Source organism: Uloborus diversus, chromosome 8 (genome assembly GCF_026930045.1).
Source record: "Uloborus diversus isolate 005 chromosome 8, Udiv.v.3.1, whole genome shotgun sequence".
NCBI classification, from domain to species: Eukaryota; Metazoa; Arthropoda; class Arachnida; order Araneae; family Uloboridae; genus Uloborus; species Uloborus diversus.
Window position 1 is genome coordinate 100140171 of NC_072738.1, and position 118732 is coordinate 100258902.

At 34.5% G+C, this 118732-nt stretch overlaps 1 protein-coding gene across 2 annotated transcripts; it reads left to right on the forward strand.

The window, feature by feature from the left end:
* Positions 1–21403: 21403 nt before the first annotated feature.
* On the forward strand, positions 21404–116735 carry LOC129228311 (mucin-2-like). 2 transcript variants are annotated; one of them, XM_054862985.1, is made up of 7 exons: positions 21404–21557; positions 72080–72146; positions 104204–104241; positions 106279–106562; positions 109586–109834; positions 112840–113416; positions 115241–116735. In XM_054862985.1, exons 2-7 carry the CDS (start codon positions 72098–72100, stop codon positions 115574–115576), a joined length of 1533 nt encoding a protein of 510 aa, XP_054718960.1. In that variant the 5' UTR covers positions 21404–21557; positions 72080–72097; the 3' UTR covers positions 115577–116735. The 2 variants fall into 2 exon arrangements, with proteins under 2 accessions (XP_054718960.1, XP_054718961.1); XM_054862986.1 differs by lacking the exon at positions 21404–21557 and adding an exon at positions 53893–53985.
* The last annotated feature ends 1997 nt before the right edge of the window (positions 116736–118732 follow it).

The window sequence follows — 118732 nt, forward strand, 5'->3', positions numbered from 1 at the left end:
TAAGAAAAAAAACTACTTAACGTATCGCAAAAATTTTTTCACCTATGATGTTCATACATGTTACTCTATCATATAAAAATAAAATTGAAAAATCGAAAATTTCCCTATTCAAGTTTCTGTGCATCATTGCATTGTTGCGCTAAAGAAATGCTTTTATATGCAATGTAAGCGCCGATTCGACACCGAGGTCGACAACTTTTAGGTCATGTTTGGATGATAGAGGAAAGCAGAGGAATTTCTCTTCCAAACTTTTTTCGAATTGAAGTCAATTTTGAGCAATTTTTGGAAGTTAAAGGGTGTGGGGACCTTCGCCGGAAAGGTTTTTGAAATTTTATTCTTAAAAATTTCAGACTTTCTTTGTTGAGGTTCAATGATACGAAATGGGAAGAAATGGGGGGGCGCAGATTCGGCGCCGAGCATTTTGGGCGCCGCGGGAATATTAGGCACCGAGTATTTTGGACGCCGGGAACATTAGGCTCCAAGCATTTTGGGCACAGGGAACATTGAGCGCCAAGCATGTTAGGTGCCTGATGGAACATTGGGCCCAACCCAGACAGCACAGATCTTCCAATATTCGTTGTTATATCGTTGAACTGGTGCAAAACTCATGACATATCACAAACGGATATCGACGCGGGGCTTTTCCAAATATGGTTGACAAAAGTACGAAATTGGCACAGGTTTCAAAATAAATCCAAAATATGTTTGAAAGTTTACATTTATAGTATATAGCGTATCTCTAATTTTTGTAATCATTTTGACGAGTTTTTACATGTCTGAAAACTGTTTAATCTGCTCATGCGCAACAATTTCAGTTTAGAAAAATGGCTATTTACTGACTGTAGTATGTTTCCACGTTGTCAGTTTTCGGCTTGTGTATTGTTGCGAGTGTGAGTGTGTAAATGAATTAGCGACTTCTTGTATTAACGTGAAGTAAGTAATTGCCTGCTTTTTAAGTTTTTTTAAATTATGTTTTCTAAATTCAAGAAACAATGCTTTGATCGTCAAGAACGACGTAGAGATAGCTTTGAATTAAAAATTCTCATATTCTTCTTCTTATTATTATTATTTTGTTTGTTTGTTCAGATTATTGCTGGAATAAAATTTGTGCATACAGAAGAAATGGTTTATTGTCTACTTAAATATGAACACAAAATAGGTTATCATTGATTCATAGATTACTGGCATGTTTTTTGGAAGTTTTAAATCTTTAAAATTACTTTTTTTAAACGTTAAAAATAGTTAACATCAGCCATTTTTTCTTAAATTATTTAAATAAAATATACATATTTATTTATATTTGAAATTAATTTAAAAATTATTTCATTTTTCCTGTCTTTCTTAATTATTTTATTGAGTTATATTCCAAATTTGAATTTTATTTAAACGATTTTTTAAAAATTCTTAAGTATATTACTGTTTTAAAAAGTTTGAGGGTAAAAAAGTTTTTAAGACTTTCAAAAAGTGTGCAAACAGTCTATAAATTATTGGTAATTAATTTACCAAGATGCAATTTATGTAGATATTTCGTGACACAAACACATGAGAAAATCGTTGATAAATCCTCTGAAACAGGTTGTTAGTTCATCTAATATTAGTAGATAAATCCATTTAACCTCTAAAATCCGTTGAAAACTCCTCCAGAGTACAATATAACCAAAATAGAAATATCGTTGATATTTTGTAAGCATCCAAAAAACGTTGAGAATTGCTCCCAAAAATGTTGAAAGTCATATTATATCTACAGCGATTTCACGTAAAATCGCTGTGCTGGGCGGACATTTTGCTATTTTATCAACCAGTTCTCTACGAATTTAAGAGTATTTCGGTACATGTGATCACGTTGATGATACATTACTTCTACGATTTTGGGACGATTTGTGCTGTTTGGGCAATGACGCTCAAAATTCCCGGCGCCCAATATGCTCGGCGCCCAATGTTCTCGGCACCCAAAATGCTTGGTGCCTAAAGTTCCTGGCGTCCAAATTGCTCGGCGCACAAAGTGCTTGGAGCCCAATGTTCCTGGCTCCCAAAATGCTCGGCGTCCAATGTTCCCGGCGCCCAATCTTCCTAGACCGTAAGTGACAGCGGCAGTTAGGGCTCTTAAATCTTAATGGCAAAATTTCAGAATGTAATTGATACTAGAGTCCCTATATGAAAACGTAGTTTTCAGAGTTGCGACAACGCGGCATCATTTTCCTATTGGTCGAAGACTGCCTGAGGCAGTGTTTCTTCTTCTCCCGTAGGATTAACATCAGACCCCGTACATCGTTTCTCCTATGTTTGCAAAATATTTTTACAGCGAGGTAGCACTAAAATTAAACTTTTTAATTACTTCATATCGTCTAAAGATTTTACATTGAATAAGAATGAAATAGTGCTTTAGAAACTTGACCTTAATCGTACACTTTTCTCAATGTATCCCAATCGTGTGCATTTTTTTTCCGATAGTCTTGGAGTGTCTGTAAAATACTAAATTGCTTTTGTGACTCATATTTGGTAAATTGATTGTGAAATTCTTCGTTTAATTGTGCTCCTCTTTCAGTTGTATCATTCACAACTTTCAGCGTTTTAACGATATCTCTTCCCTTTAAATAGCTTCCTTCATTTTGCCATAAATCAGGATCAAATAGGAAAACATCTTTTGGTGTTTGCAACTTTTAAGTTTTATTGACTTGTAATTGATTTTATAAAGAGGAAGATCGTTACTAAGAAATTCATCATCAAAGAAAATCATCTACTGTTATCTGAAATTTTTTATACAGTCATCACACACGTCTTCCTATTCAGCAAGCATTTTTTTGAAGTAGTCTTTTCCTATCTTCAAAGTTAATTCCTTCATCCAATACGGACAAAGTTACTAGTTCATCCCCTAAGTACCATAAGTGATTTATGAATTTTTCAATCACTGCTTCTGCTGCATGTTTGTCATCATTTTGTACGCTGCAGGTTTTTTAGACACTCGACTTTATATTAATTTAAAAGGCCTAGAATGGGTTGCTGCAAAAAACTATATCTTCATACAACATTTAACTAAAAAACAGCATTTACGGGCATTCTTTTCATGTAAGGTCAATTTAAATTGTTTATTAAATATATAAATATTCAAGCAATAAATTCTGGCTCACAGATGAGCTCCAGGTTGCCGAAAACATATCCCTGTAGGAGGGAGGACTTCACCAAGAAATATTATTACATGTTATGAGAATTATCGGTAATATTTCTTAATTCCGCTTTCTACGAACAATAATATGTCATCAAATTCTTCTTTTAGAATTTAAGTGATATGTGTACTTTTTGAATTTTAAAGCGCTTAAATAATATAATATCGAGGCTAGAACTAAGAAAGGCAAGAACTTCTTTAAAGATACTCTGCAGTACGATTTCAAGTGCATGATGATAGCAATACAAATGCAATATATCACCGTTCAACTTTTGCTCTAAAAAATTGCATGCACAATTTATACGGCCGGTATTGTAAGCCGCTGTATAAAACACTACAGATTGAACAGTTAGCAATAAGAAGCAATCATCTAAGATCTTAATATATGAAAATAAATGTCCTGAGATAACATATATATATATATATACATATATATATCAACGCACAGCCAATACGGCTGAAGCCTCAGACTTGAAATTTGGCAGGCATATCCACATGATTGCGAAAGGATTTTTCGAAATACCAATTAGTTCGGGAGAAATTAATTAAAACCCGTCAATTTCTGTGAAACTAAAACCTGTCATTGAAATTTAAATTCCTTATTTTAAGAGGCTTTTCCTCCATTCAAATCATTATTCAGTACTTCATCTCAACTTTTGATCGATAGCGAATTTTAAATTTGATATTGTTTTTATTTCTCACGTGATTCTTCGAGGCTTTTCTCAAGTCAAATAATAATGTTTCTGTCTTTTGCTTTCATTTTTTCAAAACTAGAAACAAAGTTTTTAAGAACATCATCATAGGCGGACTATCCTTTTGAATTTAGAACAGTGCAGTTTCCTGTAAAAGTTTGCTTTGCAATAACCGTTAATAAGCCACAAGGACATACATTAAAAGTAGCAGGGATCAATTTAAAGAAGACTTTTTTTTTTCACACGGCTAATTTTATGTAGCTTGCTCCAAAGTCTGTTCATCAAGCAGCTTAATAATTTTAGCACCAGAAAAAAAACCAACCTGAAAATGTGTTATACAAAGAAGTTCTTGCTTAAACATAGGTATAACAATAAAATGTGGATGGCCTGTGTTTGCAAAGATTATCAATACTTTAAAAGGATCGTTAATAACAGTTAAAGATCGGTTAAGTACAAGGGCATATACATAAGGAGACCAGGGGCCCAGGGATCCTCCCAAAATTAGAAAAAAATATAGGTAATAAGTAATTATTACAGGGGATTTTCGAAACTAGGTGCCCCAAACACTGTTAACCCTTGCTAATTCCATTACCCGAGCAATGCCGGGTACGGGAATGCTAGTATCATATACAACTGAAGAAATGTCTCAGAAATTCTGAGTAACTGTTCAACATTGGGACCTGAAGCTATCATGGTAAGCCTATCGGCATTTTTTTTTTCAGTTACATCTGGATGTATATATATAGCTTTGTATCCCAGGGAATAACTAAAAAATCTAAATTTAAATTCATGAAATCTGATTTTACCTCTCGAAGATTTTCTCTTGCTCTCTTAAGGGATGTACGATTGATCATAAGGTTGTTTGGATTTAAATTTACTGCATCTACATAGACTGTTAATAAATGAGCAGCATCTTTGTAACTCATGTGGCATTTGTCTAACAGTGATGAAATGCGAGCAGATATCAGTAGTTGTCAATCTTTTTTGCGTTGTGGTAGATCAGATATAGAAAAAAGGTTCAACAGGTTAGGATAGATACCCATTTCGGTTTCTAAATCTTGTGAATTGCAAGAGGAATTTGATGATAATAAAGGACTATGTACTGAAATAGAAGACAGTTTAAAGTATAGATTTTTACATTATTCTGATCTGGAATTTTTTTAAATTTATATTTTAGATATGGAAAATAGAGTTTATTTTTATGGTAGGATGATCGAGGATTTTTCAAAATTTAAATTATAAGAATGCATAAATATTTAAGTATGTAACTAAAGAACAGCGAATTAAAATATAATTGTCATTACTTATAATTACAGCATGGAAACCTAGTGACCCTATTTGCCACACCTATTACATACACAGAAAATTTTCTAAATCAACACCACCAAAGCCTGGAGGAGGCAATTTGTTGTTGTCAAAAATCATTCATTAATGGCCTTTAGAATCCCTTGTGTGCATCTTGGTGGAAAGAAATGCTCCCCTGCCACTTGGTTTGAAACGAGCGCGAATAGCGTTATGCATGTCCCAAGGCCATTGGTGCACATGTACCCTAATGTAATAATGTAATATGTAAAATTTTACAGAATGAAAGTGAGAGAATGGTTGGTCTGGAAGTAGCAACATCTATTGAGGTTCAAACTTACTTTAAATATGAAACCTAGGAATATTTTTACATAAAAATGAGAAAATCCGCAATTTTTTCTTCGAAACTCGGAAAAGGGGGCCCTAGGGGCACGTGTTAATATTCATGGATTGACTTAAAATTTTGCATGGATCATTTATTTGTATGATGGAACAAATTGAGGTGGCGTCGTGTAAAATATCTATAACTTCAAAAATGAGGACCACCCTAATGTATATATATATGTATATATATATATATATATATATATATATATATATATATATATATATATATATATTATATATATATATATATATATATATATATATATATATATATATATAAACTGTACTTAGTCGCGTTTATTTTCTTCCGTCTCTCTTGGCAGTGGATTTGTTTTTGTTGACTGCTGATGTTTGGTTTCCTTGGCGATAGGCATTTAGTTTTCTTGGCGGCGGGGACGCTCCCGCGTCCCATGATCAGCATCAATTTTTACTTTCTTCTATATCTAATATATAGAAGAAAGTATTGGATTCGTGCAAATTTTCGAATTTCGAATTTTGACGGATTCGAACGTTTTGAGGTGTGCTGAGTCCATTCCGACCATTTTTGGAAAATGTCTGTCTGTCTGTGTGTGTGTGTGTGTGTGTGTGTGTGTGTATGTGTGTGTGCGTGTATGTATGTATGTGTGTGTGTGTATGTATGTGTGTCACGTCTGTGTGTGACCAGTTTTTTGTGGCCGCTCTACAACAAAAACTACCGCATGAAATCGAACGAAATTTAGTACACATATGTGCCCCTATGTGAACTTGTGCCCATTAGTTTTCGGCGCGAATTCCTCCAAGGGGGGTGGAGCAATGGGACGTTTTTCGAGTTACGTGTGCTTGCTATTCCTCAGGAAGTAACTGGCGGAATCAAACAAAATTTGGTCCATATGTTGGTATTAACAGAAACAGGTGCTGATTCAATTTTGGTGTCAATAACTCAAACGGGGGTTGAGCTATAGAACGTTTTTTGTCGTCAATTGTGACTGCTGTATCTCAAGAAATAATGAACGGAATGAAAGAAAAATTTATCGGCAAGTAACCCTTAGTGGGTATAAGAACTGATTTTATTTTTGTGTCAACAGCTAAAAAGGGGGGGTAGCGCAATCACCCGTTCTTTTTTTCCATTTTGAGTACCCTATCTCAAGAAGTAATGCTACGTTCTGGTTGAAATTTGGAATATATGTGAATCCATATGTAAACAGGCTTTGGTTCGATTTTGACGCCGATCGCTCCAAGAGGTGTTGATTTTTTTTTTTTTTTTTTTTTTTTTTTTATTTTTATTTTTTTTTTTTTTTTTTTTTTTGCGAATAAAAATATTTTTATTAATGCAACAATAAGAAAGATAAATCGTAATAGATTGTCGTCTGCGTATTTCTCGTGATTTTAATTGTATGGAAATGATCGGAAATATTATCTCAATGATTTAAAATTTTTAACTGTTGCCATCTTATGTTTGTTAATAAATAAAATATTTGTAATTAATTCAAGTTAAGCTTTTAAAGTAATTTTCAATTTTCGCTCTTTGTTTTGTTTTTACAATAATTCAGACATTGGGATGGTCGTCAAGTTTTTGCCTGTGTAATTTTGTTTTTGTTAGGAATATTGCTTCCTCGTCAAGCATGGAGAGGGATCAGAAAAAGGAAAAATATAGAAGAAAGTTTCGTGATGGCCACAACATACTAGTAATTGTATGGAAATGATCGGAAATATTATCTCAATGAATTAAAATTTTTAACTATTGCCATCTTATGTGTTTTAATAAATAAAATATTTGTAATTAATTCAAGTAAGGCTTTCAAAGTAACTTTCAATTTTCGCTCTTTGCTTTGCTTTTACAATAATTCAGACATTGGGATGGTCGTCAAGTTTTTGCATGTGTCATTTTGTTTGTGTTAGGAATATTGCTTCCTCGTCAAGCATGGGGAGGGATCAGAAAAAGGAAAAATATAGAAGAAAGTTTCGTGATGGCCACAACATACTAGTAATTGAATGGAAATGATCGGAAATATTATCTCAATGATTTAAAATTTTTAACTGTTGCCATCTTATGTTTGTTAACAAATAAAATATTTGTAATTAATTCAAGCAAGGCTTTTAAAATAACTTTCAATTTTCGCTCTTTGCTTTGCTTTTGCAATAATTCAGACATTGGGATGGTAGTCAAGTTTTTGCATGTGTAATTTTGTTTTTGTTGGGAATATTGCTTCCTCGTCAAGCATGGGGAGGGATCAGAAAAAAAAAAAAGAAAAATATAGAAGAAAGTTTCGTGATGGCCACAACATACTAGTTATAAGTGTAACTGAATTCTAGTCAATTAAAGTCAAATAGTTATCTGTGTTGAAATTTATTGCAGAAATCTGGAATACTTAAATATAGTTGTCGAGTTTAGGCATTTTTTCTCTTTTAAAGCTGTTGAAGGCCCAACGCTCTCGCACTTTTTATATTGTTGGTCAGCATTGAGAATCGAATGTTTTCTTGTCATGACTACGTTATTTTATTATACTGTAAATTGTAAAAGTATTATCTTCAAATCCGACGTGATAATTTAGAATTAATATTATAGAGTTATTATACTCTAACAACATATTCTGTTGAACTTTCACGTTCAACAGAATGATGATGGGCAATCTGATGGGCATTTCTCGAAACCGAAAAGTTCTATTTGTTGTCGTTAAACTTCTACAATGACTGTATTCTTTCTTAACAAGCAGAACGAAATTTTTTTGTTTGAAATTCCATTCCAAATTTTATAGACATACCATTGATCTGTACTACGTTTATCAGGGGCAACCTCTGCCAAAGATATATCTACTTTTTAAAAGTTTAGTACAGCCATATTTTCTCAGGACTCTAGTTTTTTCCAAACCATATCCTTTTCGCCCAGTGGATATTTCCATTCAAATGTTGGAGTAAATGGCGTAATTGTAATTCATTTGTATGAAATTCATAAATAAACCATTGCAAATAACGTCCAATAGAAATCTATATATATATATATATATATATATATATATATATATATATATCATCTTAATATATAAAAATCTTCTGTGCGAACGTTTGTCACCATAAGGCTTTTAAACGGCTGGACCGATTTTGATCAAATTTTTTGTGTGTAATTAAGTTGTGGCAAGCATGGTTTCGAAGCGCGATGGATCGAATCGGAAACGTTTTTGTTTAGTAATTAAATAATTTAAAAATCAGATGGTCTCAAATGATTAATATTTATTTTAAACTATTGTTGAGCGAGAAGTGAAATAAATATTTAACCCGTTGCCAAAGGACAATAAAAAGCCAGCTCTGGTTTTTGTAATGAAATTTCCTTCTGTGATATGTCAATTCGGAACTCCAGCGCTCGAATACGCTACCTTGCGGTGATTTACAAAACTGCCGATGGAACTAAAACATTGCCACGTTTTAGTTCCATGTGTGTCTGTTGACGTAAACACAGGCAGTTTGTTCTGAGTATTTATTAACGCAATCGATGTGTCTTAGTTTGCTTTCAGCTACAGAAATCAATTCGTCCCCTAAGAGTATTCTCGAGCTTCTCAAAATAATGTTAGTTTTCCTTATTTCTTTCAAAAAAGTATTAAATGGTGGACGCGTAAACAAGAAAACTCTGGATTAACAAAATTGGATAACGTTATACCAGGTAAAATTTTTTATTGTATGAATTTGTAAGAATATGAGTTTTTTTTAATCTTAAATTAATTTAACTAATCATATTTTACAGCAGCATTTAGTTGGAATGGACAGTATGCAAAATATTTTCTTGGATTTATTATCGTAGAACAAAATGAAAAATGTTTAACCTAGAAAGAATTTACTTTATTCCTTTTATTCTCAGCTGAAAGGTTTCGCCAAATTTGTTTAGGGTTATAATTTTGGTATTGTGCGAGCAAAGTAGCCTTGGCGAGATTTCGCGTTTTTAGTTAAACCATTTTTAATTTTTATCATGAGTGGAATAAAATGGTAGTAATATTACAGAATTCGATAAGTAAAAAGAAATAATGGTCAATCAACTGAAAAGAAAACTACCACCATATATCTGTGGAATTTTGTTGATGATTTGCATAACATGACACAATTAAATCGTAACTCAGAAAATAGAAAAATCGAAACAGAAAATTTTTAAATGAACCGATTCGGGAATTCGAGAGAAATAACTCAGCTACAAATGGAAAAAAAATAAGCGCTAGCCAAGCAAGGCAAAAAAGTATCATCTTCTTTCGATAACAATTTGTAATGTCACATTGAATTTTCTAGCATTAATTGTTATTCTTGTCAGGCCACAATTATTATTTAGTTTTATCAAGAATTGATAAATATCGAATTCAACATCATGGAAATAGCTGCTTAGAACTACGAACTACGTAGTTTGCATTAATCTTTGACGTTTAGTAATGCTTCTTGAATTCTCATTTCTTTCTACGTGGGCCAGAATATCCACAAGACTTTGAAAATTAATTTAAAAAGAATAAAGCGAAAAAATCATACGTACGAACAAAAATCACAACACTTTTAGCATTTTCTTCGTTACCATGTGCGTTTGTTTTAGTTTTCAATTCCGCCATTAGACAGTGACTTCAGTGCCCCCTACAGTTCGTTGGAGTTGCGAATTGAGAACAGATATAACGTAGAGAGAGAGAGAGAGAGAGAGAGAAGCCTTCATTTCTTTAAAGCTAGGATTTTAGGTCCAGTCTATTTTAAAGTAAAGTACTTGAAAAAATCGGATTTCTTTCACTAGGTTCACGTAAAACGCGTATTTTTCGTCGTAGTTAAACCATGTGACCGGATCGGTCTAAATTATCAGATAGTACCGTACATAACAACATTTGTTTCTCAGCTCAAATCCATCTGAGTTTTGCCACCAATGGCAAGAATACTTTAAGGATTATCAAACTAATCAGTACGTTATTAAAGGAAAAGATGGAGGAACTTAAAAACGAAACAAATTTTATTTTCGTCCAGATAAATTACAACAGCGTATAGTTCTGTACACACATAATCAGTGCAGTGGAAGATTTTTATCTTTGGTGGAAAGAACAAATTAGGCAATATATGAAGTTTTCGTTCGAAAGATCGAACCGCTAATCGTTCGGAGTTCGCTTCCCTCATGATTGGCTGGATTACAAGAACGTGGTGGCTTGGCGACTTTGGCCATAAACAATACAATTGTGTGATTATTTGTTTGATACTGTTAATGTAATTTATTGTATTTGTTTTTTATTTGGCAAAATATTTTAAATTGCAAAGAATTGTTTTTCGTTTATAAAGATTGTTTAGTCATTTTAGTTGAAGAATTTTTATTTCATATCGGGGGGGGGGGGGGGGGGGTGAGCGATTTTCGCTTATTCAGGGAACTATTTTTTTCATTTTTTAAACGATATACTTTCGATTGTTTTATTCTTTTTCATATCGGGGATGTTGCAGCGGGATTTTTCGTTTGTTCTAGATGGGTAGTTAGTTTTTTGCACTTACTGTCTGAAGAGGATTTTTATTCTTTTAGTATGGCTGAAGGAACAAACTATACATTCTATGAAGATCTTTCAAGCACGCCAGAAAAAATAGTAAATAAAACAACAGCTCAGACAGCATTAGATAAATCAAGTTGTAATAAATATACGCATTCTGAAACCAAGCAGCGTAAAACATTTTCTTTTTACTAAATTTTTTCAACAATACGGTTCAAAACACTTGATAGTTTTATTGAGATATTTCTACTATTAAATTTACAAAGTTTGAACAGAACAACGTCTGTCGGGTCCTCTAGTCTTAATATATAAAAATCTTCTGTGCGGACGTTTGTCACCATAAGGCTTTTAAACGTCTGGACCGATTTTGATCAAATTTTTTGAGTGAAATTAAGTTATGGCATGGTTTTGAAGCGCGATGGATCGAATCGGAAACGTTTTTGTTAAATAATTAATTTAAACATCGGATGCTTATGTCCCCCAAATGATTAATATTTATTTTAATCTATTGTTGAGCGAGAACTGAAATGAATATTTAACCCGTTGCCAAAGGACAATAAGCCAGCTCTGCTTTTTGTAATGAAATTTCCTATTTTAATTGAGAATAGATAAAACGTAGAGAGAGAGTGAAGCCTTCGTTTCTCTCTCTCTCTCTTGAAAGTAACGGGTTTAGGTCCTGTGATATATTTTAGTAAAGTACTGGAATGTTCACGCAAAACGTGTGTTCTGTCGTCGTAATTGAACCATATGACCGGATCGGTGCTTTAGGTTTTCCTAACCAAATGATCAGAAAGTACCGTACCTAGCAACATTTGTTTCTCTGCTGAAATCCATCTGAGTTTTGGCACCAATGTCAAGAATACTTTAAGGATTATCTAACTAATCAGTACATTATTAAAGGAGAAGATGATAGAATTTAAAGACGAGACAAATTTTATTTTCGTCCAGATAAATTATAACAGGGTAGTTCTATACACAAAAGATGAGTGCAGTGGAAGATCTTTATCTTTGGTGGAAAGAACAAATTAGGCAATATATGAAGTTTAAAAAATTTTCGCTCAAAAGATTGGACCACTAATCGGTGGAAGTTGGTTTCGCTCACTGATGGGCTGGATTACAGTAACGTGGTGGCTTGGCGACTTTGGCTATAAACAATAGATTTGCGTGATCATTTGTTTACATTTTAAAGCTACTATTAATGTAATTTATTGTATTTTTTGTTTATTTGGCGAAACATTTAAATTTCAAAAAATTGGTTTTCGTTTTCAGAGTTTTTGGTCATTTTAGTTGAAGAATATGTTTATTTTTACATCGGGAGGGAGGGGGGGGGGGTGAGTGATTTTCGCTTATTCAGAGAACTGTTTTGACCTTTATCATTTTTCGAAACGATATCCTTTCGATTGTTTTATTTTTTTTTTTCATATGGGGGAGGTTGCAGCGGGATTTCCCGTTTGTTCTAGATGGGTAGTTAAATTTTTACACTTAATATCTGAGGACGCTTTTTATCCTTTGAGTATGGCTGAAGGAAAAAACCATCAAGTAGGGGAGAAAAAATAGTTAATAAAACAACTGCTCAGTGGGCATTAGGTAAATGAGGTTGTAATAAATATACGCATTCTGACACAATATCAGCTTAAAACATTTTTTTTATTTATATTTTCAGTAGAATGGTTCAAACACTTGATAGTTTATTGAATTTTTTTAACTTTTCAATTTACAAAGTTTGAACAGAACAAAGTTTGTCGGGTCCTCTAGTAATATATAAAAATCTTCTGTGCGGACGTTTGTTACCATAAGGCTTTTAAACGGCTGGACCGATTTCGATCAAATTCTTTGTGTGTAATTAAGTTGTGGCAAGCATGGTTTCGAAGCGCGATGGATCGAATCGGAAACGTTTTTGTCAATTAATTAATTAATTTAAACATTGGATGGTTATTTCCCAAATGATTAATATTTATTTCAACCTATTGTTGAGCAAGAACTGAAATAAATATTTAACCCGTTGCCAAAGGACACTAAGAAAGCCAGCGCTGCTTTTTATAATGAAATTTCCTACAGTGATATGTCAATTGAGAATAGATAAAACGTAGAGAAAGTGAAGCCTTTTCATTTATTGAAAGCAACTTTTTTAGATCCCGTGATATGTTTTAAAGGAGAATACTGGAAGGTTCACTCAAAACGTGTGTTTTGTCGTCGTAGTTGAACCATATGACCGGATCGGTGCTTTAGGTTTTCCTAACCAAATGATCAGAAAGTACCGTACCTAGCAACATTTGTTTCTCTGCTGAAATCCATCTGAGTTTTGGCACCAATGTCAAGAATACTTTAAGGATTATCTAACTAATCAGTACATTATTAAAGGAGAAGATGATAGAATTTAAAGACGAGACAAATTTTATTTTCGTCCAGATAAATTATAACAGGGTAGTTCTATACACAAAAGATGAGTGCAGTGGAAGATCTTTATCTTTGGTGGAAAGAACAAATTAGGCAATATATGAAGTTTAAAAAATTTTCGCTCAAAAGATTGGACCACTAATCGGTGGAAGTTGGTTTCGCTCACTGATGGGCTGGATTACAGTAACGTGGTGGCTTGGCGACTTTGGCTATAAACAATAGATTTGCGTGATCATTTGTTTACATTTTAAAGCTACTATTAATGTAATTTATTGTATTTTTTGTTTATTTGGCGAAACATTTAAATTTCAAAAAATTGGTTTTCGTTTTCAGAGTTTTTGGTCATTTTAGTTGAAGAATATGTTTATTTTTACATCGGGAGGGAGGGGGGGGGGGTTAGTGATTTTCGCTTATTCAGAGAACTGTTTTGACCTTTATCATTTTTCGAAACGATATCCTTTCGATTGTTTTATTTTTTTTTTTCATATGGGGGAGGTTGCAGCGGGATTTCCCGTTTGTTCTAGATGGGTAGTTAAATTTTTACACTTAATATCTGAGGACGCTTTTTATCCTTTGAGTATGGCTGAAGGAAAAAACCATCAAGTAGGGGAGAAAAAATAGTTAATAAAACAACTGCTCAGTGGGCATTAGGTAAATGAGGTTGTAATAAATATACGCATTCTGACACAATATCAGCTTAAAACATTTTTTTTATTTATATTTTCAGTAGAATGGTTCAAACACTTGATAGTTTATTGAATTTTTTTAACTTTTCAATTTACAAAGTTTGAACAGAACAAAGTTTGTCGGGTCCTCTAGTAATATATAAAAATCTTCTGTGCGGACGTTTGTTACCATAAGGCTTTTAAACGGCTGGACCGATTTCGATCAAATTCTTTGTGTGTAATTAAGTTGTGGCAAGCATGGTTTCGAAGCGCGATGGATCGAATCGGAAACGTTTTTGTCAATTAATTAATTAATTTAAACATTGGATGGTTATTTCCCAAATGATTAATATTTATTTCAACCTATTGTTGAGCAAGAACTGAAATAAATATTTAACCCGTTGCCAAAGGACACTAAGAAAGCCAGCGCTGCTTTTTATAATGAAATTTCCTACAGTGATATGTCAATTGAGAATAGATAAAACGTAGAGAAAGTGAAGCCTTTTCATTTATTGAAAGCAACTTTTTTAGATCCCGTGATATGTTTTAAAGGAGAATACTGGAAGGTTCACTCAAAACGTGTGTTTTGTCGTCGTAGTTGAACCATGTGACCGGATCGGTGCTTTAGGTTTTCTTAACCAAATGATCGGAAAGTACCGTACCTAGCAACATTTGTTTCTCGGCTGAAATCCATCTGAGTTTTGGCACCAATGTCAAGAATACTTTAAGGATTATCTAACTAATCAGTACATTATTAAAGGAAACGACGATGGAATTTAAAGATGAAACAAATTTTATTTTCGTCCGGATAAATTACAACAGGGTAGTTCTGTACACTAAAGATCAGTGCAGTGGAAGATCTTTATCTTTGATGTAAAGAAGAAATTAGACAATATATGAACTTTAAAAGTTTTCGTTCAAAAAATCGGACTGCTGATCTGTCGGAGTTGGCTTCGGTCACTGATCGGATGGATTACATTAACGTGGTGGCTTGGCGACTTTGGCTATGAACAATACAGTTGCGTGATCATTTGTTTACATTTCAAAGCTAATGTTAAGGTATAACTTTGATATACCCCCCCAAAAATTACGCGCCAAATCTGGCACTCCCTACGGACTTTTTAGGGTTGCTGTCTCTTATTTTGGTGTTGCCAATTTAGGTTTTTTCAGCTTTTAGGTTTTTGTTGGTTTCAAATTAGGAATTTCCTATATTTTGTACCATTTTTTGAGTTTCTTTTTTTTTTTTTTAAGTTTTGTGGCAACAATTTTTGGATTTCATATATGTTTTAGCTCCATTTCATTCATTCGCCATTTCTTTGTGAAGTGATCAAGCAGGTTTCTGACTTGCTGTATTTTGCTGCAAATCGGGTTGTATTTTCCAATCATATTTTTTTTCTATTAATTATTTTTATCTTTTAGCTTTCTATATGCCTACTGTATGTAGTGTTTTTGAAAAAATTCAGGGAATTTTGAGCCATAAAACAGGTATTTTGCTTGGCGAGAAAAAAAGTCGCCAAATTTCCGATTTAAGGGGGGGGGGGGGGTTATATCAAAGTAGTTTCAATGTTAATGTAATTTACTGTATTTTTTAAATCTTTGGCGAAATACTTCAAATTGTAAAGAATTGTTTATCGTTTTTAAAGAGTTTTTAGTCATTTTAATTGAAGAATGTGTTTATTTTACATTGGGAGAGGAGGGGGGATGAGTGATTTTCGCTTATTCAAAGAACTGTTTTTACATTTATCATTTTTTTAAACGATATCTTTTCAATTGTTACTTCTTTTTCATATGGGGGATGTTGCAGCGAGATTTCCCGTTTATTCTAGATGAGTAGTTATTTTTTTACACTTAATATTTGAGGACGCTTTTAATCCTTTGAGTATGGCTGAAGGAAGAAACCATCAAGTGCGGGAGAAAAAATAGGTAATAAAATAACTGTTCAGTTGGCATTAGATAAATCAAAATGTAATAAATATACGCATTCTGACACCAAGCAGCTTAAAACATTTTCTTTTTACTTATTTTTTTAAACAAAATATTTCAAACACTCGATAGTTTATTGAAATTTTTTAACTTTTCAATTTACGAAGTTTGATAGAACAACGTCTGTAGGGTCCTCTAGTATATATATATATATATATATATATATATATATTTTCCAATTTTTTCCTTATAACTCCACTTTTAAAACCTGTATTGATAACTGTTTGTACTTAACCTACAGCGCGTAACTTAGAAATATGAAAAATTTTCTTTCATAGAGTTGATATGCTTATTTTTGATGCTATGAGAGCTACCAGACATAGGATTGACAAGGATATCATACTTTGATTTAAGTTATTAGAGTAAAGCAAATTGGTCTTCTGTTGTCTTTCTAGCTTTATTTCTTCATTCCTTAATTTGAATCAAAATAATGGTTTTTCGACCGTCAAAGTACAGCAAATACTTATAAAAATTGATACAGTAAAACCTGTGAAGTTGACCACCCTTGTAAGTTGAGCATCTGTCTAAGTTGACCGCTTTTTTTCAATAATTGCTTATCATATAAATCAACCTCTGTAAGTTGACCACCTGTTTAACTTGACTGCTAAAGTAGTGCACCGCAAGTGGTCAACTTACACAGGTTTCACTGTATTCCTCATTTTTCTTTTCAAGTAAATGGGGATTTTTCATCTTTTCCTTCTAATTTTGCAACGATCGATTTCTTTGGAGGAATCTTCTTTGGCAATTATTAAAATACAAATGTGGCGCCAAGCAACAGGCTCTGGGCCCAGCTTGGCTGGTTCTAGGTCAGCTAGGCCCTAATGAAGATCAATGTCCCTCTTAACGCTATCTACCCCCTTAGACATTACAGCCGCTTCCGGTAAGCTATTCCAAGTACCCACAACCCTACTAATTCCCCTACTATACCCCTATAATACTTCCTAATTTCCAGATTATCCTGAGATTTAAATAGTTTAAAATAATGATTCCTTGTCCTGCTTTCCATGCAAAAATTTAACTCATTAACATCTTTCATATTGATAAATTTATGCAACTGAATCATGTCCCATCTGATTCTCCTTTGCTCCAGACGATACTTATTAAGGTTTTAAAGTCTGACACCATAATTCCTGTATAAAAGTTCTCCTTCTAGCCTAGAAGCACTTCTTTGAGCCCTTTACAATGAAAAAATATCTTTCTTCGGATAAGGAGACTGAAATTGAACAGCATACGTACTGAAGATAAGATCTTACCAAACTCAAATATCTTTTAAAACAGCATTGATAAGAATTGACGCTTACCTACCGGAGTCATCATCCTATACTACATTTGGAAGTTAAAATTCTCATTTACGATGCTGAAGAAAAACCTTGACTTATAATTGTTTTTTCTCCTTTCCAGTTGTTTATATGTAAAAACAGCCTCTTCATTTACATTTGAAGTAATAATTTTATTGGTTTGAAATAATTCAAATAAAAGAGAGAGAATACCAACTGGAACAAAGAACGCAGCTGATAGCCAGTAAACACAAAGGAGCTGGCACAGCATGTGCGATTTGCGCCCTTAATGCACGTTTGAAAGCAATTTTGCAATCGCCTATGTCATTCAACTAACTGTATATTAAGAATTTATTTATCAAGTGTTTCATTTCAAACATTTAAATGAAAGGTAATCAGGAGGATACAGGATTTCATTTTAGTACCCCCCTCCCCCCTAAAAAAAGAAAAGAATTCGAGAACTATTTTCTGTTTCTTATTATGGTTTCGGTCCGGCTTTTCTTTCTTTTTTTTTTCAAGCAGTCATTTTCACTACTCAAATGCAATGAACCTTTAAACAGATTACAAAGTGCTGTCATAGATTTTGGTGGTGGTGGGGGGGGGTCATGACCCCCATGATCCCCCACCCCCTCCTGTATCCACTTCTTACGGTTACTATCAAGTTTTTAATTTTTTCGAGCAAGCATTCAAATACTGTTGCTGGTTTGGGGGGGGGGGTCAAGACCCCCCCCCCCTTGTATTCGCCACTGGAGGTAATTAGATTTTATCATTTCGTTTTCGCCAGTTTGATGAAAAATAAAGCTAATTAATCAAAATTCAAAGTCAAATGGGCAGCTAAAGATATTATTTTATTTAGCTGAAATTTTATATGATAAATATACTTGGCAGGAGGCAACCTTTCTGCATACAAACTTTACATATTTCTCAATTTTCTTTTTTTTTTTCACGCCACCCTGATGTACATACCAAATTTCATTAAAATCTGTCCAGTAGTTCTGGAGATCTTTGTCCAAATCTGAAAATTCTCTTACTTTCTTACAGCAGTGTAAAATGTGGCTGAAAATCACAAGGAAACATTTTCACCTTACATCAGAATACACACTGCAGAAACAGATTAAAAATTGCGCTTTTTTTTCCCTCCAGATATTGCACCGATAGTGTATTGTAATATTTTATATTTTAATGTTAAATGCAAGAGTTTAGGCTCTACTAAATTGACCTAGCCACCAAAATACAAAATTCAGCCCTATATCAGTAACTGGTATAGCTCACTAGGCAAAGTAAACATAATCCATTAACGCAATAGAATAAATGTACATGCTTTATCCAGTCTCCCTCTATAATGAACGCTCCCATAATCTGAATACTTTTGCTCGGTTCCATGAGTGTTCAGAATAGAGTTCACTCTATTTGGTAACGATAGAGGAAACGGGCTGAGGTTCATGCAAGATTTCATCTTTTGGGAAGGAAAGAAGTTTACTTTCGAAGTTTCTTGCAAAACTGAAGTCAGTTTCAGGCCATCTTTGGGAAGGAAGACGTGGTTCTCTTGCCGAAATTTCAAAAAACGAAATTTTAAGCTGCTATGCTATTGGTGACAGTAAGGTTCGGGCTTCTCTCCCCAGAAATTTTTTTACGTTGAAGCGTTAAAAAAGCAGTTGTAGGCTATTTTCGATGACGTTTCGTGGGTGCCCAAACATTAAAAAAAAGTTTGGTTGCTCTTTCCAAAATGGTTTTGAAATTGACGTCCTAAACGCGACGTAAGGTTTCATTTGTAACGATAGCAGAAAGAGGGGCGGGGAACGATTGCTTCCAAAAATCTCTTTTGGAACTGAAATCAGTTTTTGGCTATCTTTGGAAAGAAAGGTTTCAAGACGAAAATGTCTAAACAGGAAATTTTAAGCAATGCCATCAGTAGTGATATTGGGGGTGGGAGTGAGGGACTATTCCTCTCTGAAATCCATACTTCGAAAGTCAAATTTCAAACACATTTTTAAGCAATCTTTGGAGACGTTTGGCGTTTGGCGAGATTAAAATGCTATCCTCAAAAGTGTTTTGATATTGAAGTCTTCAAAACGAAATTTTAAGCTATATGTTGAGCCAGGGCCTTTGCCAGACGTTAATATAAGGTAGAGCCCTTGACTTGCATGGCAGATCATTGCAAAAATATTTTTATGTGGAAGAATTTCATGCATCGCATTCATGGCCCATGGCTGTCACAAAGTTAAAAATGGTGTATGATTTTGGCTACCACTTTTTTTTTTCAGTAAAAGAGACGGAGCAGATACAGCTTCTGATTTATCAGAGGGGCCATTCCTAGAATATGAACATTTAAATCAGGAGAATTGCTTCATGTATATATCCAGATAGGAAGAATTAGCTATATGAACTTATTCGTACAGTAACATTCGCACAAAATAGGGGTATCTGGGAGGGACTCTCCTTCTGAATATTATCGAAATTGTAGCACTAAAGACGCACTTTTATAGACGTTTTTCGGTGATGTAAGAAGGAGGGGATGTTCAAAAGCGCTTCCTGGTAAATTATTTGAATTTAAAGCCATAAATACGCGGTGGTAGACCACCTTTGGTAACATCAGATCAAAAGTTGGGATTCTAGGAATCTATCTCAGATTAGCTATTGGTGAGAAGATATGTTCATCTTCTTTACGACAGGTTTCACCTACAGTTTTGTTATGACCCATCCTGATGAGTTCCATGTGAGGTTCACTCAGTGATATGCTTTTTGATAGCAAGGAACCTCTGTCTGCTGCAGAAATTCATCGACAAATTTGCGAAGTGTACGGTGATACTGTTATGAGTGAAAGCCAAGTGCGTAAATGGGTAAGAGAATTCAAAGATGGCCGTGACTGACAACGACCATGATGAGGAGCGCTCCGGTCTCCCTTCTTTAATTACAGACGATTTGATGGCTTCAGTGGAAGCGAAATCTTCGCAAATCTGTCGATGAATTTCAGCAGCAGACATGTTCCTTGCTGACAAAAAACATATCACTGAGCGAACCTCACATGCGGCTGGCGAATTGATGGTCCATTATGAAAGCATAGAACAGAACTGTGCAGGTTAGCTGCAGAGCTGAAAATGAGCACAGTTGTTCCCGAGGTATGCCGGTACACGACGCACGTGTTCGTTGCGGTAAGCGCGCGAACTACTGGTGTCTAAAACAAAACGGACCTTACTTAAAAAATACGCCCCTCGTATATGGTATAGAACTAATTCTGTTTCTGAGAAAAGCAATCAACTTACAAGGGAGGTTAACTTTAGAGGTTCTACTGTACTTCAAAATCAGAAGTTCCTCTTGTGCCCTAAGGAAATAACAGAATGTAAAAACACCTGCAACTAGAAAGATCCATTTGATACGAAAATAAATCGAACTATCCACCATAAAAGTTGATAGCACTCGAATACTGTTGTATCTATGAGACACGGATTGATCATTTTTTCTTATTACAACCGAGGGGTGGGGACAGCAGTTTTTGTAAGGAGCATAAAAGTTTTTGAAAACGTAGGTTCCAGCCATTTTTAAGGAGACAAATGTTTGTTTCAAGCTATTTATGCAGTTTTCTTAAAAACGCAAACATTTTGTGTATCTCACAGATACAACTACAGCAGTGTCATAAGTATTTTGAGGACAGTAATCGACCTTTTCTTGTATAATCTTACATTTTCGAAGTTCTCTGCTACGTATAGTATAACATTAAGAAAAATGCTTGCAAAAAAGTAATAACTGAAGAATGAAGAAGAATGCAGAACGTTCGGGCTTTTATTTCACCTAACATTTCATTCAACTAAGCGTTGTTTGCCTTTCTTCCTGAGCCCAGACTGGATATGCCTCAACAAGTGAATCTCTTTGTGCTTGACCACTCACTGAAACCAAAGTTACATATTCCACTGGCCACAAAAACTTCTTGAATCCTCGAAACGAAGGTCGACGGCCACAAGACATTATAAACGTGCCTTTAACGAGCTTTTCCTATTGGTTCCGTCCCACGGTGACGCAAACGAAACCAGCTAACCCAGTTTCAAGCCCGTGTTGCGCGTGTTGGACAGACAGACACGCAGGCGTTCAAGCTACTCGACAAGTTGTCGCTTTCAAAGTATCACTCATCACCGGGAAGAAAAGGCAGAAGCATTAGCTACTCGTATATGTGACGCTTTTTCTCCGAGTGGATATTTCTTTCGGTTGCTGGAGGAGACTATTTATCTTTCTTGAGACGGGTGAGTACCACATTTGTGATCATGAGCGCAGGGGCGCCCCGAACTTTAATTTTTGGGAGGGTGGAAATTCTCAATTTGCCGAATGATGATAATTTTAACGTATGAAACTCCAAATTACGCCGAATGATGAAAATTTTGCTGAATTACGCTCCAAATTGCACCGAATGAGGGAAATTTTGCCAAATCATCAGACAAAATTTGGAAAAAGGGTCATTTTTTGGAAGGTCACAGTAACCTCCCATCGGGGTGCCCTGCATGGGCGAATTACCCCAAAAGAGATTTTACTCCATCTAGACCCAGGGATGGCAAGAGGGATTTCATCAAAGTGCTTAAAACAGGCCGGGCATTTGAGGGATGATGCGGAGGAGGTAAGTGCCTCCCCCCTGACTTTTAGAAACATAACACAGGACCTGAAAAATTTCAGGCACTAATCGCCCGGGCGGCCAAAAAATTACCTTGGGGACTAAAAATTAACTATAAACTCCGAGATAATTTGGCGCCGAATTTTTTTTCCGCTTCCTTAGATTTTTCCATTTTTGTCGGTCTCTGATTATTCGTGTGTTTATAGAGTGAAACCTCAATTTTACATTGTCCATCTTGTACGTTATACTGCTTCCAATGCTACGTTCTGTTGGCCCGTAACAATTGCGTTTCCGGCAATGTTAAAATATTCCGTATCGTACGTTGCCCTTTTTCAACTCTTCTGCTTAATGAATTTTTCTTAAAACTGATCTAAACCGTGTTCACTCTACAAGACTTGCACAAATTTTTTTCTGTGTCATTTTTTCAAGATTAATTTGTTTCTTAGCTGTTTGAAGTCGTTTTAGCACACTATCTGTTTCGTCTTATTGTTAAATTGTCAAAGTATAAAAACTTTAATACTAGAAAGACGACGTTTTCCGTATACCAAGTAAGACTATAGCAGCGGTCATTTTGACCGCATTACTTAAAATACTGGAAACTTCTTCTTTTCCGGAGTATATAACAGTAATATGACATTTTAAAACAGATTTTATTTGCGTATGCAAACCAAGAAGCAAAATTGCAAAAAAATACTAGTACAAAACGTGGTATGTATGAAATTGTATCTAAAAACAGAAAGCAAGTAGACGAAACTTCTTCTTTTGGAAAAATGTCAACTTTAGATGAAACGCTTAAATTTTTATTTCCGTCCCCAATTTACGTTTTCCCCCTTGGTGCGATATTTATCTTTAGTAAGACGGAATACGTAAAATCGAGGTTCCACAGTTATACTCAGGGTATGAAAAATCTTGGACCTGGCGTCTAAAAAGTTACCTTGGTGACTGAAACTTTCCTATAAACTCTGAAAAAATCTGGCGCCGAATATTTTTTGCGCCTCTTAAGATTTTTGTCGGTCTCTAGTGTTTTTTCTTTTTCTTTTTTTTAATTACATTATATATTTTGTCCTCCCCTCCTCGGAAAACTGCTAGTCAAACACCTAACTTGTTCTTAGTACCCATATATTTTGTTCAATTTGCACACATAGACATAATAATAATAAAATCAAAGAAATTGAGTAACTTTTTTCAAAAAAAAAAAAAAATTTAAAATAAAATTAAAAAAAATAAAAATTTTAACAATAGTTTTAACTGAAACAAATTATTTTTGTGATTTTTTAGAAGACTTTTGATGTACAAGATATTTTTTCACGCATGGAAAATCGGAGGAGCGCCTCAAAAATTTCGCCTGGAGCTTTTTATTTCCAATAAAAATTTAGCACCGTGAAAAATAGAGGGGGAATGCGATTGAAGTTTTAAAAATGTTACATTTGCTGCTTTTTAAAATGTGTCAAATATTCCAATTGTTAAAAATCTTTTCTGTTCCTGCCAATATCCATTACCTCTTCAGAAAATTATTGGAGGAACCACAATTTTACGCATTTCGTCGGACAAATGATAAAAACGCACCAAAGGGATAACGTAAAATCTGAGACGGTGATAAAAATCTAAGTATTTGTTTTAAAAAAATTGAATTTCTGAATGATCTAGTGGAAGAAATTGGTAATCTTGTTCTTTGTTTTTGTTTTATAATCTCATTCATAGTACCTTATCTATTGGTAATTTTTTACAACTTTACTTCTTGGTTTGCATCTGAAAACAAAAACTGTTTCAGAGATTTTCGTCTTTGACAATAAAAACAATAAGATGGAGCAGAAAGAATGCTAGAAGGGGATCAGAGAGTTAAGAAACATTTATTGAAAAACAGTCCCCCCTTCCCTCCAGTTCAAAAAAAAAAGTTTATGTGAGTCTTGTAGAGGGAAATATTATTCTAATATATATTGAGATAAGAGTCAATCAACGCAATCATTTTGAGATGGATTATTAATTTTGACCTCAGAAAATTGGAAGGGAAGTACCCCTTTACTTCTGGGGACAGTTGCCCCCTGCATATCCTTGGTCATGGTTGCATTTGTAAGTTCTTTTAATATCTTAGGTTCCTGTCCCTCAAATTTCGGACCTTTTCATTGATAATGACACTCAAAATTAAAAATAGTAGTCTTTTTAATATTTTTATCAAAATTTTCAACTTTTGCCTTTTATGTTGCGTAATTTTTTATCTTTTAAACTCTTAATCAATATTAGAATAAATGAGTGATGAAAACCGGTATGTGTCAGACTGAGTATAGTTAAAATATAGAATATAATGAGGAAGCCCATATAATTCGGAGACATAGAATTATCAATCAAGCTTGTAATATGTTTGGAGGTGAAAAGAGCGTTCTGTTTTGAATTCGGTTCTAAACTCATATTTGATATTCGGGAATGATTATCGAACGGAAATATTGCAGAAGGAATAAAGTTGAACGACTAAAGTTTCTAGAAGTAAGTTCAAAAATGTATAAATGAATGGCTTAACACTTTTATTAAAAGAAAAGTTACTGTCATCTGACATTTTGTTTTAATAAAGGGAAAATTTTGTCAGTTATAATTAAAACAACTTTATCATTCAGGTAAATATGAAAATGAGAGATAGGATGGTTTAAATACCTATCAACTAAAATACATTTCAGATTTTGAGAATTAATATTTGCTACTTCAGTGGTGAAAGCTTCTTTCCATAGAAATTTCCAAATCGTTTTTTTTCTCTTAATCTGGATGAAACTTTTCTCTTTCATGCAATGACAGTTAAGAAACTTACATGTAAAGAAGTTTTATTTTTTCTGCTGCTATCTTTTTTTTTCACCTCTTTTACCGTAGGAAGCCAAAATTCAAGGAAAGAAGGTATTCTCAAGGAAAAACGGGGGGGGGGGGGGGAGAGAAATCAAATCTTAAATTTAAAACAAATTGAATTTTCTACTGGTCTTTTGATGCTTAAGAATTCACGTAGGATGGTTTTCCTCATATAAATTCAGTTTAAGTCGGCTATTTGCCAAATTCGGCACAGAAGTCCTATGATGCTCAGGAATTCATGTAAGGGGGGGGGGGATTCACTAGGAAATCCGTGAAAAGGAATGTGTACTCCAATTAATAACAATAACTAAATTTTTGGAATTAAAAAAATCCATAGAGGCTAAGAGGCTCAAATTTAAATTTTGAGTAATAAAATTACTCTTTTCTACACATTAATAAGAAAATTTTCACTTTTTTTTTTCAATTTATTTAAGCCTGATTGTTGAACATGAGTCCCTTGCCACAACCTTTATTTTCAAGGTAGACCGTGCAACGGCGGACAACGAAGCTAGTAGTTTGTTAATAAAAATAAGAACTTGTGTGTGTGGCAATAATACTCGTTGTAACGGACGTCAGAGTAATCTAACCTTTTAAATGGGTTTTGTGTGTGCACCCCTGTAAGTGCCAACACGTGGATAAAGTTCATTGAATACTCATGAAATGACACTAATCGTATTTCGGACCGGTTTTTACTCCTAAAAGTCATCGTCATCTTAATATATAAAAATCTTTTGTGCGGACGTTTGTCACCATAAGGCTTTTGAACGGCTGGACCGATTTTGATCAAATTTTTTGTGTGTAATTAAGTTGGGGCAAGCATGGTTTTGAAGCGCAATGGATCGAATCGAAAAAGTTTTTGTTATTTAATTAAGTAATTTAAACATTAGATGGTTATATCTCCCAAATGATTAATATTTATTTTATCCTATTGTTGAGCGAGAACTGAAATAAACATTTAACCCGTTGCCAAAAGACAATAAGAAAGCTAGCTCTGCTTTTTGTAATGAAATTTTCTACTGTGATATGTCAATTGAGAATAGATAAAACGTAGGGAGATGAGTGAAGTCTTCATTTCTTGAAAGCAAAGATTTTAGGTACCGTAAGTACCGTACCTAGCAACATTTGTTTCTCGGCTTAAATCTCAAATCCATCAGAGTTTTGGCACCAATCTCAAGAATACTTTAAAGATTATCTAACTAATCAGTACATTAATAAAGGAAGAGATAATGGAATTAAAAGACGAAACACAAATTTTATTTTCGTCCAGATAAATTACAACACGGTAGTTCTGTACACAAAAGATCAGTGCAGTGGAAGATCTTTATCTTTGGTAGAAAAAACAAACTAGGCAATATATGAAGTTTAAAAAGTTTTTGTGCAAAAGGTCGGACTGCTCATCGGTCGGAGTTAGCTTCGCTCACTGATCGGCTAGATAACAGTAGCGTGGTGGCTTGGCGACTTTTGCTAGAAACAATACAGTTGCGTGATCATTTGTTTACGTTTTAAAGCTACGGTTACTGTAATTTTGTGTATTTTTTGTTTATTTGGCGAAATGTTTCAAATTGCAAAGAATTGTTTTTCGTTTTTAAAGAGTGTTTAGTCATTTTAGTTGAAGAATGTTTATTTTACATCGTGATGAGTGTGTGTGTGGGGGGGGGGGGAGTGATTTTCACTTATTAAGAGACCAATTTTTACCTTTATCATTTTTTAAAACGATAACCTTTCGATTGTTTTATTCTTTTTCACATGAGGTAGTGAGAAGCAAAGGGATGCAAGTGGCAAAATTAAAAATTTGGAGGTAACCAGTACAAATGGTAGGTGAACCTCTCCTCTGTCTTGGGGCAAGAGATTGTAATAGTAGCCCTGGTAGGTGCTGCTGTACAGCATGATTTATAAAACAATTTCGATGAAAGCCTACCTAGGATTTGATCTTTAAACGCGTTTTACTCGAAACTTAAAATAGTCCACTTGCATTCCTTTGCTTCCCACTGCCTCATATGGGGGATGTTGCAGTGGGGTTTCCCGTTCGTTTTAGATGAGTAGTTAGTTTTTTACACTTAATGTTTGAGGGCGCTTTTTATCCTTTGAGTATGGCTGAAGGAACAAACCATCAAGTATGGAAGAAAAAATAGTTAATAAAACAACTGCTCAGTGGGGATTAGATAAATCAAGTTGTAATAAATATACGCATTTTGACACGAAGCAGCTTAAAACATTTTCTTTTTACATATTTTTTTTTTAACAAAACGGTTCAAACGCTTGATAGTTTATTGAATTTTTTTTACTTTTCAATTTATAAAGTTTGAATAGAACAACGTCTGTCGGGTCCTCTAGTGACTATATAAGTCACTGATTGCAGCAGTTAGTCCAATCTTTTTCAAACGTAGAAACGGAAAGATTAGTCAATGGTAATACACATAGAGGTTAAATTCACTGTAGAATAGAAATCAAACAAGTAACAAAGGAAGATCATAGAAAATAGAAAGCAAACAAGAGGGAGGAGGGGGGGGGTTCATAGCGCAGACTGATATTTTTTGTCAGGGGTTTCTTAATGAGTCTATTATTGGAGGTGGGGGATGGGGGTATTTCGCAACATTTGAGGGTGAGGGCCATTGCTTTTGGGGAGACTAGCCGTTCAATAAATGATTCTAAGTGAATGTTTAAGACGTTTGCAAAAAGGAGAAACAAACAATTCTGCGTCCACTTTAAAGAAAATTTCTATGTAATTTTTACGAAAGAAAACAAACTACAGAATTAAAGAATGTCACGGAAGTAAAAAGAAAAACGTGTGAATGCTCTTTTTTACATTGTTTTCGTTGCTACAGCATTAATTTCGATGATTAACCAATCGGCATTTTCCTCCTTCCCTAGTCACGTTATATCGGTAAAGATGTTTCCTCATTTGAGTTACGACACAACCCGTTTGATGATAACAAGAACTCGGGCTATAAATGTAATCTAAAAGGCACTTAACCAAAATAGATTCTGGAACTACATTCGTATTCTTGAAGAAAGAAATGATTTCGAAACGGTCTTTTCCACACCGAGTTATGGCCCCGATAATGTGTCATCAAGTGGAGGCATTTAAGTTATTTCTGTGAGGTTGTGGAAGGAAAGTTTGCCAAGATGATTTAGTTCACGATTGGCACTAACGCCCAGGCGTGGTTTGGTTAAGTAGCAGTTTGCATAAGTGTTATTGCACTAAAAGAAGACGGATCTAACAGTATGGTGGTTATGTGTTGCATGGAACGTTTGAGAACAAATTGTCCAATGTTGCAGACAGGGGCGCCCCGAAATTTAATTTTTGGGAAGGCGGAAATTCTCAATTATCCGAATGGAACTCCAAGTTTTGCCGAATGATGATAATTTTGCCGAATAGAACTCCACATTTTCCGAATGATGACAATTTATCTGAAAGAACTCCAAATTTTGCTACAAGGATAGCTGTAATGTTCGTCACATATTTCATTTCACATAAAATGCATAAAAAAAGTTTCATGATTTCCATTTTAACATTAAAATTGAAATTGTTAAGGTATAAAGTTGAAAATATTTTTACCCTAAAGACCTGGTTAATTTCCAGGAAATGCATCTTGTATTTTTCTCGTTTGCAACGCCAGCTTTCTGGTTGTCAGAAATTAAGCATTTTTTCGTGGATTCTATAACTAATTTTTGCAAACTTTATAAACATTGAAGATATTTGAGTCAATTCAGGGGTAGGGTTCTATAGGTTTTGTAGAGATTCTCCATAAACCGACAAAGACTGGTTTTTGACAACTTCATCGATCCCAAAAATCTTCTTTGCTACTATCTCCGTCGTATTGAGTAGCAAATAATTCTGGAAACCAAATAATCAAAATCATAAACGAATCTCTATAAATATATCACCAGACATTCATTGTGTTGAGGAAAAACACAATACACAGATTGTAAAATCATGGTTAACACGTTAACACCAAAGTTTAAAATATTATCTCTTCTCAAAAGTCGTTACTGAGAAAAACAAAAGCACGTGTTAATAAAAAAAATGTGCAAAGAAAATTGCATTTTTGTCTCAGGAAGCTAAAAAATACATCCTCCTCCCCCCCCCCCCCCCCTCCGGTATCAAAACTGAAATTTCGTTTATTTTGCGGACACTACCTCTGATAGTTATAAGTTTGCTTTTCACTGCCTCACTTCATCTTTTATTGCGAACATTTGAGCACAGTTTTGCTGTAAAGCATCATACATTCACCCAATCAAGTTTTTCTATTTCAAGTCCTAAACATTAGTCAGATATTAAAAATAAGTTTTGCGCCAGGAAATAACCTAGTGAAGGAACATTTTCATATCCTTCGGAACAAAAGACTTCATTAGAGCATTATGTAAAGGGAGCATCCTTCCCGTAATTACTTGAATGTGAACCAGCTTCGAATTTTAGCGCAATTTAACGCACTATTTCTGCCCCGGTAAGCTTTAGAAAGCATTAAGGAATGTTTCCGCTCTTTTGCGTCGGTCGGTGAAATGGATCAACATCATTCGAATCAAATCAACTTTCGTTGATATTTTTTTGCAAAAAGAAATAAAACTTCTTTTTTTTTCTTTCGTGAGTGATTTATTGTTTATCAAACCAGCGGCTTTCCACATGATTTGGTTCGTGGTGCATTAGAACTTTCCAGTAGTTCCGTTTTTCTCCAGAAAACAACATTTTTGGTCAAATGTCACAGATCGTTGCTGGAGTCATTGTTATACCACTGTCATAGTTCGAAAAGGAACATCCATGCGTCTTCTTTGTTTCCTATAAATTTCTCTTGTTTGAATTACAATAAATATTTCTTCAATTGTGAGTGATCTTTGTTGCGTTAATTGCTGTATTAATTTTAAACACACGTATCTAGAGCACGGTTAAGATACTGGGAGCCTCTAGGCCAAACAGATATTTAGAGACTCCCCTATTGTTAATTTTTACAATTTCAACCATTGGCTAAAGTAATTTTCGCAATTTGGTTTCCCAAGGCCATGGCGTTGTTGGCCCATTCATCAATCAAGCCCTCTTCATATCCTAAAGTTCTTACTTAAATTAATATCATTTGGGTTTATTTTAATTTAAATCAATGTACACAACCCTTAATTAAGGGGAGTTCTTATTTCTTTCAATACTTGAGAGTTCTCCAGTTAAATGCTTTGCCCTTCAAAGCAAAGTGAGACTTAGCTCAGTTTCTTCTTGAAACATCCTTTTCATCTAGAGTTTATTTACGAGACAAAAATAAATATTTGTGAAGATGTTCATTGCGATCAATTTACTTTCTGCAATTCACCTTCAACGCCCTTTACAACCGCACGATAAGACCTTTTATGATCAGAACCTAAGGACGCTTCGTCATTCTCCCTTATTGTCTTTCTCTATAAAAAAAATATTTACCATTTCATAACTATCTAATGGTCTTTCAAAAATCCTAAAATTTATGCTACTTATTGCAACACCCTTTACAATTGCAGGATAAGACCCTTTATGATTAAAATCGTGGGAGACTTCGTCAGTCACCTTAATAACAAAATTATGAAGTATTTTTGATACAAATTCAAAAAGAAGTAACGCTTCAGCTGAAAAGTTACAAAACATGATTTTGCTTACGGGGGAAAACATTCAATTCGCTTTCTTTTTTTCCTCCTTGCTGTCATGTAGAACGTAAACAATAAAGATCGACACTTCAAGCCGTTCATGACACAGTTCGAACCTATAATCTGCATGCAAATCAACCATATTATTTATTAAACTTTGCGGAAGGCGTCTGTGAACTAGATTTAAATATCTTTATTGTGTTTGTCTGAGAATGTCCATTTTGATTAAGTTTTATCAGTTTTTTTTTTTTTTTTTAATCGTTGCATTTATCTCGGACTTTTTTTTAAACTGAATTGTATAGACTTGTTAACACTTTTTAGAAAAGAATTTTCGCATTTATGATGATAGTGCTGGATGCTTACAAGACGAAAAAAGTTTTATGCGAAACATTTTTTTTTTAACTTAATATTCATATGAAGGAAAGGCTTCATAAGTAGGTAAAGTAGAACACCGCTTATCCGGCCCCCGTTTATCGGGATCTTCTCTTTATACGGATCAAATTTGTAGAGTTAAAAAATATTACATTCACTTCCAAAATTATAAGCAAGAACGATACCATAAAAACGCCAAATATACAGTTTTATTTTTGATTAAATACGGTACAACTCCTGCATAGGATGCAAGTTTTTCATCTATATTTTTATTTATTTATTTATTTATTTTTGTCATTAATTGTACTTTAGCTTTATGGTACACGCTTTAGTACTTGGTTTCCACAGGAGAAAAGAAAAAAAGAAAAGAAAAGAAAAAAAAAACACGTCAAATTCCAACATTTTCTTATGTAGTTAGTATGGAATTCAAAACGGGTTTCTACAAATATCTCAAAAACTCATTTCTGCAGATACTGCGCTTTATCTTGCTATGGCAGATTACATTAAAATGTGAAAATTTATATCTTTGTAACATATTGGCTTAAAGCGTTTAAAATATGCATTAGACTTTTTGATAGTTTTATGTTAAGTGATTATTTTGATTGGAAGATGTATCTTGTATTAAACAAGGGATAAAGAAACTATTCTTTTTAAAAATAAGAAACAATTGACGTAGTGAGAAGTAAAGGGAAGTTAGAAGACATTTTCAAGTTTTGAGTACATCGCGTTTAAAGTTGCGGTCCTAAGGTTGGCTTTTATTGAAAAGTTTTTCTAAATCCTGCTGTATAGCAACACCCACCAAAGCTAGTAGTTCCATCTCTTGCCTCGAAACAGAGGAGAGGTTCACCTACCATTTGAGGAGTAATTTATCAAAAGGGAACAAATCCACTTTTTAGAAAAATTTGTTTTAGAACATTTTCTAAAGCCTTCAGATGACCTTTATCAAATCACTTACTCTCAAGAGGTCCACACGTAGAAAATCCTTTTTCATTTAAGGGTAAAGTGGCTTTTTGATCAAATGGTAAAAAATTCGTCGTCTGCACGTTTTATTTTGATCAAAAGGGGACATATCCTGAAGGAATCTGTAGTACGAAGACTTTTAGATCCAAAGGAACGCATGTTCAAAATTCTCAAATTTTAATCCACTACTTTTAGGTTCATGTACTTCGATAAGAGAATATGAGAAGGTGAAATATTAGGTTTTTGGTGAAATTGGAATTCTCAGCTTCAGGTTTTCGTTCAAAAGGGTACATATCCAAAATTAAGTCTCCTTGTTTTTATTACACAAACATTTCTTACTCTGGGCCATGATTTGCTGTGATTTTGTGCTCAATTCTGTACCCAGAGAAATTGATAAAACTATTTTACTCTTACCCTTATTTGTTTTTCTCACCTCCTGAACATTTTTGGAAAATGGATATGTTCCCTTTTGATAAATTAGCCCTCATTTGTATTGGTTAACTCCAAGCATTTAATTTTGGCACTCACAGTAAACTCCCGATGATCCGCGAGCGGATTATCGCAGGGTGTATTATCCGCGAGTCAATCAACAATCAGGAACATGCATTTTCGCAGTAAAAAGCAAACACTGTTTTATTTTTTCGAAAAATTGTAAATTTAAACTTTTTTTTTATTTATTTACTTGCTTATATATATATATATATATATATATATATATATATATATATATATATATATATATATATATATATATATATATATATATATATATATATATATATATATATATATTGTGCTTTTTTTATCGTACATACCCTTGTTTTGATATTAAGTTCTGTTGTGCAAAATTACAAAACATTTTTATTTTTTACAGTATTATTTTCACTGTTGTATTATGAATCAATACAGTCAAATTTTTGACGAAGTGAAGAAGTTTTACCTTATTAGTCCCTCATTTTATAGCCTTTTTGCGGTTTATCCGCGATTTTTATTATCCGCGGAACTTGTACCACCCAATTACGTAGATAATCGGGAGTTACTCTATATCCCTTTGATTCTAACTGCTTCAATGGGGTTGTTTCCTTCAGGTAGTTTCCTTACATTTAGTAGTTTAGTAGTACACAGGTAGTTTCCTTACATAGTTTGTTTCCTTCATTGTATTATGAATCAATACAGTCAAATTTTTGACGAAGTGAAGAAGTTTTACCTTATTAGTCCCTCATTTTATAGCCTTTTTGCGGTTTATCCGCGATTTTTATTATCCGCGGAACTTGTACCACCCAATTACGTAGATAATCGGGAGTTACTCTATATCCCTTTGATTCTAACTGCTTTAATGTTGTTGTTTCCTTCAGGTAGTTTCCTTACATTTAGTAGTTTAGTAGTACACAGGTAGCTTCCTTACATAGTTTGTTTCCTTCATTGTATTATGAATCAATACAGTCAAATTTTTGACGAAGTGAAGAAGTTTTACCTTATTAGTCCCTCATTTTATAGCCTTTTTGCGGTTTATCCGCGATTTTTATTATCCGCGGAACTTGTACCACCCAATTACGTAGATAATCGGGAGTTACTCTATATCCCTTTGATTCTAACTGCTTCAATGGGGTTGTTTCCTTCAGGTAGTTTCCTTACATTTAGTAGTTTAGTAGTACACAGGTAGTTTCCTTACATAGTTTGTTTCCTTCATTGTATTATGAATCAATACAGTCAAATTTTTGACGAAGTGAAGAAGTTTTACCTTATTAGTCCCTCATTTTATAGCCTTTTTGCGGTTTATCCGCGATTTTTATTATCCGCGGAACTTGTACCACCCAATTACGTAGATAATCGGGAGTTACTCTATATCCCTTTGATTCTAACTGCTTTAATGTTGTTGTTTCCTTCAGGTAGTTTCCTTACATTTAGTAGTTTAGTAGTACACAGGTAGCTTCCTTACATAGTTTGTTTCCTTCATTGTATTATGAATCAATACAGTCAAATTTTTGACGAAGTGAAGAAGTTTTACCTTATTAGTCCCTCATTTTATAGCCTTTTTGCGGTTTATCCGCGATTTTTATTATCCGCGGAACTTGTACCACCCAATTACGTAGATAATCGGGAGTTACTCTATATCCCTTTGATTCTAACTGCTTTAATGTTGTTGTTTCCTTCAGGTAGTTTCCTTACATAGGTTGTTTCCTTCATTGTATTATGAATCAATACAGTCAAATTTTTGACGAAGTGAAGAAGTTTTACCTTATTAGTCCCTCATTTTATAGCCTTTTTGCGGTTTATCCGCGATTTTTATTATCCGCGGAACTTGTACCACCCAATTACGTAGATAATCGGGAGTTACTCTATATCCCTTTGATTCTAACTGCTTTAATGGGGTTGTTTCCTTCAGGTAGTTTCCTTACATTTAGTAGTTTAGTAGTACACAGGTAGTTTCCTTACATAGTTTGTTTCCTTCATTGTATTATGAATCAATACAGTCAAATTTTTGACGAAGTGAAGAAGTTTTACCTTATTAGTCCCTCATTTTATAGCCTTTTTGCGGTTTATCCGCGATTTTTATTATCCGCGGAACTTGTACCACCCAATTACGTAGATAATCGGGAGTTACTCTATATCCCTTTGATTCTAACTGCTTTAATGGGATTGTTTCCTTCAGGTATTTTCCTTACATTTAGTAGTTTAGTAGTACACAGGTAGTTTCCTTACATAGTTTGTTTCCTTCATTGTATTATGAATCAATACAGTCAAATTTTTGACGAAGTGAAGAAGTTTTACCTTATTAGTCCCTCATTTTATAGCCTTTTTGCGGTTTATCCGCGATTTTTATTATCCGCGGAACTTGTACCACCCAATTACGTAGATAATCGGGAGTTACTCTATATCCCTTTGATTCTAACTGCTTTAATGGGATTGTTTCCTTCAGGTATTTTCCTTACATTTAGTAGTTTAGTAGTACACAGGTAGTTTCCTTACATAGTTTGTTTCCTTCATTGTATTATGAATCAATACAGTCAAATTTTTGACGAAGTGAAGAAGTTTTACCTTATTAGTCCCTCATTTTATAGCCTTTTTGCGGTTTATCCGCGATTTTTATTATCCGCGGAACTTGTACCACCCAATTACGTAGATAATCGGGAGTTACTCTATATCCCTTTGATTCTAACTGCTTCAATGGGGTTGTTTCCTTCAGGTAGTTTCCTTACATTTAGTAGTTTAGTAGTACACAGGTAGTTTCCTTACATAGTTTGTTTCCTTCATTGTATTATGAATCAATACAGTCAAATTTTTGACGAAGTGAAGAAGTTTTACCTTATTAGTCCCTCATTTTATAGCCTTTTTGCGGTTTATCCGCGATTTTTATTATCCGCGGAACTTGTACCACCCAATTACGTAGATAATCGGGAGTTACTCTATATCCCTTTGATTCTAACTGCTTTAATGTTGTTGTTTCCTTCAGGTAGTTTCCTTACATTTAGTAGTTTAGTAGTACACAGGTAGCTTCCTTACATAGTTTGTTTCCTTCATTGTATTATGAATCAATACAGTCAAATTTTTGACGAAGTGAAGAAGTTTTACCTTATTAGTCCCTCATTTTATAGCCTTTTTGCGGTTTATCCGCGATTTTTATTATCCGCGGAACTTGTACCACCCAATTACGTAGATAATCGGGAGTTACTCTATATCCCTTTGATTCTAACTGCTTTAATGGGGTTGTTTCCTTCAGGTAGTTTCCTTACATTTAGTAGTTTAGTAGTACACAGGTAGTTTCCTTACATAGTTTGTTTCCTTCATTGTATTATGAATCAATACAGTCAAATTTTTGACGAAGTGAAGAAGTTTTACCTTATTAGTCCCTCATTTTATAGCCTTTTTGCGGTTTATCCGCGATTTTTATTATCCGCGGAACTTGTACCACCCAATTACGTAGATAATCGGGAGTTACTCTATATCCCTTTGATTCTAACTGCTTTAATGGGATTGTTTCCTTCAGGTATTTTCCTTACATTTAGTAGTTTAGTAGTACACAGGTAGTTTCCTTACATAGTTTGTTTCCTTCATTGTATTATGAATCAATACAGTCAAATTTTTGACGAAGTGAAGAAGTTTTACCTTATTAGTCCCTCATTTTATAGCCTTTTTGCGGTTTATCCGCGATTTTTATTATCCGCGGAACTTGTACCACCCAATTACGTAGATAATCGGGAGTTACTCTATATCCCTTTGATTCTAACTGCTTTAATGGGATTGTTTCCTTCAGGTATTTTCCTTACATTTAGTAGTTTAGTAGTACACAGGTAGTTTCCTTACATAGTTTGTTTCCTTCATTGTATTATGAATCAATACAGTCAAATTTTTGACGAAGTGAAGAAGTTTTACCTTATTAGTCCCTCATTTTATAGCCTTTTTGCGGTTTATCCGCGATTTTTATTATCCGCGGAACTTGTACCACCCAATTACGTAGATAATCGGGAGTTACTCTATATCCCTTTGATTCTAACTGCTTTAATGGGATTGTTTCCTTCAGGTATTTTCCTTACATTCAGTAGTTTAGTAGTACACAGGTAGTTTCCTTACATAGTTTGTTTCCTTCATTGTATTATGAATCAATACAGTCAAATTTTTGACGAAGTGAAGAAGTTTTACCTTATTAGTCCCTCATTTTATAGCCTTTTTGCGGTTTATCCGCGATTTTTATTATCCGCGGAACTTGTACCACCCAATTACGTAGATAATCGGGAGTTACTCTATATCCCTTTGATTCTAACTGCTTCAATGGGGTTGTTTCCTTCAGGCGAAAGGAAAACTTTTATTCACTTAAATTGATAGAATAAGCAAAAAAATAACATAGAACGAGAAAAAACTTTTATTTTCCCAACGCATGATTTTTAATAATTTTTTTTAAAAGTCCGATTTTGAAAATAAAGCGTGGTATTTCTGACGTCTTAATTGATGTACTTTGGCACATCTGTCTGCCGCGCTTCCACATTATGATAATCAAGAAGCGAATTAAATATTGCACTTTACGCTTGCTATCAACTATATCGTTGCCAGTAAACTTGAGTAAAGAAGCGAATTTAATATAGTATTCTGCGAGAGTGGCATCAGTGAATGATATTTCATCATTGGTGATGTCATCGGCAGAAGCGTAAACAATGAAAGCGCACCGATTAAAATATTTTTTTTTTATAAACTTAGTCAAATTATTTAAAAAACGATCAGATCCTATGTTTTTAAGTATGCTTTTTCAGAAAAAATACTTTTAGAATTTCGGAAACGACCTCATTGAGAATATAGGACATTTCGAAATTCATTTCATTCTTCGAAAAGAAAGAAAAAAAAAAACATACTAATGTTTTTTTTTTTTTTTTTTTTTTTTTTTATTTTTTATTTTTTTTTTTACACTTTTAGTTTCATTACTCTGTCCACACAATCACTCATGATAACAAAATCGCAAGTAGCGTTGTAAAAAAGTGCTACACTGTCACGTTTTGCAATGAACTTCCACTTTGTATTTAGCTCAAACCTTGAGGTTATACTTCACGGAAAGATTAAGAATTCCGTTCTCATGGTAAAAGTCTAGAATTCTCTGACCTAGAATTCTGGAAGTCAAAAATGCACCAATAAAGTCACAATTCGGGAACAGGTTTTTCTAACTTTCGAAAACTCACGTTTACGTTTTTCCAAATATTTAAGAGTTTCCCTCTTTATCTGCACATGGAGCGTGAATTGATTTCAAATGAAGTAAGTGGCGAGAGAAATTCAGCGGGAAGTATTAAACTATCTTTTCTCTCAGGAAATGCAATAAATTCCCACGGAGCAACCTTGAAGTGTTACAATCAAGGCTATTATAAATAGGCTTTTGAACTGCATTAATATGCTTCAAATAATGGGAACAAACTTATAATCACCTAATGCGCCATTAGGAATTCGGAACAGCTCTTTCGAGCTCCTTGTTAAAATTATCTTCAACTTGTGAGCCCTTTGTTTCCTGATTTGTGTATTAATTCATTCAGTGTATTTCTTTTTCTTTTCTTATTTCTTTTTTTTGAAGTTATGATTTTATTTATCGTTACAGTAGACCCTCGTGTTACGCGGGTTCATTTTACGCGATTTCGTTTACACGCGGTTTAAGATTTGACACCTTTATTTTATTTTACGCGGATGCTGCAATGCAAACAGATAAAATTTTCCCCTCTTTCAAAATCCAAACTCCTAAAGATTGCAGATTACACGTAATAAACTGAGTTTTGGCATGATAATAATCGAGCTTGGGCCACTGGAAACATTTTAAGCTATTGATTCCAAAGCTCATTCCAGAAGTAAAGTTATTAAACTCACACAGCTCAGTTCACTGGAAAAAGAGCTTTTATAGTGACAAAGGCGGCCAAAACAAACGAGGATACCGACATCGGTGACGCACAACCAAAAACGTTCACATTGAAAATTTTTAGCCATTCCTAGACAACAGAAATGATCTTTCTGATTTGTTGGTGAAGGAAGATTCTATCATGGAAATGACGCAAATGATCATGGATGCGTCAATGCTCTGTGTAAAGAGCTACAGAGAAAAATCACAGCCAGCTCCTCTTGATAAACAGAACACGAAATTAATTTATGTTTTATTTATGCATGTTGTGCATAGAAATCAATATAAGTACACATTACACTTATTATACAATTAGTCATCACTAGAACGACGTATTTTTTTTTATCTACGGAATCAAACCCCTATTTGAACACTACTATTAGGTTTCAATTTACGCGATCTCGGTTTACGCACCATTTCCATTGAACGTAACCCCCACGTAAAACGAGGGTCTACTATATTTTAATTTTGCTAAAAACATTTTTTTTTTAAATCTCACTTGTTGCTTTTGTCATAAAAATATTCAGAGATATTTTTAACGACTCTACATTCTACAAGCGTATTTCACGGAACGAAAATCAGAAATAAGCCTCGAAACTTCAGTCATGACTATTTTCACTGTGTGCCGTTTCAAGTAAAAATCTAGAATGTGGAAAATGGAGGGGGAAAAAACATAGTTGGAATTTTTTAAATATCACATTTTAATGTTGCGTTATTTCTAAAACAAAAAATGTCAAACGTTTTAAAGGTTAAAAATAAATAAATACACAGCTATTATTTCTCTGCCAGTCCCATTTGTTTTTAGCACAGATTATCAGTCCTCTAAAACTCTTTTCACCCTTCTAAAAAAATGTGAAGGAGCATTTTTCCGCTTTGAAAAAAGCCCAAGCGAATTACTCCCTCTGTTTATACTATTGCTGATCGTTAAACCGGTTGAAGTTGGGGGGGGGGGGGGGGGGATGGGATCCTAGGGCAATTTTTTTTCCACTCGTTCATTAACACTGTTCTCAGGCTATGAAGGGTCCCCGGAGGGGTGTTGCGAGTTGCGATTGCTCTACCGAGAGCGTCCCAGACATGCTCTATAGGGTCTAGAGATTGCCTTGGCCAATCCACCCAGGGAATATCCTCCCTTTCCAGAAATTCGTCGACCAGAAGAGCTTTACATGGACTTGCGTTAACATCTATTAAAATTAGCTCAGGTCTAGCAGCGCTCCTCAAGAGGTGAGTAGAGGGTTCCAAGACCACATCCCTATACCTCGCAACTGTCACAGAGCCTCTCTCAAAGACATGGAGGGGTGTGCGGCCATCCAACATGATGTCTTCTCAGACCGCCAAACCACCACCGCCATAATGGTCGATTTTGCGGATATTGGAGGGTAGGTAGCGGGTCCCGGTTCATCTAAACCGACTATTATTGTCCTACGTTCATTTGGATAGAAATAAGAACCCGCTACCTACCCTCCAATATCCGCAAAATCGACCATTATGGCGGTGGTGGTTTGCCGGTCTGGGCAGACATCATGTTGGATTGCCGCACACCCCTCCATGTCTTTGAGAGAGGCTCTGTGACAGATGCGAGGCATAGGGATGTGGTCTTGGAACCCTCTGCTCACCTCTTGAGGTGCACTGCTAGCCCTGAGCTAACTTTAATAGATGTTAACGCAAGTCCATATAAAGCTCTTCTGGTCGACGAATTTCTGGAAGGGAGGATAATCACTGGATGGATTGGCCAAGCAGATCTCCAGACTTTAATCCAATAGAGCATGTCTGAGACGCTCTAGGGAGGGCAATCGCAACTCGCAACGCACATCCGGGGACCCTCCATAGCCTGAGAACAGCGTTGTCGAACGAAATGAAACAATTGTCCCAGGATCCCATAAACGACTTCATTTCAGGTATGGAGTCACACTGCAAGGCCTATGTGTCTGTTAGAGGGACCATACCCCCTACTAACCCATTTTTTGTTCCATTTTGCAATTGCTGTTTCATACCATCCTACTCTAACGAGCGTTATTTATGATCATGCTTGTGTGTTTTAAATTTTGGATAGTTATTTGTTTTGTATCGTTTCACTGTATGTACATACCAAATTTCATTAAAATCGGTCCAGTAGTTCTGGAGATAATAGACTAAATTTAAAAATTCTCTTAATTTCTTACACCAGTGTACATTACTAAGAAATTTAAAAAGTATATTTAATTGCTCAAGTTCCAGAATCTTTAGATACTTGTGCTTATGTTGTAAAAATTCTTAAGAAATCTTTGATGGGAAATTTTTTCACCTTCCTCAGTAATGCGAAAATAGAGATTGAAGAAGAACTAAGTCAGCCAATCTTACTAATATTATATATGCGAAAGTTTGTCTGTATGGATGGATGTATGGATGTATGGATGGATGTATGGATGTTTGTTACTCTTTCACGCAAAAACTACTGAACGGATTTTGATGAAACTTTACAATAATATAGCTTATCCATCAGAATAACACATAGGGTAGTTTTCGTCCCGTTATGGGGGGCAAAACCCCCTTAGGGGGGCAATAAAACACAATTTTTGTATAAATTCTCTAATATTGGGATGAAAAAATACTTGCACATATTTACATTATATGTCCATCGAAAGCTCTGATTTTTCTGTTGAAGATGGCACCTGTTCGAAATTTCTAAGTAGAATAAAAAACGAGTTATGAGCTTTTTAGATCCATGTTCGAAGGCTTTCCTCAACTCAATACAGTATTTAGTGTATCATCTCAACTCCCTGTCGATAGCGACAATTGTTGTATTGCTGACTTTCTTTGCTTTTCGTGATTGTTCAAGGCTTTTCTCAAGTCAAATCTTGAAGTAAGATTTTTGCACGAGATTGGCAAATAATACATGATTTGGCTGATGATTTTCCATTTAAACGGAACTTTAATGAAATTAATGGTTTTTATTATTATTTATGCTGATTGAACACTTACTCATTATCCAAACAACCAGCAGATCGCCAAAATATTTGCAGAAAGATTTCCGTAGCTGATGCATTTGGCAGTTTTTTCAACGTTGCTGTTTTTGAAGCCGAAGACTACGTCATAATGTTTCTCAGCTTTCACCATGTAAACAAAATATCGCCAATCAAAAAATTTTCAAAAGACTTTTTTTACTGTATTAAATAATCCAGCAACTAAATTAGGCAAATCCATAAACAGCACAAAAACTTCCATTAATTTTCCTTTTTGCACAATTTCAAACAATCCCCAAATTTTATTACTTATTTCGGTAACATTTCGGATGAAACTGTTTAACGCCATTTTATGGTGACCAAAAATATCTCAGCATCTGGCGACGATATCTCTGTAACGAAAATTAATATATCGTTTTACAAAGTAAGGAAAGAATGGGGGAGCATCATCGAAGGTATCCCGAAACGACTTTCGCAAATTCGGTAAAATCGCACCAAGAGCCACAATGATTGAAATTTCCCGAAATAACTAAAGCAAGTATAAGGGGATTACGAGCGCAGCTACTTTTTTTTAATCACTTCGTACTTCATTAGCCATACAGAGAAGGTTTTAGACTCCATGTTAAGAAAAAAAGTATCAACAGATTAATCTTTTTAAACATGAGAAGATTAATTTCATGTTTTTTAAATTTGTGTATATGCTTAAATATAGTGCTTTCGTTTCTAAATCAATACTACTTTGTTCTTTATACTTATTGCTATTTTAGTTTTATGGGTAAGGAAGAAACTCGATTTTTAATCACGTCAAAAAGATGTGTTTTAAATTCTTTCACTTAAAACAGAAAACAAAAGCAAGTAACGATTTTTTCTAATAATTATTACTGACCCAGGCAACGCCGGGTATTTTTGCTAGTCCTCAATAATCGTGGACATTATACCTTTAATTGCAATGAAATTACAGACTATATTGCTCAACAGATTTTTACCCTTATATTGATATCTTTTTGCAAAAAAATAATAAATCAATTCATGTTTTCACTCTGAAATTTAATTTAAAATAATACTACCCATTTCACCCTTCCCATTGAGGAAGGAATGAGTATAAAAACAGACTTTGAATGAATAGCTTTTTTACTAAACAATAAAATTAGTTCAGTAATTATAACTATGGATATGAGAAGTTTATTGTTGAAATGTAAAAACTCAGTTACGGTTTTTTAATTGTCGGATATCAGATTCGAATAGTTTGATAATCATTTCAAAAATACCTGTTTTTGTACCCATTCCACCCCACCTGACCCTAATTCACAAGGAATGAAAAATAAATAAATAAAGGTAATTTTTGCAATGGTGCACAAAATAAAATGCAGAGACAAACGCAACTAAAAGAACGCAATAGTACCTAATTAGTAAAGTAAAGAGCGGCAAACTAAAGAAAATAAAGTTTTATAGAAGCTAAATAACAAAAATAAACTGACAGGGGAGAAAAAAATTTTAAATATGAATAAAATTGTATGTAAGTAATATTTTTTTCAATATGAAACAATGTGTTATTTATTGAAATTGACGTAAATTTGCATTTAAAAATGTTTTAAAAATTTAGTATTAGTATTATTATTATTATTATTATTATTATTATTATTATTATTATTATATGCATATGGACAGACATGTACATATTCTCTCACTGACTTCAAAAAAAAAAAAAAAATCTCGACTGAATTAAGAATTTTGTAGCAGATTCTTTTTGTAATCAATTGTTTAAATCAATCATGCGTTTTGTGATTTCAAGACCATGCATTCTGAACTCTTATTTTCGTTTACATTTGATACGCCTGGTTGCGTTTCAGATATATCTCTTGTATTATACCAATTTCAGCAAAACCGCGGGAAGAAGTTTTCTTGTTACTTACTTACTCTTGAAAAGTAAGTTTAATATCACTTTTTGAGGAGAAACATTGATAATTGTAGGCCTAGTTTCAGCCCATTTTCTCATGCCCGTGTACGTACTAAACACAGAAAATTATCGTGCTTTATCTATTATTTGAAAGTGAGGGGAGGGATGGGGATTAGAATGACAGAATAAAATCATTATGGTGCTGATTTAGGTCCAAATATAGTCGCAGTGTTATATTATCGGGGAGTTCGATCCGTATTTCTTTCCATTGTTACTTCTAAAAATTGGTGCAGCTTATTTTCTTTGTATTTCATGGGGAGGGGAGGGGGAGGGAGGGTTCAAAAGTAAACTATTGATCTTCAGTTTAAATTCCGTGCATTTGGTTGCAATTTATTGAGGTTTCATTTTATCGTCTACTGTCTATAGTTTACATAACTAATGTACTTCTCATAACTGGATAACAAAGTTTTTCTCAATGAGGTTATGAATTTTTACTTTTTAATATTCTACAGATAACATTTCATTCTTGCAACAGTTACTGCTGGTGCAACTTATTGGTGTTCGCTTAGTTTTAGTGTTCATGCTAAAAGTATTGATAGTAAAATTTTTATAAAATTTTATATTTATAAAATTTATAAGTATTATAATATTAACTTTTAAGACAGTTTGTACCTTAATCTTTTTAAAAAATGTGGTTTAAACTTTCGTAAAAAGAATTTCTATGTCTATTTAATTTTGTATTCTTTTTTTTTTCATTGGTGAAAAATCGAATTAGTTAAAATACAATTTTTCACCTGGGGAAAAAAAAAGAAAAATATGAAACCAATTAGATTTTCAGCATCAATGTATTCTTAAAATGTTGTTCCTTACTTGTTCCTGGGGGGGGGGGGGGGGAGAGAAAAACAAAAGGAAAAAAATTAGTGTTTTGATGATTTTCTGAAAATGGCAAATTTTGTGTTGGATTTTAAAAGGTTGAAATAGGAAAAAATGTTTTGGCGAAACTCTTTTGGAACATATATTATATTTTCATTCTATGGTTGTATCTCCTTTTTTTTTTAAACATCCTTGGTGCCTTTGCGATACTCCATAATATCCTTATTTTAAATAAAATGGGCTTGCCTATAAAAGAGTCGGAGTAGGAAGTTTAAAATTCCACGAATAGAAATCAGAGTTGGTCATTCTTCTTTTCAGCTCCGCAGCCCTGGTAATATTAGCCCGGCAGCAGGGCAAATGAGAGGCCATGTCAGTCCGGTCAGAAACTAGGCTGACTCATGGAATGGGAAATAGGTTCGGAATCGGAGTAATATAAGTTTTATAGGGCGGCCCTGCCTAGCAGGTGCTGTTATACAGCATGGTTTAGAAAAAACATTTCAATGAGACCTAAGGCTTGAACATTACACGCTGTTTGCTCGAAAGTTTTTTTGAGCAATCACGAATTGCTTATTAAACTCCCTTGACCAAATTTGATGTTGCTCAGATTTTTCAGATTGCTATGATGACGGTTGTTTTCAATGTTCGTTTAGAGAGCAAAGTTTTCATTGCCATAGTTACAAATCGTATGCGGTTTGATTTCATTCATATTTTTTTCAGGGATTTACTCAAACACTTAACATTAAAAAAAGGGTTTTTCGTGTAAAATTATAATTATTTTTCAGGAAAAAGCACCTGCATAGATGAACTGAAACCACAAAAATTGGTCGTGATCGTTAAAAACGTAATTTAAACTCAAAGCGTCAAAATTCAAATGATTAAAAAAATTTGTTTTTTAATTTATTAAATACATTCAATTGCTTCTTGCCACCTCATCAATGAATACTGAAGTAACCCTTCTAATAAACTCATTAAATAACTTTCCATTGAAGTATAAGAAAATTTTGTTGTTTAATTTTCCACAAAAATTAATTAATATGGATCTCTACCTGAATATTTTATCCCCAATTAATTGTATTGCTTCCTGTTCAAAACCAGTATACTGGTTATATTTGGGTCAATGTTTCTTTCTAATTTTTTTCATGCTAGGTTAGCTGTAGCTACCTCTGGCTCTTTCTGACATTCAAATGCAAACAAAGCAATCTATTTATTTGTGAATAAACTGATGAATATTTTTTCATCAACCTTCTTGATAATTAATCTAGCAAAGTTTTTAGCGACAACTAGTTCGCCTTCATAAGTTTAAAATTTTTGCTTTATGATGAACAATTTTTCATCGTCTGCTATCAAGCATGCAAATTTAAGAACTACAACTACACTAAAGAAATATGGAGGGGGGATACTTATTTTTATCGTAGTTTTAAAAGCAGCACAACAATTAAATTTTAGTTTTTTGAGTCAAAATGGAACACAGCTCCAAATCATGCAATAAATAACATCAGAAAAATACTATTGTAACACAAATGAGGCCCCTAGTTTCAAAACCGGATACTTGTAGAAAACCAATTTTACAGGAGACGTAAAAGTCCGGTTTTGAAACTGAGGCAGACCTTCCCGCCCCATTTCAAGGGGGAAAGAAGCGGTTTTTGAACCTAATATTGAGCAGGCAAATAGGCCTTATGATTCTCTACAAGATTAACAAAAAAAAAAAAAAAAAGAAAAAGAAAATGGAATTTTTTGCAAGTATCCGGTTTTGAAACTAGGGGCCTCAAATATCATCTTGAAATGACATCTTTTTAAGAAATTAAAGTTTTAGAGAAAAAATTTCTTGAATAAAAATTAAAATGACTGCTTTGAACTTTGGTAAAAAGAACATTATCCTTTCTGTGTAAAATTGTGAAGAACAGAAATCGTATAACGCTTTATTTTTTAAACAAAATAAAGAATTTTTTTTATATACAAAAAAAAGGGGGGCTGCTTTGTAGAACATATTGCTTTATTTTTCAATTTAGTCACAGTTTTCATTGTTAGAAATTCTTGTTTTTCTTTTTTTTTGGACGTTTTTTAAATATCCAGGCTTTAAGGATTTAAAATTATCTCAAGAAAAGGATGGGGAGGGGGGGGGGGGGCAAGCAAGAAGAAGAAAAAATGCGAATCAGTCAGTTTGATCACGGGAAAATGTCCCGAAGTGATATATGCATAAAAAACATCGTATTGTCAGTTAAACAGTTAAACTGTGGCTTTACGGTTAAAACTTTTGCTGTTGTTTTCTTTCGCATCGAAGATCTGAAACTCAAAGTTAATAAACTTGGATATGATGGGGGAAAATTCTAATGTTGTAGTTATAAACAAAGGAATCTCTATTTTATTTTATTGTCTGGGAAATTGTCTATATATATTTTCCTGTCATGTTTGTATTTGTCTAATAGGACATCATGAAAAGTTGCAAAAATTTTTTTTAAATGTTTTAATTTCTATGATTTTAGACCCATTTGTGTTTAGTTTTAGCATGTTAGAAATAATACAAGCGGAGAAACGAACTTTGTTTTTTTTTTCTTTTGTTTGCTTCAGATAATTCCAAATTTGAAACTTTCAATGGTTCCATATCAGGTTAACTTACATAACTGTCTAAGTAGGACTTGAAATCATTGTTGTTAACAGGGAGGAACAAATAGGACACTTGCCACACCCAAAAATCGCGAACATGGAGCATTTTTGTATAAGAACAAGAAGCAGGAAAGGTGTATTTCCAAATCAATTTATTTTATTTTATTTTATTTTAGTTTTTGAAAATGAAAATACATCTACTATGTAGAAATACTCGAAAAAAAAAAAAAAAAAAAAAAAAAAGGAATAATGAGTGAAGCATTTCTTCCTGTGAATACTTCCGTAAAATCTGCAGAACTTCCAGAACACTTAGTTATGTACTACATTGATCATTATTTGCACAAAGAAATTTTAAAAAGTACTGTACAAATGAGGCAGTGAGGAGCGAAGGGATATAAGTGGACATTTTCAAGTTTTGAGTAAAACGCATTTAAAGTTGAGTGACTATAGGTACGCTTCCATTAGTTTTACTTCCTTTTACAAAAAAGGAAGTATTGTATTCTCAAAAAAATGTTCATTCAAAAATCGACCTTAATTTCCATTTTGCCCACCCACGAATGAATGTTGAATTTTTTTTTCGACTCGACCCCTTATGGATAAGTGCCTAAGAACGTATAGACATGCGAAAAATCCATTTTGACGATTCCCGAGTTAATTACGACGAGTTTTCTCATGACGTCTGTATATACGTATGTGCGTATGTACGTCGCATAATTCAAGAACGGTATGGCCTAGAAACTTGAAATATGGTACGTAGACTCCTAGTGGGGTCTAGTTGTGCACTTCCCTTTTTGATTGCATTCGGGTGTTTCTAAAGGGGTCTTTTGCTCCTTTTTGGGGGGAAATGATTGTTAATTTCGATGTAAACTCAAGTGGTGTTACAATTTGGCGGACACTTGGCGATATATCGCCAGTCTTTTGGTAGCCAAATTTTGTTGCCAACTTGGCGAGAAATTCGGCGTTTTTTTTTTTTAAATCTGGTTTTAATTTTGCCACTATTGGTGATATTTAGAGAGTAAACTATTGAATCACATTAAAATTGCCAATAATGGGAAAATGACATTAAATTGGAGTAAAAGGAAGTCAAGTGATGCACACATCAGCTCGTTTTTCTCTCTTAATCATGCTGTATTGCAGCACCTACCAGAGCTACTAATTTTTTTCTCTCGATTTTCCTATGCTCTATAAATGATTTCTCTGTGAACTAAAATGTCATCATCTTAAGTATCATAGAAAAAAAATGAATCATAATACTTTAAAATTGTCACAGAATCAGTTTGTAGTAGAGTGCCTTGAGAACAGAGTGGCGACAACAGCGGTGTTTTTCCCCCCGGACAAGCTCGGCTGCAACTTTCGTCCAGATACGACGAGAGAAAATTTTGACCGTTTGGCAGAAATAAGTCGATTTGCCACCAAGTGTAAATCGTTATCGCGGTTTTGGCAGAAGACGTGACTTCAGTTTCTGAAGCATTTCGCATAGGCTACTGAGTTTCTCTCCATTCTTTCTTTTCACTTATCCGCCAAAAACAAATACATAAGATTTCTAAGAAAAATGAATTGAAAATGATAAGCGACTTCACCATTTTCTTTACATAATATGTGTGCGTGAATGAAAACAAAGTAAATGACAAATTTTAACTTTCACAAGAGAAACGAATGAGAGAAGAGCATTACTTTAGAATGAGTTTTCTTGAAAAAAACAAAAATTCTATGATAATTGTTTTTCAACGAGAGAAAATTCGCAAAATAAATAATGAACTTCCATTGCTTATTGTAACGTGCAATAAAAAAAAGAGTTCCTCTTGAAGCAAATTAAGAAACATAATTTTTATGTAGCTGGGCAGTTGAGGGCAAGTCACCCGATTAAAAATCGAGACTTTTGCGTCATCTTTCTCAATATTTTAAACTCTATTCAGAAGCATAAGAAGAATTATATGCGAAGATTTCAATGAACAAATTTTCATTCTATAAGCTCATAAATGGCAATCCAATCAAGTAATAAAAATTATCAGAAAAGAAAAATTCCTAGCTCGTCTCTTGGCTTTGTTTTTGTGACTAAATTCCATTTGCCTCCCAGGTACAGACATATGCATATGAATAAGTTTAATTAATTTCTGCTATATCTGACTTTACGAAAACAAGAATTGAAAAGACCAAAACAAACTATTAGCTATAGATAACTGAAATGCACTGTACTAAAATGCTTGAATTGAGAATTCTTGATAAAATAATTCAATGATAGTTTCTTACTGCATAAATGCGGACAAATTCTTAACAAAATAAACAATTCACTTCGAATGGTTATGGCAACGTATATTAAAAAAGAAAAAAACTTATCACCGAAGAAACTGAAAAAATAAAAATTAAAAAGTATATCGTTAGCTGAATGCTACAACAAGGTAACTGCAAATTTGTATGAAATTGAATGTTTTACGAAATGGTGGTTTAATGATATTTTAATATCGTGAAAAGATACTAATTTCTTGAGTTTTTTTCGAAACAGTATAAAAAATACTGAGTTGAATTTACGTACTTATAGCATTTTTCCACATTATGAATGTGAATGATTTAAATTAATTTTAAACGTATTTAATTTTGAACATTCACATTGTGAAATATTGGTAGTGAGTTTCACATTTTTTCCCCTTTTTTATGGTTTCTGCGTCTAAACAATAAAATTGTGCTCCAGTATCAATTTTCTTCATAATGAATAATAAGCAGCTTCATATAATAACTAATATATGTCTCTTTTTTTTTTACAAACAAGATGCATTTTATTTTTATTCCAAGATAATTATTTCATTTGAGTAAAAATATTACACGCTGAAACCCATTTATAAGCAAAACTAACTTCTAAAACCCGAAAATCAAACGCTAATGGAAACGGAGAATGGTTGCCGTAACGTTAGTGAAGCCAAAAAGCCCGCCAACACTATCCGAATCCAAAATCCCAAGATCAATGCTCTATAATTAAATCAATTTGTCGCTTAGAGTTGCAAAAATGATAATAGGTGATAGCCTATACATTAATGTACTCGAGACATAAGGTGAAATATCAGTACAAAACTGATTATTCACAATAAAAGCGTTTTTCTGAGACCTATCCAATCTTCCTATGTTAAGTCTACGAGACTTTCGTCAAGATGCCCTCCGGCGGACAGAGGTGCTCCCTGCTTCTCAGTGGGGGGTGTGCTTGTCGTCACTCTGATCATTCAAGGCACTCTAGTTTGTAGCAGGGGGGGGGGTGCACCTCGAAGCGATTTTTCGAAAATTCGATTTCGTTCTTTTTTTATTCCAATTTTAAGAACATTTTCCCGAGCAAAATTATCATAAGATGGACGAGTAAATTACCCAGTTATCATAACGTGGAACCGTAACGTGGGCAAGTCACTTGGTGAGAAAATCATCATACATTATTTGTAAATATACAGACGAACCAAAAGACCTTTTAATTTTCTACTACGGGCAAAGCCATGCGGGTGCCACTAGTAAGAAATAAATTTCAATTGAAAACTGGTGCCTCACGTTTACTGTTCTCCCCACTTCCGACGAATACGATGTCTGTGGCTCTTCCACCGAGCGCCAACAATATTGAGCCACACTTAATATGCAAACATGTTTTTATTTTCTTTTGCCTTTTCCTCACAAAAATACTGCTGTCGACGTAAAAGAGACTTAACCATCTGGCAGTCATTTGTGGCAGATTTTCAATCTACCGAAATATGTAGATATCCTGAAAAACAAAACTGTTATCGCGTATGAGAATTTACCTGTAAATGTATAGACGAATCAAATGGTCTTTTAATTTTCTATCACGTGGGCAAGGCAGTGAGGTTGCCGCTACTAGAGCAATAAATCGTAATATTTTAAAAGTTATTTCCTTAAACATGGTTTCGCTAGGGACATTTTGAGCGCGCTGATATTTTTATTTTTTAGAAATTCAATAATCCTTTTGAACACACTATGGAGGCCGGATTCGTTAAAGCACAATCTAAATAATCTTTCTCATGTAACGTCAATGATGATATTCGAATATTTCCGAGAGGATGAGAGGTTTAATGTTCCAGAAATACGAGGAGATAAGTCTTTTACGTTTCGTCTTCGAAGTCGAATGCGTGACCTTCGGCTTCTACCCTATCGGAAGAGGGCATGACGTCACTTCCTATGCCATTTGACGTCACAAGAGCTTGAACTTTAAAAATTAATTTAAAAAAAAAACTACTTATCGTATCGCAAAATTTTTTTCACCTATGATGTTCATACATGTTACTCTATCATATAAAAATAAAATTGAAAAATCGAAAACTTCCCTATTGTATCCATTTAAATGTCTTTGGTAACAGCAGGCAAACAGATTTAACCAGCACGCAAAATGCTTATAGACAGAAAAAAATAATAGTAATTAATTTTAAAAAATCCTTATTTCAATAATACAATGGAAAAGTGACAAGCCCAATATTTGTCAATAATATAAATGAATTTTGAAACCTTAAGTTTGTAACTAATTTTGTTTGGGAGATGGAGTTGATGCATAACGAAGTTTATGTAAATAAAATGCATCTTTCTATCTGTGTTTGCTCAAAAGCACTCGACCGATTTTGCTGACAAGTGCAGTATGTTCTTATCAGTACCGGTAGAGTGGTTTGAAGGAAGTCCGTTTCGGTATGTTGTTTACATATTGATATTGACAGAATAAATAAATAACCTTTTAATCGATAATGGTAACATTCAGTTTTCTTTTAGCAATATTTCACTCAACAATATGACGTCCGTTTTTGACACTCCACCTTCCACTTCATTACTTTCTACTTCCGTTGCACGTTAAAACTGTACTCTCATCACTCGCTGAGAGAAGTACAGATTCAAGAAGCATTTTCTAAAAATTTTTTGGCACTGAAAATTTATATTTAGCAATTATGTATAGTATATTATTAGCTTTTAATATACAGGGTCATTTGAAAGAATGGTTGGGCTACATAAGGCTACTAATTTAGGAATATTCGACCTGTAGCTCTCTGGTAGACCTTCAATGAAAGAGCGAGCTCTTAAGTTATAATTGGATACCGCTAGTTGTCTAATTATTCAATTAGTTCAAATATAGCTCTCACTGAAGAGGTGATTTAGCGATATATCATTGACCACCCTAGATCACCAGACCTAACACCATGGGAATTTTTCCTGTGGGGTATGTATAGGATGCTATATTTATTCCTCACTAACCTTCTTGGCAAACTGAAAACAATTGCTTCTGTGACTGCGTACATGCTATAAAATGTGTGTCGGGAGTTTGAGTACAGGTAGGATATCACTCAGGCCACAGGGGTGCTCATAGAATGTCCTTAGAATGATTTAAGCATGTAAAAAAAATCATTTTTGCACCAGTTTTACTCATAAATATATAGGTTTGAAACCCCACCATTCTTTTTTAATTATCTTATTCTTGCTCTGTCTTGGGTGGGTGTGTGACAAGCTTTTTACTAGTTGCCAAAAGCAAAAAGGAATAATAAATATTATCTTTACTTAACTGCTGATAAAGTTTACAAATTAATTCTAAGGCTGAACTTAAGTTGGTTCAACAAATTATAGTGTACTGACAAGACTTAAAGTCATGAGTTCAAAAGCCTAACCTTTTTTTTACACCGCATTTCAAACACATCATTTTCTGTATACATCTGTAAAAACCTAGAAATGGCACAATATCAGAACGTGACTTGTGACTTCTGCTTTCTGCGGAGCCATTTAAAAAAAGGAAAATAAATCAGAGTAAATTGATGCTTTCAAAAGGTGGCATGTCATCGGAGGCACAGAAAAAAGAACATTAGAATTTCAAGAAACCGTAAAAGTTGCACCGAGTAAGAATCCTTGTTGTTGACCTAGTTGTGACGCTTTCTGGCAGACGACATAACACACACCTTCCGGCGAAAAGAAGCGAGAGTTCGTGCACTAATTATTCAATGATGGAGAATCTGCTGCTTTCGGATTTCTGTTTTCTCTCCACCCATGTTTAAACTCATCGGTTGTTCGTCCATCCGTTAATTCGCAACTCCATCCTCATATATATATATATATATATATATATATATATATAACAGTCGATGATAACGCGCGCGTTTCAACAATGAAACTCGCGCCACGGCATGATAATTTGATAATATGTTTTGGTAATGTTTAACAGGAAGGGAAATGTTTTATTGTGACGAGACTGAACTCGATCCGGTAACTTAACTGTCTTACTGGTAAGACTGTGTCATTTCAAGGGAATGAAGAAACGAAAAAGGGGTCAACAATGAACACTACCTACTGGAGTTTAGGGTTAATCCACTGGAGTTAGGGTTAAAGTTTCAAATACCAAAATATCACTAAACAGGCAATTGCTTCGTTCAAATGTGGAAGAATAGAAGCAATTTTCACCACTCATACCTTGTTGGACAACTTTCTACTTAAACTATAGTGGGCGCTGCAGCCACTGTCTAATGGCGGTTAAATAAGGAAAAACAAACAAATGCCTTAAATTATAACATGCTTTAAAGCTTAGTGAATGACTAATTTTTCATCGTGTTTGTAGGAAGCTTTCTTTTCTATTTTTCTGAAATTACATTTTAACATAAACTGTCTGAAGCCTGTAATTTACCTCAGAAAAAGCAAGTGAAACGGAATGTTTTACCTTTTGAGGTAATATTGTTAATCACCGCAAGGCAGCGTATTCGAGCTATGGAGTTGCGAATATTTGCAGTGCTTTCAATAGTGTATTTAATTTCGTCTATTTTTCCGGCAAGCTTGAATATTGGTAACTACGAATTAAGGTGGAAATTTGAATTTTTTTGCATTGCCTAGCTGATTCTTGCGTACTACATTTTTAGTGAGGATACCTCTCTGTACAAGCCTGCCAAAAAAAAAAAAATGGCTAATATTAATTTATCTGTTGTGATCTGAAGACACACACACTTTCAAACCCGTGCAAGAAAGCCGGAAACGAGGAGAAACAATGAACGAAAGAATGGAAAGACGGACAGAAAGAAAGAAAAATCATGTGTAACATCGATTAACGTCAAGTGATAACCCAAAATCAGACAAACTTTTTTGCATTCATTTCAATTTTTGCTTTTCTGGATTTAAGGCCTTCTTAACAACTCATCATCAACCTATCTAATGCATTATTTATTCAATACAAAGTAATTAAAAAATATTTATAGACCGTAAATCAAAGAAACTATATTTTCAGCATGGCATGATTTACCGAAAGCATATAATCCGTGGAACATGTCAATATTTGTTTCACTTGATGGCAACAAAAACTACATTTCCTTAAAATTACTCACAAACCTCATATGTTATTTTCCTTCTTATTTTAGTCCATGCGCAGATTGTATTCGAAAAAGCATTGTTTACTCAGCGGGAAATAAGGAAACCGTTTAGAAGATTTCACGGCCGAAATGCGCTTGCTGTAATAAAAACACACTTACAGGCGTGGACTTTCAATAAATGAAATAGATCGTCGCCTCAGAGTAACAGTATTTATTTTTTTCATTTCTGGGGTTAGCTGTCTTAGAGTTGCTTAGAGGCGCTGCAAAATAATAATAGTATTTGAGTTTACTATATTTGTTACTTATTGCATTATGTGGTACAGGTATGTATTGCTCATAATTATACTTAATTCAAAATTATAGCCAAAAGTGTGCCTTGAGAGAGAGTTAGTTAAAACTTTGATAGCTTTAAGTCCATAAATGAAAAACTGCTCCTTTCGGCACGCGCAAGTATTCGTAATGGAGTCGTTAATTTGCTCGTAATGGAGTGCTCGTAATGGAGTCGTTAATGGAGTCGTCCGAAATTTTAAAAGTATTTTTTTTTTCGGAAAGAACATGCTTAAAAACATGGAATTTGACAATTTTTTTAAAAATAATTTAGCAAAGTTTACTATTTAAAAAAATACTCGTACATATATTGAAATCGGTGCGCAGACTCACACACACACACACGCACAATTTTATTTTTTACGCTTCTGCACATGACACCACAAATGATGAAGTGCCATTCACTGTTGCCATTAGCACAGAGCGCAATATTTAATTCACCCCTTTATTCTCGTGTACTGGCAACGACAGGGTAGACCGGAGCACGTTTACGCGGATTTTTTTCAATGAATTTTCTAGTTTTTATGTTTTAACTTAGGAAAGTTTAGACATTGCGGTTTTACAAAGCAGTTAATGGAGTCAAAATTGGTATATTCAGTTGTTGCTCATTTTGTGTTTTTAACCGTTAAAAAATTATTTTTGAATCCAAGTCGGTTGCGTTAACTTACCCTGGACAAGGGGCACGTTTACGCATATTTGTTTTGACACCTAACGTGGTTCTGTTAAGTATTTTGAAGATATATAATGTCTTATCATCGTTAAAATAAAGCACATTTATTAGACTGAAAAGTGTATAAAGTTAAAGCTGAAGAAACATGAAGGCAGCACTATATGATTGTAGGCTATAAGATTCGAATGTGTAACTTAATTAAAAATTGAACGGTAATTTTCAAAACTAAATAGCCGAAAATTAATAAAAAGGTTTGAGACAATTGGGTGCAAAAAAAGTGTCAGGAGCACGTTTAAGTAAGACACATAAAGAGCGTGTGTATAAAGGTGCTCCGACGTCAACGCGTAAACTTGCCCCGTCGCCAAGTTTGAATTTATTTTAACGTGCAGAAAATTTAATAGCATTTCAGTTCATACAAATACAATTATCAAAAAAAGATTAAATTCTGCTAATGTTTACATTTTTTTTCTTTACTAAGTATTATTTATTCACAATAAGCTTCAAAACATTCAAAACAAAATTTATTCAATTTGGTAAAAAACAGATTATCCTTTCCGCATGCCAGACCAAAGCTCGACTGATACTCAAAACCTTGTGAGAATATTTGCTAGGGAGCAGCATCAATCTGTTATGACTGTTGGCTCTCCAGTTATAATTTGTTTTGAAAAAAGGGCACTGCGTAAACGTGCCCCGATCGACCCTAAGGTTGATAGCAAGCGTAGAGCGCAATATTAAATTCGCTTCTTATTAAATTCGCTTCGAATTATCATAACGTGGAAGCGCGGTAGACAGCAAGCGTAAGCATTCATCACGCCAGTGGAATACGCACCTAAGTTCATCATTTGTGACGTCATAAAGACCACGCCTTGTTTAAAAAATCAGACATTTTGAAAAATTAATTAAAAAGTAACTGTTGGGAAAATAAAAGTATTTTCTGGGTCCATGGTATTATTTATTTTATTTTTATTTATTTATTTATTTATTTTGCTCATTCTATCAATTCTATCAACTTCAGTGACTAAAAGTAATCCTTTTGACAATTGTAGACCTTTATGGAAACAACCCCATTGTCATAGTCCATTCTTTCCGAACGTTGGCTCTCTCGCATGAATTTAGTAATCAACGATATCCAACTCCAGGAAATGCTTTCTTCTTTTTATGTGAACTTTTGAAATACGAGTATATTCGCTGCGATGTTTCCGAATTAACTGAAAATTTTTAGAGTAATTCTTTTCATTTTCAGCAATTGTTCAAGTGTTTCTATACCATATAAAATTCAGGAATAAAAGGGAATTATTTAATAAAAAGTTCAAACGTTGGGTTTTTTAAAACAAAAGGTATTTTTCAATTCAGAAGCAAAAGGCTAATACTTAATGTAAGTTTTTAAAATTATTATGACTAAATTTTTCTTATCTGAACTAAAGAGTAAAAGAAAACCCTATCGTAACTAGAATTGACCTTCTGTGTGCATGTGTGTGTGTGTGTGTGGAGGGGGGGGGGGGGGGGGGGGTAATGATCTGAGATGTGCAACAGCTATTATAGTATGATTAATAATAGAGTTAAATCCAAGGGAACCGTGGGTTGATCCCCCCTCCTCCTCTCCTCGTTGTGCCACTGAAAGAAAAAAAATCTAATATAGTTTTTTAAAACAGTTTTTAAGCAACAATATTCTTTTGACTTATTAAGAGAAAAAAATGAAGCGTAATGAAAGTTGAGAGATAAACAACATATTTATCATGAAATAGAAAGCGCAGTTAGGTTTTGTTCGGCACTTCCTAAACCCAGAGAAGTTATCTTAAATTCGCTTTTTAAACTTTGTGAGTAAACATTTGGAATGGGCAGAAAATTCAATTGATGCTTTATTTTTATACTGAGCTTATCTGTCTCAAGTTCAAAGTTCGGAAAATATTAAACAACATAAACTTCAAAATTGTTTTTTAGTAATTTATTGTGAATAGTACTTTTCAGTAATTTTACAATCACAACTGAAAAAAAAATTGTAATTTTTATAACATCAAATCTTACAATAATTATATTAAATAAAAAACAACTTATTATTACATATAACTATCTCTATTGTTACTTATTTATTTAATTAATTATTTTTACTTTTTGTTTTACTTACATAATTATTAATTTTACTTTATTTAACTCATTTATTTTTTTGTTTGTCTTATTTTACTCAAGCATTTATTTATTTTATTTTAGTTTATTTAATTATTTTATTTTACTTATTCATTTAACTTATTTATTTCAATTGTTTTATTTTATTAATTTACTTATTGAGAATTCAAGATTGCTTATTATTTTTGAGGGTTTTTATTTGTATTTCTTTTTTTTTTCTTATTGGTTTTCTCCTTTTATACTCTACTGGTTGAATGTAAACAAATGTTTTGGATTAGTACATTTTATATTTTCTAGCTTTATACTATTCGCCATAGATGTTTTACAAGATCCTAGTAGTAACTGCTCCATCAACAGACTTTCCTATAACAAAGAGAGGACCGTTGTATGTTTGTTAAGGTTGTTGATGAATGTCTAAAAAACTGAAGATCTAGAACCGTGAAACTGCTTTACATGCGTTACTTCCACTGATGGAGAACTGGGCTACAAAAAATAAATAAATAAATAAATAATTAAATAAATAAATAAAATAAATTCTTCAGGTTTGAGTCCGATTTGTATGCGTTATTGTGTGTCTATGGGAAAAAGCAGCGCTCTTTCTAGCTAGTAATACTTGATTGAAGCGTTTTATCTAAAAAAAAATAGGTTCCAAGTTTTGTTATTGTTTTTCTGTTAATTTACTTGTTTATTGAATGGATGCTCTGATTTAGGTATCAACCCAGTTGCATTCTACCCAAATACGAAAATATCTTTAGGCGGGGTTACGCTTGAAAAACGTAGAAAAAAAGAAACGACTTACAAAATCTACTTGCAAACAGGTATCAAGAACTCTTTAACGAGAATCACCAATTTCTTCTTCCTTCTTTCAATGTTTTTAGATGTTTCGGTTTCTTTTTTTTTTTCCTTTTTTTTTCTTTGTTTCGCTGCATATGATAAGTTGTAGGTATTATTTTTAAAATTTATTATTATAAGGGGCCACCGTGTCCAGTTGATATTGGGCTAAGTTGATAAAAGGGCTTTAATTTCGAGTTATCAACTAATCCGAATTAAGATTTCAAACATTTTGAGAGAGTCTTTCTTTAAAACAGCTATTAAAAACTTCATTTCGTTGTTTATTAAGTAAGCATCACAGTTCATCCATTGGTGTAACGTTTTGACCCACTTTAAATCCTAGTGGAAATACTTCGAAAAAAATAATTTAAAAACTTGTATGGAAAAAAATGTTAACAAAGGTGTTGAAATCATTATTTCATACGAAGATAGTAATAATATTGCAAAAAAATTTATTTTGGTACGTAACATCAATAACAAAAATTAGAAAAAACAAAATGCAAAATATGTATCAACCATACCCGGTCTCCCCTTTTATTATTGTTATTATTATTATTGCTGTTGTCATTGTTATTGTTAGTTATTATTATTATTGTTATTGCTGTTATTTTTAATTATTAATTTTATTATTATTATTATTATTATTATTGCTGTTATTTTTAATTATTAATTTTATTATTATTATTATTATTATTATTATTATTATTATTATTATTATTTTATTATTTTATTATTATTATTATTTTATTATTATTGTTATTATTGTCACTATTATTATTATTATTATTATTATTATTATTATTATTATTATAACTTTCACTCGAAAAATGCATGTGTTCAGGAGTAACTATTGAAAACAACTACATACATATACCTTCATACATTCATTTATTATAGATAGGTAAGAATACTTTCTAAAAAAGCAAATGCAAATGCAATCTAAACTCTCAAAACCTGACTAAACGGCGGAAGAAATTCTCAGCATTCATTTCGCTGTTTTGTAAAGAAGCGGATGTTAATGTGTCGTTTTGTTTGCCGACTAGTTCCACGTTATTTCTCTTTTCCCCGCACAGAAAAGAAACTGGAAGATTGAGGTCATGTCGGAACGGTTTCGGTATGGCGGTCAACCACATGCGTACCTTGACGGAAATTTCAAAATGAAACCATGCGAGAATATTTTATTCATTCAAAACTATCGTCTGCCTTTTCTTTTTCGATTCTTTCAACTTTTGTTTCCTTTAAGAACTCTCAGGAGAAAAAAAGAAAACATTATCGATTACGAGAATGATTTCTAACGTTTATCTGACTTCCTTTTCCACGACGTTTTCACGCCTTCCAAAATGTACTTTTATTTTTCATAGATGAAAGGAATTGGTTAATAGATATAGAATCACGGTGGCATTTTTTAAGAAAATAATTCGGAGCAAAAGAACTTGATATTCTGCTATGCATTAACGTTTCTAATTGTTGAAAGTTACTACACGATGCGGCCCAATTCAAAATTTGTTGTTCGACATTAATTTTTGATTTGATTATTTGCGAAACCAAGTTGACCATTACAACTGAAGCTGAAACTTAAACCAAGAGTGCCCATCACGCAAAAGCGATAGGACCCCCCCCCCCTCCCACAAATTTGTGGAGATCCTCTCCCAGGAGCGAGACTCGTCCAAAAAGTAAATAATATCCCTGAAAACAACTCCCTAAAAATTTCAGTGGCACAGTTTGTGTCATGACCTCTTTCCCCCTCTCCTCCATATAACAGTTATTATGACAAAACGTTCCGGCAGTGTGGCGCAGTGGTTAGGCGTTGGCCTCATATGCTCAAGGTCAGGGGGTTCAAACCCGGTTCCAGGCACCTTTTGACGACGTGGAAAACCGACAGAGCCCTTGCTGTACGATTACACGATATTTTAAAGAGCTTTTGAGAATCTCACTTCAAAATTTAATTTTTAGTACAGTTTCACATCGTAAAAGCTTAGGTGCTTTCCTCTCGGGGCTTTCATCTAATAATACATTATGTTTCAATTATTTATAGTTTGATTGAATAATTCGTTGGATGAATGGCTGAATAATTCTGAATTAGTTGTACCAAGGACTATGTTTTTTGTCGAAAACAAGGCATTCCAAGGTTTTAAAGGAGTCACAGGCAAAGAAAAAAGCAGACTGACCGAAGGTAGCTATATTATGAGAAAAACAACATTGAGCGTCTTAAACTGCAAAGTATGTTACCAACGTGCTTTATACTCGTAGTTTGTGTTGTTCAGCGTTACTTTCTCATGTTTTGTCTTCACACAAACAAAAGCTTTTCACTTTTCAACAGATTCTCCCTCCTTCTTTGGTGACTGCTGTTTTACCTTCTCTATTTACGCTCTAATTTCAAAACAAGTTCTTCATTGAAAAAGGGTTCCTTGTAACTCCGAAACATGCGTTGCAATATTCCAGTGATTGTATTCTTTTATAGCTTTGCTTTTATAATTTATACAGAATATAAATGTTTTTTTGTAAGTTACAGTATACTCGGACAGATTTTTCTTTTCACTAATTTATTTGAGACACTGAGAGCAACAAATATGGAGCTGAGAAACACCAGTTTGAGTACAGCAGTTGTGACGCCAAGATGAATTAATATGGTATTTTGTTTCAACGCGCGCACAAAACGTTGTAGTAGTATTGCAAAATTTTGCATCTTTGCCGCCTGAAATCTAATAAAATGCTTTGTTTATTTTTCAAAAAGAAAAAATATACTAAGGTAAAATACAAATGCCATGTCTTTTAGAGCTTTGAGTATCTTAACACAGCTTCTTATAGGAAAACTGGGCTTAAATCCCCTCAAATAACTGCTCCGAAACACTTAAGGCACTCGCATTCTCGTGTTGCAGCACCACTTTACAGGATTACAATTTTTTCGGTTGAAAAATAAAAATATTTTGAGGAGAAGTAACTATATCTTACACTAGTGGTACCCGCGCGGCTTTGCCCGTAGTTGAAAATTAAAAGGTCATTCGGTTCGCCTGTATATTTACAAATAATGGATGACGAATTTCTCGGCAATTGGCTACGTTCATTCGCCCTCCCATTCCACGTCATGATAATTTCGTAATTTACTTATTCATCTTATGATAATTTTGCTCTAGAAAGCGTTCTTAAAATTGAAATAGAAAAAGAACAAAATCGAGTTTTCGAAAAATCGCTTCGAGGTGCACACCCCCATGTTACAAACTAACTTTGCCAAATTTCATGATAATCGGTCGAACGGTCTAGGCGCTATGCGCGTTACAGACTCCCTACAGACATCCAGACAGAGAGACTTTGAGCTTTATTATTAGTAAAGATAAAGATTACTTTTAAGCTAAACGTCCGCGCAGACTATGATCTCAAGTCAGTAACAGAGCACTCTAGCTTCAATGCAAAGCCCCAGCTTTAGATAATTCAACTGACAAACAATGCAATAATATTTAATTAAGAGTGCTCAAACCATTTCGGATAAAGCTATCATTAAAAAATTATTTAACACCATTTTGAGTTGATGTCAGCCAACGAACGCAGTGCAGCACTAGCCGAAAAAAAAAAGAAAGAACGGGTTATTTCATTATTTCTAATTAACATGCCATGACAACCAGTTTAACGTGAGCTTAAACAAGGCGGCTGCATTCCTTAGAAAAGTGTAATGTTTTGGAGATCTTGTCTTCCCTTGAAGGTTGTTCTGAAAACGCACAAAAGAAAGTATCTTTTTTTTTTCTTCTTGGACACGTGTGTAAATATTTTTTTAAATGTTCTTACATATGAGAATTTTGACAAGCAGCATTCTTTACAGTATTCGTTTAAGTTAGTAAGGCAAGAGACACCGTATTCCAAATAAGTTTTCATATAGGCTGTTGTTTAAGAAAATTGTTTTCAAAATGAAAGATTTTTTCTTGACTGCGGAAAGAAATACAAAGTTACTTTCTTTTGCTTCTATTTTTCACAATAAGAAATGAAACAAAATCTTATAGTTTTGCCGAAAAAAAGTTAGCCATTTTAAAAATAAGTATTAAAAATGCAAGTTCATTGCATGATAGGCTATTTATTTTGATTCTGCTATTTTTAGGATTTTCCATTAAATAAAAAAAAGAGCACGAAGTAAGTAGTAATGTATCGTAAAAATGTAGACAAATAAGTCAAAAATTCCCCAAAGTGTTGGGTTTTCAAAAAAAATCTTGTATTCTGGGGATTTTGTTTGAAGAATTTGTGTTATGGGTTTTCTTGATGAAAAAGACATTTTTTAAATATTTTCACTATAAACCGCAATATTTTCTCTAAAATATAACTTTTTGGGTAAGCAATTTGGAATAAATGATCATTTCATGCATATACTGTGACTATATAACTATGGCAGATCCAGGAAATCTTCAAAGGAGGGACGAAATTGCGTATTTAGAAGTTCAACTTTTGAAAAATTAGATAACTTCCGAACTCTCTCCCCATGACATAATCAAATAAATCTTTTAAAATTCCACTGCTTAAATTTTTACTGCTGTTACTATTGGTGTCAGACATCGGAATTGTCTATCAATCAAAGCATAAACATAAAAATTAAATAGCTTAATGGAGGTGGGGGCTGGCTATGCCAATCATTTAAAATCGAAACTTCTTTCAAAACTAATTCCTGCCAGTATTGCCACAAAGCGTGGCTGGACGATTCGTTTTACATGGCGATACCGTAATTCACCTAGTAACCTACTCAGACCCATAACCCTCTAGCTAAGGGCCGGGATTCCACTCCAAGAAAGAGAAAGTAAGAACAATCAATACTTTAGACGTCACCGTTTTATTTTTGTTGGCCGTAAATTCAGAACTTGTCTTCAGACCACTTGGTAGAAAACGAAACCTTCAATCACATTCCTTGAAATCTTTCTTTTTCACGTTTCGTTTCGGAACTCGTTTGTGACGCTTTCAATTATTTCCGACTAAACTTTGTTGAGTTATAATTGATAAATTCATGGATAATTTTTAATCCGAATGTAGATTCGTTTATGTTACACTAGCAAAAATACCCGGCGTTGCCTGGGTCAGTAATAATTGGGAGAAACAATTGCTACTTTCATTCGTTTTCTGTTTTAACTGAAAGAACTCAAAACACACCGCTTAGACGTGATGAAATATCGAACTTCTTTATTACTCGTAAAAGTAAAACAGCCGTTAGTATAAATAACGAAATAGTATTTAGTTAGAAAGGAAAGCACGACATTTAAGCATACAAAAATTTCAAAAATTTCCAAAATATGAACTAACAAAAACAAAGATCACTAAATAAAACCGCGCGATTTATTTATTTAATTAAATAGTACACAAACACACACATACAAAAAAAAAAAAAAAAGCTCTCTACTAATGTTTCCCTATATGAGCAAAAAGTATAATTTCCAAATATTTAAATGACTTTTAATTCATTTTTGCTCCGGAGAAGCCTTGATTCAAAATTTTCGTAATGATTACTTTTAATATTGCTGTTGTAAGGCAAAGAATTTTTGTAACAATGGGTTTTATATTTAATCATTTAATGAGGAAATTACTTGAAATTTACTGTTTTCCATCATAACGTTTTTAAACTAAGTTTTTAGAAATAAATTATAGCTTTTGCTTCCTGAAAATGTAGCTATCTGTGGTGAAAAAATGATTAAAATCGGTCAGTAGTTTTGAAGTTTGCCCCGGACATACTTACATACAGAAGTAGCCATTTATGTATATAGATGAGGATAAAAATCCTAAGAAAGTAATAAATGTCATGCTAGCTCCAGAGAAGTACGGCAACGAATTTTTGTAACAATGGCACAAATATACTAAGCACATTTTTCCTAAAAAATAGCATATACATGTGAGATTTCTTTTGCCAAATAATTGTTAATTACACGTTTTGAAAAGAAATACAGAGACGCATCTAAGAAGATAGAACTCACCCCCCCCCCCCTACACACAACCCTTAATTTAAAGCAACAATAAATATTAGAATGGTAAAAAATGACGTCCAACACTCTGCAGGAAAAGAACCTGACTCGTAATTTTCCCCCTGTTTTTCTTTTATTTCTTCTTCCTTAATTTTTAAATTGGCTGTATTTTTACGATTTTCCAAGTATAGTTATGGATCTTTTAACTGTAGTTTCTGAATTTGGTAACCTACCCTTTGAAGTGGAATATAAGATTGGTCAGATCGTCTGTGCATTAGAGTTTGTGACTTAAACTCAGCTCCGGAATCGGGGAGGGTTACAATTAGGGTTTCCAATTTCGATCCCGAATCCCGCATGATATTTAGCGGGATTAATCCCGCGGGGTTGAGAACAAAATCCCGCAAGATTTCCTATCCCACAAAGATTTTTCACGCGAACGATTTCCAACTTTTCTGCTTATAAGACGATTTTTTTCACAAGCATCATCTGAAATTTAAATCACTTTCTTCGTACTTCTGCAAGAAGAGCAAGAAAAACTTTGCACGTCATATGATGAACGGTGGATTTATCGTTTAAGAAAAAAAAATATAGTGTATTTTTCTGAGAATTGGCATTCTCATTCAACGTTGCAATTTTCTTACGTTCAGCAATTGAAAAAATGCTTGAAAATTATGAACGTTTTTGAAAAACATTACTAAAATTTGTAACCCAGAAAATTGTGCTTTAAAAAAATGAAAAAAAAAAAAATGCATCACAGATTGCAAAATCCGCTGGAGTAGTTTGAATGCGATGTTGAACGCTTCTGCACGTTTAAAGAATGCAGTGAAAAGTGCACAATATTTTTCTTCAAAGAAGAAAACAATGAGAAGCCTGACATTTAAAGGGGTTTTTAGAAGTATGGAACTTTAAGTCGGGAACACTGTTTGATCTGTGGGCTATTTTGATAGTTATCACTTGTTTTGTGTTTAGTGTGTTTTGCCATTTCATCATGAATAGACAACAGGACGGTGCAACATGCCACACAGCGTGTGTCACAATTGATTTATTGAATGAAACTTTCGGTGAACGAATAATTTCGCTTAATGGATCCGTAAATTGGCCTGCAGGATCATGCGATTTAACTACGCTGGACTATTTTTTGTGGGACTGTGTGAAATCTCAGGTCTACACCGATAAGCCACAGACGATTGATGCCTTGGACGAGAACATTCGCCACATATCATTCATATACGGCCCCCATTGCTGCAAAAAGTGTTAGAAAATTGGACTTCCCGATTAGACTTTCTCCAAGCCAGCCGAAGTGGCCATATACCAGAAATCACATTTAAATAAAAATGGCAAAGAATCATCTTTCGAATAAAGCCAAATTCATGGTGATTTATATCATTCAACGGTGTTTTATTTGAACCTAAAGTTATATACCTCTAAAAAAACACCCTTTATTTATGCTCTCTAACCTGTAGCAGCTTACCGATGTCTTTGTCACCGTAAAGCTAATATTATAAATGTATGGTACCTTGAAAATTATGTAGGATGAACTAGCTGAGCAATCTACAATATTCGGCACGACTCTAAAAGAAGCGACAAAAACTTGAATGAAACACAGGATGACTCGCTCTGGCAGTGCAGCATGTTAAGCTGCTTAAGTTTTTTGATGTCTCTTTAAAGAGAGAGGTAAAATTAGAGAAGATATCCAAAAAAAAAAAACTTTTACTGAGACTGCGACTTGGTGAAACAAATCAGCGTTCACACTGTTATAATGGATCAATTGCACTGATACAATGATCAACGTTAATAAAAAAAACAATGGAAGTTAAATTGGATAGTAGTGGAGCCACAGCACGCGTTTCCAACAAGCACATAATTTTTTTGTGCAAAAATCCCCTCCCATCCCATAGAAATGATGCTTTGTTTTTACGAATTGAACTTTTTTAGGGCATACTTTTGCATACCAAACGATAGTTGATAATTGAGATGTGACTTTGTAGTATTCTTCAAATTGTGCACGGAACTCCGGAAAATTATTAATTCAAGTAACAAAGTCTTTCCTTAAAAGCACAACTTTTTCTATTTGACACCAAAAATTTCATTTTTAGAAAAATAAAGAATTCCCGCAGGATCCCGGGATCCCACGGGATTGACTACTTGCAATCCCGAAATCCTGTGGGACTGAATTTGGAGCGGAATTGGAAACCCTAGTTACAATGCATCTCTACGATAGTTGCTTTGTTTTAGCGGGCCATTCTATATAAAACAAAAATTATAGATTGACTTTGAAAATTTAATGCATTTATGTGTGCGTGTGGTTTTTGTTATTTTCGACGTAATATACATTATTGAGCACCCACTCTTTGCTCCCCCCTCCCCCCACCCACTGGCAAAATATGAAATGACAGGCGTGGTGAACAGTTCCTACAATCTACATGTTACAAACCTGTAATGCAACATTAATTTAAAAGAGAATTTTATGCCAAATTATAAAATAGTCGGCAACAAATTCATTTCAAATATTGCCTTTAATTATCCCAAGAATTCTTTTCTTGTATTGGCAACGGTAATTTGTTTTCTTTTTCAAAGATCTTGTAAGCCGGTTTTTTTTAGTGCAGTAAAGTGCCTTCTAAATTTATATATTTTAACACTATAACGCCATTTCAGAGTAATTGCCATCATTGGTACGTAATCAAACAGTTTTCCAAATTGAATAAAATGCTTTTCGGCATTGAAAAAAATAATCCTTGATAACTACTCATTTCCTCTACATTCAATGAAGAACAAATGAAAGTCGAAAAGCGTGACTAATTCAAAATTGTAAACTTTTTTCTACACTTTCCCCTCAGGCATTGAAAAACAAAGAAAAACGCTATCGCATTAAAATGTTGTCATTATAAGCTCGCATTTAATAAAGAGTTACCGTTGAATGAACATTGATAGCTTTCTTGTTTTACTGCCTTTTGTTTGAAACGAAAATCTGATACAGACCCCACACTATTTCCTCATACGCCTATTAAATAATGGTTGTTCTTTAATAACTTTAAATAATGGGTGCGTGTACTCATTGCACGCTAGTTAGAAGTAATACTTTCTAAATGCATAAATTTTTGGTTTCTTTCTTACAGATAAAAGCTTGGTAAACATTGAGAATGGTACTTTTTCAAATGAAGCGTTAATTCAGGGGCACCTCGAACTAAAATTCTTGAGAGGGAGGAAATGGGGTTGTTTCCAAAGTTTTAAAAGTAGTTTTTTCTGAAATATGCTTAAAAACGTAGGATTTGACCATTTTTTAAATAATTTGGCAAGGTTTAATATTTTTTAAAAATCATTTTAATTGGTGCGCAGATTCAATTTCATTTTTTACGCTTCTGCACATGACATCAAAAGTGATGAAATGCATTCACTGATACCATTAGCGCAGAGTGCAATTCTTAATTTGCTTCTTTACTCACATGCACTGGCAAACGATATGGTTGATAGCAAGCGTAGAGCACAATATTTAATTCGCTTCAGAATTATCATCACCTAGAAACACGGTAGACAACAAGCGTAAACATTCAGCGCGCCAGTGGAGTGCGCGGCGCCGACACTTGTGACGTCATAGAAACCACGCCTTGCTTGAAAAATCGGACATTTAAAAAAAATAATAATAATAAATTAAACATTTTAAAAATAGAAGATTTTCCTCCCCCCATTATTTTATTTTATTTTTGTTCATTCTATCAACTTCAGTGACCAAAAGTAGTACTTTTGACTGATAGTTCAGTTTCATACTTAAAGAAAACGACACTCCGTGGGAAATTTTGTGAGGAAATCACGAGACCAATTCTAATACATTACTTACGGCCTATATACTAACTATGCTTCACCGGGTGTTTTGCTTGAATTTGTGTCAGACGGCCTGTGTGACGTCATTAATCCAAGATGGCGGCTGCACTAGATATTGATGAAAATTTTCGGTTTTGACTCATTTTTGAAGCATATTATGAAAGTTTTTCAACTTATCTTATATATTTGATATTTTAATACAATTATATTTCAAATTTAAAAACAAATTGTCAATTTAAAATCAGGTATTTATTTAGTTATTTTTGATTTTCAATACAGATTTTATGAACTTTTTTAGTAATCAATAGCAGTTAAAAATATTTTGGAAAGCTTAGATGATAAAATCAAATTGATTATTCCAAAAAACCAGTAAAATAATTTGTTTACATGTGTTTTGGGGTTATAAGAAGCATTTTATTTTATTTATTTATTTATTTTCAATGTAGAAAAATTTATAACATCCGTTCAGAATATCAGAAATAATGATAAGTTTATTATTTACATTTTAGGAACTGTAAGTAAGGAAAAATTAATTTCATTATCTAAACTCTGAATTTCCGAATTTAACTCAAACATATATATATTTAAAGTTAAACAAAGTTTTTACTTAAAGTTTTTCATCTGAAGTGTCATCAATATCACTTCGTGGACCATGGTTTTCACATTAGTCCTTATTACCTCCACACACACAAGTTCAGTGCATGAAATATTTTGAGGTTTGTATTTACATGAAAGAATGCATTTTCCTTTAACGCAGCTGCGTCAAGATGGATTCAGATGCACAAGGAAGTGTACACATAACTGGAACATAGAAATTGTCTTTCTTTTCCCACTCGAAGTCTGATGATGATAAATTCGGGTGCTGTTGGTCAGCAAGGCGCCGCACCAATACCTGATAATGCGCTCTTAAAATGTAAGGGGATAAAGATGCTCTTGGTGGAGGCAAACTTTCATTTTGAGTCTCCTGCTTGGAAAACACGAAACAACGAAGTTCTCCAAAATCAGAAATATTTGTCAGTGCAAAAGAAAACAAATAAATCCTTTTTTGCAATTTTATCATTTGCACTGAATTCTTCAGTTGACCCTAGATGACTCAGGGAATCAAGAGTATCATTGTCTCAGATGTCTCATAATTTTTTCAAAGGAGGTTTCCCCTTGTTAGCAAGTGAGTCTGTTTTATCACTTCTTGATAAAGCATGGAGTCCTAATACTCCTCTCGTTTTATCTCCTAAATGCGATCATAGTGCTGGTGAGATCTATCATTCTTTGATTGCTACATACACCAGTCAAAAATGTGCATGGCCAGTGAAATGATTTTAACCAGAACAATGCTAGTAAAAATACATCGGTATCCGGCGACTATATATGAATACTAGTTGCCCTTTTTCTAGAAGCATGAAGACAGTGAAATATTATTTTAATATCTGCCTTTTCATGACTGCTTTGATGTGCAGTCACGACTGTTTTGATGTGCAGTGTGATGCACATCTCCTTTTAATGATGATTCAGTTTCATTTGTCCAGCTAACGATTAGCTTTTTTTCAATGCTGCATGCGTATATTAAGGCTTTATTCTTCCAGATAAGCTATCAAATCATCCTTTGTTTTCGAAGAACGCTCTTCATCTGTACATTTTTAATATTAGTAGAATCGGTTATTTTGAACTCAACGGGTTTTGATGTACTCAATCTCTTTTTCCGCATGTCAAATTTTAGTGAGTTTTCAATATATCTGTCAAGCACTAGGTGTGTTTCATCGTAATTTAAAGATTTTCCTTGATCTTATTATTAAATTCTGCCTCAAAATCATTACAGGTTTTCACTTGCTCTGATTTCTTCACTGATTGTAGCTCTGCCATTGCATCAAGAACAGCAACGCTCGAAGATTTTCTGTTCATTTGCTTCGTTATGTTTGAGCCTCTCATGGGATTCGGCAAACTATCTTCGATGCTACTGACTACTTTTTCTGAGTCACATTCTTTTATTCCACCAATTACTTTCATTCTCATATTCACTTGCTCTAAAGCTTCATCTGACCCTAAAGCATAAAACGGTACAGAAGATATTTTAATAACCCAATCACCTTCTATGAATTCATTCCAAAGATCTGGATGCTTTACTTTTAACGCTTCATTTCAGTCGGGTACCATGACATCATACCTGCATTACTTGTTAAATTCAAAGCAAAGAAACAGGGAACGAAAGCTTCCAATGAAGAAATGTGTAATTCCCAATTTCTTGACCTAACAAACCGTATAAAAAGTAATATGGTATCGACCATATGCATATGTATAACAAAGCAAGTTTTAATATTGGTCTTCCACTTGCTTCTGTATCCTCAAAATCTTTCATTTTTTCATGTATTTTAAAATCTATTAATATCTGTAGTATTATATTTGAGTGAAGTCCTTTTGTTTCACCATACTTCTTTTCTTGAAAGCAATTGATTAATTTTGCACTTTATTATAGCATTGAAATTTAATTTCTTCATTGTGGGTTTAAATGGCATCGAGGTAAATAGGTCAACCCTTAATGTTGAATGTGTGCTTCTACAACCCGTCTAACGCACTTTCCTGCAAGAATTTTGGACACTATAGTTTAACTGTATAACTCAGTCGAATTCGTCAAGACCTGTACGTCTAAATATAACCCAATTGCTTGCTGCATAAGCCATAATCGTATGTAATTCACCAGGTCTAATAGTCCAATTATGGGACAAGTTTTTGTTTGACATAGTAAGTTTTAAAAATGTTTCGTAATACTCATGGTGACTACTGTTAGTGAATTTTCCCCAAAAATATATTCAATTACATCTTCTAGTTTCTGCACGAACGTAAGCTGTGTTGGTGAAATGAAACGCGCGTTCTCTCTAAAAGATGCAAGAAAAGCTCATAAGTAAGGCGTAATTATACAGGTTATTAGAAATTCTGTTAAACGATTATATTAGAAATTCTGTTAACCGATTATATAGTCGAACCTCGTTAAAACAAACTCAAAGGGACCATAAAAGTGAATTTGCCTCAATAGTGGCTCGTTTTATACGAAAAACAATAGTTTTAAGTGTGAATACAGTAGAACGGAGATCACAAATGTAGTTCGATTTAGCAGTAATTCGTTATAAGTGTGTTCGAATTAACGAGGTTCTACTGTATTAATGTTTACCGCTTTAAGACTGAATATTAACAGTATTTTTTACTGCGAAAACTCCCACGAGGTACTGCTAAACAGTCTAATTCTGAACGCCAAAGTAAAAAAAGAAGATTTATCAGATTTTTTTTTAAATGAATTTATATGCAAACAAATTAAGTACTTTACTATTAACTTAAAAAGAGAAAAGTAATACAATATTAATCAAGTAAATTCACCAGAAAGTTGTCGCAAAATACATAAATTTTGAGTCATAATTGCAAAAACTCATCAAAGTTGCCATCTTGTATTAATGACGTCATACAGGCATATGACACAAATTCAAGCAAAACACCCGGTGAGGCATAGTTATACATATCATAAGGAATGCATTAGAATTGGTCCCACAATTTTCTCACGAAATTTCCCACAGAATGTAGTATTCCCCCTTACTATGATGGAAACAACCCCATTCCCAATTTGCCGAATGGAACTCAAATTTTGCTAATTGATAAAACAAGGGTATGCACACATAAGTACATCTAAAGAAATGGGACATTCGGGCATTTAAAAATTGCAATAATGTTCCAAAACTTAGAGAATTGTCAGACAAAATTTGCCAATGAGGAAATTTTTGGGAGGTCACAGTGGTTGCCCGTGACCTTTCATCGGAGCGCCGCTACATTTACTATCGAAAACTATGATCTAAGTCTTTTTAAAACCAGCTCAAGCCAAAAATTTTCAAAAATGTTTTTTTTTTTGTTTTTTTTTCTTTTTTTCTTTTTTTAAATGAATAAAAAAAATAATAAATGTTCTGCTATGATACGCAAAATTACACTACAAAAGCTCGTAGAGTTCAAAATGAGAAAAAAAAAAAGGAAAGAAAGAAAGAAGGAGAAAACATCCAGCTGGACGCAACGTGGATGTTATCACACGCAACCTCTATTGTCAACATCTAGCATCCAGTCCCTTACATTCGTTTGAATTTTGACGTCTTGAATTCAGATTGTTTTTCGCAATCACGAATTGCGATAGGACCCTACTCGTTGCGTTTCTTGTTCTTACAAAATGAATGGAATGAAAATGGAGAAGAAATTCGCACCTGTCATATTATCACTAGTGATTTTCTAGATTAGGCAGTACGAGGCATATCCATAAAAAAAGAACTGGTAGTTGGGATGCGGTAATAAAGATAAGGTTATTATGGCTAATTGCACCCGTACACTTATCAATGTTATATTTATAGGTTGATTTTACACAAAAAAACACACCCCGTTTTTTAATGAAAAATCTGCTTACGTTAAGTTGTGAAAAAAAAAGAACGCAAACTATACACATAGACAATTTTCAACAATGACGGTTGTTCTAAAAATGTAATTTAAGTGGAGCCATCTATTGAGATTAGAGCGGTAGATCGCCTGATACACTGATGCACAATTTTTTACCTGAGTAAATTTGTGTAAAATGTTTTTCTAAACATAATTAAACAATTTTTGTGTCAAATTTTTAAGTAATATTTATTCATTGCATTGAAAATAAAGCATTTTATGTGTTGTAAATATCCATTGTCTAATCCGATTTTTTCAATCTGATTCTAGGGCTGTATTTGAAAAGACATGAAAATTCGATGGTGTCTGTTCCTAGTCACGTTAATTTCTATAACAGGTAATTTTTAATCATGTATATATTTCCAAGATTTTTTTAAATCTCATACTGATTTTATGCTTTTTTTTTTTTTTTTTTTTCATTTTCACTGTGTAGTACTACTGGCTGAACTTATACTACTAATTTCACGCATCAAAATCGGCACGGTTTTAATGTTTAATGCAGTTACGTCAAGGGTTCCTTTTTTTTTTTTTTTTTTTTTTTTTTTTTTAAGTCGTGGAGCACTTAAATGATTTAGAATTTGTTCAAGATTTTAACGCGTACTTGAATTTCATGAAAGTTATTTTTCTGTATCCATCAGTTTTTCCTTTTCTTAAGAAAAAAGGTTTGAAGTCATTTCCTCGCAACACTCTTAATCTCACGTTGAGGAACCCCAGGTACCACAGTACCAAGGGATGTAAAACTGAACACATTGAACCCACATTTGAAATCCTGTGTGCATCGAAAGAATTAAAAACTTCGAAATCATGTCCAATAGACAACATATTTCAAGCAGTTTTTCAGACACCAAGTTCTAACATGTTTGCTACCTCCCGGTGATGTGTTAAAATATATTTAGCTTCTAGTGTGAAAATATATTCGGCATCTTAATATTAATTGCCTGCAGCTCGATTATGGTTATTCCAAACTGATGAGAACAAAACAAGAGTGAAACTACACTCTGTGGAAGATATAACTGAGCTGTGCAGCATTTTCTTCGATTTTTTTTTTTCGTAACTGGAGGGTCCCGGATTTGTTGCCATTTGCTCGAAAATCCTCCGTGTACATTAACGGTGACTGGAGCACGTTAGAGGATTCGTAACGGTGGTCCCCGGAGAAGACTCTACTTCTAATAACTATAATTTTTCAGAAATGTCGAAACAATTTTAATTTTGTTCCGCTTATTGTGTGCTTACCATTGAGAAGGAATACTAATGGAGGGAGCCATAGCAAATGTCTCAGTGAAATAAGCTTAGGACCCAATGTTTCCCAGGTCAGGTGACTTATTTGGCTGGAAAAGTTGTCGCGTTTTGGCACGCAATCGCTCTTTTGGCATTAAATTTTTTTTCAGACGACGCGACGGCGCTTATTATGAAGTCGGGGCTACAAATCAGAGCAACTCTGACTCCAACTTTTTTACCGCATAATTATCTATCTTCTATACATATAATAAAAACAAGATGTTTGTGTGTGTGTTTGTGGCGCGCATCCTGGGAAAACGGTAAAACCTAGAAAGATGAAATTTGGTACACAGGTGCAGTTTTTGCTGAAAATGTGCACCTCGGGCTTCGATTTTTGATATTTTAATTAGAAAAAAGTTATTTAATGTTTTATGTTATTTTTAGCACTTTTTATTACTCTTGACCTCACAGATCCCGAACCAATCGCGCCAGACGGATATTTTTTGTACTATTGTGTAGGAAATTTAATTTTAAATACGATGAATGCAAAAATTTTGAAGATAGAGCAATTTTTGTATTTTTTATAGATTTTTGAAAAAACCTTTATGTTACATTTTTTTCTGGGTTTAGTTTTTTTCGAAACCCATCCTGCGACAAGTATTGAACCCTCAATTCTAAAATTTTAGTTGGTAATAGTAAAAACATTCCGCCCCCTTCAGAAGAAAAAATTTTTGAAAAATACGCATTAGATTTTTTTTTTTTTACAATTTTTTTAATGGCAGAACACAACGCGAGCTGTTCGCTTGCCGGCTGAGTTCCGAGCTTACCTCATCACGTGATCCAACAGAAATCGTTTGCCTTCTCTTCACCTTTTTTTTTTTTTTTTTGCAAGCGCTACTTTTTGAACACTACGGGGAACATAGAGCCTTTATTTTTGAGGGCTATTTTGATTAAATAAATAAAGCCCGCGATTTTTTGCATGATCTTCGTTTCTGTTACGAATTGGCGGTTAGGTTAGGTAGATACAGAGATAGATAGAGGTTGAGTGAACAAAAAATGTTTTTGTTTTCGAATTAATACTTATATAAATAAAAAAAGATTGTACAGTCAGGAGGTAGATATGCGCAGATCGTATAGATTGATAGATAGACAATTATAGAGTTCGATATAGCAGATGGACAGCAAGAAAGAGGCATGCCCGTCATTTAAGGAATTTCAACGGGGTGTCAGTGCCCCCCCCCCCCACACACACCATGACTTTGAAAAAACAATGCTTTCACATAAAAGCGGAAGTGCTTTTTGTTATTTTTCGACAAAATTTGCATGAAGAGTACGTCGTTTGTGTCTCCCCCTCCTTTAAAAATGTTCCAAACGACGGAACTGGAGATAGATCTAGAAAATATTTTATTCAAACTACTAATGATATACATAGATATAGATTGATTGATACCGCCACGAAATTTGTTTAAGCAGCCGCCGAAGGCGGCAACATCGGTGTAAAAAGGCGAATGATTATATTGAGAAAAAAGAGAAAAACATTGATTAATACCGTCGCTAAATTGTCTAAGCAGCCGCCGAAGGCGGCAACTCTGGCGCAAAAAGGCGAATGGCGTAAAAAGGCGGACCAGCTGGTCGCCGCAGGCGGCTAGTAAATAAATAAATAAATAACGGATACAAATACAGGCCTATCATTCAAATTCCCTCTCTTCACTTCTTTCCGGATTTTAAAATATAATGTAACTGGATTTTTCATGTATTTTGATGTTTATTCCCTGAAATGACGGGCATGTACAAATAGTTTAGTTAGTGTTCGGTTATTGACTGAAAATTTATGAATTCATATGTATTGTAATCAATGTTTTGAAATGATTTCATACGCAGGCATACTAGTATTTAAACTGAAGCATAAAAATAGCAAATCTTTATTCTTGCGCATCTGCTGTTCACAGGAGCTTGGCGAGAAGATACTCGCCAACAAAGCAAATGTACACAAAATGCTTAAGAGCCGTTAAAATAATTACTAGTTAAGTAAAAAGTGTTTTTACGGAACTAAAATGTTATTTGCACTCAAGATATACAATATTTTATAACTTTTATATGTAAAATAAGTACAAAAATTTAAAAATTACAGGTAACTGTGGGATATGTACTCGTTGAATGCATATAAATGTTATTTTTTCTTTATTTGGAAGTAAAAAACATTCGTACATGCTAGGGAAAAGTTACCAAACCTCCTGGTGTGGCTTTTTCCTCACAGTTTACAATGCTAGAATACTGCACTATTACTATAAATCTAATTTTTCCCTTCTACAGTTAAAGGTTGTTATCATGCATGGCTTCAGCTAATGAAAACTTCTTCAGCGGTTACGGTCAACTCGAAATTGCTCCCCAGGTCACATGGTACTGTTGCCGTATCGGGATAGTAGGGTTGCACTCTCTCCATCTATTCCTTCTCAATGGTGCTTACTATTATTTTTGACCTAACACACTAAATGTAATGTGCAAAAAGCATAAGTAATTATGAACAGTTTAGAATGTATGTCATGAAATAATCATCGTATATACTTTCGATAAAATAAAAAGTATGCATGGTTTGTAGTATTGAACAAATCCAAAACAAACATAATATCGACAAGCGCGTGTTTTTTTTTTTTTTTTTTTTGGTGATTTCCAGTAATTTAGTTCATTAAAGTAAGAAATAACAACGTCAAAAAGGCACAAATTGCAGATTACTGCAGACACGTGTTTCGACGTTACAGGGAACGCCTTTTTCAATGCAGAAGTAATGGGCTTATGGATGAAAAGACATCCGACAAATTTTCATTTTCATCCATAAGCTCATTACTTTTGCATTGAAAAAGGCGTTCCCTGTAACGCCAAAACACGCGTCTGCAGTAATCTGCGATTTGTACTTTTTTGACGTTATTATTTCTTACTTTACTTTTCAGCACAAAGGTATTTATTTATCTTAATTTAGTTCATGTTCAACAGTGGAAGCTTACCATAAAGCAGAGCTTCTCTAATAATCACATGATTATATTTTAAATAACTCCAACAAACTATAGGGGAAAAAAATAACCGTCTAATGGCGGATGAAAAAGGTAAAACAAACGCCCGCCGTAGCGTAGAAAATGCTAATAAGCCTAGTAATTTTTGTTTGTATGCATGTTTTTTTTTTTTTTTTTTTTTGCTTTATTCTTTTTAAATTAATTTTTAAGGTCTTGTGGATATTCTGGGGCACGTAGAAAGAAATGAGAGTTCAAGAAGCATTACTAAACGTTAGAAATTAATGCAAAACATATAGTTTGTTGTTCTAAAGCAGCCATTTCCATTATGTTGAATTCGAAATTTATCAATTCTTGATCGAACTACATTTTCATTGTGGCCATAAGAGCACTATTAAATATTTCATCTAAGAAAACCTTTGTTTACCAGTGTCAAAAGAGGAAGATGATACTTATTCTTTGTCTTGTTTGGCTAGCACTAATTGTTTTACATTTGTAGCTGAGTTATTTCTCAAATTGCCGAATTGGTTAATTTTAGTTTTTTCTGATTCTAATTTCTGAATTATGATTTAATTCTGTCATGCATCATCAATAAAATTCTCACGGATAAATGGTGGTAGTTTTCTTTTTAATTAATCTTCCATTATTTCTTTAAACTTATCAAATTCTCTACCATTTTATTCGACACATGATAAAAAATAAAAATGGTTTTTAACTGACATACGAAATCTCGCCAATGGTTCTTTGCTCGCACAATACTAAAACTATAACATTAAACTATAATCCCACTATTTTGGCGATGAAAATTCTCAGCGTTAAACCTGTTTCATTTCGTTCTACGATAATATAGTCAAGAAAATATTTTGCAAACTATCCATTCCAACTAAATGCTGCAGTAAAATTAGGTTAGTTAAATTAATTATTTTTAAACTTGGCGGAGATGAAAGCTCTAATTCTTTTGCTAACAAATTCACATGACACAATAAAAACAAATTTACCTGTCATTCGCAACTCCAGAGCTCGAATACGCTACCTTGCGGTGATTCATGATATTGCCGAAAAAGGTAAAACATTGCGTTCGACGCGTACCATTTTGGGCAAAACAAGCAGTTTGCTATGTGTATTTTTTTATTTGTATGATTCATTATTTGGAATCGTCATTCGAAACAGCGTAACATCAAAATATCTGCTAACAAATTGTGAGTACACATTTTATTTATCTTGTTCTGAGTGAATTTGAATAAATATTAGTTTTTCATTTCGATGTAAAAAAGCGGACTTAATAACATTGGATGGACACTAGAGCCATGCTGAAAAATTACTGCTTTTTCCTTGATGACCTAATTCCGAATAATTGATTTAAATAACCTTATTACTACAGCATTTAACTGAAATGGACAGTTTGCAAGTAAATATTCTTGAAAATATTTATCACAGAACAGATTGAAAAATCCAGAAAGAACCAGGGTTGTTTGGTTTAAACCACGTTGGTTTAAACCAATTGTTTTTGTTTTTTTAAAGTCAAAAAAAAAATCCATTTTACAGGTTTACATTGATTTTCCCACACATATTGAATAAGAAACAAATTAGGATTGGAAAAAGCTTCAAAGCTAGTCTTTTTGTTCAAGGCTTTCAACTAAATGAATTTTTTCTAAAGACTGTTGGAGAAAACAACGGTTCTTTTGATTTAAAGCAAAATATTTTTAATCTGTTACAAACAAAAACTGTAAAATTACATTTATAAATAAATATACAGGGTGTCCGAAAAGTCCTTGACACATTTAACCTAAAATACCATTGTTATGTTTTGAGGACTTTTTGGACACCCTGTATATGTAATGTATTCAACATTACATATACATTTCAGAAATATATGAATAAATCTTTTTACAATTACATAAAATCAACTTCACACCACAATAACATATGCATAAATATATAGCAACTTTTACGTTATAAATTAATATTATTTTTATGTTATTTAGTACTTTGAACAAAAAGCAAGTTTTGAAGCTTTTCCAGAGCCTAATCAATTTTTGAGTTATGAATGATATCTAAATGACGAAAATATACAGTGGCTCCCAAAAGTTTTCGTACACCTACGACTTTCAATGAAATAGAATCCTATCCATTGGTTGCAATTATTATTTCGGTATAGGTATTTAATTATAAGATCTATGATCAATTTTCTACAAAACTACATGAATTTTTTTTTTTTTTTAAATATTTAAACTTAATTTTTTAAAAATCAAAAACCAAAAAGTGCCGGAAATTTTATCTCACAAAAGTCTTCGTACACTTTAAAAAATGTCTATACATTATTAGTAACCTAACTTTTTATTAAGTTTTCATTTAGTAGAATATCGTGCAGTATCAACAACATCTATTAAACGCCTGGGAATAGATTTCATTCCTTTTTTCTTTTTTTTTTTTTTTTTTTTTTTTTTTTTTTGCGTAATTTCTGAGTAAGTGTTCAACCACACTTCGAGTCTTACTGTTTCTAGCTCTATTTTCGTTTCAAAGTCGTATTTTCGTAATCTATCCTCCAGTTATCTCTAAATATGTTACATTAAGCTCAAATCTGGGGATTGAAGGGGTATTTTCTAAACTTTAGGACAATTTTTGAGGCACTAGATGCAAACGTTGAAAGACGTGTGCTTCTTATCGTTATCTAGGTAAAAAACAAAGTTGTTTCTGATAACCAAAGTTTTGGCTAAGAGTTTAAAATTGATTTTTAAAATATTTAAATGAAGAGCAAGATTTATTATTTCACCTCAAAATTCCAAACTACCAAGTCCTGATACTGATATGCACCCTCGCACAAGAACCCTTTCACCGTCCTGATAAACTGATCCAACTAAGTTCTTAAGATTAAGTTCCTCATTTTTTCTTCTATTGACAATTATACAACAATATAACCAAAAATGTTGAATTTATTTTCATCTGTAAGTAAGACGTTATTCCAAAACGCTTTGGAGCTTATTTATCATTTATTTTGCCACAAAAAGCGTAAGTTTTCTGTTTTTCGCACGAACAAGAACTTTCTGCGGGAAGAGTTCACATTTAATCCAGCTAATCAGAGAACTTGACGAATAATTTTAGGTGAAAATTAAATATAAAAATTTTCATTTAATTCTGCGGAAGCTGTTACAGCACTCAAATGTGTATTTTTCATAACTTTTTTAACTGTAAATCTCCGATCATGCTTTGTCAACTTTGCTGGTTGACCTTTTCTTGTCTTGTTTTCGGTCCGATTCTTTTCTTTAAAAGCGTTTTATCAAGCATTTTGCTATAGAATGGAATAAATTAACTAATTTAGAGACATTTCAAACCAATTTACCTCCACTGTGAGGAAAAAATTCAAATTTCGAATGGTGTTTGTGGATTTTTACGAGTACCAGCCATTTTAAAGTAATAAGCACAATATTAAGGAATAAATAAACAAAAAACTAAAGCCAAATGACTCTTAAGGTTTAACACAATGCAAAAATAATAAAAAAACGACATATGATAATTTTAATCATGAATTTATTCGAAAATATTTGAGTGTACGATGACTTTTGTGGCGTATTATTTCTCTGTCTCTTCGTTTTTTGACCCATTTCAAAAAGAAGATCCGTCAATACTTGGAAGAAACTACAGGGTTTTATTTAGATTGACATAGGAATGTTGTGAAAAAATATTGGACTTCATATTCGAATTCAGTTTTGCATTATTTTGGTTTTACTAAAAAATTTCAAAGTGTACGAACACTTTTGGGAGCCACTGTATGCACTTCACTTTTCTGAAGCTGGTTTTAGCAATGTTGAAGATTTTTAAAGACGGTTGCATTGCTTTTTTCAAATTCTTTTTCCTGGCTTTTCCACCACTCAGTCACTGTTGCAGAAGACATAACGTTTTTGGCAAAAAACATTTCTTGAAATAGAATTTGCTACACATTTATTTGTTCTAAAGAGTTTGCATTTAATATTTTTTAAACTTCAATGCTGGATGCAACATGTATGCCAGTAAATAAGCTGTAATTTAAGCCATGTTACACCAATTTTTGTATTTTTGATTTGGTTCTTTGTTTTAGCGATAGTCGATATCTTTCCCGAGTCTTTCCTAAATAAGAACGGAGTCGAATATAGATCAGCATTTTTTTTTAAATCTTTGTCAGTACAACAGCAATCGATTTTTTGATTGTTCAATCATGCACTGTTGTACATTTTGCTTTACTTCAATATTTGCGACATTGTTGTATATAAAAATCCGCGTTATGTAAGATCAGAAAGAAAAAATATGAAAATTGTTCTTTTGAAAAGATTATGCTTAAAAATATAACTTTTACCTTTATTCGATAATTATTCATATTATGTTGGTTTTATAAAAAAAATTTCTTGGATCTTCATTATATTTTATGTTAACCCGCATCACAACCACTTCTTGAAGTATTTCGTATCATAAAGGGTCACTATACATGCATACTAATATGATAATCAAGTCAAACATTTTAATCAATATTTCCCCGCAGAAAGCTATTTTAATTATTTAATTTAGTTACAAGATTTAGTTCTCATCTCTTTAATTAATCAAGAAATTAGGTATGATGTGACTATTGAATAACTGTTAATTACATGGAACCTTAATTACCTTCCGAAAATTAATTGTTTTTCTCGCAAATAGTATTTACACTAAATAAACCCGGTTTAAACCAAAAAAACCTGGTTTAAACCAAAAAAAACGGTTTTTTTTTTGAAAAAAAACCGGTTTTTTTACCAACCATGGAAAGAAAGTTTAGAATTTGAACAATAAAAATAAAAGCTTTTAATTTTTATCGCTAAAATATTGCGCCAAGTTTACTTTATTGCTATGCAAAAGTTGCCATCGTTGGAAGAGTTTCGCCAAAAATTTGTTGATTTATTGTTTTAGTATTGCGTGAAAGAGTAATCAAGATTTCGCTTATCAGTTAAATCATTCCCATGACGAATGAATTAAATGCATGATGATTTAAAACAGAACTGCCACTACATATCCGCGACCATTTTGTAGATGATTTACACAGCATAGCATGGCAGACTTTTATCATTTAGTTGAAAAATGTAAACATATGAACAAGTGAGAATTTAAAAAAATATATATATTAATTTGAATTTTTGGCATCTTGAATTCAAATTTTGTTTTTCGCAATCACGAGCGTGTGTGTATGAATGCGCGTGTGTGTTTGTGTAGGCGCATGTGTGTGGGTGCGTGTGTGTATGTATGCATGTGTGTGCGTGTTGTGTATGCAGTGCTGTGTGTGTGTACCCACGTGTGTGTAGGCGTTCGTGCGTGTGTGTGTATGTAGGCATATGTGTTTGTGTCTGTGTGCAGACATGAGTGTGTGTGTGTGTAGGAGTGTGTGTTTGTGTCTGTGCGCAGGCATGAGTGTGTGTATGTGTGTGTAGGATATGGACGCATCCTGGAGACGATTTTCGCAAGCGGAGCAGCATCGTGAGGCCGGTCGACGAGACGGTGGTGCTGGCAGAGGGTGCTGGTGGGAAAATAAAATGATAGAAATTCAAAACAGTCAAATGAGAACAATAAGCAATCGTGATTGCTCAATAAACCCGATTCGAAGAAATAACTCAATTACATAAATAAAACAATTTGCGCCAGCTAAATAAAACAAAGAAATATCATCTTCCTCTTTTGATTTTAATCATATAGTCATAATGCATTAAATATTAATCTTGACAGTTTTACCTTCACGTATTTGCATTATGTGACCAAAATATCATCAAATGTCGGAAATGTCACGAAACTGGACATGAAAAGTACCAATGTATGGAAAACAACAGTACAAAATGAAAAAGTTGTTCGAAGTGAACCAAAAATTTATGAATATCGAATTCAACATCGTGAAAATGGCTACTTCAGAACAACTTACTGCGCGCTTTGCATTAATTTCTTACTTTCGTAATATTTTTTGGTTTCTGATCTCTTTCTACGTGGGTCAGAATAACCAAAAGACTTTTAAAAATATTTTTAAAAAAGTAAAGAACAAAAAAATCATACATATGAATAAAAATTTTTGTCATTTACTAAGCTTAGAAGCAATTTATACGTTACGGCGTGCGTTTGTTTTACCTTTTTCATCCGCCATTAGACAGTGGCTGCAGCGATCCCTATATTTTGTTGGAGTTGCGAATAACGTTATCCTCTTTCAAAAAAAAAAAAAAAAAAATGCATCGAACAGACGAGAATTTCATGCTAATGCAAAGTTTGTGAATCCAGAGTTTTCCTGTGTTTACGCTTTCACCAATTACGACAATCATCTCATTTTTTAGAGGGAAATAATGAAAACTAACATTTTTTTTTTGAGCAGCTCGCCGAGAATACCATTAACAGACGAAACAATTTCTGTTGCTGAAAAAAAATCTAAGACACATCGAATATACTTAATAAATACTCATAACAAACTGCCGATGTTTATCAACAGACACACGTGGAACGCAATGTTTTACCTTTTTCTTTAATTTTATAAATTACCGCAACGTAGCGTATTCGAGCGCTGGAGTTGCGAATTACACGTGAAAGCAAGTCAGACTTTTTTCTTTTATTAACTGCAACTTTATTTCTAACGAAGTTTATTAGTTTGTTTCTGAAGAAATCATTGTCATGAAATTCACTGTACATTTTAATTCTGAAGTTATTTAAAATTGAGAACCTTTGCAAGTTAATCGTTTCCTTTTTTCTTTTGATAAATTCTGTGAAAACAAAATGAATTTCGGAAGGAGTATTTTTAAAAAATCTTTCATTTGAAAGAAATACGTTTGCTGTTGGAAGAATAATGTGATTTTCTTTTTAGAACTTTTGTTCTTTTGAAGCAAGCATTGATTTTCTAGTGAAAGATGTTTGAAAACTTTGTCTCCTCGAATACTCACAACATGGCCGATCAATCATTACCCAGGAAAAGACTACAAACTTTTGATGCTGCAGAAAAATGCGAATTAAATGCGGACAAGTCTGATAGGTTTTGTCCTTTCAATGCACACCCTGATTTAAAGATTATTACAATCGATGAAACAAAACTATTCGAAGATGGAATCTGGAGTAAGAATGCTTGGAAACTTTACGATATCAGTTCTTTACCAACATGGCTTCAAAGCAACGATTTTCTGCATAAAGGTCACAGACCTCCATTACAATCTTTCAGTGCATGTTTCCTTTCAATATTTAGAATACATACTGAAACCATCAATATCTGGACACATTTGATTGGCTGCCTTATTTTTGTTGGAATAGCAGTTTCCTTTTCAAGCAGATCCGATATTATTAACTGGGAACAACTAGCCGTATTTGCTGCCTTTTTTGCTGGCGCCATTATTTGTCTTGGAATGTCTTTTCTATACCATACCCTTCATTGCCATTCAGAACTTGTTGAGAAATATTTTAGCAGACTAGACTACTGTGGAATTGCGCTTTTAATAGTCGGATCTTTTGTGCCATGGATATATTACGGTTTTTATTGCGATTTTCAACCGAAAGTAATCTACCTCTTATTTATAAGCATACTTGGAATAATTTCGATTATAGCGTCAATGTGTGACAAACTCAACGGAACAGAATTCCGCAAATTTAGAGCATGTGTTTTTGCTGGCTTTGGTTTAATCGGAATAGTTCCTGTTGTACACTATCTGGTTATCAAAGGTTTTTTTCAAGCAGTTTATTATGCTTCTTTGGGATGGCTTTGTGTAATGGCTGTCCTGTATCTGCTTGGAGCTGCTCTGTATGCATCAAGAATTCCTGAGCGTTTCTTTCCAGGGAAATGTGACATTTGGTTTCACAGCCATCAAATATTTCATGTTCTGGTTATTGCTGCAGCATTTGTGCATTACTGTGGAATATCAAAGATGGCAAACCATCACGTTTACGAAAATGTATGTCACTGAGAAATTTTATTTCAGTACGACTGTAGAAAAGATAAAATATTGCATTTTGAAATATTTCAAGTAGTGCGTAATTTATTATTGCCTTATAGTAGCACTTTTTTTGTAATTGTCTTTGATAAGCACTGATAGTGTTATTATGTTTTTTTGATCGAGAAAATTATAAGATTTAAAGCAAACTATAAGATTTTTGCTTTTGATTATTATTCTGCTTTAGGTTGATAAATTTTGTTGTAGGGAAAACTTGTGAGGGAATTATCATATTGTGAAATATACTTGGCGCTACTACTATGGCGCTACATACTTTTCAAAAATTTTCATCTTACTAATCAAAACAAATCTAACAAATCGCCTGAAAACGATGCCAAGATCAATGTTGATGTAAGAAAAAAAAAAAAGTTAAATCTTTAAATAAATTATTTAAAAAAATTATTATAACTTGCATCAAAATGAGAAAAAATTCCTCTAGACAATAACATGTTAAATGCGAAACAATCCGCAAACTGTAAAAAAGAGATCGTTCATTAAAATGACAAGTTCCGTTAAAATGTGAAACTAAAATACACTGCTAGACATTGAAAATTCAACACCAAGAAGTAGTGGTCAGAAAGTGATGAAATTTGGAAAAAAGACGGAGACAGCAAGGAATAATAAATGATCTTAATTTCAAAATGATAAACAGGATACAGAGCGAGAACGGCTTCGGTTCAGTGGGATGTAGGACCACAGCGGACAAGGATACAAGAAGAAAAACGTTTAGGTATAGAGTTAATAAGGGTGCGGATGGTGTCCAGAGGAATGGCTCTCCATTCCCTTTCAACAATTTACCACAGTTCGTCTTCTAAACGAGGCGAGGACAGAGTCTGCAAACAGCGTCCAATCACATCCCATACATGTTCGATTGGTGACAAGTCAGGAGAGTATGGTGACCAGGGAAGCATCTGTGTGCCTTGGAGAGTATGTTGGGAGATGAGAGCACTGTGTGGCTGGGCGTTATCCTGCTGAAAAATTGCATTAGGTAGCCCTTGAAGGTAAGAGATTGCCACCGCCGCAGCACATTATCGAAGTATCGTTGGGCAGTCATAGTGCCCTGAATACGAACTAGAGGTGATATGGAATTGTACGCAATTGCGCCCCAAACCATTATGCCAAGTTGTCGTGCGGTGGGACGTTCCACAGTTACTGCCGGATTAGATCTGTCTCCACGTCGACGCCACACACGTATGCGGCGACTATCACTGGATAAGCCGAATCAGGATTCATTTGAAAACACGACACTTCGCCATTCTGTCATCCACGTCGCTCTAGTCCGGCACCATACTAAACGTTGCTGTCTATGTTGTGGGGTCAATGGCAGTCTTCTTAGCGGACGCCGTGATTGCAGACCACGTGTGACCAAACGACGGGAAATGGTTCTGGTTGACACGGGAACATTCAGGGTATCTTGCACCTGCTGCAGAATCGAGGAACAAGTGACTTGTGGGTCTGCTACAGCTTGGCGGTGGATGCGTCGATCCACGCGTTCTGACGTCACTCTGACTGCCCCTGCACCCCTCAATCTTGCCACATTTCGTTGTTCTTCCAACCATCTTTGGCACAGCCGATGCACCGTGCTCGCATCCATGTGGGTATCAGCTGTGATTTGACGTACAGACTAACCACCCTTTCTCAGTCCGATCACCATACCCCTCGTAAAATCGTCTATCTGCTGGAAGTGCCTTCGTTGACGGCGGTCTGGCATTCCCTCGTGTTACACGTATACTCCAAGACAAAAACAAAATTTCTTCAATAATTCTCCAGTCAGAAATAACGACATGAATATTGCCCATTCTGCAAGTTCCTTCCCTTATATCTTACTTCACGTGCGTCGGAGAGCTGCGCATTTCACATCGTTTACATAACTGAGTGATGTACGTCTACTCTAAAATTTGCATAAATTTCTGAACACTCCTTCTTGGTGTTGCATTTTCAATGTCGAGCAGTGTATAAGGAGCAAAATGGTCACAACTATGAAAGCAATAGGAAATTTTGCCAATTTGGCATACGCCGCAAAAAGTTTTTTTTCTTTTCCGAGCTAGAGTTTAGAATGAGGATGCATTGGCAAAAAAATTGATTTATAACGAATACTGGGAACGAAGGATTTTCTATGTGGCTCTATTCTGTTACTGTATGACATTAAAAGCTCCATTAAATACAAAATAATTCACCGAGTTAATAAATTCAAACGTTAAAATGAGCAGTACAATCCAAGAGTCAAACGCGCCTTTAAACGACATAAGTTCCTTTAAAATCCGAAATAATTCAACAACTAATTTAAAGAATATTAAAAACTCCATCAAATGTGAAAGAGTCCGGCTAATAAATATATCATGTAATTAAAAAACAATAGAAGTACAATTGGATCAGTGGTTTTCAATCTTTTCACTACTATCCAGGAAACCGCACGATAGCGTAATAATGAAAAAAAAAAATTGTAAGTAGCAATTGAAAGAACATGATTATAAAACATGTTTCCGGTCGCATAAATGATTTGCCCTCGTGTCCTCGTTATCAAACAATGAGGTCTTAAAGGTTTGCCAAAATTTTGAGAAAAGTTGCCAATTTAGCAAGTTTTAGTAATTAATGGAAGACATCTTCATACGATTTGTGGATGGATGCAGACGATCAAGCTGCGTGATACATTTCTCGCCAAGTCTTCAGGTTTAGCTCTTTTCTTAAAATGTCGGCAGAATTTAAGACTTTATATCTCGACAACGAGAGGACGAGGGGAAATGATTGTTGAGTTTAATTTATGTATCAAGAAGTTCTTTCGATTGCTACCTATTTAAACTTTTCCCATTATTACACTATTTGTGTAGTTCCCTGATAAGGACCACTTGGTACCATTCCGAATCCTAAACGAAAGAAGTAATATTTTCACTACAATTACAATAGGTGGAAAAAGATGAATCCAAAAGTTTTATTTAAGAAATTTAATTACAACTATAAAAATGATCTATACAGTAGTTTTCACTAGCTGTTTGCGAACCATATGAAAATTGCTCGCGGATCACTGGCTGAGAATAACTGAATTACTGTGGAAAATGAAGAGCAAACTTAAAATACGTTGTAAATGATATTTTTACGATTTGTCCATAGTAGAAAGTAAGCGTCGCCAAGTGCTAATGTACTACTATCCTACAATCTATATTTTTAACCACTTTTGCAGTTTCAATTTTTTTCCATAAATTTGTACAAATTGCTTCTTTTCCCCCTTTTTGCCAACAAGCATTGCATACACTTAGAATGGGGGGGGGGGGGGGAAGCCGTAGGTTTTGGTACTGAGTTTGGTTAAAAATAAGCGCGGCTAATGTTCAATTCCTCCGATAGAATTAGTTTACAATTTAAAGAAAGTTAAGAAATCATTTCTATATCCAGCGGACTGTTTCAAATTTTAATGACTTTTGATGACCTTAATTTTTTACTTATTTATTTATTTATTTTATTTATTTATTTATTTATTTTATTTATTTTTCATTTTATTTATTTATTTATTTATTTGTTGGATTTTCACATTAAAAAAAAATAAATAAAATTGGAACGCCTGTTGTCCTAAGATCTTTGAAAATGCATCGAGAACACGTTACCGTAACTTTCTCAACAATAACGCTAAATGTGGCATATATAAGAATTCCTCCTCTTTCTCAAACAGAGATGAACTCGCGCAAGGTTAAACGTTTTGCTAACAGAGGCGTCATTTATTGGAGTTTGGGGGACAATCCCCCCCCCCCCGGGATTTTGGGAACTTTCGGATATAAAAGTTTTTTACAATAACAAGGATCTTTTCAAATAAATATTATATTAGTCCGTTTTGATGGGCGAAAGCAATTCCCAGACGATGTATAAAAGTTCAAAGATTCGTGTTACTATCCCATAATCGAAGTTAATGCACAATTCCTCGCAAACACCTAACAGCCTGTTACCGCATTCAGAGACTGCAGTTTCGAATGTGTTTGGGTTTGCCAGTTTAGAATAGCCACAACAGAGCAGAAGGCTAAAAAACCATAAAGAATCTGAGCATGTCTTCACTCTGGTAACGAAAAATATTTTAGCACACCATAATGATAGCGAAAATAAAAGTAACTAAAGTTCAAATACTTTGTAATTTAGCTTTTCTCATAATATAGTTTCCGGCAGCTTAAATTTTAGCTAGAAATGAAACTGAGTCAAATCAGTAAGTGACATTATAGTATACTAGGAGTACCCGCACGGCTCTGCTCGTGCTATAAAACTAAATAAAAAAAAACTCTTAGAGCAAGTGTAAATTTCTCTTTCCACTCCTAAATAAAAAGAAAGATCCTGTTTCGTTAGTTAAAATGTGCACATATAATTTTGTCTGAGCTCCAAACATAGTCCATTAGTCCATAAAGTAATTTCAAGAAAATCCTGATATAAAGATTACCCCTGTCCGTCAAAATTCTCTCGAAAGAATTTTTTTTTCATTAATTTATTGGAATGATTTTGTAAACTATATCACTCATTATGTCTCATTCGTTATGCGTTGGGGGCCTTCATGGCTTTGTGGTAGAAACTTCGCTTCCAATGCCGGTAAACGTGGGTCCGATAACCTCGGATGCTCCAAGTGGTGTATTTCCTTTCTTTACGCTGAAAATCGGCGAGCAAGTTTGCAATTGCGGCAAGTTTTAGTCGTCCAAAAACAATTTCCAAAACATGTGCCCACTCCAATTATACAGTAACTTGCTAAGTTTAAATCCGGGATCAAAGAAAGTAAAAAATAGTTTTCAAAATGAATTGAAGAACACGGGGCAATCCAATTTCCATGAGGAACTGCTATGGAACTTGTTATCCGTTGAGATCTGAATCTTGTCGGTGACACCGTCTATCCAGAACCTCATTTCGATCGAACTTGGCTACTTGTCACATTGATATTTTGTTTGGATATCATTAAGTTTTGAAAGCTAAATCATAGTAATGTTCTTCTTTACAATTAAATGTAAAAGCGCGTACAAATACAACTTCCATCCCCTCCTGCTTTTTCGATGGACTGATTTCTTTTCATTAGTAATTTCGAAAATATTTCGATAACTGGGGGTTTGGCGTTATCGTCAATTATGATCTATAATCGTTTGCTTCTGTCATTATCAGCAAGGCCATGGCCGAAATACATTAGTTCTTGGTCTTTGGCGTCCACAAATTTGACGATAATAGGGAAAATTGCTAAGTCTCCTAATTTTCAAACTCTTCCCACAATTTCTACGTTGTCCAGGGGAATCATCATAACGTAGATGGAAAAATGTGCAGAATTGGCGAAAACATTTCTCCACTGCTTTATAATTCCGTGGCGCCATGTTTGTGGACCTTTAAGAAATTAAAATAAATGAAACGAAGCTAAAAGACGTAACCATGGTAATGCAAAATAAAGCATTAGCAATTTTAATGGAGATTAGATTTATTTGAAGTTTATTTTTAACGGCTTGTAACTTTTTTTAATTTGGAGATGGAAGGTTATTTTTTCGACCACAGGTCGAGATATTTCTGGAGTAAAAAATGTCGCATTTTCCAACGGTGTCAAAAAGAAAACTGTGGGACAATTCCTTCACTTTTTATTGATAAATTTAATGAAGAAAGTATTGCCAAAATTTCAGCTAAGCCTAAAAAAGTTCGCGCTAAAAACGCAAATTACTCCCGTCGTAATGAAGTTAGAGCATTGAAACAAATTATTTAGAACGCGAAAAATTTACTCTTTTCAACGATATAAAATATTAATATGTGCAAGAAATTTTTCACCCCTTTAATAGCCAATAATAGGCAATTTACGTGAAATTTGGGCCTAAATTGGAATTAAAAAAAGAACTATTTATCGGATTTTTTCGAACCATAGCCTATGTTACTCAGTAAGAAAGCACCTTTCATATAGTGAAAGAATTTTTCAAATAGGTGCAGGGGCTCCAGAGATTACCTCGAACATATAAACACACAAAAATCCGCCCTCTCTCTTTATAATATTAGTAATAATAATAAAGATTTACAATATCATGTGAAAAGAAAAAAAACTCAAAATTTGGTTTGATTGAATTTTATACGAAGTTAATTTAAGCTTTTTTTTTTTTTTTTTTTTGAGCAATCACGATTGCTTATTGCTTTTATTTGACTGTTTTGATATGCTATTATTTTATTTTTCCGCCAGCACCACCGTCGACCGGCTCCTCACTCCTCACGATGCTGCTCCTATAGCGAAAACCGTCTTCAGGTTGCATCCATATGCTACACACACGCGCATACATACACACACACACACAAACACATACACACATACACCTACACACATATGCCAACACATACACACATGCATACGTACAGACCTACACATACACACACACAAACACACATACCCTCCACACACAAGCACACACGCCTACATAATACACACACACTCATGACTGCGAAAAACATAATTTGAATTCCAGATGTCAAAATTCAAATTAATTGTTTATTATTATTATTATTATTATTATTATTTTTTTTTTTTTTTTTTTTGCCTAAAATTTTTATTATGCTTGAACAAGAAGGAAAGAATGCTTGAATGGTTTGAATCAAAACTACTGAAGTTAAATTTTTCTGCAGCATTGTGTGAATGTAAAATGAGGAAACGCGTATGCGTACATGCTTGTAATTAAGCAAGCAAAAAGTGGCTGAGTACAAAACACACATTTAATGTCTCTATGATGAAGAAAAACATAATTTCAATTGCTTTCATAAGCGGTGAAATTGTTGTCGATTGAGATTAATTATAGTTTAGACATTCCGCAAGGGTAACTTCTTTGAAATTAACGAATTCTAAAGCTTTTATTACACCACAGCTATAGTGCGGGAGAAAACACCTAGAATGGGGTTGTTTCCTTCAGCGAAAAGTACTACTTTTAGTGAATGAAATTGATAGAATGAGTAAAAAAGATAACATGGACCCAGAAAATACTTTCATTTTCCCAACAGCTATTTTTTAATTAATTTTTTAAAATGTCGATTTTGGAAACAAGGCGTGGTCTTTATGAAGTCACAACTGATGCAATTTTGCGAATCTTTCTACCACGGTTCCACGTTATGATAATCAAGAAGCGATTTAAATATTGCGCTCTACGTTTGCTATCAACCATATCGTTGCCAATACACGTGAGTAAAGATACGAAATAAATATTTTGTTCTGTGAATGGCAACACTGAATGGCATTTCATCATTTGTGATGTCACACGACAGAAGCGTAAACAATGGAAGCGCACCAATTTTAAGTATTTAAAAAATATTGAACTTAAACAAATTATTTAAAAAATGGTCAGATCCTATGTTTTTAAGCATGCTCTTTCAGAGAAAAATTCTTTTAAAATTTTGGAAACGACCCCATTACTCATTTTGAACAAGTCGTGCAAACAACAAGTGGTAACTAGATCAACAGCAAGGGTTGGATCTTTTTATTATCTTGGTCACCAATCAATTTGATCTATGTTAAGTAGTAAAGAGGTGGCTAAACTTGTGAACAAATTTAGAAATGGCGTCAATGTGTATGTGAGCAGACCGCAGAAGCATAACTAAATTCCACAAAAGGGAAAAAAAAACCGTCTAAACTTTCCACAAATCTTCCATTTATCTTCTAACCTTTGCCATATCTTCCAATAATAAACGGAAAAAAATCGAGGTATCCCGCAAACAGATTAAAGTTCAGAGAAACTATTACACGTTTCGCGATCGGTTCCTTGTTTACGACGATTTCATTTTCAAACGAAACCGGAAGAGTGGAATTTAATGGAATTTAATTAACGAATACATAGACATAAGGGTTGCATAATGGGAAATTTATTGCTCTTAGACGTTTTACATATTTTAAATTTTTTTCATACCGGTTTTATAGCTTTCATGCCTGGTTTAATTTATTTCTTTTTTTATTCTTTTTATTGATAAGCAGAAAATTTCCCGTCAAGGTATGACGGGTGAAAATTGCTTCTACATTTGAACGAAGTAATTGCCTGTTTGGTAATATTTTAATAGTTAAAATTTTAACCCCAACTCCAGTGGATTAACCCTAAACTCCAGTAGATAGCGTTCATAGTTGACCACTTTTTCGTTTCTTCAGTCCCCTGAAATGGGTCTTTGAAAGACTGTCTTTCCAGTAAAACAGTTAAGTTACCTGATCCAGTTCAGCCCTGTCCCTGCATGTCAAGCATTGCCAAAACATATTATCAAATTATCATGCCGTGGCACGAGTTTCATTGTTGATGACGCCAGGGGCGTTACTCGATCATTGGCGGTTATATATATAAGGATTGATATGCAGTGGCGTAGCTAGACCCGACTTTCGGGGGAGGGTTACTTCTTTTATATATATATATATATATATATATATATATATATATATATATATATATATATATATATATATATATATATATATATATATATATATATATATATATATATATATATATATATATATATATATATATATATATATATATGTGTGTGTGTGTGTGTGTGTATGTATAATTGCTTGGAATTTTTTCCTTTTCTTCTTTTTTTTTCTTTCTCTTCTCTCTTCTTTTTCTCTTTTTTTTTGAGACTAACTTTTCGGGGGGGGGGGGGTTGTCCCCAAAAACCCCCCCTTAGCTACGCCCCTGTTGATATGTTTTGTAGATATGTGATATGGGGAAAAAACATCGAAGTTTCGAAAGATCTATAGTCGAATTTAAATTTTCAATGGGATTAATACATCGACCAAAAACATCGATATTCTGAAGCTTCGTTTCTTGAAAAATTCCATATACAAAGTGATCTCTAACCATTGTACGCTCGCTCATAGGAGAAAGGGCAGGGAGGAGCTCGAGACCCCCTCCAGACTTTTGTAGTCAATTCTTTAAATAAAGTTTGAGCATAAGTATCATGAGAAGCATTTCAACACTAGTCACTATAATGAACGACCGTCATTGAAATCTTTGTTTAATTTTTTTTCTAATTTTACTCTGCTTTGGTTTTGCTTTTAGAGTTATAGCAATGTATTGTTGGTAACAAATTTCCACCTGTGTTTTAAAGAAACAAAACTAGGAATTCTCTTAAAGTCATTACAAGTTCGTCGAATTTCACAACAGGACTTTTCCTCGAATCAAACTTGCTTTTATTACTTTGTAAACAGAAGAAGAAAGTAAAAACGAAATTCCTTTAAATTAAAGCCTTGAAAGATATAAATTTTCAAGCCCTCCTCTAAAATTACACAAATGGTTCCTCCCATGAACCAATGGGAGGTAGAGCTTTTCTCGGAGCAATAGATTCAATTGGAGGATGTTTTTGAAGTCATTTAAGATGTTTGAACTGTCAAAACAAAGTTTTAAAAAAATAGTAATGTTGATGAATTGTTTTTTAACAAACTTCATTTTCACGTTCAGTAAAGTTGTACCTTATGCAATTTCTACTTAAAATACAGAACATTAAACATCAGCAAATTGGTAGGAATAATTTCGAAGTACGTTGTGATTTTTCACCCGATTAATACAAAAGAGTAAAATGATGTTTGATATCAATGACTAATGCAAGCTAATGAGAGCTATTAGATAATACTAGCATTCCCGTACCCGCCATTGCTCGGGTAATGGAATTAGCAGGGGTTAACAGTGCTTGGTGCACCTAGTTTCGAAAATCCCCTATAATAATTACTTATTACCTATAACTTTTTCTAATTTGGGGAGGATACCGGGGCCCCTGGACTCCTTATATATATGCCCTTGTCCTTAACCGATCGTTAACTGTTATTAACGATCCTTTTAAAGTATTGATTATCTTTGCAAACACAGGCCATCTACATTTATTGTTATACCTATGTTTAAGCAAGAACTTCTTTGTATACAACATTTTGTTTTTTTTTTTCTGGTACTAAAATTATTGAACTGCTTGATGAACTGACTTTGGAGCAAGCTACATAGCATTGGCCGTGTGAAAAAAAGTCTTCTCTTAAATCGATCCCTGCTACTTTTAATGTGTGTCCTTGTGACTTATTAATGGTTATTGCACAGCAAAATTTAACAGGAAACTGCACTCTTCTAAATTCAAAAGGATAGTCCGTCTGTGATAATGTTCTTAAAAACTTCGTTTCTAGTTTTGAAAAAATGAAAGCAAAAGACAGAAACATTATGATTTGACTTGAGAAAAGCCTCGAAGAATCACGTGAGAAACAAAAACAATATCAAATTTATAGTTCGCTATCGACCAAAAGTTGAGATGAAGTACTGAATAATGATTTGAATGGAGGAAAGCCTTCGAAAATAAGGGATTTGAATTTCAATGACAGGTTTTAATTTCGCAGAAATTAATGGGTTTTATTTAATTTCTCCCGAACTAATTGAGATTTCGAAAAATCCTTTCTTAGTGGTTACTTTCGTAATCATGCGGACATGCCTGCCAAATTTCAAGTCTGAAGCTTCAGCGGTTTCGGCTGTGCGTTGATATATATATATATATATATATATATATATATATATATATATATATATATATGTTATCTCAGGACATTGATTTTTATATATTAAGATTATTGGAACTGGGAATCATGCAAAATAGACTATTCAATGTAATTACTAATTAAGATAAATTTAAATGGGTATAAGTTGCATATGTTTACCTTCAGTTGAGTTACAAGAAATTTTGTACATTGTTTTGCCTTCTGCATTTGTCCTTGACTATATACATGCAAAATATATTTAAAAAAAAAAAAAAATCCACAGCCACATAGCCCTGTGAGTTATAAATGTTTATTGCGTTACCATGACATCAAATCAATATGATGTTTTTAAGCAAATATTTTGAGCAATCACATTGATTATTGTTCTCATTTGACTGTTTTGGCGTCCTTTGATTTTATTTTCCCCCGCCTCCCTCTGCAGCACCACTGTCGACCGGCTTCACGATGCTGCTCCTCTAGCGAAAACCGTCTCCAGGTTGCGTCCATATCCTACACACGCACGAATACATACACACCTATACACATATACACACACCTACACACATATACACACACCTACACACATATACACACACCTACACACAAACACACACGCCTACATACACACACACACGTGATTGCGAAAAACATAATTTGAATTCAAGATGTCAAAACTCAAATTGATTTTTTTTTTTTTTTTTTTTTTTTTTTGCGTCTTTGTTTCTGATATCTTTTTGTCATCTCCTGTCTGGTGAGACGGATGAAGTTAAGCGTTAGTTTCCGTTTTACGAAAATAATTATTACATCAAAGACATGAGTAAGTACCCTTGTGCTAAAAAGTGGATCTAAAACTAACTGCATTATAAAGACAGACTTAAAATAAATAAATAAATAAATATAAAAAAAAACTTTTTCCCGGTTTTTAAACCCGAAAAACTAAAGATACCTGACGAAATTTGACTTTTGTCGGATATCGTTACATGCATAGACTATATTAGCCTTTGCTATATTGTGCCCCCTTTGTAATCAAATGCAGTGAACCGGCTTGAAGGAGGTAGCAAGGAATTTACATTAAACCCGTTAACAGTGCAACTTGAAACGAACCCATGCCACCTATGTGAGCGAGTTTGTATTGATCAAAATGGCGGTTCTTTGAAGGTATTTTAAAGCGAAGTAATATAATTTTCCATGGCAAAGGAGAAAGATGATCATAGCAAGTAGAGCTATCACATTCATTACTGAGTGGACATGGCATCCCCGTGACTTTTCTACGCATCACCCCACCTTTTAGCGTTACGCCTTAGGTCACCCCACCCCAGTGGCTGCTAAACCAACCGATTTGATTGGTTTATCAGGTTTAAATGCTCCAGGAAGTCGTGGTAAGTTGGTCATTGAAGCCCTCACAGCTACGGTACTAAAGGGGATGAAGGGTCTCCAGTACTCTGTACCCTACTAGCGACCGACACCCGGAGTCATGGATTCTTCGAGTAGATATTCAGCAAAACTTGGTGCTATTTGTTGACATCTAGTTATGGAAGTCGAAACCCTCCGATTCTGAGTCCAGTGCCCTATGGGGCCATTCATTAATTACGTAAGGATTATTTTGGCTAATTTTGACCTCCCCCCCCCCATGTAAGGGAAAGCAACATTTTTCAACCCCCCCCCCCCCTCATCTTACGTAAGATTCCATTTCGTTTTTCAAAATAATAAAATAACGAATCTTACATCACTGGAATCGTTATTAACTTCACTATTAATATTTTTTTTTTTAAACCTTTTTGTGCAAAGAAATATATGCTAAAAAGAATCTAGACTGATGTTTTTTCGACAAGTATTTTTTGTATATGATGCGATACTAATTACAAATAAGACATGCCATACACAGTGCAATTCCTAACTTTATTTTATTTTACACTATTCATTCTTTGAAAAACAAGCAAAAAAAAAGCTCATCCAAATACCTTTTTTACCTTTCAGAGGAAAAATGAAAGATGATTCCTGACACACCACTTTACCGCGCAATTTCTTATATAAGTTATCGACTTGGAAAAGCATTACGTAAGAATGGGTCTGACACCTCCCCCCTCCCAAGTAGGGGTATGTAGAGATTTTTCCAAACGACCTCCCCCCTCGGGACCCTTACGTAATTAATGTATGGCCTCATCCACTGGGCTCCCCACGGACATTACATATCATATCACACTCCTGGGTCTCCCGTACCTACCAATTTATGGTTTTACCGGTTGGATGGGGCCTTGAAGACAGCTCTTTTTTTTTTTATCCAGACTCGAAGCCGAGCAATTATTAGTCCAGTACCTCCAGAGATATTGATTTACTTGGAGGACTTTGCAACTATGGCATATTTAACATGCCCCAGTCATCATTAACTAAAACTGAGAATCTCTGATCGGCTGGTATAGAACCCAGGACCTTTTGATTAAGAATCCGACGCTTTACCGATCAACTCACCATGGTCTATCCACGGACATTACAAGGTAGACAGTCAGTTAATTCAAGTGTGGTAGTCAATTGCAGGTTCCAATTGAAACACGTTTTATCCGAATTCTCATCTACCTACTTTAATTGTATTCTTTTAGTAAGCACACCTCCAATTAATATTGAATCAACCTCTTGCGTACCAGATGTTTTTAACTTATCTTTTTCAATTTTATAAAATCCCAATGAATGAAAATCTACCTTAGATTGCTTTCTGTGTGGGTTACACCGGTTGTACATCTAAATGAGCCATCTATGCACATGAAAAAACAATGGGATTCTGCCCATACGTAGCATGTATCCACAAGTGGATACCTGGTACACAAGGAGTTCAGTCGCTGTAATCTTTTCCCTCCTATCATCGGGAGTTTTCGTTCAGGAATTTAAAAATACCTTCAAAGGACCGGCTTCGGGTCAATGCAAGCTAATTGAGAGTGCACTTAACTTGTGAACCTAATGTCTCCAAAACCTATCGTTAAAATGACTGAGCTAAAACTTTCAATTCAATTAAAGTTTCTGGTATAAGATCTGTTTCTCTTCCCTGAAAGGCTGCCGCCCCCCTCTTCCCTGATTGGGCTACGAAAATAATTTATCACGCCTAATGAAGTTGTTAAAACCATGACGATAGTCCCAAAGGCAAATCAACAAAATTAAGTCTCTGAAAAGATCAGTTATACGACACAAAAGAAAAAGGTACCTAGATCTAAACTGCATCAGTTCAGAATAGTGGTTATTTGCTTTCCCTAGGAATTATTCCGGTTTTCATAATTTTATGGATGCAAATTCTAAACAAACCATTTCCAAGAAATGCACGTATAGCTTGTTCGAAAAGCAGGTCATGGCGAGCCCCATCTCTGCAACCAGAAGTGTTCCGCGATCCGACAGCAAAGCTAACTCAGGTTTACGATCACGGTTCAAGGTTTCCTTCCCAAAGACATTGTCGCTGCATTGTTTTTTTTTTTTTTTTTTTTTTTTTTTTTTTTTTTTTTTTTTTTTTTTTTTTTTTTGCGAGACACAACGTCTCGCTAGACTGCACTTTTACACTCTCAACTTAGTTCTGCTTACGAGCGCCGCTTCTGGTGCATGTCGCCCGATAACAATGACTGTCAGTACAAGGATTTGTGATATACTCGCACAGAGCTGTTTTGCAGATCATTTAATATGAGCTGTTGATAGCTTTTGAGTCATCTGCGAGCCTTTTGTTTGAGCCAAGGATGCGAATTTATTGTAGGTAGTCACAGGACCTGAGATTCTGGGTACCTATGCATCTATCAGGCATGGATGCAGTGGAGGGTCATAGATAGGCTTGCCAGACGTCCCGGTTTGACCGGGACAGTACCGAATTTCGGTCAAAATCCCGGAGTCCCGCCGGTCGGTTTACTTTATGTCCCGGAAAAAGATAAATTTGATTAGGTGACCAAAAAAGTCTAAAAATACTTAACTGTGAAGGGTTATTTTGGATAATTACTATGTCATTTGAAACACAGACTTGTAAAATTAATATCGAGTCAGCTTGTGAGGATTTTTACATTAAAACCAAAAAAGAGTTTCTAAAAAAAGCTCTAGCGAATGAAAAATGCATGTAAATATTTTTCACGTTTTTATTCCTCATTCAAAGTTTTCCTTCTGACTCAAGTAACTAACAAGTATTAACATGTAAGAAATAAAATGTTTGTATTTATCTGCTTTTGTGTCATTTATTTTTTCCCCCAGCTAAGACTCATAATTACTACTTATTCATAGCATTGAGAATGAACTACTCTCTAAAACACGCTAAAAACCAGCCAGGGGTGTGTTCACTTCACGGGTGTTTGTGACCCGAAGTTTCCAAAACATTTGGGCTGACAACACATTCTAAAGCTGAAAAATTATTTAAAAAAAAAACTTTTAAAATGTTTATTTTTAATAGTTTTTGTTAGCATATTTCAAAAGTTTTTGCAAGGGGGACCAACCTTCCTCATAGTTTCTAAAGAGTTCACACTGTCTTCAGAAAATTTTACTTGAGTCCACTATCACCCCAGTTCCCTTTTGAATACTCGCGACGAAGGAGGGGGGGGGGGGGGTATTCCGGCGTCCCGGTTGAACATTTTTAGAAATCTGGCAAGCCTAGTCATAGATGTAATCACACTTCCCTTTAAATGACCAAAGAGAACCTAAAGCAGCGTTTTGGAGGGTATACGCCCAAAATGTCGCGGCCAAAATGTCGCGGGACAAAATGTCGCGGCCAAAATGTCGCCGGCCCAAAATGTCGCCGGCCCAAAATGTCGCCAATCCAAAATGTCGCCAGTCCAAAATGTCGCCGTCCCAAAATGTCGCCGTCCCAAAATGTCGCCGGTCCAAAATGTCGCCGCCCTAAAATTCGCTAGTTCAATTTGTACGAAAAATTTAAATGTACGTCGATGCTTTCCAGCATATAAGTTGCGAAAGAATATTAATTGCCTTTCAAAGTAAGTTCCTTCAAAAATTCCAAACGTTTTCTCCTGTCTTAATTCGTAAACATCAGATTAATTCCAGAAAATTAATAGTTTTCAGAAAAACATACGTTTTTCTGTATACTATTACAAACGTAAACATGTGAAAGGCTGCTGCAACGGAATTCGCTTTCTCGTTTAATCTGATTAATAATAATACTCAAGATGTAACATAAAGGATCAAGATGTAACGCAAGGATTCAGACAAAAAATTGGTATGGAAGTAAAACTAAACTGTTCTAAACGCGAATGAAAGAATAGTGAGGCGCAATTTGAATATGGCAAGAGAATAGGCTGTTTGTATTTTTTGGCGTAATGAAGTAAAAACAAATAACTCCTTCACTCTAGCATATTATTACGGTAGCGACAGGTCAGTCATTTAGGGGATCAGGTGGAATGGCACTCGACTTTGATTTTTTTTTATATACAAGTGGGAGTGGTTTTTATAGCAATCCTATGAAATTTGCATTGGTTATACATACGACCGTTATCCTCCCTCTCCCCTTTCACTGGAAAAATTCGAAATCACGGGCCAGAGTGGAAATAAAGTAGAAAAGTATCTTAATGAAATTTCTCATAGATTTATCAACATTACCCAAAAAACTGTAAAAAAAAAAAACTACGTTTTCAGTGAGATATACGTTGGTTAAAGTAAGATCAAAACTGCCGTGGGAACTCCCATCTCTTATGAGTAAAATTCTGAAATTACGTCGAAATGTTCACCGTCAAATCTTTTGAAATCAATGAAACCCGTAACTGCTAAAACAGGTGTCTTTCACTCAGATTTTTGAAAAACGACTCTACGCGATGACAAATATTTTCAATTCTCAACATTCATGAAATTTATATATTCGATAGAACATCAAGGGACAATTTCAGAACAGCTATTTTATTGAAGGTTTTCAAGAGGATACTTTCATGCATGCGAAGTAGCGCTTATCAGCTAATCACATTTTCCAATTTTAAATAGAAAAGAAAAAATTTCATAATGTAGGGTGAAATAACTGATATCAAAGAGATTATTCAGATCAATTTTGACCTAGACTTATTTTTAAAATGAGTTTCAAAAAGTAATAGTTCCAGCTCAATATAGCTTGGTAATTCAGAAAGAAAAGAATATTGATAATAATAATAATAAACAAATAAGTTTTTCTCTCTCAGAAAAAAAAATGCTGTTTTAATTAGTGAATTTTTACTACGCAAATTATATAAGAATGCAAACTCAGTTTTTATTTCACACTCACGCTAGTTAAAGTGCTACAAAAATGAGAGGAATACACGGCTAATTTAGATTTTATTGATATCATGCTCAACCTCTCATATATAAATTCAGTATATTTTTCATTGTTTATTTAATTACACTGACTCACGTAAACGATTACGAAACTCAACTTAGAACGAAAATAAGGCTTGTTTTCGTTTAATTTCACTTGTATACTACATTTTTGTATGAATCCTCGCATTACTTCTTGAGATATAGCAGTCACATAAAACGATAAAAATTATTCTGTGATCCATCCTTTTGGGATGACTGAAGCCAAAAATAAATGAGCAACTCGCCCTTTAAGATATACCTGTAGACCAAATTTTGTCTTAACCCTTGTACAGTAGACCCTCGTTTTACGCGGGGGTTATGTTCCACGGAAATGCTGCGTTAATCGAAACCGCGTAAATTGAGACCTAATATTAGTGTCAAAATAGGGATTAGGTTCCGTAGATTAAAAAAAATACTTCATTCTAGTGATGACTAATTGTATAATAAGTTTAATGTGTACTTATATCAATTTTTATGCATAATATGCATAAAGAAAACAAACTAATTTCGTGTTCTGTTTATGAAGAAGAGCTGACTATGATAGTTTTTTGGTAGTCATTAAGAATTTTTCCTCCAATTCTTTGCTTAGCATTAACTCATCCATAATCACTTGCGTCATTTCCATGATGGAATCTTCTTTCACTAACAAATCAGAAAGATCATTCCTATTGTCTACGGATGGTTCGAAAATTTTCAATGTGAGCGTTTTTGGTTGTGTGTCACCGGAGTCGGTATCCGCGTTGGTTTTGACCTCCTTTGTCACTCCTAAAAGCTCTTCTTCCAGTGAGTTCTGAACTGTGAGTTTAATCACTTTACTTCTGATGGAAAAAGCTCTGGAACCAATCGCATAAAATGTCTCCAAGGACCCAAGTTCGATTATTAGCACGCCAAAATGCAGTTAGTTACGTGTAATCTGCAATCTTTAGGAGCTTGGGTTTTGAAAGAGAGGAAAATGTTACCTGTTTGCATTGCCGCATCTGCGTAAAACCGAAACTCATCTGCGTAAATAAAATAAAGGTGTCAAATCTTCAACCGCGTATAATCGAAACCGCGTGAAATAAACCCGCTGAAAACGAGGGTCTACTGTATTACATTTTGAGATATATCAATCACAGATAATAAAAAAGAAAGGAAAAAACATTCGATTGCTCCACCCTCTGGTGTTATTGAGCCCAAAATCTGTCCCCCTGCTGCTTCCTAACATTTTATTTGATTCCGTTCATCATTTTTTTGAGCAATGACAGTCACGCATATCGATGAAAATGTTCAGTTACTCCACTATCTTGAACGAATTGACGCAAAAAACCACGCAGCCCTAAATCATATATGGGTACTTGCGGGTATCGTTCGAATTCTTACTACAGGTTTTGACGTAGAATGTCCCCAAAAAATCGGTCACATACAAACGCACACAATTCTTGAAGAAAAGTTTAAAATAATTTAGCGAACGTCAGAACTGAATGCCGTCAGAACGTTTTACAGTTGGTAGATAGCGAGTCACAAGAAATAAGATAACGTAATGCTTGTATTCTATTTGCTTGCTGAAAAACAGCCGAGAGTTGCGAATCAAAATGGAATAATCTTTTTAGAATTTATCATTAAACTCAGTTAGTCCAGTCCCATTTTTAACGGAGACATTCATTAAAGGCAGTAACCATTTATTCTGCAAATTTGGTGTTAAACATCATTTTTGTACATTTAAATTTTTCTTACCAACTGAATAAACGAATTTTGGATCTACAACATTTTGGACAGGCGACGTTTTAACCCGGCGACATTTTGGGCCGGCGACATTTTGGACCGACGACATTTTGGACCGGCGACATTTTGGACAGGCGACATTTTGGATCGGCAACATTTTGGCCCGGCGACATTTTGGACCGGCGACATTTTGGCCCGGCGACATTTTGGCCCGGCGACATTTTGGACCGGTGACATTTTGGACCGGCGACATTTCGGCCCGGCGACATTTTGGACCGGCGACATTTTGGACAGGCGACATTTTGGACAGGCGACATTTTGGAACGGCGACATTTTGGCCGCGACATTTTGTCCCGCGACATTTCGGTGGCGACATTTTGACCCCAAACCGTTTTGGAGGATTATATATTATTTAAAAAATTTCGTCCTGACCCCTTATTTATGCCTAAAAATGACACTTATGGCACTTCTGCCTCCCCCTCCCATTTAAGGAAACAATGACCACCTCCGAAACCAGAAACTAGATCCGCCCTTGGTCTATGCTGCCGGGCCCTTATCCGAAATTAAATAATTACTTCTTTTATCAAGGAGAAAAATGGCTATCCATTCAGCTATAAGAATGTTTATGAGTCTAAAAGAAATGCATTTATGATGTAAGTAAACCAATCAAAATCTATTTTGCTATAAAATTAGCACGGGCCCTGTGGAGATCCATGTTCCTATCGCAATAGCCTTCTTTGTAACTCCTGCTGACTTCGGCCCTGAGTTGTCTTGCTCTTGCAGGAGCTGAATTGGTTGATGTCATGGATTATTAAGTCCCTCTCATTTGAAGTGGTAGTTAATTTCATGCTGAGCTTTTAGACGCAGATCATCATAAAAAAATAAGGGGAAGGGGATCATCATAAAACCTTAATCGTATTTCTCTCGCATCAATACTTCTGTTTTCACCCTATGGTGGACTATATTGTTATGTTTTGTCTCGTAGCTGCATGATGTGATGGGTGCTGTAGATTATTAAGCCCCTCCCATTTTACATGGTAACTAATTTTGTGCGGTACTATTTGGTGCAGATCATTATAAAAGAGGCGAGTTGCCTTTCTTACCCCTCTGTTCTTCTGTTTTAACCCTGTGGCTAATACGAAAAATTTTGACAGAAAACAGTAGGGCTGTTCTGCTTTGTCAAGATGTCACAAAAACTGCATGACTTGATGGATGCTATGGATTTTACTAAGTCCCTTCCATTTGAAGTGGCAATTAATTTCAGGCAGTGCTTTTAGGTTCGGATCATCATTAAAGGGGTGAATTGCTTTTTTCCCTTCTATACTTCTGTTTTAATTTTATAACTAGTATGTATAACTGAAACAGTAGCCTGTTCTGTTTTGTCGTGATGCCACAAAAACTGCTTGATTTGGTGGGTGCTATGGATTATTAAATCACTTTCACTTTGCATGGTAGTTAAATTGCAGTAATAGAAATGAAAAATTCAACTGTTCCACATAACGACATTTTAGTGTAGGTTAAATACTCCTAAATTTTTCTCAATGGCATATAGTTATTTTGCTTAATCGATATTAATACTTAGGTATCATATTATTAGGTATATATATATATATATATATATATATATATATATATATATATATATATATATATATATATATATATATATATATATATATATATATATTTTGACACATCATATTTTCCCCAAACGATTTCGTATCCGTTCTTTTTATTGTTCTTTGTGTATTATTCTGTCTTTATTTCTAAAACTTTCTTATTATTATCTCTTTACTTTCAGAATGTACAAGCGTTAAGGAAGAACAGTCACACAAATTGGTAAGTATTTTAAGTTTTTAAAATCATTTTTCCTCAGCGGGATATGCCTGTTGAATCATATTAGCAAAACCGTTAAGCTTTACTCACTCATGTATGGACATTTTCGAAGTATTTTATATTCTTTACACTGATGAAAATGAAGCTGTATGAAGTTCCCTGAATAAAATTCGGGAACACGTATGTGCAATTTTTATCACAATTTGGTGTCTAACAGCACTTGATACCCAGGTAGCAAGTACACTTTCTTCCATAAGCGTTGTGAAATGGTTGTTAACGTTGTGACAAGCGTTTTAAAGCGTTTAACCGTTACATGTGCTTGATGATAGGAATGCGAATAAATCAAATTTAGAGAAAAGATTCCAAAAATGTTACAAATTTAAAAAAAAAAAAAAAAGATGAGGAATTTTTTTTTTACGAGATAGGGTAACGGCACCAGTAACAGACATGCTTAAGAAATCGCTCTCAGGGTAACTCAATTTTCTGACCCTTTAATGCATTTAGACATTCCAAGCTATTTTTCTCTCATGCAACTACATCTCATCTAACGTTTGGCTGCTTCTGGATCCTCTGAATTAGTTAATTCTATTTTTGTTTGCTAAACTTCGAAAAAAGGTCCGACCCCCAGCAACAGACACCGACAATTTTGATGATACCCAGTAACAGATAGGATGAGGAAGGGATGAGTAACGGACAGAATTCCCATTTTCTCTTCAAAATGTGCAAAAGTTCTTTATTTTTAAATCTGAAACCTTATTAAATTCAAATGAACATGAAACACCGGCAGACCTCGTGGTAGCTATTCATAACCTTCCACCACTGCCTTGTAAATACCAACTAGCTCATAAAATTCACTCTGATAACACTAGATGCTTGCACCGTATTCGTGGGTCGCAGCAACATCAGTTTTACCTGCCTAAAACTCTTATTATTTAAATACAAACTTACGACTGTCTGTTACTGGACCCTTGTCTGTTACTGGAGCCGTTACCCTATAGTATCCCCCGACGAATCATCAAAAATTAATGAATGTTCAAACATTATCAAGTTCACTACCTTTTAATCGCTTAATTTCTTTTTGTTTTTACTTGGTAAATAACACCTCCTTCAGGTATTTAGTGTTTAATTATGTTCGTAGGCACGGCATAAATTTTGCACAACAGCGGCGTCTCCCCCCTAACATACGGGTGAAAAGCCGCAATGTAAGGATTAAAAAAAAAATTCTTATAAAATATAAATTATTTTTTATGTTTCACGTGGATAACGGCTCCCTTAATGTGACTGCAACCGTGCCGAGAAAGCCCCCGCAAGCAAAGTTAAGCAACGAGTGAAAACGATGTAAGACGTGAGTTGGAAAAGTTGTATGTATTGTGGTAACATGCCGTAGACACCGAACTGTGACGATTGTTTTTCGTATTTGTGAAATGTCTGCTTGTGTTTATGTTTATATCGTCGCCTCAGAGCAACAGTAAGACATCTAATCCCAAAAATAACACTGAGATATCCTACTGTTGCTCTGAAGCGACGATAAGTACTATTTGTGGAAATTAATTGTGTTTCGTCTACTATCCTACGTTTTAATTATGTATAATTCCTACATATATATGTATACATCACGTTTGTCGCAGTACACACGTTGTATTATCACAATCAAATAGCATTATTTATTTTTTTGTGCTTCATGAAATGTTTTACGGAGGTGCAATAAAAGTGGGGCTTAACTCTCGGATTTTCCCTGCCAACATCACGGTGCAAATTTACTCACTACTCTTTCCTAAATTCAAAAAAATACATATAATAATAACTTGTGATAATATTGTGATAATACACACGTTGTATTATCACAATCAAATAGCATTTTTTTTTTTTTTTTTTTTTTTGTGCTTCATGAAATGTTTTACGGAGGTACAATAAAAGTAGGGCTTAACTCTTGGATTTTCCCTGCCAACATCACGGTGCAAATTTACTCACTACTCTTTTCAAAATTCAAAAGAATACATATAATAATAACTTGCTAATAAATCATTCTATTTACTGCAGACAAAACGCCAAGCCCCACCAAGAAATGCCGGCACGAGGAGTTTCCCTTTATCCAGGAGCAGACAGTATCCACCTCCTGAGGAGTTAGAAGTTTCTGAAGAATATTCAACGAGTGAGGAAGAAGAAGAGCAGAAAAATCCGATTTCGCCATTTAGAGGTAGACAACCTCAGCATCCTCCGTCTGAGGAAGAATACACAGACGACTATTCATACACAGAAGCCCCGAAAGCGACAACTCCAGCACAGCAAAAACCGACTGCGCGGACGGTAATTTTTAATAACAGGTCAGAACAAACTCAATTACTTTTGGTCGTTTATTCTAAAACGAAGTGTAAAAATATATAGGGTGTTCGAGAAGTCTCTTCTTGTTGAAGCGATATTACAAAACATAAAGCCTGGTAGATAGTTTTAGTTGATAACAATAAAGCCCTAGATTGAAGCTAAAGTAGCGACACGTCCGCCATCTTGGAGCTAAATACCGCTTTCTTCCAAGTCTGCAAAAATGAAGTAGCATGTTTTGCTTTTGCTTCTTGATTGGGAATTAATAAGAGTTAATAAAAAACCACTTTCAAGAAGCAAAACAAGCTACTAGTGATGGGAATAATCGAGTTCTCATAATCGAATCACAAGATTGTTCAAGACCATCCGAAAACGCGATTATCCCGAGTTCTCGATTGTCGTATTTCGAGTTCTCGATTATCATATCTCCAGTTCTTCATTATCACATCTCAAGTGTTTGATTGTAACAGCGCGAGTTCTCGATTATCACATCCCGAGATTTCGATTCAAAACAATCAATAAGTCAATCGCTCGAGATCTCGAATGCAATCGCTCGAGTTCTCGAATTCAAAAGATCTTGATTGTCAAACGCTCGAGTTCTCGGTTTCAAAAGATCTCGATTGTCAATCACTCAATTATGAGAAGTACTCGATTCCCGAGATCTTGATTGTCAAACGCTCGAGTTCTCGGTTTCAAAAGATCTCGATTGTCAATCACTCAATTATGAGAAGTACTCGATTCCCGAGATCTTGATTGTCAAACGCTCGAGTTCTCGGTTTCAAAAGATCTCGATTGTCAATCACTCAATTATGAGAAGTACTCGTTTCCCGAGATCTCGATTATCAAAAGTTCTCGATTATGCCCATCACTACAAGCTACTTTATCATAGCAGAGAAGAAAGCATCGTTTAGCCCTAAGATGGTGGACGTGTCGTACTACTTTGTTCTACGATTCAGAGCTTTAGATAACATCAGGTGCGATACTCAAGACTTTATAAGATAACAATATCGGCGAATTTGAACTCTTACGTTGCTCGGAGCAATCAAGTGGATGATCCATTTCAAACCTTGTGTCGTTCAGCCCTGCATTAGGCACCCATATGCAAATGACCGTAGTAAAAGCCAGGCTCTGGTAAAAAGAACTTTGACCTTGGACGAGCTCATTTTTGTTTAGACTGAAAAAGGAGAAATTCTTCGATTGGCACAACGTCAACAATCGTTATCGACAACTCCTCTTCCTCACTTAAACGAGTGGGATCAGCCGATCAGAGGTCTTTTTACCAGAGCCTGACTATAGTACCGCTTTTTGGAGTCGCGATATTGTCTACCTTTGCAGTGTACAGTACAGTACACACATCCTTGAGCTGATTAGTCATAGCATCTATCCTTCAAGTAATATGTTAACCCACTGCTTCAGATCCGCATGCAATGATCTCTATTCACATGACGTCACTTACGGGTATGAAACATCACTGAGATTATTGTATCAGACGAAAGTCCGATTCTCCGGCTTTTATTAACACATGCACTTTTTGGCTTAAAAACTATTATTTCTATTCAAAACAGAGATCTTTGAAATTTTTTACTTTGAAATTATGTTAAAGAATGATGAATCCTTCATTTGATACCCTTTTTGTACTCGAATTATAGTCGTAAGCCTCTTGGCTACTCATCAGAAACATGGTGAAAACTCTTTTTATTTATCCCTTTTCTCAGCATTTTTAATGCAGTGATAAATCTGTATAAGCATCACGCTTGTTCATGTTGCATATAAAGTCCCGTGACCATGAAATAAAACGAGCTTCAACAGCACTAGTAACACTGTATACTGAATCAAAATAACCGCGTGCTGAATTAAAGCAACCACACCATGAATAGGGTCCGTGGTGTCAGTTGTCCTGCAGTTAGTGTCGCGATATCGGTTGTGTTAGAGATACACAATCGTCGTTCCAGTGGTACCATCATAAATCTGTAGTATGAACTTTCTAAAAATAATTTTTAGTACTTGAAAACTAATAGAGTAAGAGCACATGAGTGCCAGACCTACGTCATAGTATAAAGGCCCAAAATGTTTCTGCGTAAGGACATCAGCAGGTAAAAAAGGTTCGCTATTATTTAAGCTGAGTCGCACTGGCTTCGGCAGGAAACAGGTAGCAAAGTTGCGTCAAAAACTGAGTCATTACATGTCAAGTGACCTCGTCGTCTCCACCCGAACATCTCCGATTTGAACGAAATTTTATAAAGATGCAGACATGCCTTTGAAACTCACCTGTACAAATTTTCAGTTTTCAAGACCCAAACCCTGAGGATCTAGGTTCGTTTAAAAAATATTTAAAAAAAAAAAAGGCTCCAAAATGACGGATCAGCTTTGTGTAGCGAAATGCCATGTTGGGCACGGTTTCCCATTGGAGGCCACTTTCTTTTTCTTCTTAAGGTATCCTAGACTCTTATGAATTGTGTCTTGGAATCTGAACATTTGCATAGGTTAGTTTTAAATGCATGTCTGCACCTTTGTAGAATGTCCTCAAAATCGGAGATGGTTGGTGGGGACCACCAGGTCACGAATGAATCTATGATGTTTAGCATTTTGCAGCAATTTTACGCATCTTTGCTACCTGTTTCCTGCCAAAGCCAGCGCGACTCAGCTTAAATAATGGCTAACCTTTCTTACCTGCTGTGATGTCCTTACACAGAAAATTTTTGGCCCTTTATACTATGACGTGGGTCTGGAGCTCATGGGCTCTTGGACTATAATGATTTGTACAAAGTCATACCTGCAACAAGTACAAATCATTGCTTTTTTAAATACAAAAAACTTCTTAGAAAGTTGACACTTCATATTAGGAAGCATAATGGTTCCTTATATTCGGATATACATCACAATTAAAAGCCAAAGTTTAAAATTCCGGGAATTAAGAACAAATATACAGGCAAAAATGTCTCAACAGGGCAAATGATGGATTGATCATGTAGGTAGAGAAATCGATGCTGATTAATTTTTTTTTTTTTTTTTTCTTTGTATTGAACAGGTTCGCTGCTCGACCAAAATTTGGCTCCCAGAGTTCCTCCACCACTTCAACTACCAGCAAGCCGCCGTCCAGTCCGTCAACTTCTCGGTCACGTTTCCGAGCCGCCACGCCTGCGCAGAGTCAGCGATTCGATGTCGTGGCCAACATTCTAAATAAGACGCCCGCGCCCCGGACGCCCGAAAGGAGCATCGACATCTCCAAGACGGCCAATGACGCCCCGAAGGCGTCAGATGAGACCCCACTCAGGAGGTAATTAAACTCTTGCAAAAGGATGTTCCTTTGTGAGTGAGCATAGTTTTCCTGTTAGAAGTATTTTTCACGTGAGGAACGAGGCGGGGATGATTATGAAATTCTCCTATGGGCAAAATGTGTTTGTAAAACAAGTAAAAGGAGTAGTGTAGAGTGAAGATATTTACATTGAGAGGACCTGTCTATGGAAAAAAGGAGATGAAATTGAAGCCGGAATTATGGGATACATCGGTGCAATGATGAGCGGAGTCAAGGTCCGTAGCCAGCGAGGCTGGAAAGGGGAGGGAGGGTCAGACCCCCCCCCCCCCCAAATTTTCAAAGTTTTACATGCTATAAAAAAAAATCGCTAAAAATTTCGTTTTTCAGACTTTAACTCTGAAAGATTCAAGTTGTCCCCGAACACCCCCCCCCCCCCTAATATCACCAAAGACCCCCTAAACTTTTGTTTTCATAACTTCAATTCCAAAAAAATTTCCGGGGCAGCGCCCTCAAAATTACCGAAGAGTGGCCCCCAAACCCCCTTTTCCCACTAACTTTACCGAACCTTTTTCTAAAACTTGTGCTAACTTCAAGAATTTTTGAGGAGGATGTCTCTCTGGCCTCCCCCCCCCCCCCTTCTTGCCAACATCATTAAAGATAGTCTTGAATTCAGTTTTCAGGGCTTGAATTTCGAAAAGTTCCAGGAGGAGAGCTTCTGAAAATCCTCCCCCTTACATCATTAAAAGTCAACCAAAATTACGTTTCCGGAGCTTCAATTGGGAAAGATTGCCGGCACGCTTAGTGTTACCAAAGATGGTCCACAATCGTGTTTTAAAGACTGCAATTTCAAAAAATTTCGGGGGAATGCCCGCAAACCCCCTTCTTCATAGCATAACAGGTGATAATCGACAATTGTATTTTAAAAGATTCAATTTCATAAAAGGACCAGGGGAACGACCCTAAAGCGCCCCTCCCCCTTACTACCAAAAATTGTCTAAAATGCATTTTTAAACTGCAATTTAAGAAAAATTCTGGGGTTGGGCCTTTTAATCGCTCCTTCCCATTACCGAAAATATTCTAAAATTGCTTTTTTAGAGCTACAATTAAGAAAAAAATCATTGGTGAGCTCCCGAACCGTCCTACTATCAACATAATTAGAGGACATAACAATAATAATTGCTGTTTTACAGCAGCAATTTCGACAAGTAGGCGGGGGAGCACACTCAAACCTCTTCTTCCCCAACACTGCCAAAGATCGTCAAAAATGCATTTTTAAAACCACAAAAGCTTAAACTTTCTGGGGGAGAAGCGTATTTAACACACATGTGACGAACATGTGAAAAAACGAAGCCTTTAATCTCATACACCTTACTTTTGACTTCGAAATAGCCCTATGCGATAAAAACACCGCTGATCCAAAAGAAGGTTTTAACTCCTTTGACAAGACCAAAAAGTTCAAAATTGCGGTTTTGGGCCCTTAATTTTGGAAAACTTTCAATTCAGAGTCCCCGATCCTCTCCATACTCCTTAATATCACTAAAGGTAAATTAAAATTGCATTTTCAGCATTTTGATTTCGAAAATTTACGAGAGGACAGCTACCGATTACCCGCCCCTTATGGCATCGTACCAATTGAAATCATATTTCATGGACTGCGATTGCAAACAATTTTCCCTAGGGTATCACTTTCCCTCGTCTAATGTTGCCGAACAGAACTTTAGAATGTGTTTTTACGAAGGAAAAGATCCTAAGTTTCCATCTCCGTCCCGTAAACTCACCCAAAGAAAAGTTGTAATGGCATTTTTAAGTCTCATTGTCAAAAATTTAAGAACCCCCCAAACTTTCTCTTCTCCCCTAGCGTCATCAAGCATAGGCCAAAAAATTTCCGAGTTAGAGCTACCCACCTCCTCCCCTAACATGTCAACATATGTCCCAAAATAGCATTTTAAAAACTTAAATAACAAAATTTTCCGGGGACAGTCCCAAATGCGTTTTTAAGGCTTCAAAAATTTCCAGGGGAGCGTAAGCTGAACCAAACCCTTTCCCTAGTGTTACTACCAAATATAGCCTGAAATTGCGTTTAAAAAAATGATTTTTGAAATTGCGTCTAAAATGAGATACCGAACCCAATGTCAGTTTGGCATGTATTTCAAAATATTAAAAATATTCCTAATTCTGCTCCTCCCTTACAAGCAATCATTTGTGGCGCTCCTGATGATCCTAGCGAGTGCTCATGAAAAGTGATTGGTGGTACATATTACTATTTCATGTCCGACTTGAAGGTCAATTAAAAGTCTTCATGTCATTGGTATATTTGGCAATTGCGACATTTACGACACCACGCATCGTTTTCTGGACCAACAAAACTTGAACATTATTGAATTTTGATTAACTGATATTATAATTAAATTAAAATTATCTGAGAAAACATTTGCTCAAATTTTGAAAAATTAACTTTAACTCTTGGTAATTCAGTAAAATTACTGTTAAAAAGAAAAAGAATAAAACAACCAATAGTATCGCCGGCCGCACCCCTCCCCCCTCCCGTCTTTTTTTTTTTTTTTTTTTAATTTCCCTGATTTACCCCCAGTTCGGGCACTTACTCTAGTTCGGGCACTTCCTATTCCGGACTGATGAGTGCTAATAAGCACGAAATTGCAGTCCTCGGATGGACTGACTGAGCTGGCGGTGTATTTCATGTATTTCTTTCTGCTTTAGCCCTGGTTGTAGGGCGGTAACTTACTGGAAATAAAGGTATTTACTTTTCAACCACGGATTGCATGGAATTTTCAAATGTCCAGATAAGACGAATCTATGTGAATAAAGGGGAAAAGTAAAAATTTGATGCGCGTATTCTGCTCATTTGAATGAGACTCTGCTTCTGCAAAAACTGACATCGGTAAAAAATAATAGATTCGTCCATTTCCGGCTGTAAAACGGATGTTTGTCTTTCCATACAATCCGTGGTCAGACAGTACCAACAAGATCTCTTCTTTATATTTACTCCCATTTTTTATATTTTTCAGAAACTCCAATCCCCGAGTACGTACTAGGGGGCGACCGCGAACTAGGTCAACTACAACCACCACGACTACAACGACTACCACAACCCAGCCTCCTCCACCAGAGGAATACTACTATTACTATGAAGACGAAGAAGAAGCGGCAAGACAGCCCGTGATCACAACCACCTCCACCACAACGACAACGGCACGACCTACCTTTTCCAGAAGGCCTTCCAACAGGCGTCCTTCGACCTTCAGGAGCCAGAAACCGGTCATCAAATTCGACCCAGAATCTCAGTTTGCTCCTCCACCGGAGGATGTCGTAGACATACTGGTAGAGTCTTCAACCACCAGGAAATTCACCACAAGCACCACTTTACCACCAGAGGGTGGAATCCCCGGACACTTACGAAACAAGTACAGGCCGAGAACAGACGGGAGATTCATCGATTTCCTGCGAGATCCAAATCGACCGAGGGAGCTGAAAGGATTCGATTTGACTGATTACCCGTTCTACGTTAAAGTTCCTGAGGATATTGACTTCGAATGCGAAGATAAAAAAGATGGATATTACGCAAGTGTGCCTCATAAATGCCAGGTACGTTTTGTTCTTTCCTAGTTCGTTGCCCAAATGCTTTTATCAACATTTCAGTAGCATATGTAGAAATCAAGTTGGTGGAGGTACTGACAATTCCGAGTAAGGGTGTTCAAAAAGGGTGAGCATTTCTGGAAAAAATTTCGTCTCCACGCATATTGCAAAGCATTATTATAAAAATTTTTGAAAACATACCACAAAATGTATCTTTAAAGATCAGAAGCGTTTCCCTTTTTATACCTTAGAGGGAGTAGTTATACCCTAATAGAGAGAGAGTAAATCCTTTTTTGGAAAATGGAAAGCTGCGCTAAGATCTTTTATTTTCTTCATTCTCTCGTGATTGGTCCTGTTTGTGACGCGTTTTTTCACTGGCTATTCTTGGTTGTTATTGGGTTTAATTACACCAATTTATTCCAAAATATTTGTCGTCAAAAAAGTGATAACAAACATTCTAACTCAAATGAACTCAATTGAGTTTCGGCTGTGTAACATATTGTCCCGTAACAATCCAAGGAAAGTATGTTTCACTGGGCAGCAACTCAGTGCTGAGGATCAATTTTCCCTTTTATTGCGTTTTTACCTTGTCCATATTCAGTGATTTGACAGTGGTGCACAGTACTATTACAATTGATTGAATCTTGGACTAACTAAATCATTTAGCTGTAAGTTACCGCCCCTAAGACAGGGCTAAAGCAGAACTACATGCAATATACCAGACAGCCCGGTTATCACATCCAGAGACTGCAGTTTCGTTCTTATTAGAACTCATCAGCTCGGTTATTCACTAATCCAGACTGGTGAGTTCTAATAACAAAGAAACTGCAATCTCTGAATGTGACAACCGGGCTGTCTGGTGCATTGCATCTAGCTCTGCCTTAGCCCTGGTTTAGGGCGGTAACCTACTGCTAAATAACCAAGCTTTGCCTTCAATTCACGAGTCTAACTGCACCATGCTACGGACACTCACTGGTGAGATAAATTTATTTTATCTACCAGTTTGATGGCTCTCTTAGTTTTAATGAGATGACATCTGCCTCCAGCTCGGTTATTCGCTAGTTTCGACTGTAGCGTTCTAATAAAGAACGAAACTGCAGTCTTAGGATGTGATAATCGGGCTGTCTGGTAGACTATCTGCATGTAAATAAATCATGTTTCCTCCGGGTACGGGTACGTATGCTTGAAAAAAAAAAAAAAAAAAACTTATGCAGTGATTGACTTGCAGTAAAACTTATGCAGATCATGAGTTTATGCTTCAAACTAGACTAAAAATTTCTTATTGTTTAAGGTTGTTTTTAAATTTTTAAATTTTATCAAGCAATCAACGAATTGTTTGCACTTCTCTGATCGTGGGCCTCCGCTCCGCACTTGGTAACACTGTCCACCGGCGTCCTGTGGCGTCCATGTCCTACACACAGACACACACACGCGTTACGCGTTACGCCTACACTCACAAACTCGCTTACAAACACACCTATTACTCACACACGCACCACAACTCAGGAGGAGGGACGTGGTAGAGGCCTCAGGACCAGAGGACATGGACGCTACCACCCAGAAGTAGAGCCGCTATATATAGGCACCTTACCCAGAAGAAGAGACATGCTCGCGGGGGCTTGTTGTGTGCTGGGGGCTGTTTTTATCTAAAGAGGAGTGTGTAAAGTCGAGATGGTCGAGTATAAATAAAGTCGTTTCGGAGAACAGGAGCCGTTTGTAAAAAAAAAAAGTAGTGTCCTATCGCAACTTGTGATTGCGAAAAACATAATTTGACTACAAGATGTCAAAATTCAAATTAAGTTTTTAATTATTATTTTTTCTATTTTTTTATAGCTTTTCCATTACTGTTTTGCTGGAGCACGATATGATTTCTTATGTGCCAACTACACTCTTTACGATCAGACAACATTCACTTGTCGATTCGCCAACAACGTTGATTGCGAGAGTTCTGCTAAATACTACTACAGAAACGACGATTTGTGGAAAGAAACGACTACACCTGCCCCTGAGACCACCACCAAAAAGAAAAGAACAACTCCTAAAGACGAGGACTATGAAGACGAATATGAATATGATGAATACGATGAGGAAGAGGAAGAAAGAAGACGACGACCCATGAAGAGAAGACGTAACAGGCGAAAGAACAGAAGGAGGCCTGCTGAGGAATAAAAATAGTTCTGTGGTGATAATTGGGACTTAACAACCCCTGTTCAAAAGTTGATATGAAATTATCAACAGTTGAATGCATGTCATTGTCACTTCATTTCAATTAAAGTTGAAATTCGAATCTTTGAAATGAAATGACATTGGTTGCTTTAGAAAAAGGATATGCTTATGAAACTTCGAAGCGAAAAAGAATTGTTGCCAAACGACGAATTTTCATCAAGTTATGATGATTTTTTGTAAATACAATTTAGGGTTAGCAGAAATAACAGGCGTAACGCGGAAAACGTGTTACACACTTTAATTTAAGTTTAAAATATCGTCCTGAGATCAGGGTCTTTAAAAATGTGATTGAAACTTTGATATTTCCCAGCAGTTTTGGTTTTTTCTTTAATTAGATCAATCTCTTTCATCTTTGAAACATAAAAGAATAATGAGTATCCATAGACATAGCACTCACTGCTACTTATAACAGTGCCTTGAAAAAGAAGTATGTCCAGTTTAAATGTGATAAATTATGTTTCATACTTGTTTGTAAGGAATTATTGTGATAAATTTAGTTTCATGGCAAAGTTACGGCAGCGTGGTCGTAGTACGATGGATCGGCGAGTTTTGAAATCTTTCACAAAAATCAAAGTTACCTTATAATGTAAAAGTTCCGTCAAATAAATGAATTAGACAAGCAAAAACTATTACAAGGTCAATTAAAAATTTAAAACATTCCTTCAAATAAATAAATAAGCCAATAAATAACATTAAAACTTGAAAATAATCCACCAAATAAATTAAACAGAATTAGAAGATCCATTATTAGTTGTCGATATTGCCAAGTGACCACGATATCGTAACCCAGTCGGTTTTACTTATGTAAAATCTACTTTCACAAAAATATTAAAATTTCAAGATTAAAGACATCTTTTTTGTTCTCTTTTCCTCCCTCTTTTTATGCATTTTTTCTCCTATACATCATTATCTTCTTTTAGGCTTGACGATTGTTAAATAAGAGCTTGTAATTTCTCAATCCTTTTAAATACATGTAAATCTCTGAAAATTATTCCATTGTTATTGATCTCTATTTTCCAAATCATTGCATAATATGTTGATTTCTTACATTGTATCCCGTAGGATGTTATTACATGTACCTGTTGGCAAATAAAGTGATGTTCTGAAAGAGTATGTACTAGATTTTTGTAATCAGTTAGAGTTGGAGATTTAAATACAGCCAATTCTGAAAGAACACGGGACTTGAAGAACATGAGTTTTCAAGAACATTTTCCGCGAATCACATGGTCTCAAACTACACAATTTTCGAGTTTTGTTCTTTTGAAAAAGAACAAAATACTTATATATTTGATATAAAATTATTTACAAATATGTCATTAGTTTGATAAATTGGAAAGTTATGATCAAAGGCAAAATTGTAAGTTTTTTTAAAAATCTTCATACTTGGAACGGATCCTATTTTTGTTAACTCAAACAACACGTTTTTCGAAGAACATGAAACCAATTAATCGTGTTCTTCGTTTGTTTCCTGTATATCTGAAGTTATAAGGAAAACGATGGAGGCCATCGCGTCCTCTCACCTGAGAGCCTAGTAAGATTTTCAAAAATGAGAGCTAGGACTTGATAATTTAAAATTCTATTAACTGTACCACCCGGGTTTATAACCTAGGAGCAACCTTAACATCGTTTAAATTTCAAACTATCAAACAATTTTCCAGACAGAAGACTTGCTTTCAAAACTGATATTTCTTTTGAAAGCGCACCACAATATAAATACGGCTGTACAGTGTGCTAGCTCACAAAGCACAACACGAATACTATTATTATTTTCTCGTCTCTTAAACTAAGTCTTTACGATTTCAACGTATGATTTTATTTAGGTTTTAAACATCTTAGTACAAAGTACAAGCGCTGAAAGAAGTTGAGTATGCAAAATGTGAGGACTGGCAACTATGTTCATATTCTTTTACGTGAGACACACACACAAAAAAAAAAAAAAAAAAAAAACATGTTGCCAACAGCTGTGTTGGTCCCTTTATCTTGTCCCCTCCCAATGCGTCTGTGCGTCACAGCGCTCGTAATCAGTGCTATAAAGTCAGAGTCAGTCATTTTCCCACAAAGCCCATAACTCTGTCAGTGCTTGTGCATTTAGAGTCGGACTGATTTTGGGGCAAAGGATTTGGTGTCGGAAGTTTTAAAAGTTTCGGAGTAGGAGTCAATCATTTTCTCTCCGACTCCGCAGCCCTGCCCGTAATAGCCAGTACTGTCCGACCTCGAAAGCCGCGACTAGCACCCTTGAACGGTTTTACAGGTACTTTAAAAAGGGGGTGATAGCTTGATTAAGAAAATGCACCATGGCAGCATTTCTGTTTAGTCCGATTTCCAAACTCATATTATCAAGCTCTCGGACGCAGCTTCGAAAAGCATACAAATTGCCAAATTTATAGCAAGCATTAATTTTTCTCAAGATCATTTACCACAACTAAATACTTGTCTTCAAGAAATAAGGGAGAATGCAATTGATAAAGATCATACAGACCTAATCAAAAAATGCCTCCTCTGTAAAAATCTTGAAAGTTTGTTACTGAGGCCATGAAATTTGGATTTCAAACATAGTCCGAAGATATAGTTCCGATCCGCATTGCTTACTCCAACGTCATTTTATGGTCTTGAAATTCTGATTTTAGGATCTCAATTTAAAAACTCGAATAAGAACATTCCCTCGCCTCAACATAATCGAAGGTCACTTAAAATTGTTTTTACAATTTCAATTTCAAAAACTTGCCTCGTTAGAATTCGTAAGCTCCACCCCTACCTCTAACGTAACGAAAGGTGATCGAAGGTCGCGTTTTTGAGACTTCAATGTCAAAAGAAAAAAATCGAGGGGAGAAACCTCACAACCATTTTCGATTAAAATTCTTTTAAAATTTCATTTTAGGAACTTCCAGTTTTAAAAAGAATATCAGGCGACATGTTATACAACCTTCCCACCGAGGACCTGATTACCAAGTAGGCCAAGCCTTGGCTCGTCAAATGCATAAGTTCTAATACATTATTTAATAAAAAGAAGAAGAAAAAAGATTTTCTTCTTTTTTATTTCCATTTTTATCCCCATATACGGACACTTTAAAAATTTACTTTTACGGTTTTCTCGAGAAA

What these genes read in the sequence shown, in the direction of transcription:
- LOC129228311 (XM_054862985.1), top strand. Translation starts at nt 72,098, where the DNA reads ATGAAAATTCGATGGTGTCTGTTCCTAGTCACGTTAATTTCTATAACA. An exon ending in AAGAACAGTCACACAAATTG is followed by an intron (nt 104,242 to 106,278) that starts GTAAGTATTTTA and finishes TATTTACTGCAG; the next exon opens with ACAAAACGCCAAGCCCCACC. An exon ending in GATGAGACCCCACTCAGGAG is followed by an intron (nt 109,835 to 112,839) that starts GTAATTAAACTC and finishes TATATTTTTCAG; the next exon opens with AAACTCCAATCCCCGAGTAC.